The sequence below is a fragment of the Ranitomeya variabilis genome, chromosome 1, assembly GCF_051348905.1.
Source record: "Ranitomeya variabilis isolate aRanVar5 chromosome 1, aRanVar5.hap1, whole genome shotgun sequence".
Lineage (NCBI taxonomy): Eukaryota > Metazoa > Chordata > Amphibia > Anura > Dendrobatidae > Ranitomeya > Ranitomeya variabilis.
In genome coordinates, this window is record NC_135232.1 from 494,806,178 (window position 1) to 494,950,356 (window position 144,179).

A 144,179-nucleotide genomic window follows, 5' to 3' on the forward strand; every position below is an offset into this window, starting at 1 on the left:
AATTGAGATTCTGGTTTGGCTATTATCCTAAGTCATGTGACAAGGCTCGTTAAAGGGTCGACATTGACTGTTAGGATTGCTACCTCCAATAGGTGGCACTAGAGTTCTAGTCCTCTTCCTCTCTGAAGAGACAATTTGCATATTTCCCAGAGGAGCATTGCGGCTTTATGTCTCCTCACCTGGACATGCTTATCATGTCACTCTCCACAAGGAGAAACAATACTTCTTGGATCCTAATACTGACCTACAAAGCCATCCATAACCTGTCTCCTCCATATATTTCTGAACTAATCTACCGATATCTTCGCTCACATAATCTCCGGTCCTCCCAAGATCTCCTTCTCTCCTCCACACTTATTCACTCCTCACCCAACCATCTCCAAGACTTCTCCCGAATATCCCCCATCCTCTGGAATTCTTTGCCCCAACACGTCCGACTATCAACCACATTTGGATCCTTCAGACGGAACCTGAAAACCAACCTCTTCAGGAAAGCCTGCAGCCTGCACTGACCCCGCTGCCTCTTCAACACCACCGGAGCTACCGCCTCACTAACACCAGAGCTGCTGTGTCAGGACTCTGAACATTTTTTACCTTTTGTGCATTACTGCCCTTTTCCAAGATGGCGTCTTTGGTCTCATGTGCACTGTGTCTCCTGCTATAAAACTCCACCCCAGCCTTCAGTCTGTGCTAGAGTATTCTGCCTTTGATCCAGCTCCTGACCTCTGATTACTCCCTGGCTATACACCTGCTCCTGTGAACCTGTGTGGTGATCCTGCTACTCTGCTCTGAGTTCCTGCTGCATACACAAGTTTCCAGTAATCCTCCTTCATCTGCTGTTCGTGTTTACTTCCATCTGCATTTGCTGGTCATGTAAGCTGTTGCTGCTTTGCAATAATCTGAGACTATTAACCAGGCCTCCCTGGTTGAGCTAAGATATGATTTGAACTGCCTAATAAGCATATCTATCTGTGACTGGACTAAGACAAGGATTTATTCGTGTCAAGTATCCTCAAGAATAACTGTGCTTCATAGACTTTCTGCTTGATTGCATTTTCCTCTGAAGTTTCCTATAGACTGCTAAGCTGCGTTTATTATTTGCGCCAAGTGTTGTGGACTTGAGTTTCTCTCTGCACCTGTTTGAATCACCGTGTGATAATATAGACTTTACCACTTATAAAACTGTGTCCTGTAGTTGTCTTGTTCCATGCAAAGAGTCTCCTGAGTTATCCCCTATAATTATTACAGGATACTCTAGCCTAAAAAAAAAAAAAAAGGAGACTGCTGGAACAATGACTGCAGAAAGCAAATTAGAGCAGGTATTTTCCATAATTAGATCACTGCAGAAAGATGTGGAAGGTCTGCAAAAGAAGTTTGGAAGCTTTGAACACAATCAACAAGTGTTTGGACAAACTTTGCAGGACTTGAGCAACCGCATGGCAGCCCAGGAAAACAAACTTGCTGGCATAGAGTCCCAGTATAGACGGGCTTTTCAGGACATAAGCACACAAATAGCTGCACAAGTGACTTTACCCTCTGGGCAACCGCCACCAGCTGGCCCACCTAAGTTGCCCCCATTCAGATTTAATGGTGATCTCGACAAATTTCGTGGCCTTTTGAATCAATGTATGCTATATTTTGATGTGCATGCTGACCGGTTTCCTACTGATAGATCCAAAGTGTTGTGTGTAATAATGCTACTGACCTCACGAGCGCTCGCCTGGGCGAATCCGATGATTGAGTCTCGTGACCCACGGTTAAATGACTTGGATGATTTCTTGGCCGCTATGGCATTAATGTTTGATGACCCTAATCGCCGTGCAACCGCTGAATCTGCTTTGTTGTCTTTATGCCAGGCTAAAAGTTCTGTTATTGAGTATGCCACTGAATTCAGGAGATTGGCGGTAGATACCAATTGGGTCAGTTATGCACAATTGCCTATTTTTAAAAGGGGTCTGTCTAGTATTGTAAAAGATGAACTAGCCCGCTCTGGGTCACCACAAGAGCTAGAGACATTTATACAGCATTGTGTGCGCATGGACATTCGCCTTACTGAGCGTAGGCAGGAGAAATTTGCTGCATATAACCGTTTTTCTAACTTTTCCCTTCCTTCCAAAGAGCCTGCAGGTAAAACCTCTCAGGAGGTGGAGGAGGTGCCCATGCAAATTGATTCCGTTCAGAGGCGCGAGATCAATGAGCGCCGGGAGCATCGCCTGCGTGAAAGTCTGTTTCTACTGCAGCCAGTCTGACCACTTCTTGATAAATTGTCCTAAGTGTCCTAGACGGCCTAACAAGGTGCTAGCAGCAATAGGGGAGTATGACAACTGTGATGATGAATCTGACATCTCTGAATGTAGCCTGCCTTTAAACGCTGTATTCCATTCACTTTCTATGACTTCACCCCCCAAGGAGCTGAAGGAAAAGAACTCTCACTGTTCTCTCCCTATTAAGATCCTGTGTTCAGGACAGTGGATTTCCAGTTCAGCTATGATTGACTCTGGTGCAGGTGGCAATTTCATGGATATCGCATTTGCCAAGGAACATGGTATAAAAATTCAGCAAAGAGCCTCTCCAATTACCATGGAAACAGTGGATGGGTCACCTTTAATCTCTGGGCCTGTGGATCAGGAGACCGTACCCTTTGAAATTTTGTTGGAGCCTAATCATCAGGAGCAACTTTCTTTCTTGCTAATTTCTTCTCCTCATTTTCCTGTGATTTTAGGCATTCCTTGGTTGCGTTCTCAGAACCCAATTATCAACTGGGAGACCAAGGAGATTTTCTTTCCAACAAGGAGCAACTCAGCGTTAACAGAAGCTGTCCCTGAGTCCACGGCTACGGAACCACATGTACAGGTATTTTCTTTACCTCCAGCTTATAAAGAGTTCTCTGACATCTGTGACAAGAAGAATGCAGATCATCTTCCTCCACACAGGCATTATGACTGTCCCATTGAGCTGCTTCCCGGGCCAGCCATTCCTTTTGGTAACGTATACCCTTTGGCGGCACCTGAGCTTCAAGCCTTAAAAGAGTATATTGATGAAAATCTGGCCAAAGGCTTCATACGTCCTTCTTCCTCACCAGCAGGGGCACCTATCTTTTTTGTAAAGAAGAAGGATGGGACCCTGAGACCCTGTGTTGACTATCGAGAACTCAATAAGGTAACCGTACGAAACCGTTACCCTTTGCCTCTGATTCCTGAATTACTGGAAAGAGTCCGCCATGCTAAGGTGTTCTCTAAACTGGATCTTCGTGGGGCTTATAATTTGGTGCGTATTCGTCCAGGGGATGAGTGGAAGACAGCATTCAGATGCCAGTATGGACACTTTGAATCTCTTGTGATGCCCTTCGGGCTTTGTAACGCCCCTGCAACATTTCAACACCTTGCTAATGACATTTTCAGAGATTTGTTGGACCAGTTTGTAGTGATCTATTTGGATGATATACTAATCTTTTCTGACTCTCTACAGGAACATGAAGAACATGTCAAAACTGTTTTAAGACGTCTGAAAGAGAACCATCTGTATATTAAGCCGGAGAAATGCGAGTTCCATCGTTCTGAGATACAGTTCTTAGGTTATATCATCTCTCCCCAGGGGCTGAACATGGAATCTGGTAAGATTCAGGCTATCCTTGACTGGCCGGTACCCAAGAACGTTAAGGAGGTCCAACGTTTTATTGGTTTTGCAAATTTCTACAGATGCTTCATTCGAAATTTTTCTGATATTGTCCGTCCCATTACTTCCTTGACAAAGAAGGAAAAGCCCTTTAATTGGTCATCACAGGCTCAAAAAGCTTTTGATCGGCTTAAAGTCTGTTTCACATCAGCACCGCTGTTGATACACCCAGATCCAACACTTCCTTTCATTGTGGAGGTGGACGCTTCTGATAATGCTTTGGGGTCTATTCTCTCCCAAAGAACTGGAGAGAAGGGTCTGCTACATCCTTGTGCTTTCTTTTCCCGTAGACTAACCTCAGCAGAGAAGAATTACGATGTGGGAGACAAGGAATTGCTGGCTATTATTGCGGCTTTCAAAGAATGGAGGCATCATCTGCAAGGAGCTGTACAACAGATCATAGTGCTAACTGACCATCACAATCTAGAGTTCCTTAGATCCGCTAGATGTCTTTCTCCTTGTCAGGCTCGTTGGAACTTATTTTTAAATCAATTTAACTTTGTTATCTCGTACCGTCCAGGTTCTCATAATGGGAAGGCTGATGCTTTATCCCGAATCCATGCTGCGGATTCCATACCTGGAGCCCCATCCAAGACCATTCTATCTGATGCCAATTTCATCGGAGTTATCCACGATCAGGACTTGTGGAAGTGTAGCGCCCCCACTGCCGCAGGGCCGAGGGGTACCCGGTACCGGGCCTCTGAGTCTCTGCTCTGGGGTTGTCACGGTGGCTAGACCCGGCCCGTGACCCTGCTGAGGGGCGCCCAATAAAAGGTATGGATAGTGATGATGTTATGGTGCGGTGCAGGTCACAGTAAATAACGAGGACACCAGGTTGCAGTCTCTTTACCTCTTTACTGAAGGCTTCAGGGTCCTCAGTCCGGAATACGGTTAACCAGGCTGCACAAGTCCGGCCGGTCCGATGGCACCTCCAGGGTTCCCTTTGCAGGTGGAAATCTGTGCCTACCTTCTAGCGCTTGTGTGTTGTGGTCCTCCCCTGCTGTGCTTACGGGATAGTCCCCACAACTGTTGTGTCTGTTTCTCGTGTTCCCTCACAACTCGATTCTGATGTTCTTCTTCGTCCCCCAGATCTTATGGTTAGGACGCACCCGTATGACGGGGAGGCTCGGAGCTCTTCCGGGACTCTAGCGTCACCCCACTCCTGTTGTTACCCCCCTGTGTCTTCCTAGGTCAATTGGGTGAGACAGCCCGCCTATAACTGACTGTCCTGCCGTAGGTTTGAAGTTTGGCCTGGAGCTCTATACTTCCTCGGCGTTCCGGCCACCGGTCACGCGCCTCAGTAGGATGTTGCCTCATCTTACAGCACGACTCCTACTGGTATTCTCCTTGTTGCGTTGATCTCGTTTCTCACTCAGCACAATAAACCTCGCTTCTTGTCCTTTCTTAGGGCACCGCCGCTATCTCGTGCAGGCGCGGTCCCGTAATGTTCTCTCTGGTTGCTAGGCCTCTGTCAGGATCCCACCCCTGACAGGGACCCCTCTGAATCTTCCCCTACAACACCCTCTGCCACAAGGTGTTGCCTGGTTTCAACCCAGTCAGCTTTCTGATCTAACTTCCTATCCAACCCCCAGTTTTACCAGACTGTGAGGAGTGGCCTAATGCATAGTGCCCTTAGCTCCCCCTGGAGGCCACACTGTGAAATGTATTGGTGTCTGTGATACCTGGTCAGGTGAACTCCTTCAGTGCCATCAGACGTACCATAGCCCCCCTTAGTGGCGGAGCAACAGTACTGCAACGACCAGGACTCTGGCGCGCTGCAGAAGGAGTGCAGGGAGGCCTATGAAGGTGATGTATTTCTGACATGCTGCAGAAAAAAGACGCACTGGAAATATTCAAAGAAAATTTACTGATCATGTGCATAATATTTCAGGATTGTCATTGAATTAGCTTGCATAAGTATTCCATAGCCTTTTGGGCCTATTTCCATGCAGAAAAATGCAGCGAAAACGCATCAAAAGTGCACCGTGTGCACATACCTTAAGTCTGCAGTCACATAGAGTGACTTCAGACTTACCTGTTTGGACCGGACAACCCCTTTAATGCCTTTTTTCTTGGTTCCATGATTTCTATTAACTTGTATGGTTTTAAAAATTGGTGCTGCATTTACTTATCCTATTTTGTATTCGGGCTGTTAGGTAGTCCTATAAATTTAGGGTATATTATTTTTTTTTTCAGGTACATGATTCAGCTTTATTATGTCCACTACAGATCCATTAGTACTAGATATACTAGCATAGAATTTATTGTTGTGGTTGTTGTACCGCAATATGAACATTACCTTGCAACACAGGGTTTGTAATGCAATTTATATACCATGTGGATGCCCTGTATTCTGAACTCTGTGCATTGATGTTTCCAATATTTACATACCCTCTATGATCCCTATAGTTTTTTGCGTCTTGTACATTCATATTATGGTTCAATTCTGGATACTCTTGGTCGGCCTGTGTATGCGTAACATGTTCTTTTGTATATATTGCATTACTCCATGGTGAGGAGGCGGGTCACTCGGCTCCACCACTTCACTGACTGCATGTGTCGGCTCCTAGCCTGCAGATCCTGCAGTTGAATATATTACACCCTATGTTTGCTACTCTCTTACACTTCCCTGATGGAGCTGTAATCCACAACTTTACGCATGGGGTGTTTGGGTACCTGCCTGACACATGAGTTTTACTTCTTGGGTATCTCCCATTGCCCTTCCGATTGTTTCCAGTCTGTTAGCAATTTTGACAGCATTACGAATCGATGCTTCGTGTTATAAATTTCTCTGCACACTTAGACACTACTTAGGTTGATCAACTTCTACCCATTGGATTGTGCTCATTATTTTCTTTCCTTTGGGGCTGCAACACCTATTATATGGCGTGGGTATTTTGCTGCACTCTTATTTTTATATACTCTGTCCCTTGGGGCTGTGACAGGGTGTGACAGAGCAGGCAGGGACAGCAGGCCGATGAACAATCCAATAACTTTCATTGAGATGGGGAAAATATAACATCTAAGGTAGATTCCTTAGAGTCTGCAAGGAGGCCACACAAAAAGGACAAATACGGGGGCACCACCCAGTAATCCGACGCCAAGGAATATGCGACAACAGTCTCTAGATTCGGTCCTCAAATCCAGCAGGGTGGAGAGACAAAAGGCAAATGATCTCCAATCTCCATACACGGTACAGGACATGGCCGCAGCTGAAGATCCTCGCCCTTCCCTAGACACAGCATCAACTAACTCAACATGTGGCTTTTTGTCCTACCTCTCTTGAAATCAGCCCCCTTGTTGGGCAGAGATAATAACACCCACCCCTTTAAACATAGCTCCAAGGATTAAGAATGTTCCAGAAACCCTGTCTGCAGGTTTGTGTATTCCTGGATGCCCCCTGCAGAGATGAACAAAGACAAACATGACCCCACTAGATGCAGGACTAGGAATGCTAATGTAGGCCTGATTACAGTATGGTCCATGTGTACAGGCTGGGGTGACACTCTGTCACTGGGGTTACACTACTTATCAGGTGATGTTGTTTATTGTTACACTGTTTTTTATTTATAGTTGATATGCTGCCTTTATTATCTTATGATTGGTTCTTTACAGGTAGGCAGTTGACATAGCAGTTGGCATAGGGACTGGTTATTAGTAGCGATGAGCGAATATACTCGGTACTCGAGATTTCCCGAGCACGCTTGGGTGTCCTCCGAGTATTTTTTAGTGCTCGGAGATTTAGTTATCATCGCCGCAGCTGAATGATTAACATCTGTTAGCCAGCATAAGTACATGTGGGGGTTGCCTGGTTGCTAGAGAATCCCCACATGTAATCAAGCTGGCTAACAGATGTAAATCATTCAGCAGTGTGCTCGGAAAATCTCGAGTAACGAGTATATTCACTCATCACTAGTTATTTGCAATGGTGTTTTATGGGATAATACATGGTTTTTCATTACTGTTATATCAATATTATGGCCTGTATATACAGCTCTGGCGAAAATTAAGAGACCACCACAACCAAACCCTGTCATGGGCAGCCCAATCACCAGACCTGAACCACATTGAAAACCTCTGGAATGTAATCAAGAGGATGATGGATATTCACAAGCCATCAAACAAAGAAGAACTGCTTAAATTTTTGTGCCAGAAGCAGTGTGAAAGACTGGTGGAAAGCATGCCAAGACACATGAAAGCTGTGAATAAAAATCATGGTTATTCCACAAAATATTGATTTCTGAACTCTTCCTGAGTTAAAGCATTAGTATTGTTGTTTCTACATGATTATGAAATGGTTTTCTTTGCATTGTTTGAGGTTTGAAAGCATTGTTTTTTTTTGTTTGTTTTTAATTTTGACCATTTTTCCTCGTCAGAAAAAAAATACAAAATTTATTGCTTCGAAATTCAAAGACATGTTGTCAGAAATTTATAGAATAAAAGAGAACAATTTACATTTTACTCAAAAATATATCTATAAAGAGAAAAATCAGACAAACTGAACATTTTATATAACAAGAGAAACCTGAGTCATTGCTAATTTATCAAAAGTGAAAAAATGCTTTTATTTCAACCAGGTAGAACACACCATATCTTGACAAAGTACAAAAGTTAAAAAAGCAACGTATAGAACAATACAATAGGCTAATAGATATACTGTATACTGGGTCAGTGACCAAAATTCCAAGATGATGAGTGCCAGCCAAACTGGAAATGCACCAACGGAAAGTCTAAGGTTACAGTGCTGCTATATAGAGTATATTAGTAGGTGGTATTAGGTTGGTGCAGTTTAGAGGGGCTACAAGGTACATAATACCGCTCTCATAGGTGCTGAAGGCTACCACTAAACAGTGCATAATATCCCGTAGACCTCTAATATTCTGCTCACCAGTCTCTAAATACCAGCAGTACATAGGCAGCATAAAGAAGTAAAAACTAGAGTCAAATGTTATTACCCTTCATGGCGCAGAGCAAGAAAGCTGGGACTCTCTCCCCGACGTACGTTTCAGTACGGATGACCTTCTTCAGGGGGCGTGGCTAGCGGAAATGAGGATCCCTGTATTTATATCTATCCTCCTGACCATCTGATCAGGGGACACCAATTGGAAAGTGCTCCATGCGCACGCGCACGGCTGCAGAGCCGTCCATCGCTGCACACCGACATCATCACTCTGGACCCGGTCACGTGGGGCGGCCGGCGCCTAGCTGTCACCACGCAACAGAGAGAGGGCGGACAGAGAGACCAAACAGCGCGCACAGCAGACCTAGCCAAAGGTACAAACATGTTTTAACAGCGTTTGTCTAATGTTAAAGGTAACCATCAAAGGTGCATTTTGGCATTCTGGGTATTATCTCCAGTGAGCATAATTCCATAATACCCATGTTACCAGCAAAACCGCACAAGCAGGGAAAGTAGAACAAAACAGCAGCAGTCAGAAACATAAGTACTGAAGTTATTATATAGTCCATTTCTTCAGTCCAAATACGAACAACAGTATATGGATTTCTTTTGACCTAGTGGCAGGCTTCATAGCATCCATCCAACAGGTGAAGATAGGGATATTTTTCATCCATCCAGATGGTACCATTTGGAGTCACACAAGTAAAGAATAAGTAAAATTCATCACTTAGATTAAAATAGAAGACAGCAAGGTGAGTGCACAGGACAAAAAACAAAACACAAAAATAAAACTAGCCATTAAAATCATACAGATGACAGGCAAATGGCAAGGATACACAGAGGCTGAGGAGAATCAATAATTCTATAAAAAGGAGGTGAAGCCTTGTGACTCATTGAGTCTGTTGGGAGACATAGTCCCCAAGATGGTAATCCATCTACACTCCTTTTGAGCTAATAGACGTTTGATATCTCCACCACGGATATCGCACTGGATGTGTTGGATGCCCCTAACCAGGAATGATTTTGGATTGCATTGGTGAAACAATTTATAGTGTCTAGGGATTGTCTTCAATAAAGTCAAGTCAGTGATTGCAGCTGCTGCCTGAATGTCTCGTACATGCTCCCGTGTGCGCACCCTTAGTTGAGGCGATGTTAGACCGATATAGATCTTGGGACATCCACATGTCGCATAGTAAATCACCTGTGTGGTGGCACACGTGATATATTGTTTGATGGAAAAGTTTTTTCTACCATCAACCGAAGTGAAGGTATTTGTTCTTACAATATTTTTACAGGCCACACATGTCCCACATGGGAAACATCCTAGTGGGGGGCCATGGGAGTTGAAGAAATTTTTTGATATTGGAGCATAATGGCTATTGACAAGGATGTCCGCCAGGTTTTGGCTCCTTCTTGCCATCATCAAGGGGTATTTAGATAGGCATCCTGCCAGGACTGGATCTGTCTGTAAAACGCTCCAATGGCGCTGAAGACATTCTCTCATTTGCGCCCATTGCCCATTGAATGTTGAAATAAACCTAATCTGATCCTGTCCTTTTCTAGTTTTTGTCTGAGAATGTAAGAGTGCAGCGCGGCTGCTCCTCTTTGCCCGCATGTAACCCCTCCTGATGCTCCTGCCACTGTACCCACGCATCCGGAACCTGTCCTTAACTGCAGTCCTTTATGGATGGTCTCAATTCAAACGCATTTAATATTAGACTGACTTATAAATACAGTAGGACTGAGGTGGACTAACTGGATATTAAAATACTGGTTGACAGACATCTGCATTTGCAGACGGATGTCTGCCGGAAGCCCACCTCGGTCAATGCATTACTGCATGCAGGATCAGGTCATCCCGGGAGCACTGTTAGGGCCATCCCGGTGTGTCAATTTTTACGAATCAGGCGAATTTGTTCATCTGAGGAGGGATTTGAGCGGCAGGCTGCGGACCTTAACCCCTTTACCCCCAAGGGTTGTTTGCACGTTAATGACCGGTCCAATTTTTACAATTCTGACCACTGTCCCTTTATGAGGTTATAACTCTGGAACGCTTCAACGGATCCCGGTGATTCTGACACTGTTTTCTTGTGACATATTGTACTTCATGATAGTGATAAAATTTCTTTGATATTACCTGCGTTTATTTAATGAAAAAAATGGAAATTTGGCAAAAATGTTGAAAATTTCGCAATTTTCCAACTTTGAATTTTTATGCAATAAAATCACAGAGATATGTCACACAAAACAATTAATAAGTAACATTTCCCACATGTCTACTTTACATCAGCACAATTTTGGAACCAAAATTTTTTTTGTTAGGGAGTTATAAGGGTTAAAAGTTGACCAGCAATTTCTCATTTTTAGAACACCATTTTTTTTAGGGACCACATCTCATTTGAAGTCATTTTGAGGGGTCTATATGACAGAAAATAACCAAGTGTGACACCATTCTAAAAACTGCACCCCTCAAGGTGCTCAAAACCACATTCAAGAAGTTTATTAACCCTTCAGGTGTTTCATAGGAATTTTTGGAATGTTTAAATAAAAATGAACATTTAACTTTTTTTCACAAAAAATTTACTTCAGCTCCAATTTGTTTTATTTTACCAAGGGTAACAGGAGAAAATGGACCCCAAAAGTTGTTGCACAATTTGTCCTGAGTACGCCGATACCCCATATGTGGGGGTAAACCCCTGTTTGGGTGCATGGTAGAGCTCGGAAGCGAAGGAGCGCCATTTGACTTCTTAATGCAAAATTGACTGGAATTGAGATGGGACGCCATGTTGCGTTTGGAGAGCCCCTGATGTGCCTAAACATGGAAACCCCCACAAGTGACACCATTTTGGAAAGTGGACCCCCTAAGGAACTTATCTAGATGTGTGGTGAGCACTTTGACCCATTAAGTGATTCACAGAAGTTTATAATGCAGAGCCGTAAAAATAAAAAATCATATTTTTTCACAAAAATGATCTTATCACCCCCAATTTTTTATTTTCCCAAGGGTAAGAGAAGAAATTGGACCTCAAAAGTTGTTGTAAAATTTGTCCTGAGTACGTTAATACCCCATATGTGGGCGTAAACCACTGTTTGGGCGCATGGTAGAGATCGGAAGGGAAGGAGTGCCGTTTGACTTTTCAATGCAAAATTGACAGGAATTGAGATGGGACACCATATTGCGTTTGGAGGGCCCCTGATGTGCCTAAACATTGAAACCCCCCCACAAGTGACACCATTTTGGAAAGTAGAGCCCCTAAGGAACTCATCTAGATGTGTTGTGAGAGCTTTGAACCCCCAAGTGTTTCACTACAGTTCATAACGCAGAGCCGTGAAAATAAAAATTATTTTTTTTCCACAAAAATTATTTTTTAGCCCCCAGTTTTGTATTTTTCCAAGGGTAACAGTTGAAATTAGACCCCAAAAGTTGTTGTCCAATTTGTCCTGAGTACGCTGATACCCCATATGTGGGGGGGAACCACCGTTTGAGCACATGGCAGAGCTCGGAAGGGAAGGAGCGTCATTTGGAATGCAGACTTAGATAGATTGGTCTGCAGGCGTCACATTGCGTTTGCAGAGCCCCTAATGTACATAAACAGTAGAAACCCCCTACAAGTGACCCCATATTGGAAACTAGACCCCCAAGGAACTTATCTAGATGTGTTGTGAGAACTTTGAACCCCCAAGTGTTTCACTACAGTTTATAACGCAGAGCCGTGAAAGTAAAAAATCTTTTTTTTCCACAAAAATTATTTTTTAGCCCCCAGTTTTGTATTTTCCCAAGGGTAACAGGAGAAATTGGACCTGAAAAGTTGTTGTCCAATGTGTCCTGAGTACGCTGATACCCTATATGTTGGGTTAAACCCCTGTTTGGGCGCACGGGAGAGCTCGGAAGGGAAGGAGCACTGTTTTACTTTTTCAACGCAGAATTGGCTGGAATTGAGATCGGACGCCATGTCGCGTTTGGAGAGCCCCTGATGTGCCTAAACAGTGAAAACCCCCAATTATAACTGAAACCCTAATCCAAACACATCCCTAACCCTAATCCCAAAGGTAACCCTAACCACACCCCTAACCCTGACACATCCCTAACTCTAATCCCAACCCTAATCCCAACTGTAAATGTAATCCAAACCCTAACCCTAACTTTAGCCCCAACCCTAACCCTAACTTTAGCCCCAACCCTAACTGTAGCCTTAACCTTAGCCCTAACCCTAGCCCTATCCCTAACCCTAGCCCTAACCCTAGCCCTAACCCTAGCCCTAACCCTAACCCTAGCCCTAAACCTAACCCTAGCCCTAGCCCTAACCCTAGCCCTAACCCTAACCCTAGCCCTAACCCTAGCCCTAACCCTAAAGGGAAAATGGAAATAAATACATTTTTTAAATTTTTTAATTTTTCGCTAACTAAGGGGGTGATGAAGGGGGGTTTGATTTACTTTTATAGCGGTTTTTTAGCGGATTTTTATGATTGGCAGCCGTCACACACTGAAAGACGCTTTTTATTACAAAAAATATTTTTTGCATTACCACATTTTGAGAGCTATAATTTTTCCATATTTTGGTCTACAGTCATGTGAGGTCTTGTTTTTTGCGGGACGAGTTGATGTTTTTATTTGTAACATTTTTGGGCACGTGGCATTTTTTGATCGCTTTTTATTCCGATTTTTGTGAGGCAGAATGACCAAAAACCAGCTATTCATGAATTTCTTTTGAGGGAGGTGTTTATACCTTTCCACGTTTGGTAAAATGGATAAAGCAGTTTTATTCTTCGGGTCAGTACGATTACAGCGATACCTCATTTATAAAAAAAAATATCATTTTTGCATCGCTTTATTCTGAGGACTATAACTTTTTTATTTTTTCTTTGATGACGCTGTATGGCGGCTCGTTTTTTGTGGGTCAAGATGACATTTTCAGCGGTACCATAGTTATTTATATCCGTCTTTTTGATTGCTTTTTATTTGGCGGTATGATAATAAAGCATTGCTTTTTGCCTCTTTTTTTTTTACGGTGTTCACTGAAGGGGTTAACTAGTGGGACAGTTTTATAGGTCGGGTCGCTAAGGACACGGCAATACTAAATATGTGTACTTTTATTGTTTTTTTTATTATTTAGTAATGAAATGTATTTATAGGAACATTATATATATATTTTTTTGCATTTTTTTTTTGAATTTTTATTTTTTATTTTTACACATGTGAAATTTTTTTTTTTACACTATAACATTGCCCCGGGGGGGGGGGCATGATGTTATAGTGTAAGATCGCCGATCTGACACTTTGCTGTGCACTGTGTCAGATCGGCGATCTGAAGTGCACAGCTCCTGGAGGCTTCCCGGCGCCTGCTCTGAGCAGGCACAGTGAAGCCACCTCCCTGCAGGATGCCGCGGCCATCTTGGATCCGGGCCTGCTGCAGGGAGGAGGAGGTAAGAGACGCGATTACATCACGTTGCTCCGGGGGTCTCAAGGAAGCCCGCAGGGAGCCCCCTCCCTGCGCGATGCTTCCCAATACAGCCGGAACACTGCGATCATGTTTGATCGCAGTGTGCCGGGGGTTAATATGCCGGGGCAGTCCGTGACCGCTCCTGGCACATAGTGCCGGATGTCAGCTGCGATAGTCAGCTGAGACCCGGCTGCAATCGGCCCCGCTCCCCCCGTGAACGCGGCCGATCGCGCTGGACGTACTATACTGTCAGTGGTCATACGGGCCCACCCCACCTCGACGGGATAGTACGTCCGATGTCGGAAAGGGGTTAAGGACAGGTTCCTGATGCGTGGGTACAGTGGCAGGAGCATCAGGAGGGGTTACATGTGGTTAGGTTGCTTCCTAAGTGGACAGTTTGATTTCACAGAAGTTTGATTTACTTGGAGTTATATTCTATTGTTTAAGTGTTCCCTTTATTTTTTGAGCAGTGTATATACGCACAGTAGCAGCTATCAGTGTATATAGAGGTGATCCAATAGATGCTACTGCGCAGGCGCCATCTTGGAGGAGGAAGTTATTTTTTTTCTCTAGCAAGATGGCAGCAGCGCAAGTTAGTGAGGGATCAGTGACCTGTCAGTAGTCTGCATTTCAAACACCTAATCAGAACACCACATGAAGACCCCACCACAGGCCGCCCTGGAGCTCGAGTATATCATTAACACAAAACTGAAAATAAAGATAAAACAACAACCACAAGACGGATTTCATCAACCCAGGTATCATTTTAATCAGTATAACGGCGCCGAACTGACACTGTCTATAGATTACTTAACATGATCCTGCTGACAGGTTCCCTTTAGGCCAGTCTCACACGTCCAGATATTTCTGGTACCGGAAGAAACGGTTCCGAAGCTATCCGTGTCCGTGTGTCCATGTGTGCACGTAGGCCATCCGTGTGTCATCCGTGTGCTATCTGTGTGTCCATGTTTATCGTCCGTGTGCTGTCCGTGTTCTGTCCGTGTTCGTGTAATTAAACAATTTGTTTCAATTTTAACCCTATGACTTTAAAAAAAAGCACACGGACAGCACACAGACGGCATCCGTGTGCGGTACGTGTTTACACGCACCCATTGACTTTAATGGGTCCATGTGATCCGTGCGCTCCCACAAACACTGACATGTCTCCGTGTTTTGCACACGGACACACGGTCCGTAAAAACACACTGACATCTGCAGAGACACATTTATTTTAATGTGTCTACGTGTGCCAGTGTCTCCGGTACGTGAGGAAACTGTCGCTACACGTACCGGAGCCACTGACGTGTGAAACCGGCCTTAAGTAAAGTTGGGCTGGATAAGCAGAATCGGGGGTTTATGTGCGGCTGGATCTGGAATCAAGTAGACAGCGGAGACCTGAGGCGGAACTGTGAGTGTACTACAGTAAACATACAGCACATGGGAATTTATTTGTAGGGTGTCAGGGTGTGGAATACAGCAGCCTTTCGCCCATGACTACCGCCATGTGCACCTTCCATGTATATTTTCACGGTTTTAAAGTGTTGTTATTGTGTTTTTAACCAATAAACTTTTTGACTATTTTGTAGGTGTGCACATCACTATTGTATTTCTTACCCCCTTCTTTTGATTGAATACAAATGCATGTCACAATTTTCATATTTATATTTTTAAAATAATTAGAAAAACATGCATCATGTCCTTTATACTTTACAAATACTTTCTACTTTGTGTTGGTATATCACATAAAATTCCTATAAAATAAAGTTAAATTTCTGGATGTAACATGAAAAATTGCAAAAACGTTGATGAGATTTTAATGCTTTTTCAAAGCAATGTTTGTCCACATCAGTGGAACCAATGAGAACAGTAGCCAAACCAATTCTGAGAACAGGGATGCCATGGAGTTATTGTGGATCAGACAGGAATAGCACATCAAATTTATTTGCTATCTATTTTTTTTGTGGGAAAATCACTTTAAAAACAAATTGAATTGGAGAACCCTCACCCCAATAGCCTTAGGACATATTTAGAAAGATTCTAGCTTCAGTTCAAGCAACGTGAAATAAATGAAAAAGTAAGAATTTAAATAGAATCTGTCACCAGAATAAATTTTTTTTTTGTTCCTTTAAAATCCACCACACTGTTTCAGATATATGGACCTTTTTATGTAATGCTAATATTTATTGTCTTTGCGAATGGGGTGGTGCTCACAGAGCCATTATGCAAAGTAGCATGTCAGCATGCCGTGAGGAGGAGGGGGGTCACACAGATCCCATTTCTATTACCACTTTGTCACAGATGATACCGAAGAGATCCCACAGATCCCACCGCTGCTACCATTTGTCATGGGAACGCACTCCACTGCCTCCAATTGTCAGAGCAATTACGCAATTGGCTGATGAGTGATGGACATGGCTGTGGCTGCTTCTGGTACTAGTCTGGTTATTGGGGAACTATCAGTTCCAAGACATGGAATATATGTATATTTTCACCATCTGGTCACTGCCAGCTCCGCAACTACAACAAACAGAACAACTGCTAGCTACCACCACCAATCATTTATTTTATACAGGCCTATGAAACATCCGTCACAGGTAGCATATGGCTTCAGGGATGCGATTTACAGAACAAGAGGAACAGAGCTATTACATTTTATATTTAATACAGAAAAATAGGCAGTGTTTATATAAAAAATATACAAGATGATACAGAATGGGAGCAAAACACTTTTTTGATGCTTTTGAATAGCTCTAAGATACCCACACCTCCCCTTGATGAACTCATGTGGGGGCTGTTTATAGGATGCTCTCAGTTCTTTAGAAATTTATGAGATTTCCAATTTACAAGATATCTTCACCTCTGAAGGTCTCAGGTGTTAGACATTGACGTGATAATTTCTATTGTGAATTTACCTTTCCATAGAGACCAAATTTGACCAGGTTCACATGATCTATCTGTCCATTATTAAGCTGAAGGCGTTCTAATGGCCCCATGGCAATGTAAGTGAATTCTTTCTGCTCGTACCTTCACTATGACGTCTGAAAATCTATATCCCATGAATATCAGATTGATACAAAACCCAATATTCCTATCTGTACCCTGGAGACAGGCCGTCTAGCCCATACAAATTCTTATACAAAGTCTCATAGAAATTCTTTGAAATCAGAATGCTTCTTTCTTTAGACAAAGACAGCCTCTCCACTTCTCTTGCCCTGCATGCCCACATCTCAATCTGGCTGTCTTTTCTTCAGAAGATATCCTATTTTAATCACCTGTTGATGGCAGAAGGTCTTTTGCTTTATAGATTGTTTAATTAGTTTCTCTGTCACTAGCTATAAGTAATATTCCCTATTCCCCATTTGTTCCTCGTGATGGCCTAATACCAAATGTAGTTTGAATTTTCAGCTCTTCTACCTTCTCTGGAGATGTCCTATGTGTTTTGATTTTTCCTCTACGCTAAGCATGCCGAGCATGTCAATCTCCGCAAGGAGAAACAATACTTCTTGGATATCGGTCGGACGCCTCTCACACATCAAACCAGACCTCCACTTTGCACTGATGAGGGGCAGTACCCCGAAACACAGTGTCTGCAAATTGAGAGTCTGGTTTGGCTATTATCCTAAGTCATGTGACAAGGCTTGTTAAAGGGTCGACATTGACTTGTAGGATTGCTACCTTCCAATGGGTGGCACTAGAGTTTTTGTTCTCTTCCTCTCTGAAGAGAAAATTTGCATAATTATAATTTTTCCTCAATGACACGGCCTACAAGACACACCCATAGAAAATCCTGTGAGAAATGATCAATTTGGTAAAGATCATAAAATTAGCACTAAGTAAAAAGACTCATATCTCTGGAACTACATATTGTACTCAAGGGAGAAGCAGGAATAAAATAAAAACTGGCCACTTTTAACCTGATGACACTTCCTCTTTAACACGTACACGACCAGAGGTATTTTCGTTTTTGCATTTTCGTTCTTTGCTCCTCTTATTCCCAGAGCCATAACTTTTTTATTTTTCTGGCAAAATAGCCATGTCAGGGCTTGTTGTACTTTTGAACGACAGCATTGGTTTTAACATATCGTGTACTGGAAAACAGGAAAAAAATTCCAAGTGCGGTGAAGTTGCTTAAAAAAGTGCAATTCCACAGAGGCTATTTTTTTACCATGTTCCCTAAATGCTGAAACTGACCTGCTATTAGGTTTCTACAGATGCTTACGAGTTCATAGAAACCAAACATGTGTAGGTACCATTTTCTGAGACCTGCAGCATCTCGATTTTTCGTGATCTGGGGCTGGGTTAGGTTTTATTTTTTGCACGCCAAGCTGATGTTTTTATTGATATCATTTTGGTGTGGATACAATCTTTTGATCGCCCATTTATGGCTTTTTATTGCATTGTAGAGGTGACCAAAAAAACGTAATTCTGAGGTTTTGAATTTTTTTTTTGTGATGCCGTTTAGTGATCGGGTTAATTATTTTTTTATATTCGTAGATCGGGTGATTCTGAATGTGGCGATACCAAATATGTGCATACTTGATTTTTTTTTTATTGTTTTATTTTGAATGGGTCGAAAGGGGGATGATTGGAACTTTTATATTTTTTTTTTTTATTTTTTTTTTATATTTTTAAAACTTTTTTTACTTTTTGCATGCTTTAATAGTCTCCATGGGAAACTAGAAGCTGCAGTTGTCTGATCACCTCTGCTATACACAGGTGATGATCAGATCACCTATGTGTAGCAGAAATGCTCACCTGCTATGACCACTGGCCACCGGGCGGCGCTCATAGCAATCTGGCAATGACAACCTCCGCTGGAGACCTCTGGTTGTCATGCGACCCATCGGTGACCCACGATCATGTGACCTGGTCACTGATGGGCGGGATTAGTGACTCTTCCGGTAAGCGCAAGTTAAAAACGCTGTCAGAAATTGATAGCGGCATTTAATAGTTAACAGCTGCAGGTGGATTGCGATTCCACCCGGGGCTGTTATGGGCATGTCAGCTGTATATATCAGCTGACATGTGCCCGGAAAGGTGCGGGCTCCCGCGCTGAGGGGGAGTCCAACATCGGCATACTATTACGCCTGATGTAGGAAAAGGGTTAAAAGCAATCTGTTATCAGAATTTCATCCCCACAAACTATATATGCATGTAACTCTTTCAAAGGCATGTTCGGCAGTATGTTGTATTTCATTGTGATTAAGAATGCATATAGCATTCAAAACATGTTGATGATCAGTATCCATTCATCATGCTTATGAATTTTAAAATGCTTGAAATAAATTGCTAATTTGAACCCATTTGGATCTGGACAACCCTGCAATCGATTACCGATTCAATCGATTACCGCCTTGCAACAGATTCTATGCCAGACTCTCCAAAATCTCAAGTTGGAATCACAGGTGAGCTAGTGTCACAGGTGTGTCAGTGGCTGCAGACAGTCGCACTGCATCTAGCTGCAGAAGGTCTCTGCATTTGGCCTTGTAGACACCTTCTTTACCCTTCTGCCTCTTTGACCCAGTGGCAACCTTTCTCCGGCTGTAATTGACACACCTGGACCTGGGTGTCTATAGACTCCCTACCTGCTGCTGGGAGTTACCAGTGATATTTCCATTTCCCCCTGTTGAGACTTGGGCCTATAGCAGTTTGCTATCTTCCTCTTTGGTGTTGCTGTAGGAAGTCTGTGTTACATCTCTGAGTCTGTTCAAGATAAGTGTACCCCTTGTTTGTCTATCCCAGCTGTCTTTAGTGGTAGTGGGGATAGACTAGTGCACACCTTGTCACTCCCTAAGTAGGACTTATCACCAGGGTCAGGCAGGGATTAGGTTCCTGCTCGGTGATAGGTGCAGAACCTATATAGGGACATTTAGGGCAGACAGTGTAACTTTAGATCTGCCTAGGGGTCTCCACTTCCCCCTTCCCTAGTGTTGAGCTCCTTTCTACTCATCCCTTCCTCATATTGCACTTAGTCTTTCCTACACTGTGCTTGTCAGCTAGTGATTTCCTTTTTCACAGAAATACATTTACATGGCCAGTTCATTCCTGTTACTAAGAAATCAACAAATTATTTGTTATGTAAATTAAAAGCTATTTTAGATCTGAAACCTCTGTCACTCCAGCTCTATTCCCTGCCTAGCTCTGCCTCCTCCTGTTTGACTGACAGCCTCTTTATTGTGTGACATCAGGCAAAAGAGCACTGACCTGCTTGACTGATGACTGAAGCTTCAGATCTACAGCCTCATTCGCATATCAATTTAAATGCTGATTTCTCAGTAAATGAAGAACAAGCTGGAAATATAATGGTATTGCTGGACTTGTCTTTGAAAGAGCTATATGTGCATATAAATAGTTTGGAGGGTGAAATCCTGCTGACAGATTCCCTTTAAAGAGCTTGTGTTATAGTTTGTTTTTTTAAACTCGGGAATGGCAAATAATAAACTAGAAAAAAGCTTCTTGTGTGTATCAAAATAGGAATGGCAAATAAGAGAAAATAAAAAAAATTATGTATAATGCATATAATATATAGTGTAAGTGTACTTGGTATATAAACCAGTGAATACAAACTGAATGCCGTGATATTATACAATGTATTGCTTGCAATTGCTTCTCAAAGTGCTGCAGGCGTAGCAGCTGCCTATCACTGCCGGCTCCCACAAGCTTCCGATCTCCTCCGTGAAAGAGCATTCAGTACAATGTGACAGCAGATAATCGTTTCTTACTTCAGTTCATGGCATCAGTTTTTAAAGCTCTTCTTTGACCTTAAGTGTGTTATGTTTGTGACTTGTCTGGACTGCAAATATGTAACTTATTTACGGCATACTTAACTCCTTATCTTTTTTGCTCTTTTATCCCTCCCTTCTTCCAGGAGCTATCAGTTGTTTTTTTAATTTTGCCATCTACCTAGCCATATATAGTCTTGTTTTTATTATGGGACAAGTTGTAGTTTCAATTGAAATAATTAATTATCTACTATATAATTGTCTAAGGGTCACTTCCGTCTTTCTGTCTGTCCTTCTGTCTGTCACGGATATTCATTGGTCGTGGCCTCTGTCTGTCATGGAATCCAAGTCACTGATTGGTCGTGGCAAAACGCCCACGACCACTGCCACAACCAATCAGCGACGCGCACAGTCAGGAAGAAAATGGCCGCTCCTTACTCCCTGCACTCAGTGCCCGGCGCCCACATACTCCCCTCCGGTTACCGCTCACACTGGGTTAATGCCGGCGGTAACGGACTGCGTTGTGCCACAGGTAACGCACTCCGTAACCGCTGCTATTAACCCTGTGTGTCCCCAATTTTTTACGATTGAGGCTGCCTATGCGGCATCAATAGTAAAAAAATGTAATGTTAAAAATAATAAAAAAAAACAAAAAACCTGCTATACTCACACTCCATAGTCTACCGAGCGGCTCGCGCCGGCCACCATCTTCCATTCCCGGCGATGCATTGCGAAATTACCCAGAAGACTTATCGGTCTCGGGAGATCGCTAAAGGTACCTTCACACTGAACAACTTAACAACGATAACGATAGCGATCCGTGACGTTGCAGCGTCCTGGATAGCGATATTGTTGTGTTTGACACGCAGCAGCGATCAGGATCCTGCTGTGACATCGTTGGTCGGAGCTAGAAGGCCAGCACCTTATTTCGTCGCTGGATCACCCGCTGACATCGCTGAATCGGCGTGTGTGACGCGGATTCAGCGATGTCTTCACTGGTAAACAGGGTAAACATCGGGTTACTAAGCGCAGGGCCGCGCTTAGTAACCCGATATTTACCCTGTTTACCATTGTAAATGTAAAAAAAAACAATTATACATACTGTGAGGCTGTGGCCTCTGATACAGCTAGGGGGTGCTGTTTGTTCTCCCCAGAATGTGCATGCAGACGGATGAAGTCCATAGGTGTGCATGAGAGTCATGTATTTCCGGTCCGGGTTTTCCAGGTGGCTGAAGGCCACAGGTTTGTGTGTGTTTAAAAGCCCTGCAGTAAGGGAAAACCTGGACCGGAAATCCATGACTCTCATGCACACCTATGGACTTCATCCGTCTGCATGCACATTCTGGGGAGAACAAACAGCGCCCCCTAGCTGTATCAGAGGCCACAGCCTCACAATACTTACATTCCGGTGTCTGTCGCGTCCCCCGGCGTCCGCTTCCATGCACTGTGTCAGCGCCGGCCGGCCGTAAAGCAGAGCACAGCGGTGACGTCACCGCTCTGCTTTAGGGCCGGCGCTTACACAGTGCAGGGAAGCGGACGCCGGGGGACGTGACAGACACTGGAATGTAAGTATGTAGTGTTTGTATTTTTTACATTTACACTGGTAACCAGGGTAAACATCGGGTTACTAAGCGCGGCCCTGCGCTTAGTAACCCAATGTTTACCCTGGTTACCCGGGGACTTCGGCATCGTTGGTCGCTGGAGAGCTGTCTGTGTGACAGCTCTCCAGCGACCACACAACGACGAAACAGCGACGCTGCAGCGATCGGCATCGTTGTCTATATCGCTGCAGCGTTGCTTAATGTGATGGTACCTTAAGTCTTCTGGGTAATTTCGCAATGCATCCTGGGAACGGAAGATGGCGGCCGGCGCGAGCGGCTCCGCGGAGCTCCGGTGGATCCCAAGCGTCGGTAACCGCTTCCTGGATCCAGGCGCCAACGGAAGGTGAGTATATAACTATTTTTTATTTTAATTTTTTTTTTTTAACAGGGATATCATGCTCACATTGCTATATACGTGGGCTGCGCAATATACAACGTGGGCTGAGCAATATACAATGTGGGCTGCGCAATATACTATGTGGGCTGCACAATATACAGCGTGGGCTGCGCAATATACAACGTGGGCTGCGCAATATACTACGTGGGCTGCGCAATATACAACTTGGGCTGCTCAATATACTACGTGGACTGCGCAATATACTACGTGGACTGCGCAATATACTATGTGGGCTGTGCAATATACAATGTGGGCTGCGCAATATACAACGTGGGCTGCGCAATATACTACGTGGGCTGCACAATGTACAATGTGGGCTGCGCAATATACAACATGGGCTGCGCAATATACTACGTGGGCTGCGCAATATACAACGTGGGCTGCGCAATATACTACGTGGGCTGCGCAATATACAACGTGGCCTGCACAATATACTACGTGGACTGCGCAATATACAACGTGTGCTGCGCAATATACAATGTGGGCTGCGCAATACACAACGTGGGCTGCGCAATGTACTACGTGGGCAGCGCAATGTACTGCGTTGGCTGCGCAATGTACTGCGTTGGCTGCGCAATGTACTGCGTGGGCTGCGCAATGTACTGCGTGGGCTGCTCAATGTACTGCGTGGGCTGCGCAATGTACTGCGTTGGCTGCGCAATGTACTGCGTGGGCTGCGCAATGTACTGCGTGGGCTGCGCAATGTACTGCGTGGGCTGCGCAATATACAACGTGGGCTGCGCAATGTACAGAGTGGGCTGCGCAATATACAACATGGGCTGCGCAATGTACTGCGTGGGCTGCGCAATGTACTACATGGGCTGCGCAATGTACTGCATGGGCTGCGCAATGTACTGCGTGGGCTGCGCAATGTACTGCGCAATGTACTGCGTGGCTGTGCAATATACTACGTGGGCTGTGCTATACACTACGCATACATATTCTAGAATGCCCGATGCGTTAGAATCGCGCCACCATCTAGTACTGTATAACAGATTGCTTAAAAATCATTGTTCTTGGCAGAACGCATTCTGAATAGGATACACGCTGGCAAGAATAATGATAATCTATACGCACAGAACAACCATTTTAACATTCGTTCTGTGAGAATAGAAGTTCAATCATCTTGCCTAAATAGGCCATTAAACAACCGAATGTCTTGCATGTGGTCATTTAATGGTCACAGTTGGTCACCGCATTCTTATGGTAGGCGGCAAATCTTGATAAAAAAAAAGGTGCTTGACTTTTTAAACTTTTGTCCACAGAGCAAGTCTAACAAATGATCATTATATTTAATCAAAATTATTCAATAAAAGAAAGAAAAGTTAAAAAATGTTGTTGAAATTCCTTAAAAATATTCATCAGCAGCATCAAGGAAGCAAAAAGCAAATTAATTAAATGGTCTTATAAGTCTGCAGTTTTAGGCCGGCCTCACACTAGCGAGTTTTACGGACGTATAAGCGCATAAACTACGTCCGTAAAATTCGCATTACACACGGCCCAATGAATCTCTATGGCTCAGCTCATATCTGCCGTATATTACGCATCCGTAATATACGGTCTTGTACGGCCGTAGAAAATCGCAGCATGCTGCGTTTGTCACCGTATTGCGCAAAAAAAATCGCCAATGAAAGTCTATGGGGGCGAGAAAAATACGGATTCCACACGGACCAGCAGTGTGACTTGCGAGAAATACGCAGCGGTGTTAGTGAAAAGCCGGTAATTCAATTGCCGGCTTTTCATTTCTCCTTCCCAAACCCGACAGGATATGAGACATGGTTTACATACAGTAAACCATCTCATATCCCTTTTTTTTTGCATATTCCACACTACTAATGTTAGTAGTGTGTATGTGCAAAATTTGGGTGCTGTAGCTGCTTAAAATAAAGGGTTAAATGGCGGAAAAAATTGGCGTGGGCTCCCGCGCAATTTTCTCCGCCAGAGTGGTAAAGCCAGTGACTGAGGGCAGATATTAATAGCCAGGAGAGGGTCCATGGTTATTGGCCCCCCCCTGGCTACAAAAATCTGCCCTGTTGTGAATTCTGTTGTGGGTTCTGCTCTTAGGCTCCCTCCGGTGGTTATAAGTGGTAGTGCTGCTGTTTGTCCTTCACAACAGTAATCAGCTGCTTCCACTTTGGACGGGGCTATTTAGTCTGGCTCCTTCCTTTATTGAGTGCCAGTTGTCCATTGTTTTCTAGGGATCCACATCTCTGCTTGGTTTCTCCTTCTGGATTGTCCAAATCATCAAAGATAAGTCCTGGCTCTGTTTTTGCAGTCCACATGCGGTGGACTTAATAGTTCTGTGAATTGCTATGTTTTTTCTTGTCCAGCTTGTCTGTGTTAAGATTTACTCAGCCAAGTTGGAAGCTCTGGAGTCACAGAGTTACCCTCCATGCCTTTAGTTAGGTGTGGAGATTTTTGTATTCTCTGTGGTGGATTTTATAGTATTTTTTATACTGACCGCACAGTACTCTTTCCTGTCTTTTCTTTCTAGGTAGCGTGGCCTCCTTTGCTAAATTCTGTTTTCAGTCTGCGTTTGTAATTTCCCTCTCCTCTCACAGTCAATATTTGTGGGGGGCTGCCTTTCCTTTGGGAATTCTCTCTGAGGCAAGATAGTATTCCTGTTTCTTTCTTTAGCTGTAATTAGTCCTCCGGTCGTGACGAGGTGTCTAGGGAGTGACAGGAACATCCCACGGCTACTTCTAGTTGATGTGTTAAGTTCAGGGTCTGCGGTCAGTATAGAGGCCACCTACTCCAGAGCTCGTCCATGCTGCTCCTAGGCCACCAGTTCATAACAGTACAACTGGACAACAATGAGTTAACCGCATCTCAAAAGAAGGGAAAGAAAGTGCTGAGCCATTTTTTTCTGTACTCTGTTGTGTTTTTTTTTTCCCTCTTCTTCACTTCTGGGTGGCTCAGGAGTTAGGCATTGACATGGATGTTCAGGGACTTGCTTCTCGGGTGGATCAACTTGCTGCTAGAGTACAGGGTATTTCTGATTATATCGTGCAGACTCCTGTTTTAGAGCCTAGAATTCCTACCCCCGATCTGTTCTTCGGGGACAGGTCCAAATTTTTGAGCTTTAAAAATAACTGTAAACTGTTTTTTGCTCTTAAGCCCCGTTCCTCTGGTGATCCCATCCAGCAGGTAAAAATTGTCATTTACTGTTGCGTGGTGACCCGCAGGATTGGGCATTTTCCCTGGAATCTGGGAATCCGGCCTTGCTTAATGTAGACACCTTTTTTCTGGCGCTTGGGTTATTGTATGATGAACCTAACTCTGTAGAGCATGCTGAGAAAACACTTTTGGCCCTGTGTCAGGGTCAAGAAGCGGCAGAGTCATATTGCCAGAAATTCAGAAAATGGTCTGTGCTTACTAAGTGGAATGAGGATGCTTTGGCGGCAATTTTCAGAAAGGGTCTTTCTGAATCTGTTAAAGATGTTATGGTGGGGTTCCCCACGCCTGCAGGTCTGAGTGATTCTATGTCTCTGGCCATTCAAATTGATCGGCGCTTGCGTGAGCGCAGAGTTGTGCACACTATGGTGTTGTCTTCCGAGCGGAGTCCTGAGCCTATGCAGTGTGATAGGATTGTGTCTAGAGCGGAACGCCAAGGATTCAGACGTCAGAATAGGTTGTGCTTTTACTGCGGCGATTCTGCTCATGTTATTTCTGATTGCCCTAAGCGTGCCAAGAGAATTGCTAATTCCGTTACTATCAGTACTGTACAACCTAAATTTCTGTTATTTGTGACCCTGATCTGCTCATTATAGTCATTCTCTGTCATGGCATTTGTGGATTCAGGCGCAGCTTTAAATTTAATGGACTTAGAATTTGCCAGACGTTGTGGTTTTTCCTTACAGCCTTTGCGGAGTCCTATCCCTTTGAGGGGGATTGATGCTACACCATTGGCTAAAAATAAACCTCAGTTTTGGACACAGTTAACCATGTGCATGGCGCCAGCCCATCAGGAAGATTGTCGCTTCCTGGTGTTACATAATTTGCATGATGCTGTTGTGCTGGGGTTTCCATGGTTACAGGTACATAATCCGGTGTTGGATTGGAAATCTATGTCTGTGACTAGTTGGGGTTGTCAGGGGGTTCACGATGACATTCCTCTGATGTCAATTTCCTCCTCCCCCTCTTCTGAAATTCCTGAGTTTCTGTCAGATTTCCAGGATGTTTTCGATGAGCCCAAGTCCAGTTCTCTTCCACCGCATAGGGACTGTGATTGTGCTATTGATTTGATTCCAGGCTGTAAGTTTCCTAAGGGCCGACTTTTCAACCTGTCTGTGCCTGAACATGCCGCCATGCGGAGCTATGTAAGGGAGTCTTTGGAGAAGGGGCATATTCGGCCATCTTCTTCTCCATTAGGAGCAGGTTTTTTTTTTGTTGCCAAGAAGGATGGCTCCTTGAGACCCTGTATTGATTATCGCCTCTTGAATAAGATCACGGTCAAATTCCAATACCCTTTGCCTCTGCTTTCTGATTTGTTTGCCAGAATTAAGGGGGCTAGTTGGTTTACTAAGATTGACCTTCGAGGGGCATATAATCTTGTTCGTATTAAGCAGGGTGACGAATTGAAAACTGCGCTTAATACGCCCGAGGGCCATTTTGAGTATCTTGTGATGCCATTCGGACTCTCTAATGCCCCATCTGTGTTTCAGTCCTTCATGCATGATATTTTTCGAAATTATCTTGATAAATTCATGATTGTATATTTGGATGACATTTTGATTTTTTCAGATGATTGGGAGTTTCATGTGAAACAAGTTAGGATGGTATTTCAGGTCCTTCGTGACAATGCCTTGTTTGTGAAGTGGTCTAAGTGACTCTTTGGTGTACAGAAGGTTTCTTTTTTGGGCTTCATTTTTTCTCCATCATCTATAGAAATGGATCCGGCTAAGGTTCAGGCCATTCATGATTGGATCCAGCCCACATCCGTGAAGAGCCTTCAGAAATTTTTGGGCTTTGCTAATTTTTATCGACGTTTCATTGCCAACTCCTCCAGTGTGGTTAAACCCCTGACCGATTTGACGAGGAAGGGCGCTGATGTAGCTAATTGGTCCTCTGAGGCCGTTTCTGCCTTTCAGGAGCTTAAGCGCCGATTTACTTCTGCCCCTGTGTTGCGTCAGCCGGATGTTTCTCTTCCTTTTCAGGTTGAGGTTGATGCTTCTGAGATTGGGGCAGGGGCCGTTTTGTCTCAGAGGAATTCTGATGGTTCCTTGATGAAACCGTGTGCCTTCTTTTCTCGAAAGTTTTCGCCTGCGGAACGCAATTATGATGTCGGCAATCGTGAGTTGTTGGCTATGAAGTGGGAATTTGAGGAGTGGCGACATTGGCTTGAGGGGGCCAAGCACCGTATTGTGGTCTTGACGATCATAAGAATCTGATTTACCTCGAGTCTGCCAAACGGCTGAATCCTAGACAGGCCCGATGGTCCCTGTTTTTCTCCCATTTTGATTTTGTTGTCTCGTATCTTCCAGGTTCTAAGAATGTTAAGGCTGATGCCCTCTCTAGGAGTTTCTTGCCTGATTCCCCTGGGATTCTTGAGCCGGTTGGTATTCTTAAGGAGGGGTGATTCTTTCTGCCATCTCCCCTGGTTTGCGACGGGCTCTTCAGGAGATTCAGGCTGATAAACCTGATCGCTGTCCAGCGGGGAAACTGTTTGTTCCTGACAGATGGACTAGTAAAGTGATTTCTGAGGTTCACTGTTCTGTGTTGGCTGGCCATCCTGGGATTTTTGGTACCAGAGATTTGGTTAGTAGGTCCTTTTGGTGGCCTTCTTTGTCACGGGATGTGCGTTCTTTTGTGCAGTCCTGTGGGACTTGTGCGTGGGCCAAACCTTGCTGCTCCCGCGCCAGTGGGTTGCTTTTGCCTTTGCCGGTCCCTGAGAGGCCTTGGACGCATATTTCTATGGATTTTATTTCGGATCTTCCTGTTTCCCAGAGGATGTCTGTTATCTGGGTGGTCTGTGACCGGTTTTCTAAGATGGTTCATTTGGTACCTTTGCCTAAGTTGCCTTCCTCTTCTGAGTTGGTTCCGTTGTTTTTTCAGCATGTGGTTCGTTTGCATGGCATTCCGGAGAATATTGTGTCCGATAGAGGTTCCCAGTTTGTTTCTAGGTTTTGGCGGTCCTTTTGTGCTAAGCTGGGCATTGATTTGTCTTTTTCTTCCGCATTTCATCCTCAGACAAACGGCCAAACCGGGTGAACTAACCAGACTTTGGAAACTTATTTGAGATGCTTTGTGTCTGCCGATCAGAGTGATTGGGTGGTTTTCTTGCCATTGGCCGAGTTTGCCCTTAATAATCGGGCTAGTTCTGCTACCTTGGTGTCACCATTCTTTTGTAATTCTGGGTTTCATCCTCGTTTTTCTTCAGGGCAGGTTGAGTCTTCTGATTGTCCTGGGGTGGACTCTGGTTGACAGGTTGCAGCAGATTTGGGCTCATGTTGTGGACAATTTGGTGTTGTCTCAGGAGGAGGCTCAGCGTTTTTCCAACCGTCGTCGGCGTGTGGGTTCCCGGCTTCGGGTTGGGGATTTGGTCTGGTTGTCTTCTCGTCATGTTCCTATGAAGGTTTCTTCCCCGAAGTTCAAACCTCGGTTTATTGGTCCTTATAGGATTTCTGAGATTATCAATCCAGTGTCTTTTCGTTTGGCCCTTCCAGCCTCTTTTTCCATCCATAATGTTTTTCATAGATCTTTGTTGTGGAAATATGTGGTGCCCGTGGTTCCCTTTGTTGATCCTTCTGCACCGGTGTTGATTGATGGGGAGTTGGAGTATGTTGTGGAGAAGATCTTGGATTCTCGTTTTTCTAGACGGAGGCTTCAGTATCTTGTCAAGTGGAAGGGTTATGGCCAGGAGGATAATTCTTGGGTTGTTGCCTCCGATGTTCATGCTGACGATTTGGTTCGTGCCTTCCATTTGGCTCGTCCGGATCGGCCTGGGGGCTCTGGTGAGGGTTCGGTGACCTCTCCTCAAGGGGGGTACTGTTGTGAATTCTGTTGTGGGTTCTGCTCTTAGGCTCCCTCCAGTGGTTATAAGTGGTAGTGCTGCTGTTTGTCCTTCACAACAGTCATCAGCTGCTTCCACTTTGGACGGGGCTATTTAGTCTGGCTCCTTCCTTTATTGAGTGCCAGTTGTCCATTGTTTTCTAGGGATCCACATCTTTGCTTGGTTTCTCCTTCTGGATTGTCCAAATCATCAAAGATAAGTCCTGGCTCTGTTTTTGCAGTCCACATGCGGTGGACTTAATAGTTCTGTGAATTGCTATGTTTTTTCTTGTCCAGCTTTGTCTGTGTTAAGATTTACTCAGCCAAGTTGGAAGCTCTGGAGTCACAGAGTTACCCTCCATGCCTTTAGTTAGGTGTGGAGATTTTTGTATTCTCTGTGGTGGATTTTGTAGTATTTTTTATACTGACCGCACAGTACTCTTTCCTGTCTTTTCTTTCTAGGTAGCGTGGCCTCCTTTGCTAAATTCTGTTTTCAGTCTGCGTTTGTAATTTCCCTCTCCTCTCACAGTCAATATTTGTGGGGGGCTGCCTTTCCTTTGGGAATTTTCTCTGAGGCAAGATAGTATTCCTGTTTTTTTCTTTAGGTGTAATTAGTCCTCCGGTCGTGACGAGGTGTCTAGGGAGTGACAGGAACATCCCACGGCTACTTCTAGTTGATGTGTTAAGTTCAGGGTCTGCGGTCAGTATAGAGGCCACCTACTCCAGAGCTCGTCCATGCTGCTCCTAGAGGCCACCAGTTCATAACACTGCCCCCAGCCACCCCAGAAAAGGCACATCTGGAAGATGCGCCTATTCTGGCACTTGGCCACTCTCTTCCCACTCCCGTGTAGTGGTGGGATATGGGGTAATGAAGGGTTAATGTCACCTTGCTATTGTAAGGTGACATTAGGCCAGGTTAATAATGGAGAGGCGTCAATTATGTCACTTATCCATTATTAATCCAATTGTATGAAAGGGTTAAAAAAACACACACATTATTAAAAAGTATTTTAATGAAATAAACACACAGGTTGTTTTAATATTTTTTTGCTCTCTCAAACCACCTGAAGACCCTCGCTTGGCAAAATAATAAACCAACAATATACATACCTTCTGTTGATCTGTCACGTCCCACGAAGTAAATCCATCTGAAAGGGTTAAATCATTTTACAGGCAGGAGCTGTGCTAAAGCACTCGCTCGTGCCTGTAAACTGCGGGTGCTGAAAGGAAAGCTGGGTGATCTGTACTTACATTGAGTCGCGGTGATGCACCCTCTGCTGGATGTCCTCATGAACTGGAGCCTTGGAAAAGTTCCCACGCTCGAGTTCATATGAGGACATCCAGCAGAGGGCGCCTCACCGCAACTCAATGTAAGTACAGATCACCCAGCTTTCCTTTCAGCACCCGGGGTTTACAGGCACGAGCGAGTGCTTTAGCACAGCTCCTGCCTGTAAAATGATTTAACCCCTTCAGATGGATTTACTTCGTGGGACGTGACAGACCAACAGAAGGTATGTATATTGTTGGTTTATTATTTTGCCAAGCGAGGGTCTTCAGGTGGATTGAGAGAGCAATAAAATATTAAAACAACCTGTGTGTTTATTTCATTAAAATACTTTTTAATAATGTGTGTGTGTTTTTTAACCCTTTCATACAATTGGATTAATAATGGATAGGTGACATAATTGACGCCTCTCCATTATTAATCTGGCTTAATGTCACCTTACAATAGCAAGATGACATTAACCCTTCATTACCCCATATCCCACCGCTACACGGGAGTGGGAAGAGAGTGGCCAAGTGCCAGAATAGGGGCATCTTCCAGATGTGCCTTTACTGGGGTGGCTGGGGGCAGATGTTTGTAGCCGGGGGGGGGACCAATAACCTTGGACCCTCTCCTGGCTATTAATATTTGCCCTCAGTCACTGGCTTTACCACTCTGGAGGAGAAAATTGCGCGGGAGCCCACGCCAATTTTTTCCGCCATTTAACCCTTTATTTTAGCAGCTACAGCACCTAAATTTTGCACATACACACTACAAACATTAGTAGTGTGGAATATGCAAAAAAAAAGGGGATATGAGATGGTTTACTGTATGTAAACCATGTCTCATATCCTGTCGGGTTTGGGAAGGAGAAATGAGAAGCCGGCAATTGAATTACCGGCTTTTCACATATATCGCGCTGAATTAAGTATAAATACAGAATATATATATGTGTCTCAATGACATATATATATATATATATATATATATATATATATATATATATATATATATATACTGTATATATGTTTTAACGAACATTTGAGCACATAAATCCATTAGATGTCGGTTTTGCAAGCCTGCGAGAAAATATCGCAGTACGGATGCCATACGGATTACATACGGAGAATGCCATGCGCAAAATACGCTGACACACCCTGCCTACGGATGACATACGGACCACTATTTTGGGGACTTTTCTGCATATTACGGCCGTAAAAAACGGACCGTATTTGCATACGCTGAGTGTGAGGCCGGCCTTAGTCTTAGTATTCCTTTTTATTGATTGCAAAATATTTTAATTCAATTCACAAAATGCTTCTATACTTAAAAGGAAACTGTCAACTAAAGTAAGTTTTTGCTATTTACGTAGGGAAATGGAGCATTTAAGAATGTACTCGTGTACCCGCAATGAAAGTGATGTCCTACAGTATCTTAGAATTTACACTCATCTTTTGTTTTTTTCTTTCTCCTCTTACATTACTATTTATTCATTGGGAAATTATTTTGAGCCAAAAGTGAACAAAAATACAAAAAAACCCTGTGAATTCTTATGATTTACATTTTGCGGCCATGACAACATATATGTTGTTTATGGATTGTGAAAGTGATACCAATAAGTCCCATGTAAGAAGGGTTTTGTTCTTTTACATTTTTTTTTACAGGTGGCTATTGCGTAACAGATGGGGAATTATGCGTAAAAGTGACAAGATGGTATAACTAAATTTCGTTAAAATCAGTGTCCAGTAACGTTAAGCTATCGCCTGTAACTTATAGTGGGGTTCTCTGACTGCTGGGATCCACACAGATTGGCAGAATGGGGCACCTTTATACCTGTCAGTTGGGCATGCATGACCACTGGTTCATTAATTCCTTATAAGGCTGCCCAGCACTAGAAATGAGCGGACCTGTAGAAGTTCAGGTACCTGACCCGAACTTTATTCCAAAGGTCGGTTTATGTACCAGAACTGTGCCCAAACTTGAACCAGAAGCCGACCTCCATTGAAAACAATGAGAACCCGGACTTTGGAGTTGGAAATTATCTTTTCTCTCTCTGTCTCTCACAGACTTCCCCCGAAACTCCAAACATTGCAACGAACTTCCGGGAGAAGTCTGTGTTCGGCGTTTAGCACGGGACACCCACTGTCCGATATGATCCCCGAACTTTTAAGCTCGGGTTTGCTCATCTCTACTCAGCACTGCACTTGACACTTTCTGGCTGCTCCATAGAAAATGAATGGTTCGGCACTTTGCACATTCTAACAGGAATAAAAGTCAGCTCTTCTGTCGCAGTGGCTAGACCCCCACTGATTTATAAGTTATCACTTATTTTGTCGATAGTTGATGACTTACCTTCACTGGACAGTCCCTTTTGAAGAAACACTCCAGCATTTTTACCAATATTCTGCTCTACATACCATTGTTTAGGTGCACTAAACATTCATTCGTATTTCATGTACCTTGGTATTTTCAGATTCCATATGCAATGCTTTTCTATTCACTTTTGTGAGGGTGTATTCTTATTACATGCCATTGTCTTTACCCTATTTTCAGATTAGCTATAACAATGTACGTGTTACTTTTTTTGTTTCCGCTGGCATTAGAGCAACAAGATATGAGAGAGTGCTGCAGGGGCTGTAACTATATTTGTACAGCAAAAACTGCAATATTGACACAGTTTGTGACATATTTTCCTATTTCCTAACCAGCATTGCATCCCTTGGGACAGGGAATATTCTTAAGCACAGTACAATGTGTAGATGGTAATATGTTAGGACAATTAAATAAGGCTTATATACTGTATGTCTGGTTGGAAATGCAATATTCTAATGCACGGACACATATAGACAGAAGCGTACTTTGAACAACACCAAAAAAAACTTTATTGGTCTATAAAAACATATAACCATTTAAAAAGGTAGCCAATAGTGCTTACAGTGAGCCAAAAAAAGACAAAAGTGGCATCACCATAAGGATTGCGCAGCTAAGCATAAAGACGCCGCAGTTATTTCAACGGCCGGGAATTAACATCCATCTCCTCTCTTCATACAGGTACAAACATCTCTTCTCGCTGTTATCTGCTGTCTACCATCCTGCAACCTTCCCCTTTAATGGTACAAACATCTCTTCTCGCTGTTATCTGCTGTCTACCATCCTGCAACCTCCCCCCTTTAATGGTACAAACATCTCTTCTCACTGTTATCTGCTGTCTACCATCCTGCAACCTTCCCCTTTAATAGTACAAACATCTCTTCTCGCTGTTATCTGCTGTCTACCATCCTGCAACCTTCCCTTTAATGTACCTGCTGAATGTTTGTTAAATTCATTTGTTGCATTGTATTACTTACTGCTGTACATGCATGCCGGGGTCACAGGAGTCACAGGAGATATTATCGTGTTCAAGGTGTTAGAGCATATGGTTGTGGCCAGGCTCAGTGCCTTTGATCATGTAACCTCCCCTGGGGTGTTGGCCAATTGCTAATTTATCCCAAATAAGGACCCACAATCCCTCTCACCTGATCCTTTACTCAGTCCTATAAATTTAGTAGCATCTTAAGGGGTGCACGCGTGTAGGGTCAGGCACGCGCATTTCTGCAGCAAACCATTGCTTAGCTAAGCATATAGACGCCGCAGTAATTTCAACGGCAGTTAGTCACGGCAGGAGTCAGGACCCCACTCTGTGATCTGTCTCTTTTGGGTATGTCTGCTGAGTAAGCACTTCTTATTACTTGGATCTAGCTTTTCTATTAACCCATCTTACTCCTTCACCATGTTTACCTATGCCCTTACAGTGTTTGCTCCCCTAATCCTCTCTTTCCTTCCCTATCACAAACCCCAGCACTCTCTAACCTAATAATCATCTCCCCTTCCCTCTTACCTCCCCACCTGTCCTCCTCTGCTGACCTGCTCCTCAACCTCAAATCTGTCCTAAGAAAACATAAAACAAGTTGGCCACTCTTTCTCCCACCTGCTCTCCCTTTCTCTGCTTTTCCTCACTGCTGGAGACATATCTACCAACCCGGGACCCCCACAGCTCATACCTCCCACTCCTACCCCCTCCTATCGCTCCCTATCTAATATGAACTACCGCAATCTTTCCAACATAAAACCCGTGCCCCTGACGCCCACCCCCCTGCTCCCTCTCTCTGGAGCACTCTGGAATGCCCGCTCAATCTGCAATAAGCTTCACGTGATTCACAACCTTTTTCTCTCTCGCAATCTTGCCTTCCTTGGCCTCACAGAAACATGGCTAACACCCTCTGACACCGCCTCCCCTGCTGCGCTGTGTTACGGAGGCCTCCATTTGACCCACACCCCTCGACCCGGCAACAAACATGGTGGAGGAGTGGGTCTTCTTTCTTCTAACTGCACCTTTAACCCAATCCCACCTCTACTCTCCCTTATCCTCCCCTCTTTTGAAGTCCACTCTGTCTGCATCTACTCTCCCTCCAACCTCCAAGTGGCCATCATATACCGACCTCCAGGCCCAGCCACTGCCTTTATTGACCAATTCTCCACCTGGCTTCATCACTTTTTCTCTGCTGACATTTCCACCATCATCATGGGTGACTTCAACATCTCCCATTGATACTCTTCAGTCAACAGCCTCCAAACTTCTGTCCCTTACCTCATCCTTTGGACTTACTCAGTGGTCCTCCGCAGCCACCCACACAGACGGACATACATTAGACCTGGTATTCACCCGTCTCTGCTCTCTATCTAACTTCACCACCTCCCCTCTCCCTCTATCCGACCACCACCAGCTCACCTTCTCATCCCTGTCCTCCTCACCGGTCATCCATGTCCAGCAAAATGTACACCCCCACAGAAACCTTGCACACCTAGACGCCCACACACTCTCTGACTCTATCCTACCACTGGCATCCATATCCTCACTCCACGACACAGACACTGACTGCCACTGCTTTCTACAATGCCACTCTTGCATCAGCTATTGACACAGTTGCCTGTTATGGACCTGGTGGTTAGGTGCACCTGGAATGACCTGATGGTTAAACTAGAAGACAGGACGAGCTCTGGGAAGTGGGAACTCTGCTGACCGCAAATCCTAATCCTATAACACACACACTAGAAATAGCTGTGGAGCGTACCTAACTCTCCCTAGACGCCTCTTCACAGCCTAAGAGCTAACTACCCCTAAAGATAGGAAAATAAGCCTTACCTTGCCTCAGAGAAAATTCCCCAAAGGTAAAGGCAGCCCCCCACATATATTAACTGTGAGTTAAGAGGAAAGTCACAAACACAGGGATGAAACAGGTTTCAGCAAAGGAGGCCAGACTTACTAGATAGACTGAGGATAGGAAAGGGATCTATGTGGTCAGCACAAAAAACTACAAAAAGCCACGCAGAGTGTGCAAAAAGACCCCCGCACCGACTCACGGTGCGGAGGTGCCACTCTGCAACCCAGAGCTTCCAGCTAGCAAGGCAATATCATGTTAGCAAGCTGGACTAGAACTTAGCAAGTACTAAGAAATATATTCAGTACACAATGAACAACAAATGAACTAGCAGGGACTTAGCTTCTGCTGGAGTAGACAGGTCATCAGAAAGATCCGAGAGAGATCTGAACCAGTTCTAATACATTGACAGCTGGCATGGAGTAACGATCTGAGTGGAGTTAAATAGAGAAGCCAACCCAGCCGCAAACGAGGGCAGCTGAGGAAGCAACCTCAGAACCAGCAGTTCCACTCACAGCCACCAGAGGGAGTCCACGGACAGAACTCGCCGAAGTATCATTCATGACCACAGGAGGGAGTTCAAGAACGGAATTCACAACAGTACCCCCCCCTTGAGGAGGGGTCACCGAACCCTCACCAGAGCCCCCAGGCCGATCAGGACGAGCCAAATGAAAGGCACGAACCAACTCGGCCGCATGGACATCGGAGGCAAAAACCGAGGAATTATCCTCCTGACCATAGCCCTTCCATTTGACCAGGTACTGAAGTTTCCGTCTCGAAATACGAGAATCCAAAATCTTCTCCACCACATACTCCAACTCCCCCTCGACCAACACCGGAGCAGGAGGGTCAACGGAGGGAACCATAGGCGCCACATATCTCCGCAACAACGACCTATGGAACACATTATGGATGGCAAAAGAAGCTGGAAGGGCCAAACGAAACGACACAGGATTGAGAATTTCAGAAATCTTATAAGGACCAATGAAACGAGGCTTAAACTTAGGAGAAGAAACCTTCATAGGGACATGACGAGACAACAACCAAACCAAATCCCCAACACGAAGTCGGGGACCAACACAGCGATGGCGGTTGGCGAAACGTTGAGCCTTCTTTTGGGACAATGTCAAATTGTCCACTACATGAGTCCAAATTTGCTACAACCTGTCCACCACAGAATCCACACCAGGACAGTCCGAAGGCTCAACCTGCCCTGAAGAAAAACGAGGATGAAAACCAGAATTACAAAAAAAAGGCGAAACCAAGGTAGCCGAACTGGCCCGATTATTAAGGGCGAACTCAGCCAATGGCAAGAAGGTCACCCAATCATCCTGATCAGCAGAAACAAAGCATCTCAGATAGGTCTCCAAAGTCTGATTGGTTCGTTCGGTTTGGCCATTTGTCTGAGGATGGAAAGCCAAAGAGAAAGACAAATCAATGCCCATCTTAGCACAAAAGGACCGCCAAAACCTTGAAACAAACTGGGAACCTCTGTCCGACATGATGTTCTCCGGAATGCCATGCAAACGAACCACATGCTTTTTCAGCATACAGCATTGGAAAATTTCATATAATTGAATGAAAGATGAATGGACAAATATACTGAGATGTTCATGAAAAAAATCATCCACCAGAATGATAAAGATGAAACGAGGGTCGACATTTCAGCAAGACCATGATCCCAAACACACAGAAAATAAAACTCTCAACTCAACTCAAATTTATGGAACAAACAAAAGCTCAGAGTTCATAGAAGAAGCCCATGGAATCTTCAGGATTTGAAGAGTGTTTGGGTGGAAGCATGGGCCAAAATCACACCTGAGCAATACATGCGACTAGTTTCTCCATACAGGAGGCGCCTTGAAGTTGTAATAACTAGCAAAGGCTTTTGACCGAATTATTACATTTCCATAAGTGAATTCAATACTTTTCCTGTCATTTCTCATTATGACACATATATTAATTTATGAAAAGCTATGGTTTTATTTTTTTGCCTGGTTGTATTGAATGGGTTTTTGCTAGGTATGATCGAACGTGCTTGGTGATACTCGGTTATCGCTCAAGTATCACGTGTTTGGATGTATTCGCTACTTGAAACCTAATGGGTGGTGCTCTATGTTAAACTCAAATCCCCGCCTCACACTTTTGGTGCCTGTTACACAGCCAAGAAGCATGCGGGGATTTACTGCGCATCACTGTAATGCTGTAGCCATCTTGGTTGTGACATTACTGTGATTCGCTGGCCATGTGACATCATCAGGGCTTATAAAAGAACAGGAGCACACTGACTCCATTGCACAGGTATGTGACACTCTGTATTGGAGGGAGAGGGTGCTTGTCAAGGCCTGTGTGCACAGTATAACAAATCAGAGGCCTGTAGTGTTGATACTGGTGCTGAAGCTAAGCAATCATACTAACAGTCCTTCTAAGGGTACCGTTACACTAAACGATTTACCAACGATCACGACCAGCGATACGACCTGGCCGTGATCGTTGGTAAGTCGTTGTGTGGTCGCTGGAGAGCTGTCACACAGACAGCTCTCCAGCGACCAATGATGCCGAAGTTCCCGGGTAACCAGGGTAAACATCGGGTTACTAAGCGCAGGGCCGCGCTTAGTAACCCGATGTTTACCCTGGTTACCATCGTAAATGTAAAAAAACCAAAACACTACATACTCACATTCCGGTGTCACGTCCCTCGCCGTCTGCTTCCCGCACTGACTGTGAGTGCCGGCCGTAAAGTAAAAGCAGAACGCAGCGGTGACGTCACCGCTGTGCTGTGCTTTACGGCGGGCACTCACAGTCAGTGCGGGAAGCAGACGGCGAGGGACGTGACACCGGAATGTAAGTATGTAGTGTTTGGTTTTTTTTACATTTACGATGGTAACCAGGGTAAACATCGGGTTACTAAGCGCGGCCTACTGGACTACTGCACTACTGGATAAATATATATACACTCACTGAGCTAGTAAAATACCACCTATATGGGATACTCCCTACATTGGTAATATACTGGTTAAATTTTAATGGACAATTATATATGAGTATTGTGTGCCTATTTGTGCCGCCCTTTACCTTTATATCACCATCTATTCAACTATACGTGATATTTTGGGGTTAATTCCACTTTGGTAACCCCTAGTGGTATGGTGCAGGTCCGTTTCCCCTAATTTTGTCTGGTGGGAAAACCTCTCCCCCCCCCTGCCTTCTTTTCTCCACCGTTTGGTGTACTGTAGTGTACTGTTTTAATTATTGTTAATAAACATATTACTTTTTAACATTACCCCACTCTCTTCACTTCGTTTTTTCTTTGTGATGCTTTCACAAATGAATATGTGAGTTAATGATTTTTTGAAGTGACGTCAGCCTGTCTGATTTAGGACTATGGGAATAACAGATTAATATATGTTGTATATTCCCGGTTCATCTATATCTGGCCTGCAAAAAAACCCTATACCAAGCCGTAAATTACTTGTAGCCACGGCTGTGTCTGGTCATACCCATGGAACCTCACATTGAGGCCATTTAGATATGTTACTTTATAGGACCTAATGTGGTGTGGTTATCACCGTGCAGCTATGCTGCTTTGGTTTTTTGTCTCTGGCTATCTTTTGTGAATCTCACCAATTTATTGGATATATGATATGACACTGTTGTTTAAATATTATATTAAATAAAGTTTGTTATCTTTTCAATTCTTGCTGCTTCTGTCATGCTATACAGTCCTAGATATATTGATATGTGACTATTATTTGTCTATAATATTGGACTGGAGCATTATAGGTTTAATTGGCAGCACTACCTAGTCTTTCACACCATCCAGTCTCACCAGTCTACAGTATAGATCAGGTAATCCTCACCCTAATCCTCCTCCCTTTCATCATGTTGAGTCCCAGGAGATGAGTGATCCCACACTAGGACACTCTGAGGAGCTCTTCACAAAATAATTTCTTGATTGTGGCCTCTCAACCTGCATACCCGAAGAGGGACAGGAGGACATGCTGTTTAGTGTTACACAAAATTTAGAGCAGCTATGGCCACAAGAAGGTGAAGAACAGCAAATTTTGGTTAAGGAGGAAGACGATGATGGATACAGTTGCCGCTAAGTCTTGTTGTTGTTAAGTCACAAAGTCAAGAGTACCAGGATGCGGGGGAGGAAGACGAAGTGGTGGATGACGAAGTCACCGACCCAACCTGGGAAGCTGTCATGCAGAGTGAGGCCAGCAGAGCTGAAAGGGAGAGATCAGCAACACCAAAACAGACAGGAAGAAGTAGTGGGTTGACCAGGGGGAGAAGGCGCGCACATGTTCCTCAGAGCACCGACACTCCTGAATTTCTTCATCAAAGAGTTAGGTGTTTCCCAGTCTGGGACTTTTTTAAAGAAAGTTCTGGGACAAACAAAATAGTCATTTGCAACCTGTGTCGTGCCAAAATCAGCAGGGGTTTGACCACTAAGAACAAATATGCTCAAGCACATATCATCTAAGCACCCAACTAGGTGTGCCGAGCGCCTGGGTGCCATCGGGTGATACCACTGCCTCTTCCCCTGTGCTAGGTGCTTCCGAATCCCTTGTCCACTGGCCTACTGCCCTGCACCTGTCCTTGCACATTCTGACTTACCATTGTCAGGCAACTCCAAATCCTTGCCCCAGCACAACGTTCAGCTGTCCCTTTCCAATACACACAAAATAAATAAAAATTTGTATTACAAAACATGTGTAATTGCAATAATTTTCTGAGAGTACTTCATTTTCTGGAGCAATTTCAAGGGTGCAATCACCTTCGGCCATGACTATATACACTGCTCAAAAAAATAAATGGAACACTGAAATCCAACATCCTAGATATCACTGAATGAAATATTCCAGTTGTAAATCTTTATTCATTACATAGTGGAATGTGTTGAGAACAATAAAACCTAAAAATTATCAACGTATATCACAACTAATATTCCACGGAAGTCTGGAGTTGGAATAATGCTCAAAATTAAAGTGGAAAATGAAGTTACAGGCTGATCCAACATCAGTGGAAATGCCTCAAGACAAGGAAATGATGCTCAGCAGTGTGTGTGGCCTCCACGTGCCTGTAGGACCTCCCTACAACTCCTAGGCATGCTCCTGACAAGGCAGATGGTCTTCTGAGGGATCTCCTCCCAGACCTGAACTAAAGCATCCGCCAACTCCTGGACAGTCTGTGATGTTGGTGGATGGTGCGAGACATGATAATCCAACTCAAAAGAACAGCGCTCCAGCCGGGTGTAGTAATCAAGTAGAAAAGGTCTTTATTCAGCCATGGTATAGAGACGTTTCGACCATAGATCGGTCTTTTTCAAGCATACAAAATGGTGTCATGGGCTGTCTTAAATAGTGTGGATAACACGCAGGGCACCAATCACTATCGAACCACAGCCGACATTAAAATACCGTACAGAAATATAACAAATAACAAACATCAGACACTTGTGTATAAACAAATCTCATATGGACATGCCACCACCGCATAGATCAATATAATAATCAATATACAAATATAAATCAATGCTTTGTTTTATGCAAATCCACTGGATGCATCTTCGTTCCCATAGAGATCTTCCACCAATAGGTTTCATCCTGTTGTGGACTTCCTATTTAGTTAGATCCAATAGAGACTAACGGCGCCAAAAAGACAAACAGCTTATCCAACATCTTCATATAATTTGGTGCTTCTCTAATAACCGATCCAGCATATTTACTTATAATTAGCATGCTTACATCATCGCCAAGTGCCCTCTCTCCGGCATCACCGCTGCGTCGCAGATCACCATATAGACCATAGTGTGTGAGCGCAGGCGCACCACGTCCCAGCCGCGCTCCATCACATGATCGAAATGGAGTCACGCCCAGACGTGACACGTATCTGCACCACCCAGCAGCGGTCACATGTGATCGCAACTCTAACCGGTTACCTGGGGGATGCAAGTAAACAACATGGCGCTTCCCTAGTGACCAATCCGGTACACCTACTTACATCAAGCTTGCCTATATCAGCATAATGCGTCCATATCCCGGCAGTAACACTGAGTTACAGATCGTTATAGAGGCCCCAGCGCATATACGCAGGCGCAACACATTATAGCTATGCTCCATCCCATTTTGCGATGGAGACACCCCTACATGTGACATACGCCCACGTCATACATCTGCGGTCACCCATGATCTCCACTCAAACCAGTTACCCGGGGGGCGCAAATGACTAACAAATCATAATTCACAATATAGGAAGAAACTACAAAAAGTGAAAGACTTAAAAAGGAAACATCATAACTATAAAGAAACAAAATATTGCTAATCAACAGTGGAAAAAAAGTAGGAAAAGAAAACTACAAATATGACAAACATAATGGGACAGTCGGAATGTAGACAGGAGGCAACAAATCTAGCATCTCCATGCTTTATATATGATATATTCCATGTGCCAATTATGCACATAATCCAAATCTTGAATCGTCCTAAACCTCCGTCCACCGACTGTCACATTCATTGTCCGTATCTAATAAAACAAAAACATATTAAAACACACATAAATACACCTGTGTCATAAAAACATCATAAAAACAATGACGACAACAACCTTAAGAGAGGAATCATCATATTAAGGGGTGCACATATGTACATTAAAATCTATATTTAAACCCCTAGGTTGTAATGAGCCCAGGGTATAGATCCATCTCATTTCCTTAGTCTTAAGGATCTGTAATCTATCCCCTCCCCTCCTCAAGGTTGGAACACTATCTATGACTCTAAATCTTAGTTGATTTACCGAGTGCTTACTCTCCAAGAAATGCTTAGGGACCGGCAATTCAGTATGTACCGTCCTGATGGTACTTTTATGTTTACTGATGCGGGCAGTGACGCTGCTACCATGAGGCGACTTGAGCTCTTTGGCTCAGGCGGCAGAAGAGAGGGGGCGGCAGATTCTGTAACTGGATTTGCGCTGCTAGGTTTTTTGTTTTTTTTCAAACTCCGGGGTCAAGTGCCCACCCCCCCTTCTCCCTCCCTCCCTCCTTCCCGCCCCCCCTCCTCCCTCCCGCCCCCCTCCCTGAAGACGTAATACTCACCTTCCTCCAGCGGTGGCTGCAACTGTGTCTCAGCGCCGGCAGTGCGTCCTGTCTTCAGCGATCACATGGTACCGTCATTAAGGTCATGAATATGAGCATATTCATCACCTTAATGAGCGCTACCATGTGACCGCTGGAGACAGGAAGGAAGACGCTGCAGAGATGCCAGGAAGTTCTGCGCCGCCCGGTGAGAGGTGAGTATGACAGGGAAAAAGTATGGGGGAGCCATGCACGCAGGGGAGAAGGATGGGGGAGCCATACACGCAGGGGAGAAGGATGGGGGAGCCACGCACGCAGGGGAGAAGGATGGGGGAGCCACACACGCAGGGGAGAAGGATGGGGGAGCCACACATGCAGGGGAGAAGGATGGGGGAGCCATGCACGCAGGGGAGAAGGATGGGGGAGCCATACACGCAGGGGAGAAGGATGGGGGAGCCATACACGCAGGGGAGAAGGATGGGGGAGCCACGCACGCAGGGGAGAAGGATGGGCGAGCCACACACGCAGGGGAGAAGGATGGGGGAGCCATGCACGCAGGGGAGAAGGATGGTGGAGCCACACACGCAGGGGAGAAGGATGGGGGAGCCACACACACAGGGGAGGAGGATGGGGGAGCCATGCATGCAGGGGAGGAGGATGGGGGAGCCATGCATGCAGGGGAGGAGGATGGGGGAGCCATGCACGCAGGGGAGGAGGATGGGGGAGCCACACACGCAGGGGAGAAGGATGGGGGAGCCATGCCCACAGGGGTGAAGGATTGGGGAGCCACACACGCAGGGGAGAAGGATAGGGGAGCCACGCACGCAGGGGAGGAGGATGGGGGAGCCACGCACGCAGGGGAGGAGGATGGGGGAGCCACGCGCACAGGGTGGGAGGATGGGGGAGCCATGCACACAGGGTGGGAGGATGGAGTATAAATATGGAGTATAAATACTGGGCCCTATAGGGGGGACACAGTGTAAGAGGACAGTGTGAAGAGGGGACCGGTATAGAAAGGAGAGGTCAGTGTGAAGAGCATGTACCATAAGAGGGACAGTGTGGGGGTCATATTTTGTGCAGACAATATAGTGAGGGGCAATTTTTTATTCAGGAGCATTATCATGACACTTATATCTTTAAGGGCGTCATGTGGAGACTTTCTGCAAAAGAGCGGAGAAGATGGAAGTCTGCAGAGACGGCTGTGGATGAGAAAACTCATCATGGGGTCTGGACAAGATGAAGAAAAGGAGAACGACTCCAGAGACAACGTCATCTATAAGGTACCTGGATGTAAATGTTATTTGTGATACTAACTAACTCTCATGTTTTATTTATGTTATGAGCATTAAAGGGAATGTCCAGGTTTGTAATGAGTCTGCAGTCATTCTTTATGACTGCAGACTTCTGACTTCTCACAGTGCGCACTGCACGCTGTCAGGATTCTCTGGTGCTGGTGATTTACATACATGCAGTCACATGCTGACTAGACATGTGTGACCTCACTCTATGAAAATGAACTGAGCGCGGCCGGGCACGTATAGTCAGAATGTGGTCAGAAGTATACAAATCGCATACTTGCGCTGACATGACTGTCCAGCGGCAACGGAGAATCCTAAATGTGTGCAGTGCATGCGTTGTGAGAATTCAGAAGTCTGCGATATCAGGATTCAGCTCTGCAGGTTCCAGTAGTCATCACATGGACACTTCACTCATATGCAACTTTCATACTTGTGGTCCTGTGACAACGAGCCTCTCTTCTGCTTCTCTCAGTTTTTCACTGAACATTGAGAGCATTAGGGAGAGGAGCTCGTGGGTACATGACTGAGTGTGAAAATCGCATATGTCCTTGGTGGAGGGGGAGGGGGGGTAGGTGCACCACAATTAATTCTTGCCCCTGGTGCCAGAAACCCTAGATACACCTCTGCTGGTATGCTACTGTGAGCGGCGATTACCGAGTTCGGTGGAGGGATGTGTGTGCACAGGCAGTGAGGCAGGGACTGTGTGTGTGTGTGTGTGTGGGGGGGGGGCGCCATTTTTCCTTTCGCCTCAGGCAGCAGAGAGGCTAGGTTCACCCCTGGATGCGGGCCCTCACTTCCATAGTGGTCTCATCATATAGATGACATAGCTCGATGTACAGGTATATCTTTCCTTTAAATAAATCTTTTTCCCTGTATTGGGATGGCAAAAAAATCCTCCTTTCAACATATTGTTACAGCAGGCGCAGCCAAGACATGGGAAATTCCCATTTCTTGGCGCTCATAAGGTCTGTTGATATGATACCTTAGGCTGGTCTCACATTTGCGGTTGTACCGCATATAACCGCATGCGTTGTGTATTCCTATATTTAACATTATCGACGCATGCGTTTTTGTTTGTTCGCGTTTTGCCGCGTTTGACGACGCATGCGTCGTCTCGTCGTTTGCGGCTTGGCGCGGAAATGCAACATGTAGTAATTTTTAGAGGCAGCTATTTGCCGCCTGGAAACGCATGCGGTCGATTGCGCAAGTATTGCGACAAAAAAACGCATTGCTGTCTATATGAACGCATGCGTTTACAAGCACATGCGTTTGGTTGCATTCTTGAATGCATGCGTTTCAATTGAGAAAAACATGTCTAGACACTGATAAGCCAACCCCCACCATCAAGGTGATAAAGGGAGGGTGTGGACAGTTGCAGGTCACTTCTCAGCAGACAGCCAAGCAGAGCAGACGGACCACAGTGGACAGCCAAGCAGAGCAGACGGCCCACAGCACCTTGGAGCAAACAAGCCTCAGATGTCATGATTCTCAATGGCGAGAGAACATAGCCCAGCATATATAAGAACTAGCTCTTGGAAGATGGAATCTAAACTGACCATGAACTAAACCTGCCGCACAATTAACAGTGGCCGGGTAGCGTGCCTACGTTTTATCCCTAGACGCCCAGCGCCAGCCGGAGGACTAACTAATCCTAGCAGAGGAAAATACAGTCCTGGCTCACCTCTAGAGAAATTTCCCCAAAAGGCAGACAGAGGCCCCCACATATATTGGCGGTGATTTTAGATGAAATGACAAACGTAGTATGAAAATAGGTTTAGCAAAATCGAGGTCCGCTTACTAGATAGCAGGAAGACAGAAAGGGCACTTTCATGGTCAGCTGAAAACCCTATCAAAACACCATCCAGAAATTACTTTAAGACTCTAGTATTAACTCATAACACCAGAGTGGCAATTTCAGATCACAAGAGCTTTCCAGACACAGTAACGAAACAGCAGCTGTGAACTGGAACAAAATGCAAAAACAAAAAAGGACGAAAGTCCAACTTAGCTGGGAGTTGTCTAGTAGCAGGAACATGCAAAGAAAGGCTTCTGATTACATTGTTGACCGGCATGAAACTGACAGAGGAGCAAGGTTATATAGAGACTCCCACATCCTGATGGGAACAGGTGAACAGAGAGGATGATGCACACAAGTTCAATTCCACCAGTGGCCACCGGGGGAGCCCAGAATCCAATTTCACAACAGTACCCCCCCCTCAAGGAGGGGGCACCGAACCCTCACCAGAACCACCAGGGTGATCAGGATGAGCCCTATGAAAGGCACGGACAAGATCGGAGGCATGAACATCAGAGGCAGTCACCCAAGAATTATCCTCCTGACCGTATCCCTTCCATTTGACCAGATACTGGAGTTTCCGTCTGGAAACACGGGAGTCTAAGATCTTTTCCACAACGTACTCCAACTCACCCTCAACCAACACCGGAGCAGGAGGCTCAACGGAAGGCACAACCGGTACCTCATACCTGCGCAATAATGACCGATGAAAAACATTATGAATAGAAAAAGATGCAGGGAGGTCCAAACGGAAGGACACAGGGTTAAGAATCTCCAATATCTTGTACGGGCCGATGAACCGAGGCTTAAACTTAGGAGAAGAAACCCTCATAGGGACAAAACGAGAAGACAACCACACCAAGTCCCCAACACAAAGCCGAGGACCAACACGACGACGGCGGTTGGCAAAAAGCTGAGTCTTCTCCTGGGACAACTTCAAATTGTCCACTACCTGCCCCCAAATCTGATGCAACCTCTCCACCACAGCATCCACTCCAGGACAATCCGAAGATTCCACCTGACCGGAGGAAAATCGAGGATGAAACCCCGAATTACAGAAAAACGGGGACACCAAGGTGGCAGAGCTGGCCCGATTATTGAGGGTGAACTCCGCCAATGGCAAAAAAGCAACCCAATCATCCTGATCCGCAGACACAAAACACCTCAAATATGTCTCCAAGGTCTGATTCGTCCGCTCGGTCTGGCCATTAGTCTGAGGATGGAAAGCAGACGAAAAAGACAAATCTATGCCCATCCTAGCACAGAATGCCCGCCAAAATCTAGACACGAATTGGGTCCCTCTGTCAGAAACGATATTCTCCGGAATACCATGCAAACGAACAACATTTTGAAAAAACAGAGGAACCAACTCGGAAGAAGAAGGCAACTTAGGCAAGGGAACCAAATGGACCATCTTAGAGAAACGGTCACACACCACCCAGATGACAGACATCTTCTGAGAAACAGGCAGATCCGAAATAAAATCCATCGAGATGTGCGTCCAAGGCCTCTTCGGAATAGGCAAGGGCAACAACAATCCACTAGCCCGAGAACAACAAGGCTTGGCCCGAGCACAAACGTCACAAGACTGCACAAAGCCTCGCACATCTCGTGACAGGGAAGGCCACCAGAAGGACCTTGCCACCAAATCCCTGGTACCAAAGATTCCAGGATGACCTGCCAACGCAGAAGAATGAACCTCAGAGATGACTCTACTGGTCCAATCATCAGGAACAAACAGTCTACCAGGTGGGCAACGATCCGGTCTATCCGCCTGAAACTCCTGCAAGGCCCGCCGCAGGTCTGGAGAAACGGCAGACAATATCACTCCATCCTTAAGGATACCTGTGGGCTCAGAATTACCAGGGGAGTCATGCTCAAAACTCCTAGAAAGGGCATCCGCCTTAACATTCTTAGAACCCGGTAGGTATGACACCACAAAATTAAACCGAGAGAAAAACAACGACCAGCGTGCCTGTCTAGGATTCAGGCGCCTGGCAGACTCAAGGTAAATTAAATTTTTGTGGTCAGTCAATACCACCACCTGATGTCTGGCCCCCTCAAGCCAGTGACGCCACTCCTCAAAAGCCCACTTCATGGCCAAAAGCTCCCGATTCCCAATATCATAATTCCGCTCGGCGGGCGAAAATTTACGGGAAAAAAAAGCACAAGGTCTCATCACGGGGCAGTCGGAACTTCTCTGCGACAACACCGCCCCAGCTCCGATTTCAGAAGCGTCGACCTCAACCTGAAAAGGAAGAGCAACATCAGGCTGACGCAACACAGGGGCGGAAGAAAAGCGGCGCTTAAGCTCCCGAAAGGCCTCCACAGCATCAGGGGACCAATCAGCAACATCAGCACCCTTCTTAGTCAAATCACTCAATGGTTTAACAACATCAGAAAAACCAGCAATAAATCGACGATAAAAGTTAGCAAAGCACAAAAATTTCTGAAGACTCTTAAGAGAAGAGGGTTGCGTCCAATCACAAATAGCCTGAACCTTGACAGGATCCATCTCGATGGAAGAGGGGGAAAAAATGTATCCCAAGAAGGAAATCTTTTGAACCCCAAAAACGCACTTAGAACCCTTCACACACAAGGAATTAGACCGCAAAACCTGAAAAACCCTCCTGACCTGCTGGACATGAGAGTCCCAGTCATCCGAAAAAATCAGAATATCATCCAGATACACAATCATAAATTTATCCAAATAATCGCGGAAAATGTCATGCATAAAGGACTGGAAGACTGAAGGGGCATTTGAAAGACCAAAAGGCATCACCAAATACTCAAAGTGGCCCTCGGGCGTATTAAATGCGGTTTTCCACTCATCCCCCTGCTTGAATCGCACCAAATTATACGCCCCACGGAGATCAATCTTAGAGAACCACTTGGCCCCCTTTATACGAGCAAACAAATCAGTCAGCAGTGGTAACGGATATTGATATTTAACCGTGATTTTATTCAAAAGCCGATAATCAATACACGGCCTCAAAGAGCCATCTTTCTTAGACACAAAGAAAAAACCGGCTCCTAAGGGAGATGACGAAGGACGAATATGTCCCTTTTCCAAGGACTCCTTTATATATTCTCGCATAGCAGCGTGTTCAGGCACAGACAGATTAAATAAACGACCCTTAGGGTATTTACTACCCGGGATCAAATCTATGGCACAATCGCACTCCCGGTGCGGAGGTAGTGAACCAAGCTTGGGTTCTTCAAAAACGTCACGATAGTCAGACAAGAATTCAGGAATCTCAGAGGGAATAGATGATGAAATGGAAACCAAAGGTACGTCCCCATGAGTCCCTTTACATCCCCAGCTTAACACAGACATAGCTTTCCAGTCGAGGACTGGGTTATGAGATTGCAGCCATGGCAATCCTAGCACCAAAACATCATGTAGATTATACAGCACCAGAAAGCGAATAATCTCCTGGTGATCCGGATTAATACGCATAGTTACTTGTGTCCAGTATTGTGGTTTATTACTAGCCAATGGGGTGGAGTCAATCCCCTTCAGAGGTATAGGAGCTTCCAAAGGCTCCAAATCATACCCACAGCGTTTGGCAAAGGACCAATCCATAAGACTCAAAGCGGCGCCAGAGTCGACATAGGCGTCCGCGGTAATAGATGATAAAGAACAAATCAGGGTCACAGATAGAATAAACTTAGACTGTAAAGTGCTAATTGAAACAGACTTGTCAAGCTTCTTAGTACGCTTAGAGCATGCTGATATAACATGAGTTGAATCACCACAATAGAAGCACAACCCATTTTTTCGTCTAAAATTCTGCCGCTCGCTTCTGGACAGAATTCTATCACATTGCATATTTTCTGGCGTCTTCTCAGTAGACACCGCCAAATGGTGCACAGGTTTGCGCTCCCGCAGACGCCTATCGATCTGAATAGCCATTGTCATGGACTCATTCAGACCCGCAGGCACAGGGAACCCCACCATAACATCCTTAATGGCATCAGAGAGACCTTCTCTGAAAATCGCCGCCAGGGCGCACTCATTCCACTGAGTAAGCACAGACCATTTACGGAATTTTTGGCAGTATATTTCAGCTTCATCTTGCCCCTGAGATAGGGACATCAAAGCTTTTTCCGCCTGAAGCTCTAAATGAGGTTCCTCATAAAGCAACCCCAAGGCCAGAAAAAACGCATCCACATTGAGCAACGCAGGATCCCCTGGTGTCAATGCAAAAGCCCAATCTTGAGGGTCGCCCCGGAGCAAGGAAATTACAATCCTGACCTGCTGTGCAGGATCTCCGGCAGAGCGAGACTTCAGGGACAAAAACAATTTGCAATTATTTTTAAAATTTTGAAAGCAAGATCTATTCCCTGAAAAAAATTCAGGCAAAGGAATTCTAGGTTCAGACATAGGTGCATGAACAACAAAATCTTGCAAATTTTGTACCTTCGTGGCGAGATTATTCAAACCTGTAGCTACACTCTGAAGATCCATTTCAAACAGGTGAACACAGAGCCATTCAAGGATTAGAAGGAGAGAAAGAGAGGAAGGCTGCAGTATAGGCAGACTAGCAAGTGATTCAATTATGAGCACACTCAGAACTAGAGAAAAAAAAATAAAAAAATTTCAGCAGACTTCTTTTTTCTCTCCTTTCTCAGCCAATAATTTAACCCTTTTCGTCCGGTCAAACTGTCATGATTCTCAATGGCGAGAGAACATAGCCCAGCATATATAAGAACTAGCTCTTGGAAGATGGAATCTAAACTGACCATGAACTAAACCTGCCGCACAATTAACAGTGGCCGGGTAGCGTGCCTACGTTTTATCCCTAGACGCCCAGCGCCAGCCGGAGGACTAACTAATCCTAGCAGAGGAAAATACAGTCCTGGCTCACCTCTAGAGAAATTTCCCCAAAAGGCAGACAGAGGCCCCCACATATATTGGCGGTGATTTTAGATGAAATGACAAACGTAGTATGAAAATAGGTTTAGCAAAATCGAGGTCCGCTTACTAGATAGCAGGAAGACAGAAAGGGCACTTTCATGGTCAGCTGAAAACCCTATCAAAACACCATCCAGAAATTACTTTAAGACTCTAGTATTAACTCATAACACCAGAGTGGCAATTTCAGATCACAAGAGCTTTCCAGACACAGTAACGAAACAGCAGCTGTGAACTGGAACAAAATGCAAAAACAAACAAGGACGAAAGTCCAACTTAGCTGGGAGTTGTCTAGTAGCAGGAACATGCAAAGAAAGGCTTCTGATTACATTGTTGACCGGCATGAAACTGACAGAGGAGCAAGGTTATATAGAGACTCCCACATCCTGATGGGAACAGGTGAACAGAGAGGATGATGCACACAAGTTCAATTCCACCAGTGGCCACCGGGGGAGCCCAGAATCCAATTTCACAACACTCAGAACAATGTGAGTATATCCTAGCCAATGCCTTTATTTTCTATTTTCTGTCTCTACATGTCCTAATTTCTTGCATTTCTTTCTTTCTACATGTATCAGAATGTCTTCTTCGGATTCTTCTTCTGGTGAGGAGTTTCGTCCACGACAGTCGGAAGTGGAGCATGTCAGTGAGGTGAGTACTTGCCTCGTCAGATTGGTAAGTATTCACTGTCACATCGACACATGTGACAATTTGATTTTTTCTTTTTTTAGAGGTCTTCTACTGCGGCAGAGACAGGGCAGGAGCAGCGGAGTCAAGGTCCGGTGGAAAGACGGCAGCGGGTACGTATACAAGGCTGACTGTCCTCAGTGTAATATTCTTGAATCTTCCTTTCTTTCCACTTTACTTTTTTCTTCTGGAATCCTTTTGTATGTTGACTTTCCTATTCATGCCATTTCTCAGCATCTTTTTTCTTTCTTTTTCTTATGTTAATTGAGCAAACTGTAATGACTTTCTTTAATTTTTAGGCTTCACAACGGGAGGATGATCTTATCGAGAATGACCTCCTTATCTCCCTGGTCCAGGAGCGAGTCCCGTTGTGGGGCACCCGGGATCCACTGCACTCAAACAATGTCACAATCCGGCGCTTATGGAATAAGGTGGCCCAAGCGATGTGGGATGGCTGGGACAACGCCCCGACACGGGTCCGAAATGCATTTGGTAAGTATTGCACTGCAGTGTGAAGCAGCAGAGACCTTGGCCGTGCTCACTTGACTGTGTGTGATGAAAGAAACTCTCAGGAGTTTCTGTCATCACACACAGTTGTGTGAGCACGACCAAAAGTCCTTTTTCTGACCACAATTTTTTTTTAACAGTGTCCAAAGTCAAAACACGTTGGCGTTCGATGAAGGACCGCTTCAACAAGGACCTGCGTCAAGAGAGCTGTGTTCCCAGTGGTTCAGGAGCAAGGATCAGATACAAATACCATCGAGTTCTGGCATTTTTAAGACCGGTCCTTGACCAGAGAACGTAAGTATTTATCACGTGCATTAGGTTGTATTGTATTGCCATAATATGTATTTTTACATTCCACAGGATTTTGCGTCTGGTAAATTTTTGATATTAATTTTCTTTTCCCTTTTTTCACAGCACATACAGCACTACTGTTGGCCCAGGTTCTGGAGCGGTCCTTCATCCGACAGCCACGGACCCGTCCCAGCCATCCAGCAGCGCTGCAGCAAGTGGGCCTGTCACACTAACTGGAGACCAGGGAGCTGGTCCATCAGGTCTTCCCCTTTCGCAGTCCTCTTGCACTGCCCTTTTTTTGGGCTCCTCCCGGCAGCGGCAGAGGGCTTCGGACAGGTCACTCATGCCCGAGTTTTTGCACTTGAGCTCGGTTTTACACGAAGCAATCAAGGCTTTGGGTGACCGAATGGATTTCACATAACCTCTTGAATGCACGTATCCAGGAGGTCAGCAAAAGCCTTGATCAAGTGAAAGCCGACCTCCAGAGGCCAGCACATCATTTTTTTAACCAAATTGAGCAGGGCATGTCGGAACACCTTACTCCTGATCTCCAGCTGAGTGTCATGCAGGCCTGCAATGCTGCTTACGTGCAGACTATGCAGCAGAGTCGGTATTTCCAGCAGACAGTGGCGGCATATCCACCTGTGCCGTCACTGTCACGATTGACCTCAATGCCGACCTCTGCTGCATCCCACTGCACGGCCACCTCAATTCCTTCCACAGCCTGACACCACTACAGCACCACCACCATGCCGAGTGCAGTTGGACATCCCACCGCCACCACCATGACATCTGCTGCTCCTGCTTGGACCTCCTCTACTGACACCATGATGCAGCAGGACCCTGGCATGGCCTTCCGTACCACCACCACCACGATGCAGCAGGACCCTGGCATGGCCTTTCGTACCGCCACCACCATGATGCAGCAGGACCCTGGCATGGCCTTCCGCTCTACGAGTACTATGGACTCTGGCATGGCTGCACGCTCTACGAGCACTATGGACTCTGGCATGGCTGCACGCTCTACGAGCACTATGTACACTGGCATGGCTGCACGCTCTACGTGCACTATGGACTCTGGCATGGCTGCACGATCTACGAGCACTATGGACTCTGACACAGTGCAGCCAGACCCCTGACAGGTCACCCGCCACCACGCCACGCCATATGAGCCCACCAAGACCTCCCACAACCAGGCAAACAAAAAAAAACACACAAAAAAAACCCCAGAGGACTCTTAGCATTCCTCCACCTTCACCTCCCAATGTGACTGTAATGTCAGGTTTGTCTCACCCTTCCAGTGCGTCTCAAGCCTCTCATGTGTCAAGCCCCATCCCCGAACTTCCAGACCCTTCTAGTTTCATTGCCCCTTCTCCTGCCACTTCTGCGTCGTCCACGGTTAGCCAGGCCTCAGTGCTTCACACCCCCCGTTTACATCACTCTACACCAAGCCGGCGCAGTAAATACATTTTTTGGTTGTTACAAAATAAAAAAGGTTTGATTTGCCACAATTATGTTTGGTTTATTGTGTCTTCCACCGCCGGCAACACACACTGTGCGCCAAGAAACTTCGCCACACACTTACTTTTTGGGCCACATCATATCTCCAGTAGTTAAAAAAAAAAATGCAGCTTTGTGTGTCTTTAGTATACAGATATGAGGTGGGCCAAAAAATATTACATGTATCTCCATAATCTCTTTTTGTCTGGGCCTAGTGTGGCAGTCTGAAGAGAAAATGGTGGAAATACAATGCAGACCTTTACTGAACAGGTCAGGTGTCAAAAAAACTCATTAGTTGTGACACCTGACCTGTTGAGTAGAGAACTGCCTTGTATAACCACCATTTTATCTTCTTTATACATAATCTATTACACACAAATTGAGGGGACAATGGTGGTCACACACTGCATATCTATGCTCACCTGCACAGGTGTCAGAAATAGTGAATTCATGAAGCTGTAGTATGTGCATCATGAATTCATTATTTCTGACACCTGACTTGATGAGTATAGATAGTGTGACAGTCATTGTCTCTTCAGTTTGTGTCCAATGGATACAGCAGAACAGAATCAGGACGCAATGACGTCAACAAACTTACCAATAAAGCAACATGGCTGCCATAACACTAGCAGTATGTGGCCAGTGTTTTATATCAGTATTTGTATGCCAAAACAAGGAGTGGAACAATTAGAGTTAAATTATGATATTAACATAATAACTAGCACCTCTGCCTTTATCACCCACTCCTGGTTTTGGATTACAAAAACTGATATTAAATACAGATCAAATACTGCCAGTTTTAGGACAGCCTTGGTTTGGAGAGGAAAAAGATAGGAGACACGGTCAACACAACCAAAAGTAAAGTTTATTAATTAGAAATATTATTATCATTGTAGAAAATTACTGGTACAGATCGAATAACAACAGGACATTTACACAACATTGTCCTGCCATGACACACGTCCAATATCTGAATCAAAAAAGACAGCAAATTGGTCCCGCATGAGACCAACTGCTGTAGTTGAACGCAGCGGGTGATGCTGGAAATCGGGCAGTGGGTGTGCAACTGGTTCATCCAGTTCAATGTTGGGTTGCTCCTTAACCATTATATAATTATGCAGAACCACACAGGCTTTGACCACCTCGTCGACTGTTTCCACTTTTAGATTTATGGCTGATGCAAGAATGCGCCATTTAGCAACCAGAATGCCAAAGGTACACTCTACTGTTCTTCGGGCCCTGGTCAGTCTGTAGTTAAAGATCCTTCTAGTGTGGTTCAAGTCCCGACTGGAATAGGGCTTCAGTAGGTTTTCACACATCTGAAAGGCCTCATCCCCAACCATAACAAATGGCATCGGTGGACCTTGAGTGTTGGGGAGAGGTTGTGGCGGGGGAAAATTGAAATTGTTGCCATACACACGGCGGCCCATATCCGAGTTCTTGAAAGTCTGGGAATCGTTGCCACGGCCAAAAGCTCCAATGTCCACGGCGATGAAGCGACAGTTCGCATCAGCTATTGCCATGAGCACAACAGAAAAATATTTTTTGTAATTGAAGTACTCCGATCCTGTTCTGGCTGGTTTGATAATGCGAATGTGCTTTCCATCCACCGCTCCTAAACAGTTGGGGAAATCACACACACTCCAGAAGTTTTCCGCAATTTCAAGCCACATGTCGACGGTGGGTAGGGGTATAAACTCATCCCGGAGTACATTCCACAAAGCCCGGCAGGTTTCCGCAACTATTCCGGACAGGGTGGATATTCCAAGCCGGTATTGGAAGTGGAGGGATGATAAACTCTCTCCGGTTGCCAGAAATCTGTAAGAAAAACAAACATAAAAAACATTACAATCTATTCTTTTTATGGTGTGGTTGCGCTAAAGAAAGGGAAAATCCCCAAAAAATACATGTCAGAAAACACAAAATTTGGACTGTCATTGGTTTATATTTGGAACGTACCTTAATGTAACCAGCAGACGTTCCTCCGGTGGAATCGCTCTACGGAGCTGGGTGTCCTGTCTCCGTATGGCTCCTTGGACACGAGCAAGCAAATCCCGGAACGAGTCTTGCGACATCCTTGTGTATTCCTGGAATTTCTCCGGGTTGGCATTAAGCTCGGCATAGAGCGTGTGATAGGCTCCACGGCTCTCACATAGTTCGATAATGGGGTGTCTCCAAAAACGCCTACGTTGTCTCCTTCTCCATCTTTCGCGATTTCTGTCTTGCTCCCAAGCAAAAGCACAGGCAAGAAACAGCTTGATGCTTAAATCCAGGTTGAAATAAAAGCTCTCCGTGCGAAGATCCATCATGACACAGGATACAGTAGCAAACTGTTAAGATTTCTGTAGCCCTAGGGTCTATATATAGCGATCCCATAATACACACCCTCTGTAGTCCCATTGGCGGTGTCTGGTTATCTTGATTTTTCTCTTGTGAAATTTCTCATCATGCGCACCAAAAACGCAAACGCAGGAAAAAACGCATATAAACACGTACAAACGCGGCGTTTTTTTAACCACATGCGACACCGCATGCGTCTATAAACCGACGCGTTTGTACGCGTTTATATGCGTTTTTTCCACCACTTGCGGATGCGTTTTAAACGCTGCGGATTTAAACGCTAATGTGAAACTAGCCTAAGATGTACCAAAATCTGATCTAACCAATTTGTCACCTAGATTCCTTCCCCTCCTATAAGACATCATGGGAAATAGATTAAAGCCTGAGACCTGGGGTAAACCATGTTGCAAAAGTGCCCAGTGTTTTTTTATGATCCCACTATTACGGTTACTTACCGAACTATACGTAGATACAAACGGGATACGTTCACAAGAGCGTTTCATGGGGGTTTTCTTTCGGACACTTTCCCGTGAAGAGTTTCGTGCCTTTATTTTGAACTTATCCACTCCTTCTTTAGGATACCCTCTTGTTATAAATTTAGAGCACATATCATTTAACCATTGGTCAACCATATTCTCATCGGACACTATCCTACGTACTCTCAATAGTTGACTCCAAGGAAGTGAATCCACCATCCTCCTTGGATGATTACTGTCAAAAAACAACAGACTGTTCCGATCCGTCTCTTTCACGAAAATATCGGTTTTCAATCTATCTCCATCTTTGTAGACCAGAGTGTCCAAAAATTGTATTTGGACTGTTGAGTGTGTTAAAGTAAACTGTAATTCTGAATATACTCCATTAAGGCTATCATGGAAGGCCCCCAATTCTGTCAAACTACCATCCCATATCTCAAAAATATCATCAATATAGCTCCACCAGGCTCTGACGTGGCACCAGAGGTTGGATTGGTACACAAACCTGTCCTCAAATACCAGATGTTAGCATAAGTTGGGGCCACATTGGACCCCATGGCGGTACCTCTCAACTGAAAGTAATACTCATCCCCAAAGAGGAAATAATTCCTCCTGAGGATGAGCTCCAACAGTGTGAGGACAAGCTGTGCACACTCTGGGGCCACGTCAGAGCCTGATAGCGCACAACAGACAGCCTCAAGATCTTTATCATGTTCTATCGATGTGTACAACGATGTCACATCGAACGATGCCAGAATGGAAGTATCTGAAATTGTCACCTCATTGATTTTATCAAGAAAATCATTTGTGTCTCTAAAGTAAGACCGTGCTGACATAGCAAAGGGGCGTAACACTCGATACAGAAAGATGGCGGTCTTATTAAACAATGAACCCCTACCCAAAACGATCGGTCTACCAGGAGGGTTGAATAAATCCTTGTGGATTTTAGGTAACACATATAGCACTGGTATAACCGGTGCATCCACAATCAAGAACTCAGACAGCTTGTGGTCAATGAGTCCCATGGCTAGGGAGTCACTGATCACAAGCTGTGAAACCCCCATGAAACGCTCTTGTGAACGTATCCCGTTTGTATCTACGTATAGTTCGGTCAGTAACCGTATTAGTGGGATCATAAAAAAACACTGGGCACTGTTGCAACGTGGTTTACCCCAGGTCTCAGGCTTTAAACCATTTCCCATGATGTCTTATAGGAGGGGAAGGAATCTAGGTGACAAATTGGTTAGATCAGATTTTGGTACATCTAAGGTGTCATATCAACAGACCTTAAGCGCGCCAAGAAATGGGAATTTCCCATGTCTTGGCTGCGCCTGCTGTTACAATATGTTGAAAGGAGAATTTTTTTGCCATCCCTATACTGGGAAAAAGATTTATTTAAAGGAAAGATATACCTGTACATCGAGCTATGTCATCTATATGATTATCTGCCCCTGTGGCCTTACGTATATTGGGGAGACCACTATGGAAGTGAGGGCCCGCATAAGTAAACATAAAAGTACCATCAGGACGGGACTTACTGAATTGCCGGTCCCTAAGCATTTCTTGGAGAGTAAGCACTCGGTAAATCAACTAAGATTTAGAGTCATAGATAGTGTTCCAACCTTGAGGAGGGGAGGGGATAGATTACAGATCCTTAAGACTAAGGAAATGAGATGGATCTATACCCTGGGCTCATTACAACCTAGGGGTTTAAATATAGATTTTAATGTACATATGTGCACCCCTTAATATGATGATTCCTCTCTTAAGGTTGTTGTCGTCATTGTTTTTATGATGTTTTTATGACACAGGTGTATTTATGTGTGTTTTAATATATGTTTTTGTTTTATTAGATACGGACAATGAATGTGACAATCGGTGGATGGAGGTTTAGGACGATTCAAGATTTGGATTATGTGCATAATTGGCACATGGAATATATCATATATAAAGCATGGAGATGCTAGATTTGTTGCCTCCTGTCTACATTCCGACTGTCCCATTATGTTTGTCATATTTGTAGTTTTCTTTTCCTACTTTTTTTTCCACTGTTGATTAGCAATATTTTGTTTCTTTACAGTTATAATGTTTCCTTTTTAAGTCTTTCACTTTTTGTAGTTTCTTCCTATATTGTGAATTATGATTTGTTAGTCATTTGCGCCCCCCGGGTAACTGGTTTGAGTGGAGATCATGGGTGACCGCAGATGTATGATGTGGGCGTATGTCACATGTAGGGGTGTCTCCATCGCAAAATGGGATGGAGCACAGCTATAATGTGTTGCGCCTGCGTATATGCGCTGGGGCCTCTATAACGATCTGTAACTCAGTGTTACTGCCGGGATATGGACGCATTATGCTGATATAGGCAAGCTAAATGTAAGTAGATGTACCGGATTGGTCACTAGGGAAGCGCCATGTTGTTTACTTGCATCCCCCGGGTAACCGGTTGGAGTTGCGGTCACATGTGATCGCTGCTGGGTGGTGCAGATATGCGTCACGTCTGGGTGTGACTCCATTTCGATCATGTGATGGAGCGCGGCTGGGACTTGGTGCGCCTGCGCTCACACACTATGGTCTATATGGTGATCTGCGGCGCAGCGGTGATGCCGGAGAGAGGGCACTTGGCGATGATGTAAGCATGATAATTATAAGTAAATATGCTGGATTGGTTATTAGAGAAGCGCCAAATTATATGAAGATGTTGGATAGGCTGTTTGTCTTTTTGGCGCCGTTAGTCTCTATTGGATCTAACTAAATAGGAGATCCACAACAGGATGAAACCTACTGGTGGAAGATCTCTATGGGAACGAAGATGCATCCAGTGCATTTGCGGACTATATGATAAAACAAAGAATTGATTTATATTTGTATATTGATTATTATATTGATCTATGCGGTGGTGGCATGTCCATTGTTATGATCTGGTGACCTAGGAGCAGCATGAGACGTACTCTGGAGAAGGTGGTACCTGTACTAACCGCAGACTCTGAACTTAACACCGCAACTAGAAGTAGCCGTGGAATGTACCTAACACTCCCTAGACATCTCGACACAGCCGGAGGACTAAATACCCCTAGAGATAGAAAAGGGAAAACTATCTTGCCTCAGAGAAAATCCCCAAAGGATAGACAGCCCCCCACAAATATTGACTGTGAGAGGAGAGGGAAATAACATACGCAGACTGAAATCAGGATTTAGCAAAGGAGGCCGCTCTAGCTAAATAGAAAGGATAGGACAGAGTACTATGCGGTCAGTATTAAAACACTAGAAAATATCCACCACAGAAAATACAAAATCTCCACATCTAACTAAAGATATGGAGGGTATATCTGCATCTCCAGAGATACCAGCTTAGCTGAACAAATCCTTATACAGACCAAGCTGGACAAGACAAAACATTGAAAAGAACTGAACAATAAGGCCCACAGCATGTGGACTGCAAAAAACAAGGCCAGAACTTATCTTTGTTGAAATGAACAGCAAAGCAGGAGAGACCAGGCAGGGATGTGAATCCTCCAGGAACCATGGACAACTGGCACTGACTAAAGGGTCAAGCAAGACTAAATAGCCCAGTCAGAATTTGCAATAAGTGGACACACCTGATGAATGCAGCGATCCAAAGACAGCAGCGCTACCACTTATAACCACCGGAGGGAGCCCAAGAGCAGAATTCACAACAGTACCCCCCCCTTGAGGAGGGGTCACCGAACCCTCACCAGAGCCCCCAGGCCGATCAGGACGAGCCAAATGAAAGGCACGAACCAAATCATCAGCATGAACATCGGAGGCAACAACCCAAGAATTATCCTCCTGGCCATAACCCTTCCATTTGACAAGATACTGAAGCTTCCGCCTCGAAAAACGAGAATCCAAAATCTTCTCAACCACATACTCCAACTCCCCATCAATCAACACCGGGGCAGGAGGATCAACGGAGGGAACAACGGGCACCACATATTTCCGCAACAAAGATCTATGAAAAACATTATGGATGGAAAAAGAGGCTGGAAGGGTCAAACGAAAAGACACTGGATTGATAATCTCAGAAATCCTATAAGGACCAATAAACCGAGGCTTGAACTTAGGGGAAGAAACCTTCATAGGAACATGACGGGAAGACAACCAGACCAAATCCCCAACCCGAAGCCGGGAACCAACACACCGATGACGGTTAGGAAAACGCTGAGCCTCCTCCTGAGACAACACCAAATTGTCCACAACATGAGCCCAAATTTGTTGCAACCTGACAACCACAGAGTCCACCCCAGGACAATCAGAAGGCTCAACCTGCCCTGAAGAAAAACGAGGATGAAAACCAGAATTACAAAAGAAGGGCGAAACCAAAGTAGCAGAACTAGCCCGATTATTAAGGGCAAACTCGGCCAATGGCAAGAAAGCCACCCAATCATCCTGATCAGCAGACACAAAGCATCTCAAATAAGTTTCCAAAGTCTGATTAGTTCGCTCGGTTTGGCCATTTGTCTGAGGATGAAATGCGGAAGAAAAGACAAATCAATGCCCAGCTTAGCACAAAAGGCCCGCCAAAACCTAGAAACAAACTGGGAACCTCTATCGGACATAATATTCTCCGGAATGCCATGCAAACGAATCACATGTTGAAAAAACAATGGAACCAAATCAGAAAAGGAAGGCAATTTAGGCAAAGGTACCAAATGAACCATCTTAGAAAACCGGTCACAAACCACCCAGATAACCGACATCCTCTGGGAAACCGGAAGATCTGAAATAAAATCCATAGAAATATGCGTCCAATGCCTCTCAGGGACCGGCAAAGGCAAAAGCAACCCACTAGCGCGGGAACAGCAAGGCTTGGCCCGCGCACAAGTCCCACAGGACTGCACAAAAGAACGCACATCCCGTGACAAAGAAGGCCACCAAAAGGACCTACCAACCAAATCTCTGGTACCAAAAATCCCAGGATGGCCAGCCAACACAGAACAATTAACCTCAGAAATCACTTTACTAGTCCATCTGTCAGGAACAAACAGTTTCCCCACTGGACAGCGGTCAGGTTTATCAGCCTGAAATTCCTGAAGAACCCGTCGTAAATCAGGGGAGATGGCAGAAAGAATCACCCCTTCCTTCAAAATGCCGACCGGCTCAAGGACCCCAGGAGAATCAGGCAAAAAGCTCCTAGAGAGGGCATCAGCCTTAACATTCTTAGAACCCGGAAGATACGAGACCACAAAATCAAAACGGGAGAAAAACAGGGACCATCGGGCCTGTCTAGGATTCAACCGCTTGGCAGACCCGAGGTAAATCAGATTCTTAAGATCGGTCAAGACCACAATACGGTGCTTGGCCCCCTCAAGCCAATGTCGCCACTCCTCAAATGCCCACTTCATAGCCAACAACTCACGATTGCAGACATCATAATTGCGTTCCGCAGGCGAAAACTTTCGAGAAAAAAAGGCACACGGTTTCATCAAGGAACCATCAGAATTCCTCTGAGACAAAACGGCCCCTGCCCCAATCTCAGAAGCGTCAACCTCAACCTGAAATGGAAGAGAAACATCCGGCTGACGCAACACAGGGGCAGAAGTAAATCGGCGTTTAAGCTCCTGAAAGGCAGAAACAGCCGCAGAGGACCAATTTGTCACATCAGCGCCTTTCTTCGTCAAATCGGTAAGGGGTTTAACCACACTGGAGAAGTTGGCAATGAAACGGCGATAAAAATTAGCAAAGCCCAAAAATTTCTGAAGGCTCTTCACGGATGTGGGCTGGATCCAATCATGAATGGCCTGAACCTTAACCGGATCCATTTCTATAGATGAGGGAGAAAAAATGAAGCCCAAAAAAGAAACCTTCTGTACTCCGAAGAGGCACTTAGACCCCTTCACAAACAAAGCATTATCACGAAGGATCTGAAATACCATCCTGACTTGCTTCACATGAGACTCCCAATCATCTGAAAAAATCAAAATATCATCCAAATATACAATCATGAATTTATCAAGATAATTCCGAAATATATCATGCATGAGGGACTGAAACACAGATGGAGCATTAGAGAGCCCGAATGGCATCACAAGGTAATCAAAATGGCCTTCGGGCGTATTAAACGCAGTTTTCTATTCGTCACCCTGCTTAATACGAACAAGATTATATGCCCCTCGACCAACTTGCCCCCTTAATCCTAGCAAACAAATCAGAAAGCAAAGGCAAAGCGTATTTGAATTTGACCGTGATCTTATTCAAGAGGCGATAATCAATACAGGGTCTCAAGGAGCCATCCTTCTTGGCAACAAAAAAAAACCCTGCTCCAAATGGTGAAGAAGATGGCCGAATATGCCCCTTTTCCAAAGACTCCTTAACATAACTCTGCATGGCGGCATGTTCTGGCACAGACAGGTTGAAAAGTCGGCCCTTAGGGAACTTACAGCCTGGAATCAAGTCAATAGCACAATCACAGTCCCTATGCGGTGGAAGGGAACTGGACTTGGGCTCATCGAATACATCCTGGAAATCTGACAAAAACTCAGGAATTTCAGAAGAGGGGGAGGAGGAAATTGACATCAAAGGAACGTCACCATGAACCCCCTGACAACCCCAACTAGTCACAGACATAGATTTCCAATCTAATACCGGATTATGCACCTGTAACCACGGGAAACCCAGTACAATAGCATCATGCAAATTATGCAACACCAGAAAACGACAATCCTCCTGATGGGCTGGCGCCATGCACATGGTCAGCTGTGTCCAAAACTGAGGTTTATTTTTAGCCAACGGTGTAGCATCAATGCCCCTCAAAGGAATAGGACTCTGCAAAGGCTGCAAGGGGAAACCACAACGTCTGGCAAATTCTAAGTCCATTAAGTTTAGAGCGGCGCCTGAATCCACAAATGCCATGACAGAAAATGACGATAATGAGCAGATCAGGGTCACAGATAACAGAAATTTAGGTTGTACAGTACTGATGGTAACAGAACTAGCGATTCTCTTGGTACGCTTAGGGCAATCAGAAATAACATGAGCAGAATCGCCGCAGTAAAAACACAACCTATTCTGACATCTGAATCCTTGTCGTTCAGCTCTAGACACAGTCCTATCACACTGCATAGGCTCAGGACTCCGCTCGGAAGACAACGCCATAGTGTGCACAACTCTGCGCTCGCGCAAGCGCCGATCAATCTGAATGGCCAGAGACATAGAATCACTCAGACCAACAGGCGTGGGGAACCCCACCATAACATCTTTAACGGATTCAGAAAGACCCTTTCTGAAAATTGCCGCCAAGGCATCCTCATTCCATTTAGTCAGCACAGACCATTTTCTAAATTTCTGGCAATACGATTCTGCCGCTTCTTGACCCTGACACAGGGCCAACAAGGTCTTCTCAGCATGATCCACTGAATTAGGTTCATCATACAATAACCCTAGCACCTGAAAGAAGGTGTCTACATTAAGCAAAGCCGGATTCCCAGATTCCAGGGAAAATGCCCAATCCTGAGGATCACCACGCAGCAGAGAGATGACAATTTTAACCTGCTGGATGGGATCACCAGAGGAACGGGGTTTCAGAGCAAAAAACAGTTTACAGTTATTTTTAAAGCTCAAAAATTTGGACCTGTCCCCAAAAAACAAATCAGGAGTTGGAATTCTAGGCTCTAAAACCGGATTCTGAACGATATAATCGGAAATACCCTGTACTCTAGCAGCAAGTTGATCCACACGAGAAGCCAATCCCTGAACATCCATGCCAGCGCCAAACTCCTGAGCCACCCAGAGGTAAAGAGGGAAGAAAAGACACAACAGACTACAGAAAAAAAAATGGCTCAGCACTTTCCTTCCCTTCTTCTGAGATGCGATTAACTCATTGTTGGCCAGTTGTACTGTTATGATCTGGTGGCCTAGGAGCAGCATGAGACGTACTCTGGAGAAGGTGGTACCTGTACTAACCGCAGACCCTGAACTTAACACCGCAACTAGAAGTAGCCGTGGAATGTACCTAACACTCCCTAGACATCTCGACACAGCCGGAGGACTAAATACCCCTAGAGATAGAAAAGGGAAAACTATCTTGCCTCAGAGAAAATCCCCAAAGGATAGACAGCCCCCCACAAATATTGACTGTGAGAGGAGAGGGAAATAACATACGCAGACTGAAATCAGGATTTAGCAAAGGAGGCCGCTCTAGCTAAATAGAAAGGATAGGACAGAGTACTATGATGCGGTCAGTATTAAAACAATAGAAAATATCCACCACAGAAAATACAAAATCTCCACATCTAACTAAAGATATGGAGGGTATATCTGCATCTCCAGAGATACCAGCTTGGCTGAACAAATCCTTATACAGACCAAGCTGGACAAGACAAAACATTGAAAAGAACTGAACAATAAGGCCCACAGCATGTGGACTGCAAAAAACAAGGCCAGAACTTATCTTTGTTGAAATGAACAGCAAAGCAGGAGAGACCAGGCAGGGATGTGAATCCTCCAGGAACCATGGACAACTGGCACTGACTAAAGGGTCAAGCAAGACTAAATAGCCCAGTCAGAATTTGCAATAAGTGGACACACCTGATGAATGCAGCGATCCAAAGACAGCAGCGCTACCACTTATAACCACCGGAGGGAGCCCAAGAGCAGAATTCACAACAGTCCATATGAGATTTGTTTATACACAAGTGTCTGATGTTTCTTATTTGTTATATTTCTGTACGGTATTTTAATGTCGGCTGTGGTTCGATAGTGATTGGTGCCCTGCGTGGTATCCACACTATTTAAGACAGCCCATGACACCATTTTGTATGCTTGAAAAAGACCGATCTATGGTCGAAACGTCGCTATACCATGGCTGAATAAAGACCTTTTTTACTTGATTACTACACCCGGCTGGAGCGCTGTTCTTTTGAGTTGGATTATCTAGATTACCCAGGAGGGTTCCCTGGACATGGAACGGGCGTCCCAATAAGTGAGTGCTGTCAGCCACCTTTCCATTTTGCATATGGGTGCGAGACATGATGTCCCAGATGTGTTCAATCGGATTCTGGTCTGGTGAGCGGGCGGGCCAGTCCATAGCTTCAATGCCTTCATCTCGCAGGAACTGCTGACACACTCCAGTCACATGAGGTCTGACATTGTCCTGCATTAGGAGGAACCCAGGGCCAACCACACCAGCATATGGTCTCACAAGGGGTCTAAGGATCTCATCTTGGTACCTAATGGCAGTCAGGCTACCTCTGGCAAACACATGGAGGGCTGTGCGGCCCTACAAAGAAATGCCACCCCACACCATTACTGACCCACTGCCAAACGGTCATGCTGAAGGATGTTGCAGGCAGCAAATCTCGCTCTCCATGGCTTCTCCAGACTCTGTCACGTCTGTCACATGTGCTCAGTGTGAACCTGCTTTCATCTGTGAAGAGCATATGGTGAATTTGCCAATCCTGGTGTTTTGTGGCAAATGCCAAGCGTCCTGCATGATTTTGGGCTGTGAGCACAACCCCCATCTGTGGACGTCAGGCACTCAGACAATCCTCATGGAGTTGGTTTCTAACCATTTGTGCAGACACATGCACATTTGTGGCCTGCTGGAGGTGATTTTGCAGGGCTCTGGTAGTGCTCCTCCTGTTCCTCCTTGCACAAAGGCTGAGGTAGCGGTCCTGTTGCTGGGTTGTTGCCCTCCTACGGCCCCCTCGACGTCTCCTGGTGTACTGGACTGTCTCCTAGTAGCGCCTCCAGCCTCTGGACACTACGCTGACAGACACAGCAAACCTTCTCACCACAGCTCGCATTAGTGTGCCATCCTGGATGAACTGCACTACCGGAGCCACTTGTGTGGATTGTAGAGTCCGTCTCATGCTACCACAAGTGTGAAAGCACAGCCAACATGCAAAAGTGACCAAAACATCAACCAGAAAGCATTGGTACAGAGATGTGGACGGTGGTCCCCACCTGCAGAACCACTCCTTTATTGAGTGTGTCTTGATAATTGCCAATAATTTCCATCTGTTGTCTATGCCATTTGCACAACAGCATGTGAAATTGATTGTCAATCGGTGTTGCTACTTAAGCAGAAATTTGATTTACTTGAAGTTATATTCTGCTGTTTAAGTGTTCCCTTTAGTGTTCGCAGTGTGTGTGTATATATATATATATATATATATATATATATAAATATATACACTCACCGGCCACTTTATTAGGTACACCATGCTAGTAACGGGTTGGACCCCCTTTTGCCTTCAGAACTGCCTCAATTCTTCATGGCATAGATTCAACAAGGTGCTGGAAGCATTCCTCAGAGATTTTGGTCCATATTGACATGATGGCATCACACAGTTGCCGCAGATTTGTCGGCTGCACATCCCAAAGATGCTCCATACAAGGCAGGATGGATCCATGCTTTCATGTTGTTTACGCCAAATTCTGACCCTACCATCCGAATGTCGCAGCAGAAATCGAGACTCATCAGACCAAGCAACGTTTTTCCAATCTTCTACTGTCCAATTTCGATGAGCTTGTACAAATTGTAGCCTCAGTTTCCTGTTCTTAGCTGAAAGGAGTGGTACCCGGTGTGGTCTTCTGCTGCTGTAGCCCATCTGCCTCAAAGTTCGACGCACTGTGCGTTCAGAGATGCTCTTAGGCCTACCTTGGTTGTAACGGGTGGCGATTTGAGTCACTGTTGCCTTTCTATCAGCTCGAACCAGTCTGCCCATTCTCCTCTGACCTCTGGCATCAACAAGGCATTTCCGCCCACAGAACTGCCGCTCACTGGATTTTTTTTCTTTTTCGGACCATTCTCTGTAAACCCTAGAGATGGTTGTGCGTGAAAATCCCAGTAGATCAGCAGTTTCTGAAATACTCAGACCAGCCCTTCTGGCACCAACAACCATGCCACGTTCAAAGGCACTCAAATCACCTTTCTTCCCCATACTGATGCTCGGTTTGAACTGCAGGAGATTGTCTTGACCATGTCTACATGCCTAAATGCACTGAGTTGCCGCCATGTGATTGGCTGATTAGAAATTAAGTGTTAACAAGAAGTTGGACAGGTGTACCTAATAAAGTGGCCGGTGAGTGTATATATATGTATATATATAACATTGAGAGATATAATATCAAAAATAAAATCCAGAAAATTACATTGTATAAATTCTATAAATGTATTTGCATTTTGCAGGTAGAAATAAGTATTTGATCCCCTACCAACCATTAAGAGTTCTGTCTCCTACAGACAATCAACTTGTTACCTGCATTAAAGACAGCTGTCTTACATAGTCACCTTTATAAAAGACTCTAACCTTTACAACATGGGCAAGACCAAAGAGCTTTATGAGGCTGTCAGGGACAAGATCATAGACCTGCACAAAGCTGGAATGGTCTACAAAACCATAAGTAAGACGCTGGATGAGAAGGAGACAACTGTTGGTGCAATAGTAAGAAAATGGAAGAAATACAAATTGACTGTCAATCGACATAGACCTGGGGAACCATGCAAAATCTCACCTCGTGGGTATCCTTGATCATGAGGAAGGTGAGAGATCAGCCTAAAACTACATGCAGGGGAACTTGCTAATGTTTAACCCCTTCACGACCGGAGCGTTCTTCGGTTTTGCGATTTAGGTTTTTCACTCCCCTTCTCCTGACAGCCATAACTTTTTTATTTTTCCTTCAATATAGCCATATAAAATGGCTTATTTTTTTGCAGGATGAGCTGTACTTTTGAATAACACCATTGCTTTTACCATTTCATGTACTAGAAAACAGGAGAAATATTCCAAGTGTGGTGAAATTGCAAAAAAGTGCAGTTCCACACTTGTTTTTTGTTTGGCTTTTTTTGCTAGGTTCACTAAATGCTAAAACTGACCTGCCATTATGATTTTGCAGGTCATTACGAGTTCATAGACACCATACTTGTCTAGGTTGTATTTTTATTTAAGTGGTGAAAAAAAATGCCAAACTTTGTTAAAAAAAATTATATTGCGCAATTTTTCGATACCCGTAGCATCTCCATTTTTCGTGATCTCAGGTTGGGTAAGGGCAGGAGACCTCTGGTTGTCATGCCGATGCATCAATGTCAACAGATCATGTGACGGGGTCACCGATGCGCGTATTTCCGTCCCAATGGCGTTAAGCACAATTTAAATTCCGCTGTCAGAGTTTGACAGCTGCATATAACTAGTTAATAGCCGTGGAGTGGATCGCGATTCCACCCGCGGCTACTGCCGGCACATGTCAGCTGTTCAAAACAGCGGACATGTCCCCGGAAAGATGTGGGCTCACCATCAGAGCCCACATCAAAGCGGGAGACACTGACATTGGTGTACTAATATGTCCAATGACAGTAAGGGGTTAAAATCTTGCAGTGCCCGCAATGTCCCCCTTCTCAAGAAGACACATGTGCAGGCCCATCTGAAGTTTGCCAATGAACACCTGGATGATTCTGTGAGTTATTGGGAGAAGATGCTGTGGTCAGATGAGATAACAATTGAGGCCTTTGGCATTAACTCAACTCGCCGTGTTTGGAGGAAGAGAAATTCTGCCTATGACCCAAAGAACACTGTCCCCACTGTCAAGCATGGTGGTGGAAACATTATGTTTGGGGGTGTTTCTCTGCTAAGGGCACAGGACTACTTCACCACATCAATGGAACAATGGATGGAGCCATATACCATAAAATCCTGAGTGACAACCTCCTTCCCTCCACCAGGACTTTAAAAATGGGTCATGGCTGGGTCTTCCAGCAAGGCAATGACCCAAAACATACAGTCAAGGCAACAAAGGAGTGGCTCAAAAAGAATCACATTAAGGTCATGGAGTGGCCTAGCCAGTCTCCAGCCCTTAATACCATATAAAACTTATGGAGGGAGTTGAAGCTCCAAGTTGCCAAGTGACGGCCTCAAACTCTTAATGACTTAGAGATGATCTGCAACGAGGAGTGGACTAAAATTTCTCCTGAAATGTGAGCAAACCTCATCATCAACTACAAAAAACGTTTTACTGCTGTACTTGCCAACAAGGGTTTTGCCACCAAGCATTAAGTCTTGTTTGTGAGAGGGATTAAATACTTATTTCTCACTGCAAAATGCAAATAAATTTATACAATGTGATTTTCTGGATTTTATTTTTGATATTCTATCTCTCAATATTAAAATGAAAAATTAATCTAGCCTTAAAATTATAGACTGTTCATGTCTTTGTCAGTGGGCAAACGTACAAAATCAGCAAGGGTTCGAATGCTTATTTCATAAATTAAATATAGATAGATAGATAGATAGATAGATAGATAGATAGATAGATAGTCGAAACCAGAAGTTTACATACACTATGTAAACAGACACATGCATGTTTTTCTCAATATCTGACATGAAATTAGAATAAACCTTTCTCGTTTTAAATCAACTAGGACTATAATGATTATAACTATTTGCCAAATGTCAGACTAATAAAAGAGAAAGAATGTTTTAAAGTATTTTTATTACTTAATGCAAAGTCAAAAGTTTACATACATTTCATTAGTATTTGGTACCATTGCTCTTAAACTGAATGACTTGGGTCAAACGTTTGGGATATCCTTCCATAAGCTTCTCACAATAGTTGGTCGGAATTTTGGCCCATTTGTCTTGACAAAACTGGTGTAACAGATCCATGTTTGTACATCGCCTTGCTCGCACCTTCCTTTTCAGCTTTGCCCATATATTTTCAATAGGATAGAGATCAGGGCTTTGTGATGGCCACTCCAAAATAATGACTTTGTTATCCTTAAGCCATTTTCTTACCATTTTGGCAGTATGCTTCGGATCATTGTCTATTTGGAAGACCCATTTCTGCCCAATCTTTAACTTCCTGGGAGATGTGTTGAGATGTTGCTTCAGTATTGCCACATAATCTTCTTTTCTCATGATGCTATCAATTCTGTGAAGTGTGCCAGTCCCGCCTGCAGCAAAATAACCCTACAACATGATGCTGCCACTCTCCATTATTCCTCCTAACGTAACGATGGTCATTATGCCCAAAACGTTTAATTTTAGTTTCATCAGACAACAGGACATGCCTCCAAAAATGAAGGTTTTTGTTCCTGTGTGCATTTGCAAACATTTATCATGCTATTTTATGTTTCTTTTGTTTTCCTGGCAGAATGGCCTTTTAGCCCATGTTGATACTGTACTCGCTTCACTGTGGATATTGACACAATCTTACCAGCTTCCGTCATCATCTTGGCAAAGTCTTTGGATTTTGTCCTTGGGTCGATATGCACATGTCGGACAGAAGCATATTCATCTCTGGGACACAGAACCCGTCACCTTCCTGGTATGATGGCTGGACATTCCCATCTTTTTTGTAGTTGTGTATAATTGTATAATTGTTTGTACAGATGAACAAGGCACCTTCAGGTATTTTAAAATTGTACCCACAGATGAGAAAACTTGTGCAAGTTCACAATTCTCTTTCTGATATCTTGGCTGATTTCTTGTGACTTTCCCATGATTCTATACAAAGAAGCAGTGTGTTTCAGGTGTGCATTAACATACATCTACTGGTGTGTCTCTAATTAACTCAGATGTTGTAAAAAAAATTAGAAGCTTACAACCACAACCAAGATTATATGGGCAGTCCAGAATTCGTTAAAGGCATAGTAATCTTAGTGTATGTAAACTTTTGACTTTGCAGTAAGTAATAAAAATGCCTTAAACATTCTCTCTCCCTCATTATTCTGACATTTGGCAAATATTAATAATTATGGTAATCCTAATTAACCTAAAACGGGAAAGGTTTATTCTGATTTCATGTCAGGTATTGATAAAAACATGCATATGTGTCTTTTTATATAGTGTATGTATTAAGTGAAGGTAAAAGAAGAAATACAATTTAATTTTGAAGTACACAAACCACAATTTTTCAATTAAAAAACTTTATTTAGGTAAAAACAGAAACATAACACATTCATTAACACCAGCCCCACACATTCACACATTTGGTGTCACTCTTAATCGTTACAACTAGGGATAAGCGTACCTGAACTGTAAAGTTTGAGTCTGCACCAGCCCCCGAACACTGATTTTTCACAGGATGTCTGGTTAAGGCCATGTTCACATTTTGCGGGTTTTACTGCGGATCCGCAGCGTTTCTACAGCTGCGGGTCCGCAGCAGTTTCCATAGCGTTTACATTTACATGTAAACCCTATGGGAACCGCAATCCGCTGTGCACATGGTGCGGGAAAAACCACGCAGAAACGCAGCGGTTTACATTCCGCAACATGTCACTTCTTTGTGCAGAATCGCTGCGATTCTGCACACATAGGAATGCATTGATCCGCTAACTTCCCGCATGGGGCTGTGCCCACGATGCGGGAAGTAAGCGGATAATGTGCAGATGGTACCCGGGGTGGAGGAGAGGAGACTCTCCTCCAGGCCCTGGGAACCATATTTGTGTAAAAAAAAAAGAATTAAAATAAAAAATAATGATATACTCACCTCTCAGCGCTGCACGCGGCCGTCCAGTTCCAAAGATGCTGTGCGAGCAGGCCCTGAGATGACGTTGCGGTCACATGACCGTGACGTCGTGGTCACATGACCATGACGTCACGAAGGTCCTTCTCGCACAGCATCTTTGGAACCGGACCGCCGCGTGCAGCGCCGAGGAGATCGGGACGTCAGAGGGTGAGTATAAACCATTTTTTATTATTTTTAACATTACTATTGATGCTGCATATTGCTGCATATGCAGCATCAATAGTATAGGAGTAAACCCGCAGCGGAAACCGCGGAACAAACCGCGATAAATCTGCAGGGATAACCGCAGCGGTTTTGCCCTGCAGATTTATCAAATCCGCTGCGGGAGAACCCGCAGAGGACCCCGCAAAGTGTGCACATAGCCTTACTGTTCAGGTGCCTAATAAAGTTTGTTGGAAGGCTGCAGCACAGCCAGTCAACAAGCTTTTAGGTTGTAGGCACTTCCGTAGCCATCACAGCCATGTGGAGTATTGGCATGGATGTGAATGGCCAGTCGAGGCGTTAGACGTTTTGCAGACTCTAGATATACGAGATTCATATGATCCGTGATTACCATAACCGGATGAACTGCTCCCTCCAGAAAATGAATCCACTCTTTAAAGGCCCACTTGATTGCCAAGAGTTCTCTGCTACCAATGTCGTAATTTCTCTCCGCTGATGACAGTTCTTTTTAGAAAAGTATGCACATGGATGCCATTTACCAGGAGATGCACCCTGCAACAATACAGCCCCCACCACCACTTCAGACGTGTCAGCTTCTACATTTAAAGGCTGAGCGATGTCAGGCTGTATGAGATTCGATGCTAAACACTCCTTTAAGGTATCAAATGCCAGACTGGACCACTTGAAAAAGTCTGTCCATTTACTGGTCATAGGCGTCAGTGGTTTGGCCACTCCCGATAAGTTTTTGATGAACTTACAAAGGTTTTTGGATTTTGCCAACGACTACCGTAACGCCCTCAAATCCTCAGGACGATCCCAAATCCAGTACTGGACTTTTACCAGATCCATGCAAAAACTGGTGGATGATAACACATATCCTAGAAAAGTGATCTCCTCAACCGAGAACATACATTTCTCTGGTTTGACAAATAATTTATTGTCTCTGAGTATCTGTAAGACCTGCCTAACATGTAACTGATGTGACTCAAGGTCATGTGTTATGGTTCTGGTGGTTAGGAACACATGAACTGACCTGATAAGTAAACCAAAATAAGGACAAGCTCTGGGAATGTGGGAACTCTACTGACCGCAATCCTGATCCTATCAAACACACACTATAGGCAGCCGTGGAGTGTACCTGACTCGGCCTAGACGCCTCTTCACAGCCTGAGAAACTAGCTACCCCTAGAGAGAAACAAAGCCTCACTTGCCTCAGAGAAATTTTCCCCAAAGAGTAGGCAGCCCCTACAAATAATAACGGTGAGTTAAGGGGAAAACACAAACATAGAAATGAAAATAGGTTTTAGCAAATGAGGCCCGCTAGTAACTAAATAGTCAGAAGATAGCAAGGAATCTGTGCGGTCAGTATAAAATACTACAAAAATTATCCACACAGAGAATACAAAAAGACCCCCACACCGACTCACGATGTGAGGGGCGCAACTCCGCACCCCAGAGCTTCCAGCTAGCAATCAAATAGCATATAAGCAAGCTGGACTGAACTCATCATATACTGAGAAACATTTTCAAAAAGCAATGAGCAAAAATGGACTAGTATGAACTTAGCTTCTCCACGAGGAGACAGGTCACAAGGGAAGTCCCAGAGAGATCTGAACCAGTACTGAATACAACGACAGCAGGCAACAAGTAAAGGTCCAGATGGAGTTAAATAGGCAGCAAGCCTAGCAGAAAACGAGGCAGCTGGGGTCCAGCTACAGACCAGCCGTAACACTCAAAGCCACCAGAGGAAGCCCATGAACAGAACTCACAAAGTACCACTCATGACCACAGGAGGGAGCCCGAGAACGGAATTCACAACAGTCATGTAAATAAATTATTATGTCATCAAGATAGTTTACCACAAATCTATACCAGGTGACTAAAGATGTACTATACAAAGTGCTGGAAGATGGCAGGAGCATTTGGAGCACCCGCTAGGAGCGTGGGATACTCAGTACCGGGTCCGGTGGTCCTTAAAGGGGTGTTCACAATGGCAGTGGTCCATGGTCCTGGGCATCCAGTAAAGGGGGATTAACCCCTTAACCCCATGTGACGTACTATCCCGTCAAGGTGACCTGGGACTTAATTCCCAGTGACGGGATAGTACGTCATATGCGATCGGCCACGCTCACGGGGGAGTGCGGTCGATCGCGGCCGGGTGTCAGCTGACTATTGCAGCTGACAATCGGCACTATGTGCCAGGAGCGGTCACGGACCACCCCCGGCACACTAACCCCCGGCACACTGCGATCGAAAATGATCGCAGTGTTCTGGCGTTATAGGGAAGCATTGCGCAGGGAGGGGGCTCCCTGCGTGCTTCCCTGAGACCCCCGGAGCAACGTGATGTGATCGCGTTGCTCCGAGGGACTCTTACCTCCTCCTCCCTGCAGCAGGCCTGGATCCAAAATGACCACGGCATCCGGGTCCTTCAGAGAGGTGGCTTCACAGCGCCTGCTCAGAGCAGGTGCCGGGAAGCCTCCAGGAGAGCACGTCAGATCACTGATCTGACACAGTGCACAGCAAAGTGTCAGATCAGCGATCTTACACTATAACATGATGCCCCCCCGGGGCAATGTTATAGTGTAAAAAAAAAAATATTCACATGTGTAAAAAAAATTAAAAGAAATCCCCCCCCCCCAAAAAAAAAAATATTGTTCCTATAAATACATTTCTTTATCTAAATTAAAAAAAAAAAAAAGTACACATATTTAGTATCACGGCATCCATAACAATCCGACCTATAAAACTGTCCCACTAGTTAACCCCTTCAGTGAACACCGTAAAAAAAAAAAAAAACCGAGGCAAAAAACAACGCTTTATTATCATACCACCAAACAAAAAGTGGAATAACACGCGATCAAAAAGACGGATCTAAATAACCATGGTACCGCTGAAAACGTCATCTTGTCCCGCAAAAATCGAGCTGCGATACAGTGTCATTAAAGAAAAAATAAAAAAGTTATAGTCCTCAGAATAAAGCGATGCAAAAATAATTATTTTTTCTATAAAATAGTTTTTATCGTATAAAAGCGCCAAAACATAAAAAATGATATAAATGAGGTATCGCTGTAATCGTACTGACCCGAAGAATAAAACTGCTTTATCCATTTTACCAAACGCGGAACAATATAAACGCCTCCCCCAAAAGAAATTCAAGAAAAGCTGGTTTTTGGTCATTCTGCCTCACAAAAATCGGAATAAAAAGCGATCAAAAAATGTCACGTGCCAGAAAATGTTACCAATAAAAATGTCAACTCGTCCCGCAAAAAACAAGACCTCACATGACTCTGTGGACCAAAATATGAAAAACTTATAGCTCTCAAAATGTGGTAATGCAAAAAATATTTTTTGCAATAAAAAGCGTCTTTCAGTGTGTGACGGCTGCCAATCATAAGAATTCGCTAAAAAAACCGCTATAAAAGTAAATCAAACCCCCCTTCATCACCCCCTTAGTTAGTGAAAAATTAAAAAATTTAAAAAATGTATTTATTTCCATTTTCCCATTAGGGTTAGGGTTAGGGTTAGGGCTAGGGTTAGGGTTAGGGCTAAGGTTAGAGTTAGGGTTAGGGCTAGAGTTACGGCTAGGGTTAGGGTTAGGGCTAGGGTTAGGGCTAGGGTTAGGGTTAGGGCAAGGGTTAGGGCTAGGGTTAGGGTTAGTGCTAGGGTTAGGGCTAGGGTTAGGGTTGGGGCTAGGGTTAAGGCTAGGGTTAGGGCTAGGGTTAGGGTTGGGGCTAGGGTTAAGGCTACAGTTAGGGTTGGGGCAAAAGTTAGGGTTAGGGTTGGGGCTAAAGTTAGGGTTAGGATTTGGATTACATTTACGGTTGGGAATAAGGTTGGGATTAGGGTTAGGGGTGTGTCAGGTTTAGGGGTGTGGTTAGGGTTACTGTTGGGATTAGGGTTAGGGATGTGTTTGGATTAGGGTTTCAGTTATAATTGGGGGTTTCCACTGTTTAGGCACATCAGGGGCTCTCCAAACGCAACATGGCGTCCGATCTCAATTCCAGCCAATTCTGCGTTGAAAAAGTAAAACAGTGCTCCTTCCCTTCCGAGCTCTTCCGTGCGCCCAAACAGAAGTTTACCCTAACATATGGGGTATCAGCGTACTCAGGACACATTGGACAACAACTTTTGGGGTCCAATTTCTCCTGTTACCTTTGGGAAAAAATAAAACTGGGGGCTAAAAAATAATTTTTGTGGAAAAAAAAGGATTTTTTATTTTCACGGCTCTGCGTTATAAACTGTAGTGAAATACTTGGGGGGTTCAAAGTTCTTACAACACATCTAGATAAGTTCCTTGGGCGGTCTAGTTTCCAATATGGGGTCACTTGAGGGGGGTTTCTACTGTTTAGGTACATTAGGGGCTCTGCAAACGCAATGTGACACCTACAGACCAATCCATCTAAGTATGCATTCCAAATGACGCTCCTTCCCTTCCGAGCTCTGCTATGCGCTCAAACGGTGGTTCCCCCCCACATATGGGGTATCAGCGTATTCAGGACAAATTGGACAACAACTTTTGGGGTCCAATTTCAACTGTAACCCTTGGAAAAGTACAAAACTGGGGGCTAAAAAATAATTTTTGTGGAAAAAAAAAAGAATTTTTATCTTCACGGCTCTTCAAAGCTCTCACAACACATCTAGATGAGTTCCTTAGGGGGTCAACTTTTCAAAATGGTGTCACTTGTGGGGAGTTTCAATGTTTAGGCACATCAGTGGCTCTCCAAACGCAACATGGTGTCCCATCTCAATTCCAGTCAATTTTGCATTGAAAAGTCAAACGGCGCTCCTTCCCTTCCGAGCTCTCCCATGCGCCCAAACAGTGGTTTACCCCCACATATGGGGTATCAGCGTACTCAGGACAAATTGTACAACAACTTTTGGGGTCCAATTTCTTCTCTTACCCTTGGGAAAATAAAAAATTGGGGGCGAAAAAATCATTTTTGTGAAAAAATATGATTTTTTATTTTTACGGCTCTGCATTATAAACTTCTGTGAATCACTTAATGGGTCAAAGTGCTCACCACACATCTAGATAAGTTCCTTAGGGGGTCTACTTTCCAAAACGGTGTCACTTGTGGGGGGTTTCAATGTGTAGGCACATCATTGGCTCTCCAAACGCAACATGGCGTCCCATCTCAATTCCTGTCAATTTTGCATTGAAAAGTAAAACGGCGCTCCTTCCCTTACGAGCTCTCCCATGCACCCAAACAGTGGTTTAACCCCACATATGGGGTATCAGCGTACTCAGGACAAATTGGACAACAACTTTTGGGGTCCAATTTCTTCTCTTACCCTTGGGAAAATAAAAAATTGGGGGCGAAAAGATCATTTTTGTGAAAAAATATGATGTTTTATTTTTACGGTTCTGCATTAGAAACTTCTGTGGATCACTTAATGAGTCAAAGTGCTCACCACACATCTAGGTAAGTTCCTTATGGGGTCTACTTTCCAAAATGGTGTCACTTGTGGGGGGGTTTCAATGTTTAGGCACATCAGGGGCTCTCCAAATGCAACATGGTGTCCCATCTCAATTCCAGTCAATTTTGCATTGAAAAGTCACATGGCGCTCCTTCGCTTCCGAGCTCTGCCATGCACCCAAACAGCAGTTTACCTCCACATATGGGGTATCAGCGTACTCAGGACAAATTGTACAACAACTTTTGGGGTCAATTTTCTCCTGTTACCCTGGGTAAAATAAAACAAATTGGAGCTGAAGTAATTTTTTTGTGAAAAAAAGTTAAATTTTCATTTTTATTTAAACATTCCAAAATTTCCTGTGAAACACCTGAAGGGTTAATAAACTTCTTGAATGTGGTTTTGAGCACCCTGAGGGGTGTAGTTTTTAGAATGGTGTCACACTTGGTTATTTTCTATCATATAGACCCCTCAAAATGACTTCAAATGAGATGTGGTCCCTAAAAAAAAATGATGTTGTAAAACTGAGAAATTGCTGGTCAACTTTTAACCCTTATAACTCCCTAACAAAAAAAAATTTTGGTTCCAAAATTGTTCTGATGTAAAGTAGACATGTGGGAAATGTTACTTATTAAGTATTTTGTGTGACATATCTCTGTGATTTCATTGCATAAAAATTCAAATTTGGAAAATTGCAAAATTTTCGCCAAATTTCCGTTTTTTTTCACAAATAAATGCAGGTAATATCAAAGAAATTTTACCACTATCATGAAGTACAATATGTCACGAGAAAACATTGTTAGAATCGCCAAGATCCGTTGAAGCTTTCCAGAGTTATAACCTCATAAAGGGACAGTGGTCAGAATTGAAAAAATTGGCCCGGTCATTAACGTGCAAACCACCCTCGAGGCTTAAGGGGTTAATGGAAATGGGAATAAAGTCTAATGTAGTAATGATCATGATGCCACCTGTGGTACTTGGCCAGGGATGACCGACGCTGCTTAAAGGGGTCCTCTGAGGCCGATGGTAATGCAGCTTAGATGGTTTAGCTCCCCACAAGTGGAGCGGGGGCCCCAGGTCTACCAAGAAAGTCTATAGGGGTTGTAGATGTTGGAGTGCAGGAAAAAATTGGAGGACACAAGGTTTGCAGTCTCTTTACCTTTTACTGATGAAATTGCAGTCCTAGGCACAGGTTACAAGTGATCTTGAAATCCGGGCAGCCTGGACGCGGTTCGGAATCCCCCTGGCCAGGTGGGGTTGGAAGCCTTCCTTTCTGCACTGAGTTCTCTGTCCCTTGCTGCTTTAGGCTTCATACAAGGTGCTCTCTCAATCCGTCCCTCAGGTGGGACTCTACCCGCATGGCAGGCAACTCGAACCTTTTTACAGGTGTCCCTTTCTTGTGGTGACTCCGGGCTGTTATCTGTTGCTGTGCATTCTGGTGTAGTTGTGGCCCGGAGACTAGCAATCTCCTGCCCTCCAGTTTCTGCTGTTGGGCATACAGTTCCCACACAGCCTCAGAATCCTGGTGTCCGGTTTCTTGCGCTAAACCCTGGAGGGAGCCCAGTTGCAGCTCCACTCCAATTTGTCTCTCCTCTCTTGCTCCTTTTTCCTTCACTGTCTCCTACAATCTGCTCTAACTCCTCGACCAGCCAAAATATATAGGGAAGCTACCCTGAAACCGAGTCTAGAGCTCCCCCTTCTGGCCTGGAGTCAGAAAAGTGTTGTATATAAGTGTTACCTGCTAAGGGGATCCCTTCTCGCTTCCACGCATAGCATCACCCTCCCCGAGTGGCAGGCAATACCACTGTGACAGCCGGATTCCTGGGGTGTCACACATTCATCATCCCAAATGGCACCACAAGGTTCTCATAGCGTCCCTCAGGCGTATTGAAAGCTGTTTTCCACTCATCCCCCTCTTTAATATAAATGAGATTATACGCCCCCCCATAGATCCAGTTAAAAAATCAGATTCCACTCTGCCTAATGTTATTCTCTGAGTTTCTGCTCATCTGCTATTTTTTTCTTAGCTCAGATTGGACTGAGAAAAAAAAATCACAGCATGCTGTAATTGTCCTTGTATATTGGACGTGAATCGCCAATATACGCCAATTGGACGTAAATAAAAAAAATAATGAAAAAAGTGGTTAACCAGCAGAGGGAAAGTAGACAGCTGGGAGCAGATGTTTATAGCCTGGGAAGGGGGTAATACCCATGGAGCTTCCCAGGATATTATATCAGCTCACAGCAGTATACTTAGTCATTACTCGTTATTAAAATGGGGACCTCCCAAAAAAATAACATAGGGTCCTCTATAATTAATAACCAGCAAAGGTTATGCAGACAGCTTCTGGCTGATATTAATAGCCTAGGAGGGGGAAAGGAGATTGACTCCTCCCAGACAAAAACATCAGCTCTCTGCTGCACCAGAAAAGGTGCATCTATAAGATGTGCCAATTCTGAGCTTAGGCTTGCTCTTCCCTCTTGCATTGGCAAGTGGGGTAATAGTATTGGGGTTTATGTCAGCTTTGTATTGGCAGCTGACATCAAGCCTATGGGCTAGTAATGGAGAGGTGTCTTTACGCTAAATAAAGGACTTTATTCTGTGTGTCTTTTTTATTTACAATATGACTATGGGGTTATTAATGAGGGCTTCTAATAGACACCTCTCCATTATTAACCTCTGGGCTTGAAGTTAGCTGTAAATAAAAACACCAAAACAATTACTCTACTTGCCAGCCATCCTCAGCGATCATGTTGCTAGGGATGGCGACCACAGCTACAAAGCTTTTCTCCAATAGCATAGACATATAATAGAGTGACAGGGTACATGAATTACCTCTATTCAAGGCCCTATTCATTTTCTTCATGCCATAGTCTTGCATTTTATGATAAAGCCAGGGGAGCATGAAAATACAAGATCCTTGGCTGAGACCTCAACCCAAGGTAATACTGCCCACAGCGGGAAACCATACCACTGCTATGGGGCTGTGAGCCACTTTCCACAATGCATGTTGATTAATGCTATGTGCATCCTCGGAAATCTAAAAATGGAAAACTAACACGCTGGCTCACATGCCACAGATCAGAGAAATGGGGTTAGGTGAGTATTTTTTTTATTATTTTGTCAATCCAAAGGAGAATACTATGAGACATCATACTGTGTGAAGGGCTTTGGTGGCCATCATTCATGGTATGGTATGGGGGAGCTGTGGGGTCCATCATATTGTGTGAGGAGCTGTGGGGTCCATCATACTGTGTGAGGGGCTCTAGGCGCCATCATTCATGTTATGGAGGAGATGTGGGTTACATCATAATGTGTAAAAGACTGTTGAGGCCATCATACATAGTATAGGGGAGCTGTGGGGTCCATCATACTGTATGAGTGGTTGTGGTGGCTCTCATAAAAGATGTGATTGAGCTGTGAAGTCCATCGTATTGTATGGGCAGTTATTGGGGCATCATTCTGTATGAGGGGCTTTGAGACCATGATACCAGTGAGGGGCTTGGGGTATGTGAGACCATCATACTGTGTGGGGTTGCTGTCGGCGCATCATACTGGAGGCGGTGAACTGTTTGTGCATCTTACTGATGGGGCTATCATACTGTATGGGGTGGGGTGTACTGTGGAAGAGAATTATGGGGGAAGCCTCACTGCAAAGAATCATACTGTGTGTGTGTATGGGGGGACATCGTACTCTATGGGGGCTATGAAAGAGTTATCGTAGTAGGTGAGAATGCTAAAGAGCTTATGTACTACAGAAAACATCCGTCGCACTGTGTTTAAAAGTTGGGAAGTGTATCTTCTCCTACTCCGACAATTTTTTTTTATCTATTGGCAGAGAGGGGGGGGCAATAAGTACCCTTGCTATGAGGCCCCATGATTTCTATGTATGTGTTTGCCTCCTTCGATCTTATAATTATCACTTGTGTAGACAAGAGTACATTTTTAACTCTTCATTTCTCTTGTCACTCTTTTTTGGGCTACCTAAGAAAAACACCATAGGAGATCTTGCAATATATTTGTAAGAAGATGTGCAATATTTTCTTGTCTGACCAAATACAACTTTCACCAATAAAACTGACATTTTCCCTAACCTCACGCTCCAGTCTATGACCAAAGATCGCCCTCTAGTGTATTTCAGCATATTGCTGAATGAGAAAGTAACATTTACTCTTCAGGGTATGCAGTACATTCAGGATCATTTTTCTATTGTAATGTATTGTAATTTGACAACAATTTGACATCTATTTTACATGACTTAGTGAGGCAGTTTTGTCAATTTGTCAACCACTGGACTTTATTCCTTCAAGACCAGGTTATTTTGATCATTACGACCACACAAAATAATTGTTATGCCTCTATTCTAGAACAAATCTTTTATTTTTGCATCCAGGTAGCATTACTTGGTCTTCTTTTTGGAAGGTCATGTAGATTTTTCTTATAGCTACCATTTGAGCTACACATTTGCGAAAAAAATTTGGAGGGACTATACAAAAAACTCTACTATTTTACCATGTTTTTTTTCCTTTTTCCTTCTTTCACATTGTTCATTGCTGACCTACATTAAGTGGATATGTTTCTATTTTGTATGTTGTAAGGGGGATATTAAATATGTGATGGCTGTGTTAGTAAAATATTTTTAAGGATTTTTTAATCAAATTAGATTTTTTCAATTAAAGGACATTAACACCTTCAGGGCAGCGTCGGACTGGAGCACCTTGGGCCCACCAGAGAAAATCATTCTTGGGGCCTACTATGTAGCTACATAGCTACCTAGAAATTAATTCAAGACCATCAATTGTGAGGTAAAATATGCTAATATCTGGGTATAATATAAGGTAGTACATGTCTTAATTATGTAGCAGGGGTTGGGGAAGCCTCCTCATAGAATTTAAAGTAGCCCCCACATACAGTGCCTTGCGAAAGCATTTGGAGCTGAAAGCTGCTCTTCACAAATGATCTCCATCAAACCTCACCGAGCTCCAGCTGTTTACCAAGGAAGAATGGGCAAGAATTTCAGTCTCTTGATGTACAAAACTGATAGAGACGTACCCCAAGCGACTTGCAGCTGTAATCGCAGCAGAAGATGGCGCAGCAAAGTATTAAGTTAAAGGGGCCAAATAATATTGCACGCCCACTTTTCAGTTTTTGAATTTCTACAAAAATTTAAAATAACCAATACATTTCGTTCAACTTCACAATTGTGTTCCACTTGTTGTTGATTCTTCAGCAAAAATTTACATTTGGGATCTTTATGTTTGAAGCATGATTTGTGGGAAAAGGTTGAAAAGTTCCAGGGAGCCGAATACTTTCGCAAGGCACTGTAGAATATAATGTAGCCTCCCTTATGAAATATAATGCAGCCCTCTTCATAGGGTATAATACAGCACCCCACAAAATATAATGCAAACCCCACATAAGGTATAATGCAGCCCCCATAGAATATAATGTAGCACCTTCATATGGCATAATGCAGCCCCCACATATAATATAATGCAGCCCCTCCACAGAATATAATGTAGCCCCCTCAGAGTATAATGCAGCCCCCTCATAAGGCAACCCCCATAGAATATACTGTAGCCCCCTCATAGGGCATAATGCAGCTCCCCTCATGTAGTATGATGTAGCCCCTGAGAGAATAATGCAGCACCCCACATATAATATGCATCCCCTCCACAGAATATAAAGTAGCCCCCCTCAAAGTATAATGCAACCCCCTCATAAGGCAGCCCCCCATAGAATTTACTGTAGCCCCCTCATAGGGCATAATGCAGCTCCCCTCATATAGTATGATGTAGCCCCCTGAGAGAATAATGCAGCCCCACCCAGAATTATAATATAGCCCCCTCATAGGGTATAATACAGCCCCATGAAAGGGTATAATGCAGCCCCCCTCCACCACCATCATTGTTCTCCCCCTCTACCCCATCATTGTACTCATCACTACCTCCATCATTGCCTTCTCATCCACCACCATTGTCCTTTCCACCACTACCATCTTTGTCCTTTTCACCACAACCATCATTGCTTTCTCCCCCACCACCTCCATCATTGCCCATTCCAACACCTCCATCATTGCCTCCCCCACCACCATCATCATTGTCCTTTCCACCACAACCATCATTGCCTTCTCAGCCACCACCACATCATTGCACATTCCACCACCTCCACTATTGCCTCCCCACCACCATCATTGCCTTCTCCTCCACCACCTCCATCATTTCATCCCCCACCACCTCCATCATTGCCTCCCCACCACCATTATTATTGCCTCCCTCACCACCATCAGCATCATCATTGCCATTTTTTTAAGATACAATTCTTATGTTTAAATATTTTTGTATATTTATCGGTACCCACATTATACATCTTTGGGCTAATGATATGGAAATAAGAATGCAAATGTTTATTTTGGTATCCCCAATCAAATGATTATATGCCTTTAGATGCAAGCGCCATATCTATGATCATAGATTTGGATATATTACCTTGGCTTCTATCTATACAAAGATAGATGTATTCAGTAAACAGCTTCGCTACTTCACGCATGCGCAATGATAAATGGCAACAAGTGAGTCAACAGGTTAAGCATTTTTCCGATTGGTTGATTTTTTCTTTAGCACATGCGCACTACATACATGGCGACAACTGCGTCATTGCACTTGGAATTTGTCTTATTGGTGGATCTTTTCACTAATACATGCGCAGTTTGTATAGCATCTGTTAGGGCACTCTATGGGGAATTTTCCTATTGGTTAGGTCTGGTATTTATGCACACCATTCCCTCAACCCAGGACACGCCCTCCGAAGAAGCTGGGCGAAACGTGTGCGTCGGGGCAAGAGGTCTCTAGGTCCCGTCAACGGCACATTCTAGATTATTTTGACAATCAGGTAAAGCTCACTCTAAGTCAGGCTATTATACAATGTGATTATTTGCTCCGTTTATCCCTTAGTTTGGTATTTTTCTGGGTTGTCTTGCGATTTGGCACTCATATCCCTCTGTGGTACATTTATGCCACATTCATTTGCATAGTAGCTTCATTATATATTTTCAACGGTGGATAGAAGTGGATATTCACATATGTCAGTTGTAGTAGTGCTCGCTTTCCTTTTGGCATTCCTTCAAAACCAAAAACAGACATGATTTGTCCTATATTAGCTTGAAATTAAGCAACATCACCATCTTGTGGTTAAGTGATTAACTACAGTGATACTAACCTTTTATGCTTCTTTGCACATAGTTTGGTCTGAATTGTACGGCACTAAGCACCTTATTTTGTTGCTGGTCATCATATTGGTATATAGATTTCTATGGAGATCTAGCTAGATTATATTGATATTAATTGAGGACAACTTTTGATGATGTTTGATGCCATATAATTAATATGACGGACATTTTTGTTGAGTAATCTCCGTTTTTCCAGTTACCTTTGTTCCTGAATTATCTATATAATCATCTAAGGGGTACTTCCGTCCGTTTGTCTGTCTGTCTGTAACGGAAATCCCGCGTCGCTGATTTGTCACGGCCGGCAGGCCACGACCAATCAGCGACGGGCACAGTCCGGCCGCTAGTTCACCCCTCCCTACTTCCGTCCAGTCAGTGCCCGCTCCATACTGCCCTCCAGTCAGCACTCACACAGGGTTAATGGCAGCGTTAACGGACCGCGTTATCCCGCGGTGTAACGCACTCCGTTAACGCTGCTATTAACCCTGTGTGACCAACTTTTTACTATTGATGCTGCCTATGCAGCATCAATAGTAAAAAGATATGTTAAAAATAATTAAAAAAATAAAAAATCATGCTATTCTCACCTTCCGACGTCCACTGATGCACGCGATGCTGCCGCCAGCTTCCGTTCCCAGAGCTGCATTGCGAAATTACCCAGATGACTTAGCGGTCTCGCCTTTTCAAAGAGAGCATGCGTGGAAGAATTTCCTGTCAGGGAAATTCTCTCTCGCTCGCTCTCTTTCTCTTTTTACTATTATAAAATAATTAAAAAAATAAAAAATCGCAATATTCTCACCTACCGGCGTTCCTGCGAGATTTCACAATGTATTACTAGGAACGCTAGCTGCCGGAAGCATCGGTGTGCGGGAACCCCGGTAGGTGAGAATACTGCGATTTTTTATTTTTTTTGACCTGGTTTGTGTTGTGTATGCGTTTTCGCAGCGGAAAACCGCTGCGAAGACGCATACACAACAGGTGCACATAGGCTCGACGGGTCCATCAGAAAGACGGGCCCAGTGCACACATTTTCCACAATCTGCACAGGATCCGTTATTTCAACGTCTTGATGGATCCTGTGCAGATTTGGAAGACGGAAGAGTGAAAGAAGCCTTAGCCATACGGCGAGATTCAGGAGGGATGGAGCTTTACTTGTCTACTGGAGCACATACAGTATTTTCCTAGAATAGTTTGCGGACTTCATATACAGAGCTCCTAAGTGCAAGAAAAGCAGTCTCACACCTCAAGTGACCACATTTTGGAAATTATAACCCTTTGGGAATTTATCTACAGATGTAGTGACAATTTTGACTCTATGAGTGTTTTCCAGAAACAAGCAGCAGTGGATTTTACTGAATAAATTGAAAACTGCCATAAAACCGTGGCGGACAGTGATACACTGCTCAAAAAAATAAAGGGAACAATAAAATACCACATCCTAGATATCTCGGAATGAAATATTCCAGTTGCAAATTTTTATTCATTGCATAGTGAAATGTGTTCAGAACAGTAAAACATAACAATTATCAATGTAAATCAAAATGAATATCACATGGAGGTCTGGATTTGGAATGATACTCAAATTCAAGGTGGAAAATCAAATTACATGTTGATCCAACTTCAGTGGATATGCCTCATGACTAGTGTTGAGCGATACCGTCCGATACTTGAAATTATCGGTATCGGAAAGTATCGGCCGATACCGGCAAAGTATCGGATCCAATCCGATACCGATACCCGATACCAATACAAGTCAATGGGACTCAAGTATCGGACGGTATTCCTGATGGTTCCCAGGGTCTGAAGGAGAGGAAACTCTCCTTCAGGCCCTGGGATCCATATAAATGTGTAAAAGAAAGAATTAAAATAAAAAATATCGCTATACTCACCTGTCCGACGCAGCCTGGACCTCAGCGAGGGAACCGGCAGCGTTGTTTGTTTAAAATTCGCGCTTTTACTTGGTTACGTGAAGTCCCGGCTTGTGATTGGTCAGGGCGGCCATGTTGCCGGGACGCGGACCAATCACAGCAAGCCGTGACGAAATTACGTCACGGCTTGCTGTGATTGGTCCGCGTCCCGGCAACATGGCCGCCATTAACCAATCACAAGCCGTGACGTCACGGGAGGCTGGACACGTGCGCTTTTTAAAAAGCGCGCGTGTCCAGCCTCCAGTGACGTCCCGGCTTATGATTGGTCACGGCGCCATGTTGCCGGGACGCGGACCAATCACAGCAAGCCGTGACGAAATTACGTCACGGCTTGCTGTGATTGGTCCGCGTCCCGGCAACATGGCCGCCATTAACCAATCACAAGCCGTGACGTCACGGGAGGCTGGACACGCGCCCATTTTAAAATGCGCGCGTGTCCAGCCTCCCGTGACGTCACGGCTTGTGATTGGTTGCGTCTCCCATGTGACTGCGACGCAACCAATCACAAAGCCGGGACGTAATTTTAAAATCCTTAAGGACCTGAAATTACGTCACGGCTTGCTGTGATTGGTTGTGTCGCCCATGTGACTGCGACGCAACCAATCACAACGCCGGAACGTAATTTTAAAATCCTGAAGGACCTGAAATTACGTCACGGCTTGCTGTGATTGGTTGCGTCCCGGTCACATGGGCGGCACGCAACCAATCACAAGCCGGGACTCACGTAAAGGAAAGAAAAGCGCGAATTTTAAACAAAGAACGCTGCCGCTTCCCTCGGTAAGGTGCAGGCTGCGTCCGAGAGGTGAGTATAGCAATATTTTTTATTTTAATTCTCTCTTTTACACATTTTTACATTAATGTTGTTTCGATACCGATACCCGATATCACAAAAATATCGGATCTCGGTATCGGAATTCCGATACAGCAAGTATCGGCCGATACCCGATACTTGTGCAGCGCCCCAGAGTTCTGGTCGTTGCAGTACTGTGGCTTCGCCGCTAAGGGGAGCCATGGTACGTTCGATGGCACCGAAGGAGTTCCTCCAATCAGGTATCACAGACACCAATATGTTTCACAGCTGGGCCTCCGGGGGGAGCTAAGGGTGCTATTCATTAGGCCACTCCCCACCATAGTGGGTAAACTGGGGGTCAGGCAGGAAGTTAGAGGAGAACGCTGACGGGATTGAACGGAGCAACACCCTGTGGCAGGGGGTGTTGTGAAGGGAGAGACTGTAGGGTCTCTGCCAGGGGTGGGATCCTGGCAGAGGCTTGGCATTGAAAGAACGTAACGGGTCCGCGCAGGCTCCTGGAAGCGGCGGGACTCAAGGAAAGGACTAGAAGCGAGACAGATTGTGCTGAGTGAGAAACGAGATCAAGCAGAAGGAGAATACCAGCAGGGGTTTTGTTGAAAGAGGCAGCACCCTGCTGAGGCGCAATACCGGTGGCCGGAACGCCGAGGGAGTGGATTAGAATACAGCTTCAAGCCATACTCCAAACAGCGGCAGGACAGTCGGTCTCAGGCGGGCTGTCTACCACATATCACCTATGAAGTCTTGGGGGGCAATTGCGGGAGAGGGGCGACTCTAGGGTCCCGGAAGAACTCCAGGCCTACCTGACAAACGGGTGCCATTCCAACCTGAATACAGGGAAGGGGTGGATTACAGAGGAACATCAAATCGAGTTGTGAGGGAACTTAAGAAACAGACACAACCGTTGTGGGGTTACTTTCCGTAAGCACAGCAGGGAAGGACTACAACACATAGCGCTAGAAGGAAGGCACAGATTTCCACCTGAGAGGAGAACTCTGGAGGTGCCATTGGACCGGCCGGACTTGCGTAGCCTGGTGAACCGTGTTCTGGACTGAGGACTCAGAGATCTCCAGTAAAGAGGTAAAGAGACTGCAACCTGGTGTCCTCGTTATTTACCGCGACTTACACCCCACAACTGCACCGCTCCACCGCTATCATTACTACCACCTATTACACCGGACGTCCCCCACTGACGGACAGGGCCACGGACCGGGTCTAGCCACCGTGACAACCCCGAGACTGAGAACTAGAGGCCCGGCTCCGGGTATCCCCTCGGCCCTGCGGCGGTGTGGGGGCGCTCCACTTGCAGTATCGGAATGCTCAACACTACTCATGACAAGGAAAAGATGATCAGTATTGCCTGTATGACCAATGACCTCCCTACTGTACAACACCTGGGCATGCTCCTGATGAGGCGGCGGATGGTCTCCTGAGGGATCTCCTCCCAGACCTGGACTAAAGCATCCGCCAACTCCTGGACAGTCTGTGGTGCAATGTGACGTTTATGGATGGAGCGAGACATGATGTCCCAGATGTGCTCATTCGGATTCAGGCCTGGAGAACGGGCAGGCCAGTCCATAGCTTCAATGCCTTCATCTTGCAGGAACTGCTGACACACTCCAGCCACATGAGGTCTGGCATTGTCCTGCATTAGGAGGAACCCAGGGCTAACCGCATCAGCATATGGTCTCACAAGGGGTCTGAGGATCTCATCTCGGTAACTAATGGCAGTCAGGCTACCTCTGGCGAGCACATGGAGGGCTGTGCTGCCCTCCAAAGAAATGCCACCCCACACTATTACTGACCCACTGCCAAACCAGTTATGCCAAAGGATGTTGCAGGCAGCAGATCACTCTCCACGGCATCTCCAGACTTTGTCACGTCTGTCACATGTGCTCAGTGTGAACCTGCTTACATCTGTGAAGAGCACAGGGCGCCAGTGGCGAATTTGCCAATCCTGGTGTTCTGTGGCAAATGCCAAGCGTCCTGCACGGTGTTGGGCTGTGTTTACAACCCCCATCTGTGGACGTCGGGCATTCAGACCATCCTCATGGAGTCGGTTTCTAACCGTTTGTGCAGACACATGCACATTTGTGGCCTGCTGGAGGTCATTTTACAGGGCTCTGGCAGTGCTCCTCCTGTTCCTCCTTCAACAAAGGCGGAGGTAGCGGTCCTGCTGCTGGGTTGTTGCCCTCCTACAGCCCCCTCCACGTCTCCTGGTCACTGGCCTGTCTGCTTGTAGTGCCTCCAGCCTCTGGACACTACGCTGAGAGACACAGCAAACCTTCTTGCCACAGCGGACAGTTTGATTTCACAAAAGTTTGATTTATTTGTTGTTATATTCTGTTGTTTAACCCCTTAGTGACAGAGCCAATTTGGTACTTAATGACCAGGCCAATTTTTACAATTCTGACCACTGTCACTTTATGAGGTTATAACTCTGGAACGCTTCAACGGATCCTGCTGATTCTGAGAATGCTTTTTCGTGACATATTGTACTTCATGTTAGTGGTAACATTTCTTCGATATTACTTGCGATTATTTATGAAAAAAATGGAAATATGGCAAAAAATTTCAAACTTTGTATTTTTATGCCCTTAAATAAAAGAGATATGTCTCAAAAATAGTTAATAAATAACATTTCCCACATGTCTACTTTACATCAGCACAATTTTGGAACCAAAATTTTTTTTTGTTAGGGAGTTATAAGGGTTAAAAGTTGACCAGCAATTTCTCATTTTTACAACACCATTTTTTTTTTAGGGACCACATCACATTTGAAGTCATTTTGAGGGGTCTATATGAAAGAAAATAACCAAATGTGACACCATTCTAAAAACTGCACCCCTCAAGGTGCTCAAAACCACATTCAAGAAGTTTATTAACCCTTTACGTGCTTCACAGGAACTGAAACAATGTGGAAGGCAAAAATGAACATTTAACTTTTTTTGCAAACATTTTACTTCAGAACCTTTTTTTTTATTTTCACAAGTGTAATAACAGAAATTTAACCATAAATGTTGTTGTGCAATTTCTCCTGAATACGCTGATACCCCATATGTGGGGGTAAACCACTGTTTGGGCGCACCGCAGAGCTTGGAAGAGAAGGAGCGCCGTTTGACTGTTTCAATGCAGAATTGGCTGGAATTGAGATCGGATGCCATGTCACGTTTAGAGAGCCCCTGATGTGCCTAAACAGTGGAAACCCCCCACAAGTGACACCATTTTGGAAACTAGACCCCTTAAGGAACTTAACTAGATGTGTGGTGAGCACTTTGAGCCCCCAAGTGCTTCACAGAAGTTTATAAAGTAGAGCAGTGAAAATAAAAAATTGCATTTGTTTACACAAAAATGATCTTTTCACCCACAAATTCTTATTTTCACAAGGGTAACAGGAGAAATTAGACCACAAAAGTTGTTGTGCAATTTCTCCTGAGTATGTTGATACCCCATATGTGGGGGTAAACCACTGTTTGGGCGCACTGCAGAGCTTGGAAGAGAAGGAGTGCCGTTTTACTTTTTCAATGTAGAATTGGCTGGAATTGAGATCGGACACCATGTCGCGTTTGGCGAGCCCCTAATGTGCCTAAACAGTTGAAACCCCCCACAAGTGACCCCATTTTGGAAACTAGACCACTTAAGGAACTTATCTAGGTGTGTGGTGAGCACTTTAAACCCCCAGGTGCTTCACGGAAGTTTATAGCGTAGAGCCATGAAAATAAAAAGTCACATTTTTTCTACAGAAATGATCTTTTTGCCCCCAAATGTTTTATTTTGACAAGGGTAACAGGAGAAATTAGATCACAAGTGTAAAAACAGAAATTTCACCATAAATGTTGTTGTGCAATTTCTCCTGAATACGCTGATACCCCATATGTCGGGGTAAACCACTGTTTGGGCGCACCGCAGAGCTTGGAAGAGAAGGAGTGCCGTTTTACTTTTTCAATGTAGAATTGGCTGGAATTGAGATCGGACACCATGTCGCGTTTGGCGAGCCCCTAATGTGCCTAAACAGTTGAAACCCCCCACAAGTGACCCCATTTTGGAAACTAGACCACTTAAGGAACTTATCTAGGTGTGTGGTGAGCACTTTAAACTCTCAAGTGCTTCACAGAAATTTATAAAGTAGAGCCGTGAAAATAAAAAATCCTTTTTTTTCCCTCAAAAATGATTTTTTAGCCTGCAATTTTTTATTTTCTCAAGGGTAACAGGAGAAATTGGACCCCAAAATTTATTGTGCAATTTATGCTGAGTAGGCTGATACCCCATATGTTGGGGTAAACCACTGTTTGGGCACATGGCAGAGCTCGGAAGGGAAGGAGCGCCGTTTTGGAATGCAGACTTTGATAGAATGGTCTGCGGGCGTTATGTTGCGTTTGCAGAGCCCCTGATGTACCTAAACAGTAGAAACCCCCCACAAGTGACCCCATTTTGGAAACTAGACTCCCCAAGGAACTTATCTAAATGTGTGGTGAGAACTTTGAATGCCCAACTGCTTCACAGAAGTTTATAATGCAGAGTCGTGAAAATAAAAAATATTTTTGTTTCCACAAAAAAAGATTTTTTAGCCCCAAAGTTTTTATTTTCACAAGGGTACAAGAGAAATTGGACCCCAATCGTTGTTGTCCAATTTGTCCTGAGTACACTGATACCCCATGTGTTGGGGGGACCACTATTTGGGTGCACGGCAGAGCTCGGAAGGGAAGGAGCGCCGTTTTGGAATGCAGACTTTGATAGAATGGTCTGCGGGCGTTATGTTGCGTTTGCAGAGCCCCCGATGTACCTAAACAGTAGAAACCCCCCACAAGTGACCCCAATTTGGAAACTAGACCCCCCAAGGAACTTATCTAGATGTGTGGTGAGAACTTTGAATGCCCAAGTGCTTCACAGACGTTTATAATGCAGAGTCGTGAAAATAAAAATAAAAAATTTTTTCCACAAAAAAGATTTTTAAGCCCCCAAATTTTTATTTTGACAAGGGTAACAAGAGAAATTGGACCCCAAAAGTTGTTGTCCAATTTTTCCTGAGTACACTGATACCCCATGTGTGGGGGGACCACTGTTTGAGCGCATGGCAGAGCTCGGAAGGGAAGGAACGCCATTTTGGAATGCAGACTTTGATAGAATGGTCTGCGGGCATTATGTTGCGTTTGCAGAGACCCTGATGTGTTATGACCCCAATGGCAGAGGGTCTCAGAAATAAATACCAAGTCTGCAAACACAAAAAACCAGCTCATAGGGCAGTGGTAACTGGGCTGACCGTATATCTAATCCTAGCACCACAAATAGCAGCAGCCGGGGAACGTGCCTACGTTGGTTCTAGACGTCTCGCGCCAGCCGGAGAACTAACTAACCCTAGAAGGGAAAAGATAGACCTTTCTTGCCTCCAGAGAAAAGACCCCAAAAGTTGGATACAAGCCCCCAACAAATAATAACGGTGAGGTAAGAAGAAAAGACAAACGTAAGAATGAACTAGGTATTTAGCAAAGAGAGGCCCACTGACTAATAGCAGGATATAGTAAGATGACTTATACGGTCAGCAAAAACCCTATCAAAAATATCCACGCTGGATATTCAAGAACCCCCGAACCGCCTAACGGCCCGGGGGGAGAATACCAGCCCCCTAGAGCTTCCAGCAAAAACAGGAATCACATTTAGTACAAGCTGGACAAAAAATAAGAGCAATGCAAATAACCAAAAAACAAGAAAGCAGGACTTAGCTTAATTTTGCAGAACCAGGATCAGCAGACAGGAGCAAACAGAAAGGACTGATTACAACGATGCCAGTCACCAGACTGAGAATTCAGGAAGTCTATATAGCAACACCCCTGGACTAACGACCCAGGTGGGTGCCAAACTAGGGAAAGACAATCTCAGAGTCATACCACTAGTGACCACAAGAGGGAGCCAAAAAAGTCTAAATCACAACAGTACCCCCCCTTTAAGGAGGGGTCACCGAACCCTCACCAAGACCACCAGGGCGATCAGGATGAGCAGCGTGAAAGGCACAAACTAAATCGGCCTCATGCACATCAGAGGCAACCACCCAGGAATTACCTCCTGACCATAGCACTTCCACTTGACCAGATACTGAAGCCTCCGTCTGGAGAGACGAGAATCCAAGATCTTCTCCACCACGTACTCCAACTCGCCCTCAACCAACACCGGAGCAGGAGGCTCAACAGAAGGAACCACAGGTACAACGTACCGCCGCAACAAAGACCTATGGAACACGTTGTGAATGGCAAACGACACCGGAAGATCCAAGCGAAAGGACACAGGATTAAGGATTTCCAATATCTTGTAAGGACCGATGAAGCGAGGCTTGAATTTAGGAGAGGAGACCTTCATAGGAACAAATCGAGAAGACAGCCATACCAAATCCCCAACACGAAGTCGGGGACCCACACCGCGGTGGCGGTTGGCAAAACGCTGAGCCTTCTCCTGTGACAACTTCAAGTTGTCCACCACATGATTCCAAATCTGCTGCAACCTATCCACCACAGAATCTACCCCAGGATAGTCAGAAGGCTCCACCTGTCCCGAGGAAAAACGAGGATGGAAACCAGAGTTGCAGAAAAATGGCGAGACCAAAGTAGCGGAACTAGCCCGATTATTAAGGGCAAACTCAGCCAACGACAAGAAGGTCACCCAATCATCCAGATGTGCAGAAACAAAACACCTCAAATAAGCCTCCAGAGTCTGATTAGTTCGCTCCGTTTGTCCATTAGTCTGAGGATGAAAGGCAGACGAAAACGACAAATCAATGCCCATCTTAGCACAAAAGGATCGCCAGAATCTGGAAACAAACTGGGATCCTCTGTCAGACACGATATTCTCAGGAATGCCGTGTAAACGAACCACATTCTGAAAGAACAAAGGAACCAGATCGGAAGAGGAAGGCAGCTTAGGCAAAGATACCAAATGGACCATCTTGGAAAAGCGATCACATACCACCCAGATGACAGACATTCCTTGAGACACCGGAAGATCCGAAATGAAATCCATGGAAATGTGAGTCCAAGGCCTCTTCGGGACAGGCAAGGGCAAGAGCAACCCGCTGGCACGAGAACAGCAAGGCTTAGCTCGAGCACAAGTCCCACAGGACTGCACAAATGACCGCACATCCCGTGACAAGGAAGGCCACCAAAAGGACCTAGCCACCAAATCTCTGGTGCCAAAAATTCCCGGATGCCCTGCCAACACCGAGGAATGAACCTCGGAAATGACTCTGCTGGTCCACTTATCAGGAACAAACAGTCTGTCAGGTGGACAAGAGTCAGGTCTACCAGCCTGAAATCTCTGCAACACACGTCGCAAATCTGGAGAAATGGCTGACAAGATTACTCCCTCTTTAAGAATACCAACTGGTTCTGCGACTCCAGGAGAGTCAGGCACAAAGCTCCTTGAAAGAGCATCAGCCTTCACATTCTTTGAACCTGGTAAATACGAGACCACAAAGTTAAAACGGGAGAAAAACAATGACCAACGGGCCTGTCTAGGATTCAGGCGTTTAGCAGACTCGAGATACATCAGATTTTTGTGATCAGTCAAGACCACCACACGATGCTTAGCACCCTCGAGCCAATGACGCCACTCCTCAAATGCCCACTTCATGGCCAACAACTCCCGATTGCCAACATCATAATTCCGCTCAGCAGGCGAAAACTTCCTAGAGAAAAAGGCACATGGTCTCATTACAGAGCAACCAGGGTCTCTCTGCGACAAAACGGCCCCTGCCCCAATCTCAGAAGCATCCACTTCAACCTGAAAGGGAAGTGAGACATCAGGCTGGCACAAAACAGGCGCCGAAGTAAACCGGCGCTTCAACTCTTGGAAAGCTTCCACGGCTGCAGGAGCCCAGTTAGCAACATCAGAACCTTTCTTGGTCATATCGGTCAAAGGTTTAACAACGCTAGAAAAGTTAGCGATAAAACGACGGTAGAAGTTAGCAAAACCCAAGAACTTCTGAAGACTCTTAACTGACGTGGGTTGAGTCCAATCATGAATAGCTCGGACCTTGACTGGGTCCATCTCCACTGCAGAAGGGGAAAAAATAAAACCCAAAAAGGGAACCTTCTGTACTCCAAAGAGACACTTTGAGCCCTTAACAAACAAAGCATTCTCACGCAAAACCTGAAACACCATCCTGACCTGCTCTACATGCGAGTCCCAATCATCAGAAAAAAACAGAATATCATCCAGATAAACAATCATAAATTTATCCAGATACTTCCGGAAAATATCATGCATAAAGGACTGAAACACTGAAGGAGCATTAGAGAGCCCAAAAGGCATCACCAAGTACTCAAAATGACCTTCGGGCATATTAAATGCAGTTTTCCATTCATCTCCTTGCTTAATGCGCACAAGGTTGTACGCACCACGAAGATCTATCTTGGTGAACCACTTGGCACCTTTAATCCGGGCAAACAAGTCCGACAACAGAGGCAAAGGATACTGAAATTTGACAGTGATTTTATTCAGAAGCCAATAGTCAATACAAGGTCTCAAAGATCCATCCTTCTTGGCCACAAAAAAAAATCCCGCACCAAGAGGGGAAGAGGATGGACGGATATGCCCTTTCTCCAGAGATTCCTTGATATACGAACGCATTGCGGTATGCTCCGGTACAGACAGATTAAATAATCTTCCCTTAGGAAATTTACTACCCGGAATCAAATCTATAGCGCAGTCACAGTCCCTATGAGGAGGAAGAGCACTGGACCTGGACTCGCTGAATACATCCTGATAATCAGACAAATACTCAGGAACCTCCGAAGGAGTAGAGGAAGCAATAGACACCGGTGGGGAATCACCATGAATTCCCTGACAGCCCCAACTTGACACAGACATTGCCTTGCAATCCAAGACTGGATTATGGGTCTGTAACCATGGCAGACCCAAAACAACCAAATCATGCATTTTATGCAGAACAAGAAAACGAATCACCTCCCGATGTTCAGGAGTCATGCACATGGTTACCTGTGTCCAAAACTGCGGTTTATTTTCCGCCAATGGCGTAGCATCAATACCTCTAAGAGGGATAGGATTTACCAATGGCTCAAGAACAAAACCACAGCGCTTGGCAAATGACAGATCCATAAGACTCAGGGCAGCACCTGAATCCACAAACGCCATAACAGGGTAGGAAGACAATGAGCAAATTAAAGTCACAGACAAAATAAATTTTAAATTACCAATGGCGACAGGGCTAACAACCCTTGTAAGGCGTTTAGAGCATGCTGATATAACATGTGTAGAATCACCACAGTAAAAACACAACCCATTCTGACGTCTATGATTTTTCCGTTCATTTCTAGTCTGAATTCTATCACATTGCATTAAATCAGGTGTTTGTTCAGACAACACCACCAGAGGATTAGCAGTTTTGCGCTCCCGCAAACGCCGGTCAATTTGAATAGCCAGCGCCATGGAATCATTCAGACTTGTAGGAATGGAGAAACCCACCATCACATTCTTAATGGCTTCAGAAAGGCCATTTCTGAAATTTGCAGCCAGAGCACACTCATTCCACTGAGTAAGCACGGACCATTTCCGAAATTTTTGGCAATACACTTCAGCTTCATCCTGGCCCTGAGAAATAGCCAGCAAGGCTTTTTCTGCCTGAATTTCAAGATTGGGTTCCTCGTAAAGCAATCCGAGCGCCAGAAAAAACGCATCAATATTCGCCAATGCCGGATCTCCTGGCGCTAGCGAGAAAGCCCAATCCTGAGGGTCGCCCCGCAAGAAAGAGATAACAATTTTAACTTGCTGAGCTGAGTCTCCAGACGAACGGGGTCTCAGAGATAGAAACAATTTACAATTATTCCTGAAATTCCTAAACTTAAATCGATCTCCAGAGAACAGTTCAGGAATAGGTATTTTAGGTTCAGACATTGGACTACTGGTAACAAAATCTTGTATGCCCTGCACACGAGCAGCAAGCTGATCCACACTTGTAATCAAAGTCTGGACATTCATGTCTGCAGCAAGCTTAAGCCACTCAGAGGTAAAGGGGAGGAAGAAAGAGAGGAAAAAAAAAACCTCAGAATTTCCTTTCTTATTATCCCACTTCTGCAATGCATTAAACATTCAACTTAGGCCTGGCATACTGTTATGACCCCAATGGCAGAGGGTCTCAGAAATAAATACCAAGTCTGCAAACACAAAAAACCAGCTCATAGGGCAGTGGTAACTGGGCTGACCGTATATCTAATCCTAGCACCACAAATAGCAGCAGCCGGGGAATGTGCCTACGTTGGTTCTAGACGTCTCGCGCCAGCCGGAGAACTAACTAACCCTAGAAGGGAAAAGATAGACCTTTCTTGCCTCCAGAGAAAAGACCCCAAAAGTTGGATACAAGCCCCCAACAAATAATAACGGTGAGGTAAGAAGAAAAGACAAACGTAAGAATGAACTAGGTATTTAGCAAAGAGAGGCCCACTGACTAATAGCAGAATATAGTAAGATGACTTATACGGTCAGCAAAAACCCTATCAAAAATATCCACGCTGGATATTCAAGAACCCCCGAACCGTCTAACGGCCCGGGGGGAGAATACCAGCCCCCTAGAGCTTCCAGCAAAAACAGGAATCACATTTAGTACAAGCTGGACAAAAAATAAGAGCAATGCAAATAACCAAAAAACAAGAAAGCAGGACTTAGCTTAATTTTGCAGAACCAGGATCAGCAGACAGGAGCAAACAGAAAGGACTGATTACAACGATGCCAGGCACCAGACTGAGAATTCAGGAAGTCTATATAGCAACACCCCTGGACTAACGACCCAGGTGGGTGCCAAACTAGGGAAAGACAATCTCAGAGTCATACCACTAGTGACCACAAGAGGGAGCCAAAAAAGTCTAAATCACAACACTGATGTACCTAAACAGTAGAAACCCCCCACAAGTGACCCCATTTTGGAAACTAGAGCCCCCAAGGAACTTATCTAGATGTGTGGTGAGAACTTTGAATGCCCAAGTGCTTCACAGATGTTTATAATGCAGAGTTGTGAAAATAAAAAATATTTATTTTTTCCACAAAAAATATTTTTTAGCCCCCAAGTTTTTATTTTCACAAGGGTAACAGGAGAAATTGGACCCCAAAAGTTGTTGTCCAATTTATCCCGAGTACGCTGATGCCCCATATGTGGGGTAAACCACTGTTTGGGTGCACGGCAGAGCTCGGAAGGGAGGGAGCATTTGACTTTTTGAGCGCAAAATTGGCTGTGGCGTTTAGAGTGGAAACCCCCCAAATCTAACTCCAACCCTAACCCCAACACACCCCTAAGGCTTCTTTCACACTTCAGTTGTTTGGCGTCAGTCAGCTCCGACATAGTGACGGATCGTCGGATACGTCACAATTGTTGAGAAAACGGTTCTAACGGATCCGTTTTTTTGACGGATCCGTTACTTGGGGGTTGTCTGGGAAAAGTATCTACGTTTTGGAGCATGCGCAATTGAAAAAGTGGATTGGGGCGACGGATCCACCGAAATGATGGTAACGACGGATCCGTCGCTGTCATGTCGGACGCTGTTCAGACCAGGTCGTTCGACAGACAGCGGTAATTCCGCTTTTGACCACTATGTGCTCATTGGCGTCGGCTAGATTTTATCTAGCTGGTCCGGGGTTAATTTACCTGATGCTCGGATTGGAAGCTGGGCCATGCCCATTGCCTTTAAATAGTTCTCCTGAACATTGGGCGTCGCCGATTATAGCTTCTGTCTTGTGCGTTGTTATCTCGGTCTGGAGTGGTGAGCAAGTAGTTGGAGTATCGCTGCTGGTGGTGTATTTCCCTTTATCTTATTTTCTCCTTCCTATATTTGTATTTATTTTACCCTGCGCATTTATAGTGTTTTCCTGAGTGACTGCGGCGTGGTGTATATTTTCCGTTATCCTTGTCTGTTCTTACTGTGGGTACTGGTGTATTATCTTTTCACTGGGTGGAGGGCGGTGATTTCAGCCTAGGGTTGAAACAGGAGACAGGGCGAGGGTCGAGGCCTAGACATGCACACCATCAGTGTAAACTCTAGGTAGAGGGTCAGTCAGGATTTCCCTAGTCTGAGGGAAATTGCAGGGGCCCGGGTTATTAGCTCTTGCCCACCTAGTCTCCCCGTGACATTATAATCGGCCTTTAAAAAAAAAATTAAAAAAAAAAAAGGGGTTTCCTTTTTTTTGTTTTGTCATGGATCCAATGACTTCCATAACCCGCCAGTTGGAGGCGCTGTCCCTACAGGTTCCCTGAGTTGAGGGGGGCAGTGCAGCAGCAGGGACTAGCAGTATCTAATTAGCAAGCTTGGAGCGACAGGTAGAGTTGCTGAGCCTAAGTTTCCTTTGCCTGAAAAATTTGCTGGGGAACGCAGTAAATTTGTTTCTTTTCGTGAAGCTTGCAAACTATATTTCCGTATGCGCCCGATCTCCTCAGGTAATGAGGCTCAGCATGTGGGCCTGGTGTTGTCATTGTTAAGCGGGGATCCCCAAGCATGGGCGCTTTCTTTGCCATCTGATTCTGCTGCATTTGACTCTGTGGAGAGTTTTTTTTCCTTTCTTGGAAATATTTACGACAAGCTAGACAGAATGGCTCTAGCAGAATCTAAGATACGCACTATTCGCCAGGGGGAGCGAGTTGCAGAGGATTACTGTTCTGAATTTCGTCGCTGGGCGATCGATACACAGTGGAATGATCCAGCGCTGCGGAGTCAGCTTATTCATGGGGTTTCTGGAAGGGTTAAAAAAGCCCTTCTGATGTACGAGACTCCTACTTCTCTAGATTCCGCTATGAGTCTGGTTGTCCGCATTGATCGCCGTCTGCGTCAGGGGGAGCATGAGACACCGCCTATGGGAGAGGGTTTAGGTTCACGTGTGGTTGCTGCAGGTGAGCCCACGGAGCCTATGCAAATCGCAGGGGTGTCACATGTGAAGCGTTGAGCCCCTGAGCTCAGGAAGCAGGGAGCCTGTTTTTTCTGCGGTAAGACTGGTCATTTTATTAACATCTGTCCTCGACTGCCTAAGAAAAAGGCAACGGCGGAAAACTTCTAAGCTCAGAGGGTGTGGAGCAGACCAATCTGAGCTTATGTATATCCTCCATGGTGGTTTCTCAATGCATGCTCCCTGCTAAGGTTATAATCGCTGGCAGTGAGCTGCCAATTACTGTGTTTGTAGATAGTGGTTCAGCCACAAATCTCATTGATGAGGAGTTTGCGCGCACAGCAGGTTTTAGGATTGAAAAACTGCCTCATCCTATCCGTGTGGTCACCATCAATGCTGCTGCTCTCTCACAGGGGAAGATTACTGAGTTTGTGGCTGAGGTGAAACTCCACATTGGGGTTCTACATTCCGAGCAGGTTACATGTAAGGTGCTCAGGAATCTTCCTGCCCAGGTGGTTTTGGGTTTTCCATGGTTGTCTATGCACAACCCGGTAATTGACTGGAAAACTCAGGACATAATTCAGTGGAGCGAATTCTGCCAGGACAATTGCCTGGCCACATGTGTGTCTGCTGTGACTTCAAGCGTTCCGGAGTCACTTCTGGATTTTGTGGATGTGTTCTCTGAGAAGGGTTGTTCAGAGTTGCCGCCACATCGCCCCTATGACTGTACTATCAGATTTAAACCAGGGGCCAAATTGCCTAAAGGAAGGATGTTTAACCTCTCCGGTCCGGAGAGACAAGCTTTAAAGGATTACACTGCTGAAAGTTTGAGCAAAGGGCACATCAGGCCTTCATCCTCGCCTGTGGCAGCAGGGTTCTTCTTCGTGAAGAAGAAAGATGGCGGATTACGCCCGTGTTTGGATTTCAGGGAATTGAACCAGATTACGGTTTGTGATCCATACCCTATGCCACTGATACCAGATTTGTTCAACCAGGTGGCAGGTGCTAAGTGGTTTACCAAGCTTGACCTCAGGGGGGTGTACAACCTCATAAGAGTCCGTCAAGGTGATGAGTGGAAGACGGCTTTTAATACCCCTGAGGGTCATTTTGAAAATTTGGTGATGCCATTTGGGTTGACTAACGCACCTGCAGTGTTCCAACATTTCATTAATGATGTGTTTTTGCATGTTTTGGGGAAATTCGTTATCGTGTACCTAGATGACATTCTCATATATTCTTGCGACCGTGATACTCATTTAGATCATGTCAGGCAGGTGTTACAGCTTCTCAGAGAGAATAAGCTGTATGCTAAACTTGAGAAATGTGTATTTTCTGTTCAAGAGTTGCCTTTCTTGGGTTATATTGTGTCTGCTTCTGGTTTTAAAATGGACGCCGCTAAGGTGCAAGCGGTGCTGCATTGGAACGGCCTGATAACCTGAAAGCACTTCAGCGGTTCCTTGGGTTTTCTAATTACTATAAGAAATTTATCAAGGATTTTTCCATCATTGCTAAACCGCTGACTGACATGACTAAAAAGGGTACCAATTTCTCCGTTTGGCCTGAGGCTGCTGTGCGCGCATTTGAATTTCTTAAGAACAGTTTTGTTTCAGCCCCCATTCTTGTGCAGCCAGACGTATCAAAACCTTTTGTTGTGGAAGTCGATGCGTCTGAGGTTGGTGTGGGGGCGGTACTATCACAAGGCTCATCTTTGAGTGATTTGCGTCCATGCGCCTATTTCTCCAAGAAACTGTCGTCCGCCGAACGTAACTACGATATCGGCAACAGGGAGTTGTTGGCAATCAAGTTGGCCTTTGAGGAATGGCGACACTTCTTGGAGGGGTCGGTACATCAGGTTACTGTTATTACCGATCATAAGAATCTGCTGTATTTGGAGTCAGCCAAGCGTCTGTCCCCCAGGCAGGCTCGCTGGGCATTGTTTTTCACGCGGTTCAATTTTGCTGTCACTTACAGACCGGGGTCTAAAAACACTAAGGCGGATGCTCTGTCCAGGTGTTTTCCGGGACACCAAAAGGGTGTTGTGGTTTCAGCTCTCACAACCGAGGTTGAGGCTGAGATTGCCGAGGCTCAGGAGGAGGTACCATCTGAGCTTCCCATCAACAAATCTTTTGTACCGCTTCATCTCTGCTTAAAGGTTTTGGCAGAGCATCATGATGCTGTCCTGGCTGGCCACCCAGGGATTAGAGGTACCTTGGAGTTGGTGTCACGTCGGTTTTGGTGGCCCAAGACGCCCCGCTCCCGTCCTGTTGGCACACTACTTCCTCTTGAGGTACCTAGTAAGCCATGGACGGAAATCTCCATGGATTTCATCACTGATTTGCCTTCCTCAGCTGGGAACACGGTCATCTTGGTGATTGTTGATCGGTTTTCAAAAATGTCGCACTTTGTGTCTTTGCCTTCGTTGCCTAACGCTAAGACTCTGGCTCAGGTATTTGTGCAGGAGGTGGTCAGACTTCATGGGGTTCCGTCTGACATCGTGTCTGATAGCGGTACTCAATTTGTGGCAAAATTTTGGAAAGCATTTTGCTCACGGCTGGAGATCAAGTTGTCTCATTCTTCGGCATTTCATGCTCAGTCAAATGGTCAGACTGAGCGTATGAACCAAAATTTGGAACAGTACTTACCCTGCTTTGTCTCTGATAACCAGGAGGAGTGGTCTACCTTTCTTCCTTTGGCTGAGTTTGCCATCAATAATCACCGCCAGGAGTCTTCTGGGGAGTCTCCGTTTTTTTGTGTTTACGGGCTACATCCTCAATTTTGTACTTTGAGTCAGAGGGGCTCTTCCGGCGTTCCGGAGGAGGACCAGTTAGGAGCACAATTGTCATCAGTCTGGAGGAGAGTTAAACAGCGCCTGTTGAGTGTGGGTGCTAGGTACAAACGTGTGGCTGACAGTAGGCGTGTGCCAGGTCCGGACCTGAGTGTGGATGACTGGGTGTGGTTATGCACAAAAAACATAAGACTCAAAATACCATCCCTTAAATTGGGTCCACGGTTTATTGGTCCATTTAGGGTCACCGCCGTCATTAACCCAGTAGCGTACCGATTGGAGCTTCCTACGGTGTATAAGATACACAACGTGTTCCACAGGTCTCTTTTAAAGAAGGTGGTGGGTTCTGTGGACGCGGCCCTATGCCACCTCCAATCTTGGTGGATGGTAATTTGGAATTTGAAGTCTCCAAGGTGATTGACTCTCGTGTAGTGCGCCGCACTTTACAGTACTTGGTACACTGGCGTGGTTATGGGCCTGAGGAGAGGTCCTGGGTACCAGCCTCGGACATTTATGCGGATCGGCTGGTCAGGTTTTTTCACCGTCGCCATCCGGACAAGCCGGGTCCTATAAGCCGTGAGGGCCCTGGGGTCCCTCGTAGAAGGCGGGGTACTGTCATGTCGGACGCTGTTCAGGCCAGGTCGTTCGACAGACAGCGGTAATTCCGCTTTTGACCACTATGTGCTCATTGGCGTCGGCTAGATTTTATCTAGCTGGTCCGGGGTTAATTTACCTGATGCTCGGATTGGAAGCTGGGCCATGCCCATTGCCTTTAAATAGTTCTCCTGAACATTGGGCGTCGCCGATTATAGCTTCTGTCTTGTGCGTTGTTATCTCGGTCTGGAGTGGTGAGCAAGTAGTTGGAGTATCGTTGCTGGTGGTGTATTTCCCTTTGTCTTATTTACTCCTTCCTATATTTGTATTTATTTTGCCCTGCGCATTTATAGTGTTTTCCTGAGTGACTGCGGCGTGGTGTATATTTTCCGTTATCCTTGTCTGTTCTTACTGTGGGTATTGGTGTATTATCTTTTCACTGGGTGGAGGGCGATGATTTCAGCCTAGGGTTGAAACAGGAGACAGGGCGAGGTTCGAGGCCTAGACATGCACACCATCAGTGTAAACTCTAGGTAGAGGGTCAGTCAGGATTTCCCTAGTCTGAGGGAAATTGCAGGGGCCCGGGTTATTAGCTCTTGCCCACCTAGTCTCCCCGTGACAGTCGCCCATAGGCGGCCATTCTATGGAATCACGAACGCGATGGATCCGTCACGAACCGCAATTTCGGCGCAGACAAAAAACGTTACAATGGCCGTCAATGTCTAGATGACGTCCGCCAAATCTCGACGGATCCGTCGCATGGCGGATGGAATGGACGACCATCCGCCACAATCCGTCGCTAATGCATGTCTATGGGAAAATAGCAGATCCGCCAAAAAAAATTGGCGGATCCGCTATTTGACGAAAATGGCGGTTTCAGACTGACGCCAAAAGACTGAAGTGTGAAAGAGGCCTAACCCTAATGCCAACCCGATCCATAATCCTAATCACAACCCTAAGGATAATCGCAACACTAACCCCAAAACAACCATAACCCTTATCAGAACCCTAAATCCAACACACCCCTAATCCTAATCTCAACCCTAACCTCAAACCTAACCCTAATCCCAATACACCCCTAATCCCAACCCTAACCTTAACCCTAATCCCAAACCTAACCCTAAATTTAGCCCCAACCCTAACTCTAAATTTAACCCTAGCCCTAGCCCTATCCCTAGCCCTAACCCTAACCCTAGCCCTAACCCTAGCCCTAACCCTAACTCTAATTTTAGCCCCAACTCCTCTCTCCTACCGGCCGGCAGATGGCAGCAGAGAGCGGGCGCACTGCACATGAGCCCGCCATTTTCTTTCCATAGGAAGAAGCCGGCGGGCAGAAGAGGACACAGGAGGACCCAGGGACACCGGTAAGTATGATAGGGTCCCCGAATCCCCCTATTTCTCTGTCCTCTGATGTGCGATCACATCAGAGGACAGAGAATTACACATCGCTTTTTTTTTTTTATTTTGCGGTCGCCGTTAAACAGTTAATTACCGGCGATCGCAAAACAGGGGTCGGTAAAAACCGACCCTGATCATGTTCTTTGGGGTCTCGGCTACCCCCAGCAGCCAAGACCCCAAAGATCTCCCGGGTGCCGGCCGGCGGGCGCACTGCGCATGCGCCCGCCATTTTTTTTGCCGGAAGAAGATGGCGGCGCCCATCGGGAGCCACGAGGAGCACCGGGGGAGGCAGGTGAGTATCGGGGGGCCATCGGGGGCGATCGGGGACCCCATTTCTCTGTCCTTTGATGTGCGATCACATTGGAGGACAGAGAAATTAAATGGGAAATCGCGTTTTTTTTTGCGACCGCCGGTAAACGGTTAATTACCGGCGATCGCAACTTGGGGGTCGGTAAAAAAACCCCGAATCATGTTCTCTGGGGTCTCGGCTACCCCCGGTAACCGAGACCCCAGAGAAAATCCGACTCTGGGGGCGCTATTCACTTTTTCCACAGCGCCGTTAATTAACGGCGCTGTGGTTTAAGTACCCTTAGTGGCCGCCGTTAAAAGGCGTATCGGCGGTCGTTAAGGGGTTAAGTGTTCCCTTTATTTTTTTGAGCAGTATATGTGGCCTGTATTTTTTTTACAGGAAAATAGTGTCAAGAACTAGGATAACAAACAGCAAAAACAGTTAAATGGAGGCTGAAATGCCACAAGTTTTAGCAAGTTTTTAGCAAGTTTTAGCCCACAGATAGATGAGGTGTGTGATGGAGATACCAGACTGTAAAATATGTGGAATGTATTTTTATTTTTACAGGAAAATTGCGTCACCATCTAGGGTAGCACACAGCAAAAAGTTAAATATAGGCCTCAAATGCGACAATTTGTAGCCCACAGAGAGAAGAGGCATCTGACGGAGATATCCCACTTTCAAATATCTGGCCTGTATTTTTACTTTTTTTGGGCCAGCAAAATTGTGTCAATAAGAAGACTAATACACAACAAAAACAATTCTATGGAGGCCTGAAATGGCACAATTTTGACCGCAATGGCATGCGATCTGTGTGGTTTACAAAACTCATTGTAAAATATCTGCCCTGTAGCTAAATATTTTTTTGACAGCTAAATATTTTTTGGGCAGCAAAATGGTGTCAAGAAATTGTATAAGACACTCCCAAAAAAATGTACAGAACCTCAAAAATGGCATAATTTTATGTGCACTCAGATGTGACCACTGGGACGGGGCAAACCCGCTGGATTTTCATGCTGTACTATGAAAAGGATCTGGCTGTATTCTGCAGTCCCAACAAGCAAATGGAAAAAAAACATGGGCTCTGGATTGCTTTGGAACAGGATTAAGATGCAAAAAAAATTATTCCTGGGCAATGATTCCTGGGGCTATGTATATACGGTCAATATATGTAATAGGCAGCAGCAGCAGACAATAATGGAATGGACCCCCTAGATGTATGCAATGAAGTATGCCACGTACACTGCGTGCCTGCTACTGATATCTATATACCCACATACACTCCCTGTCTACCTAGCACTGTAATCTATATACCCCGTAATTAGTCCTTAGAAGGACTGTTGGATTAGCTGGATTTGTGTATTCAATTACGGTATACCCACAGTAACAGATACACCACCTATTCTGTCCCTACCGCTGCAGCAACTCTCCCTACACTGGTGATTCCTGAGCTGACTGTGCCGAGCAGGGAGGCGCGAAGTCTGATATAGACCTGATGATGCTGTGCGCCCAGTCAACCAACATGGCTGCGGCATTGCAGAGTGTGGCAGACAATCCCTGCATGTTGATTGGCGCTCTAAAGAGCGCCAAACATGCAGGGCGGGGACGCGAGCTCCAGACGAATAATCCTGGAAATGCTCAGTGCTCGCCAAGCACCGCGAGTACAGCGATATTCGGGCGAGTACCGAGCATTACCGAGTATTACCGAGTATGCTCGCTCATCACTAGTAATCACCTCTCCACATGATAAGCGATAACGTATTGATTGGTGAGGGTCTGACTACTTGGATCCAATCGGCAGAATGTGGAACTTTTTATCCCCATTAGACTGGAGTGGCGTGTACAACTCAATCACTGATTCATTCATTCCCTCAGTGGGTACACTTGTTTTTTCTGGAAGCCCCAAAGAGAATGAATAGAGCTGCGGTCAGACATCCCACCAGCCGCTCCATTTTAAAATGGGGATAAGTGTCCTATCAATGATAAAATTTCCTCATTCTTCCGATCGGTGGTTTCTTATGGTCGGACCTAAGCGATCACCTGTGGAGCCCATGGATTAGTGATAACTTGTTTTAACCAAAGAACCCCATTAATGAAAACTACTGTAATTATACAACCCAGTTTTGAGGGCACACAGTAGATGTGCACGAGTCTCCTATGTTTTACAGCCGATGCTCCACTATAATCAGGACAACTACTGACAGATATTTGCATATAGCTGTAGGGTGGGCCCCTGGAGTCCATTCCCCTGGTGGGCCCCAGACACCCCTGTCCGACCCTGGTCAGACTCTATGCTCTACAACATGGGCAAGAACAAAGAGCTTTATAAGGATGTCAGGGACAAGATCATAAACCTGCACAAAGCTCGATTGTGCTACAAAACCATAAGTAAGATGCTAGGTGAGAAGGAGACAACTGTTGGTGCAATAGTAGGTCCGGCGGTGAGCCCACATCTTTTCCGGCACAGCTGTTTTGAACAGCTGACATGTGCCGCTAACAGCCACCGTAGGTATCGCGACCCTCCCGCAGTTATTAACTAGTTAAATGTCGCTGTCAAACTTCAAACGCGCCGGAAATCCCACCCATCGGTGCCCGTATCACCATTGGTCGGTGCTCATAGCAAGTCAGCAATTCTGCTATATGCAGGCGATCTGATCATCGCCTGCGTGTAGCAGAGGTGATCGGGTTATGGCAGCTTCTAGTCTTCCATGAGGACTAGTGAAGCATGCCAAAAGTAAAAAGCAATGTTTAAAAAAAATAAAAAAAATAAATTATTATATATATATATATATATATATATATATATATATATATATATATATATATATACACTCTCTCTCTCTCTATATAAAAAATAACAGTTCAAAAATCACCCCCCTTTTGCCCCATTCAAAATGAAACAATAAAAAAACCAAACATACGCATATTTGATATCGCTGGGTTCAGAATCGCCCGATCTATCAATATACAAAAATAATTAACCAGACCGTTAAACGGCTTAATGAGAAAAAAAGTCAAAACGCCAGAATTATGCTTTTTTGTCACCGCAACATTGCATTAAAATGCAATAATGGCCGATCAAAAGATCGTATCTGCACCAAAATGGTATCATTAAAAACATCAGGTCGGCATGCAAAAAGTAAGCCCTCACCTAACCGGAGATCACGAAAAATGCCAATGTCATGACAATCCATCTATGACCTGCGATCACGTGACGGGGTCACCGATCGGCGGGTTTTCCGGCAGTGCGCATTAAATGCCGCTGTCAGAGATTGACAGCGGCTTTTAACTAGTTAACAGCAGTGGGTGGATCGTGATTCCACTCATGGCTGTTAGAGGCAACATGTTAGCTGTTCAGAACAGGTGACATGTGCCAGAAAAGATGTGGGCTCAGTGCCGGAGCCCACATCAAAGGTAGGGAGTCAAACATCGGTGTACTATTACGCCCTAAGTCGGAAAGGGGTTAAAAAATGCACATATGTGGTATAGCTGCATCCATACAAGTCAGGTCTATCAAAATATAAAATGAATTTTCCCGATAGTAAATGTGTAAAGAGAACAAAAGTTTGAAGCACCAGGATTGCCTTTTATCGGTCCCGCAAACAAATGCAATGAGATCAGGTCAAAACTTATCGATCTCAAAACGGTGTTAATAAAATTGTCAGCTCGCCATGCAAAAAACAAGGCCTCACACAACTCCATCAACTAAAAAACGGAAATATGACAGGTCTCGAAAAATAGTGACACAAACAAAAGAATGTCATTTTTTGTACAAATTTCTGAATTTTTGTTTTCACCACTAAAATAATAAAAAAAATGGTAAACTTTGGTATTGCTGTAATCATACTGACATGGATAGTAAGGTCATTTTTACCACAACATGAAAACTGGAAAAACTAGACCCCTTAGGCCGGTTTCACACGTCAGTGATTCCGGTACGTGAGGTGACAGTTTCCTCACGTACCGGAGACACTGACACACGTAGACCCATAAAAATCAATGCATCTGTGCAGATGTCATTGATTTTTTGCGGACCGTGTCTCCGTGTGCCAAACACGGAGACATGTCAGTGTTCGTGGGAGCGCACGCTTTACACGGACCCAATAGAGTCAATGGGTCCGCGTAAAACACGGACCTCACACGGACATTCTCCGTCTGGGGTCCGTGTGCGTGCAGGAGACAGCGCTACAGTAAGCGCTGTCCCCCCCACATGGTGCTGAAGCCGGTATTCATATCTTCCCTGTAGCAGCGTTTGCTATAGAGAAAATATGAAGAATAGTGTTAAAAATAAAGATTTAGGTGTCCGCCGCCCTCCCACCCCCTGTGCGCCCCCCCGCTGGTCAGAAAATACTTACCCGCTCCCTCGCTCCTTCCTGGTCTGGCCGCGCCTCCTACTGTATGCGGTCACGTGGGGCTGATCATTTACAATCATGAATAGTCGGCTCCGCCCCTATGGGAGGTGGAGCCACATATTCATGACTGTAAATGATCGGCCCCACGTGACTGCATGCAGGAGAAGCCGCGGCCAGACCAGGAAGCAGCGAGGGAGCGGGTAAGTATTTTCTGACCAACGGGGGGGCGCACAGGGGGTGGGGGGGCGGCGGACACCTAAATCTTTATTTTTAACACTATTCTTCATATTTTCTCTACAGCAAACGTTGCTGCAGGGAAGACATGAATCGCAGCTTCAGCACCATGCAGAGTGGGTACCACACGTACCCACTCGCCATACGGGCGGCACACGTGTGCCGCACGTATGGCCTCCGTGAGTTCCCAGGCACACGGACACGGATAACTCCGGTACAGATTTATTCCGGTACCGGAATTATCTGGACGTGTGGGACAGCCCTTAGTGACGGAGCCAAATTTTTGAAATCTGACCAGTGTCACTTTATGTGGTAATAACTCTGCAACGCTTCAACAAATCCCAGTGATTTTGAGACTGTTTTTTCGTGGCACATTATACTTTATGATAATGGTAAATTTAGGTCACTATGTTTTGTATTTATTTATAAAAAAAATCAAAAATTTGAGAAAAAAATTAAAAATTAGCAATTTTCAAAATTTGAATGATTATCCCTTTAAATCCATATGGTCATACCACAGCAAACCATTAATAAATAACATTTCCCACATGTCTGCTTTACATCAGCATCATTTGTAAAATTTTATTTTATTTTGTTAGCATTTTAGGAAGTTTAAAAATGGAGCAGCAATTTTTCATTTTTTCAAAGAAATTTACTAAATTTATTTTTTAGGGACTTATCCATGTTTGAAGTGACTTTAGGGGTCTCATATATTGGGAAACCCCCAAATGTGATACCATTTTAAAAAACAGCACCCCCTGACATATCGAAAACTGCTGTCAGGTAGTTTATTAACCCTTCAGGTGCTTTACAGGAATTAATGCAAAGTGGTATGACAGAAATTAACCCCTTCATGACCTTGGGATTTTTCGTTTTACCGTGTGCGTTTTTCACTCCCCTCCTTCCCAGAGCCATAACTTTTTTATTTTTCCGTCAATTTGGCCATGTGAGGGCTTATTTTTTGCGGGACGAGTTGTACTTTTGAACGACATCATTGGTTTTAGCATGTCGTGTACTAAAAAGCAGGAAAAAAATTCCAAGTGCGGTGAAATTGCAAAAAAAGTGCAGTCCTACACTTGTTTTTTGTTTGGCTTTTTTGCTAGCTTCACTAAATGCTAAAACTGACCTGCCATTATGATTCTCCAGGTCACTACGAGTTCATAGACACCTAACATGACTAGGTTATTTTTTACCTAAGTGGTGAAAAAAATTCCAAACTTTGCTAAAAAAAAAAAATTTGCGCCATTTTCCGATACTCGTAGCGTCTCCATTTTTCATGATCTGGGGTCAGGTGAGGGCTTATTTTTTGCGTGCCGAGCTGACATTTTTAATGATAGCATTTTGGTGCAGATACATTCTTTTGTTCTTTTGTCACGGCGACCAAAAAACGTAATTCTGGCATTTCGAATTTTTTTTCTCGCTACGCCGTTTAGCGATCAGGTTCATGCTTTTTTTTATTGATAGATCGGGCGATTCTGAATGCGGCGATACCAAATATGTGTAGGTTTGATTTTTTTTTATTGATTTATTTTGATTGGGGCGAAAGGGGGGTGATTTAAACTTTTCTGTTTTTTTTATTTTTTTTCACATTTTTTTTAACTTTTTTTTTAACTTTTGCCATGCTTCAATAGCCTCCATGGGAGGCTAGAAGCAGGCACAGCACGATCGCCTCTGCTACATAGCAGCGATCTGCTGTTCGCTGCTATGTAGCAGAAAATCAGGTGTGCTGTGAGCGCCGACAGCAGGGTGGCGCTCACAGCTGCCGGGGATCTGTAACCATAGAGGTCTCAAGGACCTCTATGGTTACAATGGAGAAGCATCGCCGACCTCCGATCATGTGACGGGGGTCGGCGATGCGATCATTTACGGCCGCCCGGCCGGATGCGGTAGTTAAATGCCGCTGTCTGCGTTTGACAGCGGCATTTATCTAGTTAATAGGCGCGGGCGGATCGCGATTCTGCCCGCGCCTATTACGGGCACATGTCAGCTGTTCAAAACAGCTGACATGTCCCGGCTTTGATGCGGGCTCACCGCCGGAGCCCGCATCAAAGCTGGGGTTCTGACCTCGGATGTACTATCCCGTCCGAGGTCAGAAAGGGGTTAAAATGTGTATTTTTACCACCTGAATGCTTCTAACTTCTGAACAGATTACTACTGCCGTTAGATTCTAAGGACACTATTTGGTTGTGAATTGCCATGGCAAACATCAGGACCACACAATCATGATCTGAGGGCACCAATTGGGATAAAGAGGAAGCCCACACACTCTGTTAACCATTTATAATGATGTAGTCACTATTTACAGCAGCATCTAAGGGGTTAAACAGATTTGGACGGTGCAAACACTGATCGTGGCTGATGCAGAAAGTTGTCAGCTATAGTGTACAGCCGACAGATGCTGGATTGTCACCTGTATGGGGAGGCTATTCTCATATATCTCAGGTCAGTTAAAAGACGTATTGGCGGTCATTAAGGGGTCAAAAATCAATGTTGGAATTGTGCACATTTATTTCTGCATTTTCATTGCACTTGGATTTTTTCCCCTGATTTCTAATGCAATCTATGGTCATATGAACGGTGTCATTCACATAAAAAATACTGTGTAAAAACAAGTCTTCATACGGCTATGTGGATGGAAAAATAATGAAAGACTATGAATGCGCACACTGTCACGATTCTCCCGTATTCCCAGCACCAGGGAGTGGACAATTATCCCAAGTTGTATACTTATGTCATGTCCCCAATAGATTCTCTGTCGCTTTTCTCAGTACTATTTTTATTGTTCTGCTCAGAACACCTCTTTAATAAGAAGCTATTTGCAAAGTTGCTCGGTTTCTACAAATACTTTGCAATATGCCCATGAAAGAATAACACTTTAATGAATGAATACAACCATCAGCGAGTCAGGTCTTATTATAGGGGGCTGTGTAAATCTCCCTGCACTGTCTGCCCATAGTGTGTTATATGGGCATAATAGTGGTGTAGGAAGCCATTAGGCAATTAGAGCTGACAGGACAGCCTCCCCTCACACGTGTCACTGACAGTCCCGCCCCCATAATAAGGCTGGAGCTGTGAGGCGGCCATCTTCATTACAGCCAGCGCCGATGAAGATGAGCACCGTGAAGTACTGGCTGAACGTTTTCACCTCATAACTCCTCTCCATGTCTGAAAGACATCAGCAAGGAGCCTACAGTAACTGGTGAGGAGCAATGTGCAGGGATGACTATTAGCAAGTTACACTACAGCGCGGGGGTAGAGACTGTCAGTGTAGGCAGTTCTGCCCTCCTAGACGCCGTTTGTGCATGATAAAGGTTTTATTATGGTAGAAGTGAGAACTGCGCGGTAGAAATCTGTTATACCGGTCGCCGGTGATTATAACTGCGGCAGTTATGCAACTGCAGCCGATGCTATACACTGCGGGCAATTTTGGCGGGAAAAGAGCAAGACTCCGCCCACGAACAGTAAATGGCGGGAAGAAAGGGTACAAATTGGCGGGAAGAAAGGGCACAAAATGGCGGCAGTGCACCTCATAATTTTTTATAAGCAGCAAATCGGCAAGTTGTGGCAGTAGCTAAATAGCATGGGGCTAATATTACGTACGTTTATGCATAATGTATTGCACTTACAAAGGGTATCCATATAAAGAGGTGGAATTAATGTGCAACTATCTTGGTGAATGGCGCATTCTAAGCTTAGTACTGCCCGCAGATTAGTAGAACAGTTACTGTAAGCGTTGCACAAAGTATTTGTTTAGCCCATTTCATGTTCTGTTATTTGTTATATATGTAGATTTATTGCATTATTTTGCTTGCCCCTTTTTAATTTTTTTTATGGAAATAAAACATGTGAGAAGTCCCCCCAGTTTGGCCCATGTCGAGATTAGCAAAGAGCCTTATCACCTGGAGCCTGTGGAAAGCCCTTTAGGTCCCTCTCCCCTGACAGGATTTTGATTAGTGTTTAGAATTAGATGCAGCATGTAACCTCTTTCCGGTCCTGGTGATTATTTGTTTGCTCTTTCGCTTTTTCCTTCTTTTCTTCCAGCAGTCATATTTTTTTTTTATTATTTTCTGACAGCAGTACTAGAGCATGTTATTTTGCAGGATGAGTTGTAGTTCTGAAAAACACCATCTATTTTATCATATAATGTAATGAAAAAATGTCTTGAGTGGTGTGAAAAAAGTATTCTGCCATTTTTTTTTAAATGTTGTTTTTAGAGTATTTAGTGTGATAAAGAAAACCTGGAAACAGGATTCTCCAGATCAGTGCGATTACTGCAATAACAGTTTTGTAATTTAATTTTTTAAGTATGAGTATGCACAGAGTTTGACAGTGGCATGTGCTGTTAGGGTGCCTGACCTTGTAAGACACGGGCTACACTGACTTTAGCCGCGAAACATGTAAGGCTACGTTCACATTTGCGCCTTTTGGCGCAGCGTCGTCGACGCATATCGACGCATGCGTCATGCGCCCCTATCTTTAACATGGGGGGCGCATGGACATGCGCCGGTATGCGTTGTATGACGCATGCTTTTTTTGGCGCACCAGACAGGGCGCGGACGACGCTACAGGTTGCAGTTTTGATGCATCACATGATACAAAGAAAAACGCATGCAACGCACCTGCGTCGTAAATGCGCCAAAAAAACATATTAGTGTCTATGAAAAACGCATAGGGCGCAGTTGCCTGCGTTGACCCGTTTTTTGACGCATGCACCTTTTGACTAAATGTATTTTTTGGGGGGCGTTTTGGATCTTCAATTGTATAGGACAACGCATGCTTCAAAAAATGCTGCGTTGTGTATGTTTTTGACATGCGTTGTGCGTTGCGTCAACGACGCAAATGTGAACGTAGCCTAATTCTGCCAAAGATCACTATGTGCTGTTACTATGGTACATCACGGCATAATTCCTGTGAATGGGTGTCGCATTACAACTCCTAGGATACCACAAGGGGAAAGTCACAAAAAGGCTGACTTAGGGTATGTGTCCACGTTCAGGAAACGCTGTGTTTTTGACACAGCGTTGTTCCGCAGCGTCAAAAACGCAGCGTCCAGATGTTACAGCATAGTGGAGGGGATTTAATGAAATCCCGACTCCACTATGCGTTAAAAACGCATGCGTTTTTGCCGCGAAAACGCACATGCGGTGCGTTTTTCAAAACGCAGCATGTTGCTACTATGAGCAAAACACGCAGGCACACCGCAGGTGACCTGCCAGTGACCTCAGGTGCAGTTTTGGTCAGGATTTTACCTGCATAAAATCCTGACCAAAGCCTGAAGCAAAACTGAACGTGGACACATACCCTCAGACTTCTGCTTGTTGTGGTACTCAATGTCACTGCATTAGGGTACATTCCCGTTTAGTATCTTCTGCAGTTTTGACGCTGCATAATGTCCGCACCTAATATGCAAATTAGCAAATGCGTATTTACCTTTTTTACACATGCGGGAAGATGCCGTGATTTTAACTTTTGTATGAATAATGTTTGATAATTTAATTTTGTATTAAAAATTGATTACATAAACTGCTTTCATTTTTAAAATTTTTTTATTTAGCCACAGGAGGATGGCATTCTCATTGGTGGGGGAGTAATTGTCTAAGCATGACACTTGCACACCTCACGGCAGCCATGGGCATGAAAGAGCCTGCGGTCGGACGCCGACCACATCTCTAGCATTGAGGCCGCTTCTCCGGCCGCTTAGCTGTGATTTGGGTACGCATCCTGGGCTTTCAAGGTCACCGCTGTGGGAGGAGATCCCTGCCATTTTGTTGTAGCCCGGAGCGTATGCTTTAGGCTTAATTTTTCCTTGTCATCGCACAAACTGCTCAGTGCTGCATGGGGGAGAATATGCCAGGGAGCGGAGGTCCAGTGTAAGAATCTGCAGTGATTGCAGCCTGTAATTAGTAGTACAGTACAGGCTGCGATCACCTCTTCCCGTTGACCTGTACAGAGCATAGGGAGATCATCACACTGTTGCAGGGTGGATTGATTTAAATCACGCCGATTTAAATCATGATTTAAATCACGATTTAAATCAAAAGATTTTTTTCTATTTAAATCGGATCGATTTAAATCATGATTTTAATCATGATTTAAATCACTGATTTAAATCAAAAGGTTTTTTTTAATATAAATCACGATTAAAATGAGAAGTGAGAGCAGTGCGCATGTGCGCCCATAGTTACACAGACGAAACTAGGGGCAACGATCTAACGCCAGGGTGAGGGGGGGACCCCAAAGTAAGTAAAAATCTTTTTTGTTTTACTATATGGCAATAGGTAGGTGTTTAAAAGCAGCATGTCTTAATTGTATAAACTATTAATAGCCTCCACATTTTGTTCATACTGCCCCTTTAATTCCACACTTCTAGCTTGGTTTCACTTTTGGTTTAGTTTCTTTTTCCATTCAGTTGACATGCCCAAACTTGTTGGATAGTCAGCATCCTACAGAAACCTCTGGAAGAGCATGGCATTGTGAATGTTACACATATACAGCCTTTATTCTACTGAGTTAAACAACTCAGCTTTATCTCATGATGGAAGAACCTTTGGATGGTAAAATATTTTCCTCAAAAAGCAGTTTATTGAAAAAAATCCGATTTAAATCAAAAAAATCCGATTTTTTTTTGATTTTTTTAAAAAAACATTGATTTTTATCCACCCTGCACTGTTGTGCTCTGAACACTGTGTGAGCGTGGATGTGTATTATCCTGTGTGTGAGCGTGCGTGTGTGAACGTGCATGTGTATTTTACTGTGTGAGCGTGCATGTGCATTTTCCTGTGTGTGAGCATGCATTATTTTCTTGAGTACCTGCGGAGATCGCAGGCTGTAATTAGTAGTACAGTACAGGCTGCGATCACCTCCCCGTTGACCTGTTCAGAGCACAGCAGGGAGATCATCACACTGTTGTGCTCTGAACATTGTGTTTGAGTATGCACGTGTATTATCCTGTGTGTGAACGTGCATGTGTATTATCCTGTGTGTATGTGAACGTGCCTGTCTGTTCCTGTGTGAGCGTGCATGTGTATTTTTCTGTGTGAGCGTGCATGTTTATTATCCTGTGTGTGAACATGCATGTCTTGTATGTGTGAGCGTGCATGTGTATTCTGTGTGTGAATGTGTCTTTTCCTGTGTGTGTGTGAACATTCATGTGTATTTACCATTTGTGTGACCTTGCATGTGTGAGCATACATACAGTATGTATTTTCCTGTGTGTGTGTGAACGTGCATGTGTATTTTCCTGTGAGCGTGCATGTGTATTTTTCTTTGGTTGAGCGTGCGTGTCTTTTCCTGTTTATGGCCGGTGTCAGACATAACGTATAAAAATATGGTCAGTTTTTTACAGACCTAATACGCTGAAATGTTCCCTGTTCTCTGTTGAATCCATATTCAATGCGAGGATGCGATTTTTTTTTTTTTTCTCCAAAAAGCATCTGTGTGTCATCCGTAGAGCGAGGTTCTCTCGCCGGCTTGCAAAATGGACATATGGCATAATGGATCCATGGGCTCAAATATTCGTGAATATATACATACAGGGGTGGATTAAGGGTAGCCAGGGCCCCGGGCTGTTCAGACTCTGTGGGCCCCCCGGGTCATGCGACGGGGTCATCATATACCTGAACCAGATTATTCCAGAAAAATAGTTGCTGAGTGAAACTCCACTTCTCACCTATCACACATTAACAATTCCCATCACCAGATCACACATATAGCCGGCAGCTTTTGTTTTGGCCAAAAGATTTTTCAAGCAGCCACCATAACACGGTAGACACTTTTGGCCGGGCCCCACTCTACTGTAACCTGTTAAAGGGCCACTGTCACCCCCTCCAGCCATTATAAACTAAAAGAGCCACCTTGTGCAGCAGTAATGCTGCATTCTAACAAGGTGGCTCTTTTAGTTTTAGGTTCAAGTATACCCCAAATAAAGCGTTTTTATACTTAGCCACAATTCCTGTCTCTAGCCAGGGAGGCGGGTCCTCACTCCCCAGCTTGACCAGCTCCTCTGCCGTAACTCCAATCTCCTGCGCTTTCGGCGCCGCCCCCTCAGCGCTGTTATCGTTTCAAAACCGGCGCCTGCGCTGTGTACTGGTGTCCTGCACAGACGCAGTAAGCTCTGGCCGTCTGACGTCCCAGCCAGACTTGCACACTGCGTGGGCATTGCGGCCAGCCACCTTTGGAATCCCCGCACTGTGTTATGCATTATGCCCAGTGCGGGGCGGGGATTCCAAAGGTGGCTGGCCGCAATGCCCGCGCAGGCGCAGTGTGCAAGCCTGGCTGGGACGTCAGACGGCCAGAGCTTACTGCGTCTGCGCAGGACACCAGTACACAGCGCAGGCGCCGGTTTTGAAATAACAGCGCTGAGGGGGCGGCGCCGAAAGTGCAGGAAGATTGGAGTGACGGCAGAGGAGCTGGTCAAGCTGGGGAGTGAGGACCCGCCTACCTGGCTAGAGACAGGAATTGTGGCTAAGTATAAAAACGCTTTATTTGGGGTATGCTTGAACCTAAAACTAAAAGAGCCACCTTGTTAGAATGCAGCATTACTGCTGCACAAGGTGGCTCTTTTAGTTTATAACGGCTGGAGTGGGGTGACAGTGGCCCTTTAAATGTTCTTTTTTTTTTTAAACATTCCAAAAATTTCTGGAAAACACCTGAAGGGTTTATAAACTTCTTAAATGTGGTTTTGAGCACCTTGAGGGGTGCAGTTTTTAGAATGGTGTCACACTTGGGTATTTTCTATCATATAGACCCATCAAAGTGACTTCAAATGTGATGTGGTCGCTAAAAAAAATGGTGTTGTAAAATTGAGAAATTGCTGGTCAACTTTTAACCCTTATAACTCCGTCACAAAAAAAAATTTTGGTTCCAAAATTGTGCTGATGTAAAGTAGACATGTGGGAAATGTTATTTATTAACTATTTTTTGTGACATATCTCTCTGATTTAAGGGCTGTAGCATGGCTAAAGGGTGTGTAGTCGACGGGAGGTATGTGCCACATAAGTGCCTTGTTGCTGTAATGTAGCCCGGAGTATTTCTTTGTTGTATATAACCATGTATATATGTGTGTTCCAGGACCTGTGGTGATGTCAGACCACATGGCTAATCATGTGATGGGTTACTGGGTGTGGTTAGCTCTATATAAGACAGGCAAATGCTTAACACAGTGGATATGTGTGGAGGTGAAACCCTCCTGAGTGTGTTAAGGCTAGAGGACTGAGCCTGGTGGACTGGACACTTTGTTTTGCTTTTCCTGAACTTAAGGCTATTTGTTTGCTGTTATTTTTCCATGTGGTTTATGACGTAATAAACCCTGTGAACTTTAAAGGAACGTGCCTCCTGAGTGTCAGCCGTCGCACCTGAGTGAGTGAAATCCCTACAGGGCATAAAAATACAAAGTTTGGAAATTGCAAAATTTTAAATTTTTTTGCCATATTTCTATTTTTTTCATAAATAATCGCAAGTAATATCGAAGAAATGTTACCACTAACATGAAGTACAATATGTCACGAAAAAACAATCTCAGAATCAGCAGGATCCGTTGAAGCGTTCCAGAGTTATAACCTCATAAAGTGACAGTGGTCAGAATTGTAAAAATTGGCCTGGTCATTAAGTACCAAATTGGCTCTGTCACTAAGGGGTTAAAGTCGTAGTGGCGCTCCCCCACAAAATACCAAAGCACTGTGTTTAAGGCCACCATAAAATGCAGAGATGTGTAAATGAATGCCTTACGTGACTATCTTGCTAAGCTATGGTGGGTGTGGTAGTTCTACTCACTTAGCGGAACACAGAGGTAGAAAAACAGCAACACTGTCTCTTTAGTCTTCTGTTGGTTTTTTATATGGTAGCATAAACCAACAAAAAAAGGAAAGTAAACACAGCCCTTCAGGCAAATATAGGAAAACAATAAAGACAAAATGCTGTAACAGTCCATATATTGCGGGTAACATCCCACTCAGCAGCAACACAGGTTCAGTCTTTTCTCCACAAGACACAAAACCACTGGAGAATTCGCTCTCCAGTCTTGCTGAATAAAGACTGTCTCTGAAGCCCAACAATTGAAGCACCAGACCATGTGACTCCCATGTGACTAAACACCAGACAGTGACATCACACAGGTGCTTTGCAGGTGGAGATAAGGTGGACAACCTCCCACCTGCTCTATGGTTGGCCACATAAAAACCAGCCCATGTATACAACTTAGCTTAAACCACCCAACACGTAGTGTGCTGCAGGAAAATACTCTGGTTTTAAATTTCTGACGTCATTAAGCGTAGTGACACATATTTCTTCTACTGTACTTTACAAGTGACTTTGTCACATTTGGGTACAGAAAGCAATTGGGTCAAGTTCACACAAACATATTAAAAATTGTCCCGAGTTTCTTCTATAAAACTCAGACAATTTTTTTTCTTGTTTTGTCATCCTTTTGCAATCTTTGTACAATCCATTTTTATACATCAGAAGTTAATAAAAATTTACAAGACCAAATACAGTTTCCTGTGTCAGAGAAATGCAATGTGTCCATATTATTTGGATGCTCTATGGTGGCCCTGTGTGAAATGTGATGTTTTTTATATTTTTCGCAACCATTGTTCAAGTCTCATGCAAAATACGAAAGAAATTAATGCATGCTGCAATTTTTTTTTTCCACTTGCAGATTCAGTCTGTGAAAAAAAAAAAAAAAGCATCTGCATTGCCCCCATTAAATAACATTGTCCTGAGTGCTGTCCATGTGCTGTCGTGTTTTTTTTTCACAGAAAGCGCTCAGGTCAAAAATATGGTCATGTGATCTTAGACTTACAGAAATTAATGTGAGCACATACTTTGCAATACCTAATTATTATGTAAAATTGACTCTGAAATCTTGCATGTTGTGACAAGACAGCATTTTTTTTTTTTCTAGAGGAAGATCAGCAGATGTCTATACTGATGGATGCTGTGTTAACAATGGAAAATCCTCTGTAAGTAATTTCTGTAATGGGTTTTGTTAATGCTAATGTTTGGCAAAATGAAGTAAGAAAACATATTTCTTTTTTTAAATTTTTATTTTTCAATACATTTTTAACGTCTTCAGGACTGGGCAACATGATACTCCGGGGGTAGTCCTATTACGGTGATTTCAATCTATGTGCCCATGATCAGAAAATAGCAACGTTTTGGGCGCAGTTAAATCTGCATGTTCTTGGTGAACTGTGCGGATTTACTGCATCTAATGACTGCCAATAGGGAAAACTGCGCATGCTTCTAAACCTGCAAAGTGGGTGAGTATACGCCTCGCTAAATAGAAGCACAGTGGGCATGGGATTTCTGCAAATCCCATCCATTATGCTTCTAATGTAGATTGCAGCGTTTTGGAAGTAGTGCAGTTGAGCTGCGTCCAAAACACTGCTCTTCCTGATCGTGGGCACATAACCTGAAGATTTTTTTTTACATTTATTTTAGTGTTAAAAAAAGAAAACACATTTTGTAAAAAAAAAAAAATTAGCAATTTTGTTGTTTTCATTTTTCTGTGGGGGAAGCACAGCAGTAAAAAAAGAATCCGTTGCACTTGGCCTTTGCCCCCTTGTGCGTAAGGTTTCTTCCCTTGGGGATGGTGTAAAAACCAACATTTTCTGACATTTTTAGTAGTTTCTTTTACATCAGAAAAGTAACGAAAATTGCTTGAAAAATTGGGGTCTTTATGTTCGTTTTTGCCTATTTGAATGAGAACAGTTATGCATTGGCTTCAGCATTCTTCTGGGCAGGCACCAGTGTGTGTGGCAATAAGGTGCTCTTCCCACTTCCTTCCTCCCTCCATAGTTGGGAACCATACAGTTTCTGGTGCCTCTGTCACTCATGTATGCATGGTGGGGAGAGCACCTTATGGCCTTGCACGCCAGAGATCACTGCAACGCGCCTGCGCAAAAGAAAGCTGAAGACAATGCCCATAGAAAGGTGGAATAGGTACTGTATAATTATGCTACTGCAGGGCGAAGGCGTGGGATTCCGGGGCCACCATTACGCGGCACAGGGCACTCTTTGTTTCATTGCAGCCATTTGGTAAATTCAGAAAAGTTCATTTTTTTCTCATTAATGTACACTCTGCATCTTGACTGAAAATACAAATGTAGTAATTTTTGCAAATTTATTAAAGAAAAACTGAAATATCGCAAGGTCATCAGAAGTATTCAGACACTTTGATCAGTATTGAGTAAAAGCACCCTTTTGAGCTAGTACAGCCATAAGTCTTCTTGGGAATGATGCAACAAGTTTTCCGCACCTGGATTTAGGGATCCTCTGCCATTCTTCCTTGCAGATTCTCTCCAGTTCCGTCAGGTTGGATGGTGAACGTTGGTTGACAGCCATTTTCAGGTCTCTCCAGAGATGCTCAATTTGGTTTAGGTCAGGGCTCTGGCTGGGCCAGTCAAGAATGGTCACAGAGTTGTTCTTAAGCCACTCCTTTGTTATTTTAGCTGTGTCGTTAGGGTCATTGTCTTGTTGGAAGGTGAACCTTCACCCAAGTCTGAGGTCCAGCACACTCTGGAAGAGGTTTTCATCCAGGATATCTCCTGCTTGGCCGCATGAATGTTTCCTTCAATGACAACCAGTCGTTCTGTCTCTGCAGCTGAAAAACACCCCCATAGCATGGTGCTGCCACCACCATGTTTCACTGTTGGGATTTTGTTGGGCAGGTGATGAGCAGTGCCTGATTTTCTCCACACATACCGCTTAGAATTATCACTAAAAAGTTCTATATTCCTCCTCATCAGATCAGAGAATCTTATTTCTCATAGTCTGGGAGTCCTTCATGTGTCTTTTTAGCAAACTTTATTCAGGCTTTCATGTGTCTTGCACTGAGGAGAGGCTTCCGTCGGGCCACTCTGCCATAAAGGCCTGACTTGTGGAGGGCTGCAGTGATTTTTGACTTTGTGGAACTTTCTCCCTACTGCATCTCTGGAGCTCAGCCACAGTGATCTTGGGGTTCTTTTTTACCTCTCTCACCAAGGCTCTTCTCCCACGTTTGCTCAGTTTGGCTGGACAGCCAAGTCTAGGAAGACTTCTGGTGGTCCCAAACTTCTTCCATTTAAGGATTATGGAGGCCACTGTGCTCTTAGCAACCTTGAGTACTTCAGAAATTGTGTTGTAACCTTGGCCAGATGTGTGCCTTGCCACAATTCTGTATCTGAGCTCCTTGGCAAGCTCTTTTGACCTCATGATTCTCATTTGGTCTTACATGCACTGTGAGCTATGAGGTCTTATATAGACAGGTGTGTGCCTTTCCAAATGAAGTCCTATCAGTTTAATTAAACACAGCTGGACTCCAATGAAGGAGAAGAACCATCTCAAGAAGGATCACAAGGAAATGGACAGCATGTGACTTAAATATGAGTGTCTGAGCAAAGGGTCTGAATATTTATGACCATGTGATATTTCAGTTTTTCTTTTTTATTAAATTTGCAAAGATTTCTGCATTTCTGGCTTTTTTCAGTCAAGATGGGGTGCAGAGTGTACATTAACCCCTTTCTGCCATTGGACGTACTATTCTGTCCATGTGGGGTGGGCCCCACTTCCCAAGGATGGAATAGTACGTCCAGCGTGATCGGCCGCGCTCACGGGGGGATCGCGGCCGGGTGTCAGCTGCCTATCGCAGCTGACATCCGGCACTATGTGCCAGGAGCGGTCACGGACCGCCCCCGGCACATTAACCCCCGGCACACCGCGATCAAACATGATCGCGGTGTGCCGGCGATACAAAGAAGCATCGCGCAGGGAGAGGGCTCCCTGCGGGCTTCCCTGAGACCCCCGGAGCAACGCGATGTGATGGCGTTGCTGCGAGGGTCTCTTACCTCCTATCCCTGCAGGCCCCGGATCCAAAATGGCCACGGGGCTGCATCCGGGTCCTGCAGGGATTACTTCCGGGTGCAGACCAGGCTCTGGTAAGCCTGCAGCACTGGAACTCAGATCGGTGATCTGACAGAGTGCTGTGCAAACTGTCAGATCAGCGATCTGTGATGTCCCCCCTGGGACAAAGCAAAAAAAGTAAAAAAAAAATTTTTTCTACATGTGTAAAAAAAAAAAAAAAAATTTTCCTAAATAAATAAAAAAAAAATATTCCCATAAATACATTTCTTTGTCTAAATAAAAAAAAATCAAACAATAAAAGTGCACATATTTAGTATCGCCGCGTCCGTAACGACCCCACCTATAAAACTATATCACTAGTTAACCCCTTCCGTGAACACCGTAAAAAAAAACGAGGCAAAAAACAACGCTTTATTCTCATACCGCCAAACAAAAAGTGGAATAACACGCGATCAAAAAGACGGATATAAATAACAATGGTACCGCTGAAAACGTCATCTTGTCCCGCAAAAAACGAGCCGCCATACAGCATCATCAGCGAAAAAATAAAGTTATAGTCCTCAGAATAAAGCGATGCCAAAATAATTATCTTTTCTATAAAATAGTTTTTATCGTATAAAAGCGCCAAAACATAAAAAAATGATATAAATGAGATATCGCTGTAATCGTACTGAACCAAAGAATAAAACTGCTTTATCAATTTTGCCAAACGCGGAACAGTATAAACGCCTCCCCCAAAAGAAATTCATGAATAGCTGGTTTTTGGTCATTCTGCCTCACAAAAATCGGAATAAAAAGCGATCAAAAACTGTCACATGTCCGAAAATGTTACCAATAAAAACTCGTCCCGCAAAAAACAAGACCTCACATGACTCTGGACCAAAATACGGAAAAATTATAGGTCTCAAAATATGGAGACGCAAAAACTTTTTTGCTATAAATAGCGTCTTTTAGTGTGTGACAGCTGCCAATCATAAAAATCCGATATAAAAAACGCTATAAAAGTAAATCAAACCCCCCTTCATCACCCCCTTAGTTAGGGAAAAATAATAAAATTAAAAAAATGTATTTATTTCCATTTTCCCATTAGGGCTAGGGTTAGGGTTAGAGTTAGGGTTGGAGCTAAAGTTAGGGTGGGGCTAAAGTTAGGGATAGGGTTGGGGCTAAAGTTAGGGTTGGGGATAAAGTTAGGGTTAGGGTTTGGATTACATTTATGGTTGGGATTAGGGTTGAGATTAGAATTAGGGGTGTGTCGGGGTTAGGGGTGTGGTTAGGGTTACAGTTGGGATTAGGGCTAGGGGTGTGTTTGGATTAGTTTCAGGTAGAATTGGGGAGTTTCCACTGTTTAGGCACATCAGGGGCTCTCCAAACGCGACATGGCGTCCGATCTCAATTCCAGACAATTCTGCGTTGAAAAAGTAAAACGGTGCTCCTTCCCTTCCGAGCTCTCCCATGCGCCCAAACAGGGGTTTACCCCAACATATGGGGCATCAGCGTACTCGGGACAAATTGGACAACAACTTTTGGGGTCTAAGTTCTCTTGTTATCTCTGGGAAAATAAAAATTTGGGGGGCTAAAAATCATTTTTGTGGGAAAAAAAGCATTTTTAGTTTCACGGCTCTGCGTTATAAACTGTAGTGAAACACTTGGGGGTTCAAAGCTCTCAAAACACATCTAGATAAGTTCCTCAAGAGGTCTAGTTTCCAATATGGGGTCACTTGTGGGGGGGTTGTACTGTTTGGGTACATCAGGGGCTCTGCAAATGCAACGTGACGCCTGCAGACCAATCCATCTAAGTCTGCGTTCCAAATGGCGCTCCTTCCCTTCCGAGCTCTGTCATGCGCCCAAACAGTGCTCCCCCCCCCCACATATGGGGTATCAGCGTACTCGGGACAAATTGGACAACAACTTTTGGGGTCAAATTTATCCTGTTACCCTTGTGAAAATATAAAACTGGGGGCTAAAAAAATCATTTTTCTGAAAAAAAAAAGGAATTTTTAGTTTCACGGCTCTGCGTTATAAACTGTAGTGAAACACTTGGGGGTTCAAAGCTCTCAAAACACATCAAGATAAGTTCCTTAGGGGGTCTACTTTCCAAAATGGTGTCACTTGTGGGGGGTTTTAATGTTTAGGCACATCAGGGGCTCTCCAAACGCGACATGGTGTCCCATCTCAATTCTAGTCAATTTTGCATTGAAAAGTCAAATGGCGCTCCTTCCCTTTCGAGCTCTGCTATGCGCCCAAACAGTGGTTTACCCCCACATATGGGGTATCGTCGTACTCAGGACAAATTGAACAACAACTTTTGTGGTCTAATTTCTTCTCTTACCCTTGGGAAAATAAAAAATTGGGGGCTGGGGTTCCTGGGCATGCGCAGTGCGCTGTTTAGACGCTCCCCCAGCTCAGACGCTCCCCCGCCTTCCCAGGAACCCCAGCCCCGCACTGTGCATAATGAATAACACAGTGCGGGGCGGGGATTCAGCAACAGGGTGGCTGCACTGCCCGCACAGGCGCAGTCAGGCACCCTGCATCTGAGCTGTGACTGACAATGAAGACTGCGCAGGCCCCAGGCAGGCACGCACAGCGCAGGCGCCGGATTTAAGAAGAAACAGCGCTCAGGGGGCGGCGACCAGCGCCGCAGAAGAGAAGAGTGACGGCAGTTGGGAGATTCATAGAGGACGATTCGGACCGCCTCCAGGTACAAAATCTGGTATTTGTGGCCAATTTTTAAAACGCTTTATTGAGGTAATAACTGAATCAAAAACTAAAAGAGCCACCTTGTTAGACTGCAGCATTACTGCTGCACAAGGTGGCTTTTAGTTTAGAACGGCTGGAGGGGGTGACAGTGGCCCTTTAAGGGGTCTACTTTCCAAAATGGTGTCATTTGTGGGGGGTTTCAATGTTTAGGCACATCAGGGGCTCTCCAAACGCAACATGGCGTCCCATCTCAATTCCAGTCAATTTTGCATTGAAAAGTCAAATGGCGCTCCTTCCCTTTCGAGCTCTGCCATGCACCCAAACAATGGTTTATACCCACATATGGGGCATCAGCGTACTCAGGACAAATTGCACAACAATTTTTGGGGTCCAATTTCTTCTCTTACCCTTGGGAAAATAAAAAATTGGGGGCGAAAAGATCATTTTTGTGAAAAAATATGATTTTTTATTTTTACGGCTCTGCATTATAAACTTCTGTGAGGCACTTGGTGGGTCAAAGTGCTCACCACACATCTAGATAAGTTCCTTAAGGGGTCTACTTTCCAAAATGGTGTCACTTGTGGGGGGTTTCAATGTTTAGGCATATCAGGGGCTCTCCAAACGCAACATGGCGTTCCATCTCAATTCCAGTCAATTTTGCATTGAAAAGTCAAATGGCGCTCCTTCGCTTCCGAGCTCTGTCATGTGCCCAAAAAGTGGTTTACCCCCACATATGGGGTATCGGCGTACTCAGGACAAATTGTACAACATGTTTTGCGGTCCATTTTCTCCTGTTACCCTTGGTAAAATAAAACAAATTGGAGCTGAAGTAAATTTTGTGTGAAAAAAAGTTAAATGTTCATTTTTATTTAAACATTCCAAAAATTCCTGTGAAACACCTGAAGGGTTAATAAACTTCTTGAATGTGGTTTTGAGCACCTTGAGGGGTGCAGTTTTTAGAATGGTGTCACACTTGGTTATTTTCTATCATATAGACCCCTCAAAATGACTTCAAATGAGACGTGGTCCCTAAAAAAAAAATGGTGTTGTAAAAATGAGAAATTGCTGGTCAACTTTTAACCCTTATAACTCCCTAACAAAAAAAAATTTTGGTTCCAAAATTGTGCTGATGTAAAGTAGACATGTGGGAAATGTTACTTATTAAGTATTTTGTGTGACATATCTCTGTGATTTAAGGGCATAAAAATTCAAATTTGGAAAATTGTGAAATTTTCAAAAGTTTTGCCAAATTTCCATTTTTTTCATAAATAAACACAAGTTATATCGAATAAATGTTACCACTAATATGAAGTACAATATGTCACGAGAAAACAGTGTCAGAATTGCCAAGATCCGTTGAAGCGTTCCAGAGTTATAACCTCATAAAGGGACAGTGGTCAGAATTGTAAAAATTGGCCCGGTCATTAACGTGCAAACCACCCTCGGGGCTTAAGGGGTTAAACATTCCAAAAATTCCTATGAAACACCTGAAGGGTTAATAAACTTCTTAAATGTGGTTTTGAGCACCTTGAGGGGTGCAGTTTTTAGAATGGTGTCACACTTGGGTATTTTCTATCATATAGACCACTCAAAATGACTTCAAATGAGACGTGGTCCCTAAAAAAAAAATGGTGTTGTAAAAATGAGAAATTGCTGGTCAACTTTTAACCCTTATAACTCCTTAACAAAAAAAAATTTTGGTTCCAAAATTGTGCTGATGTAAAGTAGACATGTGGGAAATGTTACTTATTAAGTATTTTGTGTGACATATCACTGTGATTTAATTGCATAAAAATTCAAATTTGGAAAATTGCGAAATTTTCATAATTTTCGCCAAATTTCCGTTTTTTTCACAAATAAACGCAGGTAATATCAAATAAATTTTACCACTATCATGAAGTACAACATGTCACGAGAAAACAATGTCAGAATCACTAGGATCCGTTGAAGCGTTCCAGAGTTATAACCTCATAAAGGGACAGTGGTCAGAATTGTAAAAATTGGCCTGGTCATTAACGTGCAAACCACCCTTGGGGGTGAAGGGGTTAATGTGAAAAAATTGAACTTTTTTTAATTTACCTAAATGGCTGCACAATGAAACGAGTAAAAATTTAAAGGGGTCTCTACTTTCCGTACCAACTGTATGTTAACTGAAATATAGGGGGCTTTCACGTTACTGGCTGTAGAAAGGCTCAGGAAATCCGCTATAGTAACATGCCCCCCAAAAGAAATTCTGCAAATTCTACACATCCAAATGCTCCCCTCCCTTCCTAGAACCCAGAGTGCCTAAACCACATTTAGCGCCCACATGTTTGGCATTTCTGTAGCAATGACAGCCCGCCTAATTTACAGGTGCGTGTCTCCAGAAGCTTGAGCTGGGTACTACAACGTACTGGTGACTACAACATACCCGTACTAGTGACTTCAAGGTACTGAGCACAACAATGGCAGTTTGCAATTTCCACTCGGCAACATCCAATGCTGCTTGTTTCTGGAAAACACCCACCAAGTCAAAATCATTGCTACGCCTGTAGATAAATTCCTAAAGGGGTATAATTTCCAAAATGGGGTCATTTGAGGGGGGTTCTGCTTTTCTAGCACTTAGGGGCTCTGGTATTACGAGTCCGCAAACTATTCTATCAAAGCGGCTCTCCAGGGGAAAACAGCGCTCCGTCCCTCTGGAGTCTTGCCGTATGGCTATGCAGTATGCAGCCACATATGGGGTATTTCCACAGCAAATATTATGGGATAAACTTTGGTGACATTTTTTACCCATTTCTCAGTGTGAAAGTGTAAAATCTGGGGCTAAAACAAAATTTGGGATCTAAAAATGTAGTTATTTTCTTCACTGCCCAATGGTATAAAATTTAGTGACAAATCTGTGGTGTCAATATGATCACTACACCTGTAGATGAATTCATTGAGGTGTAGTTTGGAAAATGGGGTCGCTTGTGGGGTGTTCTGCTGTTTTAGCACCTCAGGTGATCTGTCAGTGTGACATGGCACCCTCAAAACCTGACCTCCAATATGGCGTTTCTTCCCTTCTGAGCTTTCCACTGTGCCTCAAAAGTACTTGTTGACCACATGTGGGGTATATGGATATACTCAGGAGAAATTGCACAACAAATATTGGAGTCCATTTTACCCTGTTAGTCTTGTAAAAATAAAATAAATTATGCCTAAAATCACATTTTTGTGGGAAAAAATTTGATTATTTTTTACTTTCATCACTTAACATTATAAACTTCTGTGAAGCACCTTAGGGTCCAGGGTGCTCAATAAACATCTAGATAAGTTTCTTGAGGGGTCTCGTTTCCAAAAGCATATCACTTGTGAAAGCGACATGGTGTCTGTTAATTATTCCAACAAAATTTACATTCAAAAAGTCAAATGGGGCTCCTTCCCTTCCGAGCTCTGCTGTGCTCCAAAATACTAGTTTTTGCCCAACATGTGGAGTATCGACGTACTCATGAGAAATTGCACAACAAATTTTGGGGTCCATTGTTTCCTGTTACCCTTGCGAAAATAAATAAATTTGGGACTAAATTCCATTAATTCCTGTGAAGCACCTGAAGGGTTAATAAGCACCTTGAGGGCTGTATTTTTTAGAATGGTGTAACTTTTTGGCATTTCTAAAAAAAGGGGTTTATAAATTTTATTGGAAAAATGAAAAATTGCTGGTCAAGTAAACCCTTATAACTTCCTAACAAAAGAAAATTCTGTCTAAAAAATTGTGCTAATGTTAAGTAGACATGGGAAATGTACAAATATCATTTAAATATCATGTGCTGTGCCCTCCTCTCTATCAAGTGGTCTGATGATGTTCCTGGCATCCAGCCCCTTGCTTGAGGCCTAGAGATTTAAGGATTAAGAAAAGACATCTGTGTGCTTGTAGGTTTGTAAGGTATAAGCATCCCAATGCTCTGCCCGTTTATTTGAATACTAAGAGATTGGTTTGATCTTTTTGACATTCGAAGACCTCTGTCCTGCAGGACTCGTTGGGGCATAGTAAGCTGGTCTGTAACCAAGGTATATTACGAGTCCAGGAGGATCGGTGAAAAAACAGTCCTGTGTTACTAAGCATATGCAAGGTTATTGGTCTGCAACAACCCTAAGGGCTCATTTCCACATGCGAGGCACACGTCCGTATCTCGCATGTGGAAACCAAGCTCTGGAGCCGGCACTCAGGAGCGGAGCTGTGCAGCTCCATGTGTTCCTATGCGGCCGCACTCTCCGCTCCTCAGTGCCGGCTCCACAGCTTGGTTTCCACATGCGAGATACGGACGTGTGACTCGCATGTGGAAATGAGCCCTAAAGGTGTTTGTGGCTGTGGCTTTCACCTTAGTTTTTGTCTGTGCAATAAGGTATTTAAGGTCTATTCTATGGCTGCGGTGTTTAGAGGAATAATCTATTTAACAATCACTGTGGTTCATTATTGGTGTTGGGGGTACAACAGTGGGGTGTCCCTCACTCTCCCGTCTCTGCTGTAGAATTTGTTAACCACATTTATACTGAATATTTTTCATTATAGACATATATCTCACAGTCGCTAGTGATTTCTTTGTTGATTTCTATAGTTGTCTATAATTTCTTCTGATCTTACAGATCGCTTCCATATCTACCTTGGTTCTTACACAGGACTTCAGTTTTTAGAGCTTGGAATTAGGAATTAGGCTATGTGCACACGTTGCGGAAAGGTGTGCGGCTCTTTCTGCACTGATTTTGGTAAATCCGCAGAAAATCCGCAGTGCGGAATTACCGTGGATTTAACGCTTTTTTTTTCTCGGTTTGTGTGCGGATTTCACCTGCGGTTTTACACCTGTGGATTCCTATTGAGGAGCAGGTGTAAACCTCTGCGGAATCTGCACAAAGAATTGACATGCTGCGTAATAAACAACGCAGTGTTTCCGCGCGTTTTTCTCTGCAACATGTGCACTGCAGATTTTGATTTCCATAGGTTTGCATGGTACTGTAAACTCATGGAAAACTGCTGCGGATCCGCAGCGTGTGCACATACCCTAAGACTAACCGGTAATCTGGTTTCCAGGAGTCACTCAGGACAGCACTTTTATTTTCCTTCCCTTGTGTTTATCTTTAGGCTTGCACAAGATCGATCTTCCTGTAGATCGTTCATTCATCAAGTCACCATGGCTCTAGCTGGTGGCCGTTAAAGTGTTTACCTTGCATAAAAGTTTTTAGTGGCTCACATAGACCATTTGCATCCATCCTTTGGTGGTACTTTGAAAAACACTGGCGGGTGAAGGTGGAAGGGACCTTTTAACCTCTCTGTGATCCTGTCCTGTTATGGGTCAAGGAAGGACTACATCCTGGTGTATTGTCAGGGGAATTCTGGAAACCGAATTAATGGTAGGTTTAATTACCTTTTCTCTTTCGGTAACAATCATTTTTGTATATCAGACATTTTTTGTTTTCCAAGTGCCGAGTAAGAGTGATTTGGATTGGTAGCTGCTTTTCATTTATTTTCTGATTTTAGTTATGTATTTATTTCCCATATTGTGCCCCACATACTGTGCCCCACATAATGTAATAACAGACCTCTTGGTGGCGTTTCTACATTGTAATCCTTTTTTTTTAAATAAAATCTTATTTCCTCTGTAATCAGGGCTGGTATATTAGCCAAAGCTACAGTGGAAACTCAGCCTTCAGGGTTCATTTTAGAGCTCACTTCGCTAGAACCTAGCAACTCCTGCTCCCTGTGATTACATGACCATCCCTGCCTTCTCTATGCAGAATCTGTATTTGACAGCTGATTTCCCGTCTCATAGCGGCATGATGTCATGCAGATGCTTTAGCACGTTTTAAAACACAACTGCAGAGATTTATTGTCTATGGGTGGTCCAGTAGTAGTTTGTGAATAAAACTGTCACTGAAAATGCAGGTCTTTCTGACACGTTTTATTGGGCTTGGGCTTCCAATCATGTGGGTGACGCTGTATATGTTGGTTCAGTCTTCAAGCTGGCTGTCAATGCAAAGTTGTGGGATTTCTTCAGGGAGCTACATGATGTCAGGGCTAGGGTTGAGCGAAACGGGTCGATCATTTTCAAAAGTCGCCGACTTTTGGCTAAGTCGGCGTCTCATGAAACCCGATCCGACCCCTGTGCTTGTCGGCCATGCGGTACGCGACTTTCGCGCCAAAGTCGCGTTTCAATGACGCGAAAAGCGCCATTTCTCAGCCAATGAAGGTGAACGCAGAGTGTGGGCAGCGTGATGACATAGATCCTGGTCCCCACCATCTTAGAGAAGGGCATTGCAGTGATTGGCTTGCTGTCTGCGGCGTCACAGGGGCTATAAAGGGGCGTTCCCGCCGACCGCCATCTTACTGCTGCTGATCTGAGCTTAGGGACAGGTTGCTGCCGCTTCGTCAGAAGCAGGGAGAGCGTTAGGCAGGGTCCACTAACCACCAAACCGCTTGTGCTGCAGCGATTTCCACTGTCCAACACCACCTTCGGTGTGCAGGGACTGTGGAAGCTATTTTTTTTTTTTTTTTTCCCCTCAGCGCTGTAGCTCATTGGGCTGCCCTAGAAGGCTCCGTGATAGCTGTATTGCTGTGTGTACGCCACTGTGGAAACCAACTGCTTTTTTCAAAGCACATATCCTCTTGTTCCTTCCTTTCTGCACAGCTATCTTTTTTGTTTGTCCACACTTTTTATTTAATTTGTGCATCAGTCCACTCCTATTGCTGCCTGCCATACCTGGCTTAGATTACTGCAGGGAGATAGTAATTGTAGGACAGTCCCTGTTTTTTTTTTGTTTTTTTTGTGGGAGATTAAGATTGGCATTTCTGCTACAGTGCCATCCCTGTGTGTGCCATCTCTCACTGAGTGGGCCATAGAAAGCCTATTTATTTTTTCCGTGATTTGTGTTCTAAATTCTACCTCAACACAAAAACACTACATCAATCAGTGGGAGAAAAATATTGGCCTCAGTCAGGGCTTGTGTGCCACTGCTGTGTGTGCTATCTCTCATTCAGTGGGCTATAGAAAGCCTATTTATTTATTTATTTTTTTTCTTATTATTTGGTTTCTAAAGTCTCCCTGAAAAAAAAAAAAAAAACATAAAAAAAACAGTGGGAGAGTAATATTGCCCTTTCAGCTTGTGTGCCAGTCTTGACTCCTGGGTGTGCCACCTCTCTCCCTCTCATTCAGTGGGCCATAGAAAGCCTATTTATTTTTTTTTTTAAATATTATTGGGTTTCTAAAGTCTCCCTTAAAAAACCAAAAATACATAAAAAAACAGTGGGAGAGTAATATTGCCCTTTCAGCTTGTGTGCCAGGCTTGACTCCTGGGTGTGCCACCTCTCTCCCTCTCATTCAGTGGGCCATAGAAAGCCTATTTATTTTTTTTTTTAAATATTATTGGGTTTCTAAAGTCTCCCTTAAAAAACAAAAAATACATAAAAAAACAGTGGGAGAGTAATATTGCCCTTTCAGCTTGTGTGCCAGTCTTGACTCCTGGGTGTGCCACCTCTCTCCCTCTCATTCAGTGGGCCATAGAAAGCCTATTTATTTTTTTTTTAAAATATTATTGGGTTTCTAAAGTCTCCCTTAAAAAACCAAAAATACATAAAAAAACAGTGGGAGAGTAATATTGCCCTTTCAGCTTGTGTGCCAGTCTTGACTCCTGGGTGTGCCACCTCTCTCTCTCATTCAGTGGGCCATAGAAAGGCTATTTTTTTTTTTGGTTTTTTTCTTATTATTTGGTTTCTAAAGTCTCCCTGAAAAAAAAAAAAAAAACATAAAAAAAACAGTGGGAGAGTAATATTGCCCTTTCAGCTTGTGTGCCAGTCTTGACTCCTGGGTGTGCCACCTCTCTCCCTCTCATTCAGTGGGCCATAGAAAGCCTATTTATTTTTTTTTTTAAATATTATTGGGTTTCTAAAGTCTCCCTTAAAAAACCAAAAATACATAAAAAAACAGTGGGAGAGTAATATTGCCCTTTCAGCTTGTGTGCCAGGCTTGACTCCTGGGTGTGCCACCTCTCTCCCTCTCATTCAGTGGGCCATAGAAAGCCTATTTATTTTTTTTTTTAAATATTATTGGGTTTCTAAAGTCTCCCTTAAAAAACAAAAAATACATAAAAAAACAGTGGGAGAGTAATATTGCCCTTTCAGCTTGTGTGCCAGTCTTGACTCCTGGGTGTGCCACCTCTCTCTCTCATTCAGTGGGCCATAGAAAGGCTATTTTTTTTTTTGGTTTTTTTAATATTATTTGGTTTCTAAAGTCTCCCTGAAAAAAAAAAAAAAACATAAAAAAACAGTGGGAGAGTAATATTGCCCTTTCAGCTTGTGTGCCAGTCTTGACTCCTGGGTGTGCCACCTCTCTCCCTCTCATTCAGTGGGCCATAGAAAGCCTATTTATTTATTTTTTTAAATATTATTGGGTTTCTAAAGTCTCCCTTAAAAAACAAAAAATACATAAAAAAACAGTGGGAGAGTAATATTGCCCTTTCAGCTTGTGCCAGGCTTGACTCCTGGGTGTGCCACCTCTCTCCCTCTCATTCAGTGGGCCATAGAAAGCCTATTTATTTTTTTTTTAAAATATTATTGGGTTTCTAAAGTCTCCCTTAAAAAACAAAAAATACATAAAAAAACAGTGGGAGAGTAATATTGCCCTTTCAGCTTGTGTGCCAGTCTTGACTCCTGGGTGTGCCACCTCTCTCCCTCTCATTCAGTGGGCCATAGAAAGCCTATTTATTTATTTTTTTAAATATTATTGGGTTTCTAAAGTCTCCCTTAAAAAACCAAAAATACATAAAAAAACAGTGGGAGAGTAATATTGCCCTTTCAGCTTGTGTGCCAGTCTTGACTCCTGGGTGTGCCACCTCTCTCTCTCATTCAGTGGGCCATAGAAAGGCTATTTTTTTTTTTGTTTTTTTTAATATTATTTGGTTTCTAAAGTCTCCCTGAAAAAAAAAAAAAACATAAAAAAACAGTGGGAGAGTAATATTGCCCTTTCAGCTTGTGTGCCAGTCTTGACTCCTGGGTGTGCCACCTCTCTCCCTCTCATTCAGTGGGCCATAGAAAGCCTATTTATTTTTTTTTTTAAATATTATTGGGTTTCTAAAGTCTCCCTTAAAAAACCAAAAATACATAAAAAAACAGTGGGAGAGTAATATTGCCCTTTCAGCTTGTGTGCCAGGCTTGACTCCTGGGTGTGCCACCTCTCTCCCTCTCATTCAGTGGGCCATAGAAAGCCTATTTTTTTTTTTTTTTAAATATTATTGGGTTTCTAAAGTCTCCCTTAAAAAACAAAAAATACATAAAAAAACAGTGGGAGAGTAATATTGCCCTTTCAGCTTGTGTGCCAGTCTTGACTCCTGGGTGTGCCACCTCTCTCTCTCATTCAGTGGGCCATAGAAAGGCTATTTTTTTTTTTGGTTTTTTTAATATTATTTGGTTTCTAAAGTCTCCCTGAAAAAAAAAAAAAACATAAAAAAACAGTGGGAGAGTAATATTGCCCTTTCAGCTTGTGTGCCAGTCTTGACTCCTGGGTGTGCCACCTCTCTCCCTCTCATTCAGTGGGCCATAGAAAGCCTATTTATTTATTTTTTTAAATATTATTGGGTTTCTAAAGTCTCCCTTAAAAAACAAAAAATACATAAAAAAACAGTGGGAGAGTAATATTGCCCTTTCAGCTTGTGTGCCAGGCTTGACTCCTGGGTGTGCCACCTCTCTCCCTCTCATTCAGTGGGCCATAGAAAGCCTATTTATTTTTTTTTAAAAATATTATTGGGTTTCTAAAGTCTCCCTTAAAAAACAAAAAATACCTAAAAAAACAGTGGGAGAGTAATATTGCCCTTTCAGCTTGTGTGCCAGTCTTGACTCCTGGGTGTGCCACCTCTCTCCCTCTCATTCAGTGGGCCATAGAAAGCCTATTTATTTATTTTTTTAAATATTATTGGGTTTCTAAAGTCTCCCTTAAAAAACAAAAAATACATAAAAAAACAGTGGGAGAGTAATACTGCCCTTTCAGCTTGTGTGCCAGTCTTGACTCCTGGGTGTGCCACCTCTCTCTCATTCAGTGGGCCATAGAAAGCATATTTTTTTTTTTTCCTTGATTTGTGTTCTAAAATCTACCTCAACACAAAAACACTACATCAATCAGTGGGAGAAAAATATTGGCCTCAGTCAGGGCTTGTGTGCCACTGCTGTGTGTGCTATCTCTCATTCAGTGGGCTATAGAAAGCCTATTTATTTATTTATTTTTTTCCTTATTATTTGGTTTCTAAAGTCTCCCTGAAAAAAAAAAAAAAAACATAAAAAAACAGTGGGAGAGTAATATTGCCCTTTCAGCTTGTGTGCCAGTCTTGACTCCTGGGTGTGCCACCTCTCTCTCTCATTCAGTGGGCTATAGAAAGCCTATTTTTTTTTTTTTTTATATTATTTGGTTTCTAAAGTCTCCCTGAAATAAAAAAAAAACTTAAAAAAACAGTGGGAGAGTAATATTGCCCTTTCAGCTTGTGCGCCAGTCTTGACTCCTGGGTGTGCCACCTCTCTCTCTCTAATTGTGGGCCATAGAAAGCCTTTTTTTTTTTTTTTTTTTTTTTAATATTATTTGGTTTCTAAAGTCTCCCTGAGAAAAAAAAAAAAATAAATTAGGTGGGAGATTAATATTGACATTAGTGCTTGAGTGACAGTCCTGCGTGTGTGTCATCTCTGTGATTTTGTGCCACAGAAAACAGAGTGTGTAACATTGTGCCTGATTTTCCTTGTGGTCTCACCAACCTGTTAAGGGATATTGAAATCATACTGAAGTTATAGCTCACCGTGTAAGTTGTTTGACAGCAACAAATAAAGTTACTTTGGTTAAGATTTTAAAACAATGAGGAAGTCTGGTGCAAGAGGTCGTCGTGGGCGTTCATTGTCAGCTGGTAATGATGGTAGTGGTAGTGGAGCATCAGGTGGTCGTGGGGATAAAAATATTCCACCTAAGTCTGGAGCTGTGGAGCCAGTTTCGTCGTCAGGCTACACAAGGCCTCGAACGCTCTCTTTTCTGGGAGTAGGAAAACCGCTTTTAAAGGCGGAGCAGCAACAGCAAGTTTTGGCTTACATTGCAGACTCAGCCTCTAGCTCTTTTGCCTCCTCTTCCGAAACTGGTAAATGTAAAAGCAGCGCGTCGCTTGTGGATGTTCACGGTCAGGGACAAGTCGCTTCCTTGTCCTCCTCAGCAAAAACTACAACAAGAGAGAAGGATGCAGCAGGCGACACAACGGGTCACTCCATGGAGCTCTTTACACATACCGTCCCTGGCTTAGAAAGTGAAACATTTAACAGGCCATGCCCATTACAAGTATATTCTGACATGGAGTGCACTGATGCACAGCCACAGCCAGAGTACTATGCTGCTCCTTTGACTCAGACCACCACATTGCCCTCTCAGGGTACAGATCCACAATCAGACCCTGATGAGACTATGTTGCCCCGCCACGAACGCTATACCACCGACCGACACAGTGACACAGACGAAGTTGCACACGAGCTCGAAGAGGAGGTAATAGATGACCCAGTTATTGACCCCGATTGGCAGCCATTGGGGGAACAGGGTGCAGGCGGCAGTAGTTCAGAAGCGGAGGTGGAGGAGGGGCCGCAGCAGGCATCAACATCGCAACAGGTTCCATCTGCCGGGCCCGTATCTGGCCCAAAACGCGTGTCAAAGCCAAAACCTGTTGGAGCACAGCGTTGCCATCCGGTTAAAGCTCAGTCTGCAATCCCTGAAAAGGGATCCGAGTCTAGGAAGAGTGCAGTCTGGCATTTTTTTAAACAACATCCAACTGATCAGCGCAAAGTCATCTGTCAAAAATGTTCAACTAGCTTAAGCAGAGGTCAGAATCTGAAAAGTCTAAATACTAGTTGCATGCATAGACACTTAACCACCATGCATTTTCAAGCCTGGACTAACTACCAAACGTCCCTCAAGGTTGTAGCACCCTCGGCCAATGAAGCTAGTCAGCAACGCAACATCCCTTCCGTCACTGTAAGGCCACCATTTTCCGCACCACCGGCAGTATCTGTGCAGGTTTCTTTGCCAGCCAAAAGCAGTCGGTCAGGGAATCACCAGTTTTGTAGGAGGAAATATTGCATCTAGGGCACCGGCGGAAACAATACCGTCTCCAACCGTCTCTCAGTCTGCCATGTACACCGGCACACCCGAAAGTTCCACGATCTCCAGCTCTCCAGTCCAGCTCACCCTACATGAGACTCTGGTTAGAAAAAGGAAGTACTTATCCTCGCATCCGCGTACACAGTGTTTTAACGCCCACATAGCTAGACTAATCTCGTTAGAGATGATGCCCTACCGGTTAGTTGAAAGCGAAGCTTTCAAAGCCCTGATGGAGTACGCTGAACCACGATACGAGCTACCCAGTCGACACTTTTTTTCCAGAAAAGCCATCCCAGCCCTGCACCAGCATGTTAAACAGCGCATCGTCCATGCACTCAGGCAATCTGTGAGTACAAAGGTGCACCTGACTACAGATGCATGGACCAGTAGGCATGGCCAGGGACGTTATGTGTCCATCACGGCACACTGGGTGAATGTGGTGGATGCAGGGTCCACAGGCGACATCAATTTAGGGACAGTTGTGCCTAGCCCACGGTCTAGGAAACAGTTGGCTGTAGGCGTTCGCACCCCCTCCTCCTCCTCGTCCTCCTGCAGAAGCTACAGCTCTTCCACAGAACGCAGTCTGCCAACCACTCCATCGGCAGATGACACTGTTGCACACCAGTTGTCCCATTATGGGCCAGCTACTGCCAAGCGTCAGCAGGCTGTATTGGCTATGAAGTGCTTGGGCGACAACAGACACACCGCGGAAGTTCTGTCCGAGTTCTTGCAACAAGAAACGCAGTCGTGGCTGGGCACAGTAGATCTTGAGGCAGGCAAGGTAGTGAGTGATAACGGAAGGAATTTCATGGCTGCCATCTCCCTTTCCCAACTGAAACACATTCCTTGCCTGGCTCACACCTTAAACCTGGTGGTGCAGTGCTTATTGAAAACTTATCCTGGGTTCTCCGACCTGCTCCTCAAAGTGCGTGCACTTTGCTCACATATCCGACGTTCGCCTGTACACGCCAGCCGTATGCAGACCTATCAGCGGTCTTTGAACCTTCCCCAGCATCGCCTCATCATAGACGTTGCAACAAGGTGGAACTCAACACTGCACATGCTTCAGAGACTGTGCGAACAGAGGCGTGCTGTTATTTATTTGTGGGAGGATACACGGGCAGGCAGTAGGATGGCAGACATGGAGTTGTCAGGTGTGCAGTGGTCTAAGATACAAGACATGTGTCAAGTCCTTCAGTGTTTTGAGGAATGCACACGGCTGGTTAGTGCAGACAACGCCGTAATAAGCATGAGCATCCCCCTAATGCGTCTGCTGATGCAAAGTTTGACGCACATAAAGGAGCAGGCGTCTGCACCAGAGGAAGAGGAAAGCCTTGATGACAGTCAGCCATTGTCTGGTCAGGGCAGTGTACAGGACGAGGTAGCGGGCGAAGAGGAGGTGGAGGACGAGGAGGATGATGGGGATGAGTATATTTTTAATGCCGAACCTTTCCCGGGGGCACAGGAAATTGGTTGCGTGTCACGGCCGGGTTCTGGTTTTTTGAGGGACACAAGTGACGTAGATTTGCCTGCAACTGCCCCTCAACCAATCACAACCGGAGATTTGACAACTGGAACTTTGGCCCACATGGCGGATTATGCCTTACGTATCCTAAAAAGGGACACACGCATTACGAAAATGATGAACGATGACGATTACTGGTTGGCCTGCCTCCTTGATCCACGCTATAAAGGCAAATTGCAAAATATTATGCCACATGAGAACTTGGAACTAATATTAGCAACCAAACAATCAACTCTTGTTGACCGTTTGCTTCAGGCATTCCCAGCACACAGCGCACGTGATCGTTCTCACACGAGCTCCAGGGGGCAGCAGACTAGGAGTGTTAGGGGTGCACACATCAGAAGTGGCGTTGGACAGAGGGGTTTTCTGACCAGGTTGTGGAGTGATTTTGCTATGACCGCAGACAGGACAGGTACTGCTGCATCAATTGAAAGTGACAGGAGACAACATTTGTCCAGTATGGTTACTAACTATTTTTCATCCCTTATCGATGTTCTCCCTCAACCGTCATTCCCATTTGATTACTGGGCCTCCAAATTAGACACCTGGCCAGAATTGGCAGAATATGCATTGCAGGAGCTTGCTTGCCCGGCAGCAAGTGTCCTATCAGAAAGAGTATTCAGTGCTGCAGGTTCAATATTAACCGAAAAAAGGACTCGTCTGGCTACCCAAAATGTTGACGATCTAACATTCATTAAAATGAACCACAACTGGATTTCGAAATCTTTTGCCCCACCTTGCCCGGCCGACACCTAGCTTTCCTATGAAAGGCTCTTGCCTGTGAATTACTTTTCTAATGTCTAATTTGCTGCAGCTGATTGTACAGCATACGACATGTTTACACCTCCCTAAATGGCCAAACTCCCCACACGGGGCCGTGGTATCGCGACTTGGCGCAAGCACCCGTGAGACTGCTGTTTGTCTGAAGAGGTGGGTGTGCTCGCTTTTGGTTGACGGCATTGCTACTGGGTCCCTCATAGTACAATGTAGTGTCTCTGGCGGTGGTGGTGCGCACCCAACGTCAGACACACCGTTGTAACATGAGGGGCCCTGGGGCGGTCCCGCCGGCCTCTAGAGAGTTCCCCCCTACCCCAGCTCAAAATGTGCTCTACCACGTGCAAAATTATGTCGCACAGCTCCACCAATCTTTAGTCTATTCGCTGACATCATTCAATGTCTGGCACTGACAATACAAATTTGTAGACATCTATGATGCAACTTAAAGTAGTCTGTGTCTGTGTCCTATATTGGCACCATTAAATAGTTACTGCCAAATTACTATGTCAGAAACTCAGCAGATGAGCCCACCCCTGTACCTAAGTATGCCACCTTTTTTTTTGTTTTGGTTGTTTTGCGAGACATTAACATCTATTTATATTTTGGGAGTACTGGGACAGACACTCCTTGCACTACTCCTCCACTCACCACCAAGCTGCCCGTGTATCCATGTAACCGCTGTAAAACTGCCATGAGCCTATTGTTTGTTATTTTAGGCCTTTGAAGCCTGTCTGCGGTCCCTCCTTCCACTAGTCCTCCACTGACCAGACCACTGCTGCCCGTGTACCCCTGGAACCAATTATAAAGTGCCTACAGCCAGCCCATTTTCTTATGTTAGGCCTTTGAAGCCTGTCTGCGGTCCCTACTTTAAATACTCCTCCACTGACCACCAAGCTGCCTGCCCGTGTATCCATGTAACCGCTGTAAAACTGCCATGAGCCTATTGTTTGTTATTTTAGGCCTTTGAAGCCTGTCTGCGGTCCCTCCTTCCACTAGTCCTCCACTGACCAGACCACTGCTGCCCGTGTACCCCTGGAACCAATTATAAAGTGCCTACAGCCAGCCCATTTTCTTATGTTAGGCCTTTGAAGCCTGTCTGCGGTCCCTACTTTAAATACTCCTCCACTGACCACCAAGCTGCCTGCCCGTGTATCCATGTAACCGCTGTAAAACTGCCATGAGCCTATTGCTTGTTATTTTAGGCCTTTGAAGCCTGTCTGCGGTCCCTCCTACCACTAGTCCTCCACTGACCAGACCACTGCTGCCCGTGTACCCCTGGAACCAATTATAAAGTGCCTACAGCCAGCCCATTTTCTTATGTTAGGCCTTTGAAGCCTGTCTGCGGTCCCTACTTTAAATACTCCTCCACTGACCACCAAGCTGCCTGCCCGTGTATCCATGTAACCGCTGTAAAACTGCCATGAGCCTATTGTTTGTTATTTTAGGCCTTTGAAGCCTGTCTGCGGTCCCTCCTTCCACTAGTCCTCCACTGACCAGACCACTGCTGCCCGTGTACCCCTGGAACCAATTATAAAGTGCCTACAGCCAGCCCATTTTCTTATGTTAGGCCTTTGAAGCCTGTCTGCGGTCCCTACTTTAAATACTCCTCCACTGACCAGACCACTGCTGCCCGTGTACCCCTGGAACCAATTATAAAGTGCCTACAGCCAGCCCATTTTCTTATGTTAGGCCTTTGAAGCCTGTCTGCGGTCCCTCCTTCCACTAGTCCTCCACTGACCAGACCACTGCTGCCCGTGTACCCCTGGAACCAATTATAAAGTGCCTACAGCCAGCCCATTTTTTTATGTTAGGCCTTTGAAGCCTGTCTGCGGTCCCTCCTTCCACTAGTCCTCCACTGGCCAGACCACTGCTGCCCGTGTACCCCTGGAACCAATTATAAAGTGCCTACAGCCAGCCCATTTTCTTATGTTAGGCCTTTGAAGCCTGTCTGCGGTCCCTACTTTAAATACTCCTCCACTGACCACCAAGCTGCCTGCCCGTGTATCCATGTAACCGCTGTAAAACTGCCATGAGCCTATTGTTTGTTATGTTAGGCCTTTGATAGCCTGTCTGCGGTCCCTACTTTAAATACTCCTCCACTCACCACCAAGCTGCCTGCCCGTCTATCCATGTAACCGCTGTAAAACTGCAATGAGCCTATTGTTTGTTATTTTAGGCCTTTGATAGCCTGTCTGCGGCCCCTACTTGCAATACTCCTCCACTGACCACAATGCTGCCTGGAGTGCCTGCCTGTGTATCCATGTAACCGATGTAAAACTGCCATGACTGCCTACTGTTTGTTATTTTAGGCCTTTGATAGCCTGTCTGCAGCCCCTACTTGCAATACTCCTCCACTGACCACACCAATGCTGCCCGTGTACCCCTGGAACCTATTTAAAAGTTCATAGAGCCTAGTTATATATTTTATTTACTATTAATAAGGCCATGATGGACTACGCTGTACCACGCTACAAGCTAACCAGTCGACACTTCTTTTGCGAGAAAAGCCATCCCAACCCTCCACCAGCATGTAGAAGACCGCATTGTCCATGCACTCTGGCAATCTGTGAGTACAAAGGTGCACCTGACAACAGACGCAT